Source organism: Antechinus flavipes, chromosome 1 (assembly GCF_016432865.1).
Source record: "Antechinus flavipes isolate AdamAnt ecotype Samford, QLD, Australia chromosome 1, AdamAnt_v2, whole genome shotgun sequence".
Classification (NCBI taxonomy): domain Eukaryota; kingdom Metazoa; phylum Chordata; class Mammalia; order Dasyuromorphia; family Dasyuridae; genus Antechinus; species Antechinus flavipes.
In genome coordinates this window covers 709,053,675-709,164,189 of record NC_067398.1, presented here as the reverse complement: position 1 = coordinate 709,164,189, position 110,515 = coordinate 709,053,675, and the positions used below count along the sequence as shown (strand labels likewise).

General features: G+C 45.4%; 2 protein-coding genes and 1 long non-coding RNA gene across 8 annotated transcripts; 2 read left to right on the top strand and 1 right to left on the bottom strand.

The window, feature by feature from the left end:
• Positions 1-2,947: 2,947 nt before the first annotated feature.
• GIT2 (GIT ArfGAP 2) lies at positions 2,948-52,070 on the top strand. 5 transcript variants are annotated; one of them, XM_051973014.1, is made up of 20 exons: positions 2,948-3,079; positions 16,003-16,136; positions 17,841-17,953; positions 18,553-18,658; positions 20,855-20,941; positions 21,100-21,230; positions 23,005-23,099; positions 24,343-24,388; positions 25,244-25,292; positions 25,984-26,056; positions 26,488-26,585; positions 27,251-27,362; positions 30,973-31,115; positions 32,041-32,190; positions 36,265-36,513; positions 38,020-38,109; positions 41,783-41,865; positions 42,564-42,752; positions 48,633-48,696; positions 49,088-52,070. In XM_051973014.1, exons 1-20 carry the CDS (start codon positions 3,028-3,030, stop codon positions 49,298-49,300), a joined length of 2,277 nt encoding a protein of 758 aa, XP_051828974.1. In that variant the 5' UTR covers positions 2,948-3,027; the 3' UTR covers positions 49,301-52,070. The 5 variants fall into 5 exon arrangements, with proteins under 5 accessions (XP_051828974.1, XP_051828975.1, XP_051828972.1 ...); XM_051973015.1 differs by having other exon boundaries at positions 25,241-25,292; positions 32,041-32,145; XM_051973012.1 differs by having other exon boundaries at positions 25,241-25,292.
• An 18,368-nt stretch (positions 52,071-70,438) lies between these two features.
• On the bottom strand, positions 70,439-92,211 carry TCHP (trichoplein keratin filament binding). 2 transcript variants are annotated; one of them, XM_051973008.1, is made up of 13 exons: positions 92,125-92,211; positions 79,880-80,070; positions 77,030-77,240; positions 76,470-76,526; positions 76,167-76,235; positions 75,030-75,203; positions 73,764-73,876; positions 73,566-73,632; positions 73,251-73,423; positions 72,121-72,202; positions 71,669-71,854; positions 71,425-71,568; positions 70,439-71,023 (listed from the first exon to the last, which is right to left on the bottom strand). In XM_051973008.1, exons 2-13 carry the CDS (start codon positions 80,068-80,070, stop codon positions 70,991-70,993), a joined length of 1,500 nt encoding a protein of 499 aa, XP_051828968.1. In that variant the 5' UTR covers positions 92,125-92,211; the 3' UTR covers positions 70,439-70,990. The 2 variants fall into 2 exon arrangements, with proteins under 2 accessions (XP_051828968.1, XP_051828969.1); XM_051973009.1 differs by lacking the exon at positions 79,880-80,070.
• A 10,305-nt stretch (positions 92,212-102,516) lies between these two features.
• Positions 102,517-105,213, top strand: LOC127543745 (uncharacterized). Its single transcript, XR_007949297.1, has 3 exons — positions 102,517-102,734; positions 103,664-103,783; positions 104,227-105,213. It is a non-coding gene; the product is annotated as an uncharacterized LOC127543745 (long non-coding RNA).
• Positions 105,214-110,515: the final 5,302 nt, after the last annotated feature.

The following is a 110,515-nucleotide window of genomic DNA, read 5'->3' as shown; positions in this document are numbered from 1 at the left end:
ATTAGTAATAATGTAATTGTAGCAGTAGCAGCAGTAGAAATAATATAAGTAGTAGTAGTGATGGCAATAGTAGTAGTATTAGAAGTAGTAGTAGTAATAAGAATAGTAGTAATAGCAGCAGCAGCAGTAATAGTATTAGTAGTAGTAGTGATGGCAATAGTAGTAGTATTAGAAGTAGTAGTAGTAATAAGAATAGTAGTAATAGCAGCAGCAGTAGTAATAGTAATAGTAGTAGTAGTGATGGCAATAGCAGTAGTATTAGAAGTAGTAGTAGTAATAAGAATAGTAGTAATAGCAGCAGTAGTAATAGTAGTAGTAGTAGTAGTGATGGCAATAGTAGTAGTATTAGAAGTAGTAGTAGTAATAAGAATAGTAGTAATAGCAGCAGCAGTAGTAATAGTAATAGTAGTAGTAGTGATGGCAATAGCAGTAGTATTAGAAGTAGTAGTAGTAATAAGAATAGTAGTAATAGCAGCAGCAATAGTAATAGTAGTAGTAGTAGTAGTGATGGCAATAGTAGTAGTATTAGAAGTAGTAGTAGTAATAAGAATAGTAGTAATAGCAGCAGCAGTAGTAATAGTATTAGTAGTAGTAGTGATGGCAATAGGAGTAGTATTAGAAGTAGTAGTAGTAATAAGAATAGTAGTAATAGCAGCAGCAGTAGCAATAGTATTAGTAGTAGTAGTGATGGCAATAGGAGTAGTATTAGAAGTAGTAGTAGTAATAAGAATAGTAGTAATAGCAGCAGCAGTAGTAATAGTATTAGTAGTAGTAGTGATGGCAATAGGAGTAGTATTAGAAGTAGTAGTAGTAATAAGAATAGTAGTAATAGCAGCAGCAGTAGTAATAATATTAGTAGTAGTAGTGATGGCAATAGGAGTAGTATTAGAAGTAGTAGTAGTAATAAGAATAGTAGTAATAGCAGCAGCAGTAGCAATAGTAATAGTAGTAGTAGTGATGGCAATAGGAGTAGTATTAGAAGTAGTAGTAGTAATAAGAATAGTAGTAATAGCAGCAGCAGTAGTAATAGTATTAGTAGTAGTAGTGATGGCAATAGGAGTAGTATTAGAAGTAGTAGTAGTAATAAGAATAGTAGTAATAGCAGCAGCAGTAGTAATAGTATTAGTAGTAGTAGTGATGGCAATAGGAGTAGTATTAGAAGTAGTAGTAGTAATAAGAATAGTAGTAATAGCAGCAGCAGTAGTAATAATATTAGTAGTAGTAGTGATGGCAATAGGAGTAGTATTAGAAGTAGTAGTAGTAATAAGAATAGTAGTAATAGCAGCAGCAGTAGTAATAATATTAGTAGTAGTAGTGATGGCAATAGGAGTAGTATTAGAAGTAGTAGTAGTAATAAGAATAGTAGTAATAGCAGCAGCAGTAGCAATAGTATTAGTAGTAGTAGTGATGGCAATAGGAGTAGTATTAGAAGTAGTAGTAGTAATAAGAATAGTAGTAATAGCAGCAGCAGTAGCAATAGTATTAGTAGTAGTAGTGATGGCAATAGGAGTAGTATTAGAAGTAGTAGTAGTAATAAGAATAGTAGTAATAGCAGCAGCAGTAGCAATAGTAATAGTAGTAGTAGTGATGGCAATAGGAGTAGTATTAGAAGTAGTAGTAGTAATAAGAATAGTAGTAATAGCAGCAGCAGTAGCAATAGTATTAGTAGTAGTAGTGATGGCAATAGGAGTAGTATTAGAAGTAGTAGTAGTAATAAGAATAGTAGTAATAGCAGCAGCAGTAGCAATAGTAATAGTAGAAGCAGTAGTAGTGGTACTAGTTTGTTCTTTTCTCCCTCTAGAAGACAGTGCTTACTACATATTTACGCCTTACGCATCCCTCTGTATCCTTCTTCTCCTATATGTTTACATTACATATCACCCCGCAGCCTCCTCCCTTTGCTCCTTCCCACCATGACATACAGAAGGGTTGGAACCTGTTTTGACGGCCCGTTTCCTGCCGGCCGCGCTCCCTTGATCACAACATCGCAGCAGTGCTATCTCTTGGCCCGGTTCTGAGATTTCCAATTAGAAGGGACCTCCCTTCCATCCCACCCAGCGCCCTCATCTATCACCCTCGGGGTCCCCTGGCGCATCCCCCTCCTTTTGCAGAGAAGGAAACTGAGGCCAGAAGCCAAGAAGGGGCTCGCCTCCGGTCCTGGGGGGACGAATGTTCTGGAAACCCTCTTTTTGGCCTGTAAGGAACTTCTGAGGCCGTTTGCTCTTTTACAAAGAAGGAAACTGAGGCAGACACGTGAAACTGCCGGCCGCCACCCCGCACAGGAAGCCCCCCTGCCTCCGGGCCTTCCCACGTGACCCGCCCGTAGCTCGCCTTGTAAGTGTTTGGTGGCCGCTGCCTCCCCACAGACTGGAAGCTTCTCCAGGGCTGCGTCCATCTTTTGCCTCTTTTTGTGTACCCGGGGTCTGATATACAGAAGGCCCTTAATAAATGCTTATTGAATTGAATTAACTTGTTTATAGAGGTGGACCTAGAAGGGCCTCCGTGGTCCTTTAATTCAAGTGCTTCTTTTTACAAATGAGGAAACTGAGGCCGAAGTAAAGTGACTTCCCCAAAAAGACGCTCCACTCAGCATCAGGGGCAGGCCTTGAACCCACACCCCCTGCCTCTCAACCCGAATTCTTTCTGAGAACTCCAAAGGGTTTCGGGTGTCCCAAGTTGCTGCCCCTCTCTATGGCGGCACTTCTTGGGGGACAGGTAACTGACATTGCCGGAATCCGCGAGAAGGAACTTGGAAAGGGCGTGGCGGCCACCCTGCCCTCACCCAAGATGGCGCCGGGCGGCTGGGCGCCGCTTCCGGCCACGTGACGCGAGCCCCGCCTTCGGGCGGGGCGCTGAAGTTGGGGCGCCTGCGCGCTGCGCCTGCGCGTTGCCGAGGGGGAGGTGCCGCCGCCGCCGCCGCCGCCGCTGCCTCCGCCGCCGCCGCGGGGCTGCCAGCGCTGCCGGGAGCGGAGCCGTCGGAGCGGAAGCGCCGTCGCCGCCGCTGTCGGGGCGCCCGAGGCGGGAGCCATGTCGAAGCGGCTGCGGAGCAGCGAGGTGTGCGCCGACTGCAGCGGCCCCGGTGAGTGAGCGGCGCCGAGGCCGGCCGGGGGGCGCCGCCTCCGGCCAGTCAGGCGGAGCCCCCCAGGGCAGCCGCGGGGAGGCGGGAAACGAGCGGGGCCCGAGTCGGGCGGGGCCCGCGGCAGGTGTCAGGCGGGTGCGCCGGGCCTCCGAACTTCACCCTGGCCGAGGCAGCAGCCGCGGGGCTGAAGGAGAGGAGGGGCCGACCCCCGAGGGGGAAACTGAGGCTGGGGGAGGGGGCGGGGGCGGAGCCGGTCCCAAGGGGCTGCGGGGCCCGGAGCCGGAGCTCGGAGGCCCCGTGGGAGTCCCCTGTTTGTGGAGGAGGCCTGGCCAGCACTTATTAAACCCCTTCTGTATGCCAGGCCCCAGCGCAGATGTAGCGGGGAAAACTGAGGCTCTGGAGGCGACCCCCTGCGGAAGGTGTGGGAGGTCACCGGCCGCAGCTCCCTAATTTGGAGTGGCCGGGACCCTCTGCTCTGAGCCCCTGCTTTTCCTGCAAGTGGGGAAACCGAGCCAGGAGGGGCTGAGGCTGAAAGCTCTGGCCTTACAGATGGGAAACCGAGCCAGGGGGGGCTGAGGCTGAAAGTTCTCCCTTTGCAGATGGGGAAACCGAGCCAGGAGGGGCTGAGGCTGAAAGCTCTCCCTTTGCAGATGGGAAACCGAGCCAGGAGGGGCTGAGGCTGAAAGTTCTCCCTTTGCAGATGGGGAAACCGAGCCAGGAGGGGCCAGGCAGGATGCCTTCACTTTACAGTTTGGGAAACTGAGTCAGGAAGGCCTGGGAGACCACCCATTTTATGAATGAGGACACAGAGATACCTTGACCAAGGAATATGTTGGCCCAAGAGTTTGAATCCTGGTGTTTTGACTCCTGATCCTTCTTTGCTCCTCTCTGCAATGAATCACCCATTTTTCCGAGTGCAGTCCAGGTCCTGGCCCTGGTTCTGGCACTCTGCTGCACTGGGGCACCTCCCAGAGGGGCTGGCGCTGTGAGCTGACCCGAGGGGTGCTTGGTGTAGTTGGGGAGCCACTGTTACCTCCTGAGGTTCTTCTTAAGGGTCGTTGGGCTTTCTTTTCGTCGCTGTACTTCCAGTTTGTTTTAAAATAAGTTTTTGGTTGTTCGGTTGTGACCGAGTCTTCGTGACCCCAACGGGTTTTTTTTGGCAGAGCCGTGGGAGGGTTTGCCATTCCTCCTCCAGCTTTTTGGACAGATGAGGAATCTGAGGCAAGCAGGCGAAACGGCTTGGCCAAGATCATCCGCCTAATAAATGAGGCTGGATTAGAACTCGGGAGTCTTCCTGCCTGCGGGCTCAGCCCCGCCAGCAGCCTGGCGCTCCCACCCCCCCTGCTTTCGTCCCTCGTCCCCTTGCAGGCCGGCTTTTGCCCTCATCGCTCAGATGAAATCGTCTCTGGTGCTTCCCATTATGTCTGAATCACCAGGTCTGTGATTTCTCCTCAGGTGGCGTTTGATAACCCCCGACCTCCCCAGCCTCCCTCCTGCATCTGCCACCTCTGACCATCCTTGTCTCTTTCCAGCTCCTTGTCCTTATCTCCCCCCAACTGTGGCTCTCCTCCCGCTCTGTCCTGGGCCCGCATCCCTCTGCGCTTTCTTCCTATTGGCCGCCCTCGGCCTCTCTCTGCCAGGACTCCCAGACCTGTCCTGGCAGCCCCACAGCCCTTCCGCCTCCTGGACCTCTCACGCCGGGATCTCGAGCCCAGCCTGCCCGGACGGCGCAGTCTTGTGGGAACCCGCCCGTCCAAGGCATGGATGCCCCTGTTGCTTTCAAAGGCGTCGTTCCGGTCTCCATGTGTGAACCTCCTCGCCCTCACCTGTCGTGTCCAGTCAGGGGCCAAATCTTGCCATTTCTGGCGCCGCCTCCCCCAAGCGCAGGTTTCACTCTGAGCTTCCCTGCTCCCTACGGGCAAACTCCTCAGGCTGGCCTTGGCCCCCCTTCCCAGGCTCCTCCACTGCGGGCCCAGCCTGTGCTCTCTCCAGAGAAGCCCTGAGCCCAGCCCTCGGGTCAAGCTTCGCCTGGTGGCTCACTCTCAGTTATTAGGGACGCCATCTGTGGTCACCTGGACAGAGGGGTGTGAGTGTGTATAGGTGTGCTCTGCATGTGTGTGAGTGTGCATGAGTATGCACTGTGAGTGTGTGCACCTGTGTGAGTGTGTGAGTGCATGTGTGCGAGTATGTGAGTGTGCACGTGTGTAAGTGTGTACTGTACTGTGAGTGTGCATGAGCGTGCACGTGTGTGAGTGTGTGCGCCTGTGTGAGTATATGTAAGTGTGCGCGGGCATGTGTGTGTGTGAGCGTGCACGTGTGTGTGTGTAAGTGTGCACTGCACTGTGAGCGTGCACATGTGTGTGTGTGCACCTGTGTGAGTATATGTAAGTGTGCGTGGGCGTGTGTGTAAGTGTGCACTGCACATGAGTGAGTGTGTGCGTGGGCGTACACTGTGAGTGTGTGCGCCTGTGTGAGTGTGTGTGTGCACGCGCGCCTTTGTGTGTGTAAGTGTACATGTGTGAGTGTGCGTGTGTGTGATAGTGTGCACTGCACCTGTGAGAGTGTGTGCATGAGCATGCACCTGTGTGAGTGTGTGCACCTGTGAGTATATGTAAGTGTGCATGGGCGTGTGTGTAAGTGTGCACTGCACATGAGTGAGTGTGTGCGTGGGCGTACACTGTGAGTGTGTGCGCCTGTGTGAGTGTGTGTGTGCACGCGCGCCTATGTGTGTGTAAGTGTACATGTGTGAGTGTGTGCAAGTGTGCATGTGTGAGTGTGTGATAGTGTGCACTGGACCTGTGAGAGTGTGTGCATGAGCATGCACCTGTGTGAGTGTATGTAAGTGTGCACGTGCATATGCATGAGTATGTGAGCATGCACGTGTGTGAATGTAAGTATGCTCTGCTGAGTGCACATGTGAGTGTGCATGAGCGTGCACGTGTGTACGCCTGTGTGCATATGTAAGCGCGTGCGTGCATGTGTGTGTGTCAATGTGTGTAAATGTGCGCGCATGCACCCACAGACACATTGTCTCTCCCAGTAGACCCCAAGTTCCCGGAGCAGAGGCAGCGGCCTTTTATCTTGGAGTCTCCATGGCTGCAGTTGCCAGCATCTAGTCGGTGCTTATTGATTAATGGGCCTCAATGATGGGTGCAGTGAAATGGGATCCCGGGAATTATGGGACTTAAATGCGGAGGGGGATCCCCAAGAAGTGACATTTGGTGACATTTTCGCAGGGTAGGAAGTGGCCAAGCCAGATTTTGGCCCCCAGTCTTCTCATTCTGCTTCGAGGCTTCCTCGTCGGACTCTCGGTCAGCCTTCTCTCTGTGCTGCTCTCCCGGGAGAGGGCTCTACTGCTGCCCTCCATGAGGGAAGTCTGCTGCCCAGGATTCAGCTTTCCATTGAACTTGGTATTGAGAAGGGGCTCTGTGAGCCCTGGGGAGCGGATGGTTGTGCCTTATTTACAATCCTATTCCAGTCCTGAGACAGGAGGGGACCCTGGTTGGCCTCTGTAGTCCAGTCCTCTTCACCTGCCCAGAATCAGGATTTTCTGTAAAATTCTTGGACATCAGTGTTTCCACACCATTTTTAGAACTTCATTTTTGTTGTTTTGAACTTTAAAATGGTACTGAGTTAACTAAAACCTCATGTGGCAGTTTGAGTGCATGTATAGGAGCAGCAGGGTTATCCTTCTCTTTGAAGACAGGCCAAGTTTTAAAAATGGCTGTTGCAAGAACTAAATGAGTTTACAGGTTCAGGAAGTGCATCTGACTGAAAAGATCTTTATTCACTGAAATTGCAGTTTTCCGAGCTCAGCTCTGCAAATTTCTTGTCTCTCCTTTCAGTTGGATTGAATCATTGTGCGATTCACATAGGTCCCAGCTCTCCCCTTTATTTTGGTCTTTTTTGAGTCTCCAAAAGATATTTTATGAGCAGAGAAAAATTGCTTTCCTGGCCCCAGAATCGTTGCCGATATGGCCTTGTCCTTCTGGGACATTTTCTGTTTTTCAGAGCCTCCTCATGTCCAGGATCTCATTGTAATTGTTGCTGTAGGCCTGATCTGTAGGGCCTTGAGTCACTTCCTTCCTGTTTTGAATATACTTAGAATTACCTTGAAATGTGTAGTGAACTTGCAAACCAGGAGATTTGGGTTTCTTTTGCTGCCAACAGGACCCTCTCTCAGACCTGAAGACTTTGAGCGGCTGCAGTTGTATAACTTGTTGCACCTGTTGAAAGAGCGACTGTGGAGACCCTGACTCCGGCCTGTTGATGACTTAGCTCCTTGATTGCCCATCTTTTCCAAATTAACCCTGGTGTTTTCTAATACTTGTTGGTAGATGCTACTGCAGTATCCAAAGTTAAGAACATGTGTTCTGTGTGAATGTCTCCTTATCAATCAATCAAAAGGCAATTATTAAGGAATTATTGTGTTCCAGCCTCTGGACTGAGCACTAGGAGAATATAAAGAAAAGTAAAGCCAATCCTGCCTTCCTTGATGCAAATCAGAAATCACATGTCTACTTCCTTTGCAATTTTTCTCCTTTTGCTTCTCTACAAATCATCCATGAATAATCTACCCAATACACAGATCACACAAGTTCTTTTTCCATTTCATTACCTCTGTATGCTGAAATGCAGTCTGCATGATTTGCATAGAGCTGGGTCCCTGCATATCTGCTGTTAATCTTATGATGCAGATTTCTTTGCATGTAATCACAGTATCTTGGGACTCCTGTCTACATTTGGCAAATGTAACATCACTGATGAAGAGCCAAGCTTACATCAGAGATTTGGGGCAGCCATTTAGCTAGGGTCCCCAGTTTTTGGATGTATTTTAACATTCTGGAGTTCTAACCAATTAATCACTAAACATTTATTAAGCGCTTACTGTCTGCCAGGTACCGTGTTAATTGTTGGGGATACAAAAAGAATCAAAAGGACCATCCCTTCCTTGAGCTTATAGTCTAATGAGGGATACAATATGCAAATAACTATGTATGGAGCTAATACTATACAGGATAAATAGGAAATTGTTAACAGACTGAAGGTCTGGAATTAAGAGGGGTTAGGGAAGACATCTTGGAGAAGGTGGGGTTTTAGTCGGGACTTTGTTCCAATTACTGTATATTGTTTTTGCTTAATTAAAGAACTTGACAAGCTCTCTGAGATTTATACTCTTGCACTGAATGGGACAAACTTGACTTTGCTGCTCTGCCTTGTAGTAAATCTGATTTTCATGACACCCGCATGGGCTAAACAGCCACGGTTGATGTTGTGTGCGTTTTGATTTACAATATTCCTATAGATGGGGCTCTTTTCTGGCATGTAATAAAACAGATACTATAATTCTCTGCTGCTCTTCCTTACTTTCCTGTTTCCTTCCTGGACCCTCTAAATATGTGAGGGAAAGCGACCTATGTGGTGTTCTGGCACAGTCTGCCAGGAGAAGTGATTCTTTAAGTCAGCCACATTGGTGAACTGGTCTGACCATTCTGAAAAGCAGTTTGGAACTGTGGCCCCCTGTTATGGGCCAGAACGCTGAACTTGAAACAGAGGATTCTTACAAGGTGCTAAGTCAGTGGAATTGATAGAGACAATGGTTATCTAATTTAGCATGGTTCGGTATAATTGATTTGATCCTACAAGGAGATATTATGGGGCAGAACTTGAAACAAGGTGCTAAATGGAATTGAGGAGACAGTGGTTAAATCTTGTTTAGCATCAATTTAATCCTACAACAAATAATGGTTTCCTAGTGAAATAATGATGTGGGGAGGGCATAGAAGCTAGAAGCTAGAAGCCTCAGCCAGAGGGAAAAAGAAGGCGGCAAAGGACCGGCTCAGGAGCTTATAAGAACCAAGGAGAGAGATAGGACTATAAGAAAGGTAACCGGGCCCCAGGAAAGGAGACGAGACTTAGAAAGAGACAATAAAGGATTTGTATTTTAATCCCTGGCTGCACTTATGGTGATTACTGAACTGAAAGAAAGGCTGCCTCCAGAGACCCCAAGAAAACCCCAACAGAGAACATTACATTTTAGAGAGAACAGTACAGCCCCCCAAGCTGCACATGCCCTTTGACAGACACTACAGTGTCTGTAACCCAAAGAGATCAAAAGAAGAGGAATTGCATAAAATTATTGGGAGCAGCTCTTTTTGAGGTGGCAAAGAATGAGAAACTGCAGGGAACGCCCATCCATTGGGGACTACGTGCAGGTTTTGTGCAGGAAGGCGAAAGGACTCCAAGACTAGCCTTCTGGAAGGGGCGTTGAGGAGACTTGGACTGACTGATGCAGAGTGAGGAGAATGATTTATTCAGGAACAGCAGTGTTGTGAAGACAAACCACTTAGGAAGTCTCCCGTGCTCTGGTTAACACAGGGAACAGCAGGGTTTATGCCTCCCGACAGGGCAGATGAAGACGTGGATGTCTTTTTGGCCATAGCCAGTTGCGGAATCTGTTGCTTGACTAAATTTGTTACAAGGCTTTGTTTTTGTTGCCTTTTCTGTGGGGAGTGATGGTGCTGGTACTGTGGGTACTGGTGCTGGTGCTGTAGGTGCAGGTGCTGGTGGTACTGGAGCTGCTGGTGCTTTGTCCTTTATTCTCTGTCCTTGGTTTTCAGAGCAGTCCGTGACATCAGGGAGGGGATGCCATAACGTGCAAGTGAATTGGATTTAAGTGAGGGAGGGCTGGGCAACGTCACCAGCCTCGCTTTCTCCTCCAGAGCCATCTGGATCCAGTGGCCAGTTACAGACTAGAACACCTAGAGATAACACTGGATGCAATGGGAGATCTTGGAGCTAAGGTCTTTAACAGATTTCAACTTAACTGAGGCAGTGCTCATTCAGTGGTTAAGAGTAGGTAAGAAATAAGGCAGAATGGCTTCTCTTATCTACTCAAAAAAAATCAGTCTGAGAGGGGAAGATCTTTAGTTTTGAGCCAAAGTAGAAACAATTGCTCTTTACCCCCACTGAGCCATCGGGCCCAAATTATGATATAGTGAAGCTTGACCTGTTGTTGGCCGGTCAATAAGAGCCAGAGTGATTTGGGTTTAAGGCATGATCCTTAAGAAAGAAATCTAGCCCATATGCCCCCAGGATATCTTTCGAGGTCTCAGTGATCAAAATTTAAATTCCTTTGGGCACAGCCCAAGCAGGTAAGACTGGGAAGGAGAAGAGGTGGAGGCTGCTTCTTTTCCTAGTAGATGAGAGGCTGGTTGATAACTGTCAATTTAATACCAGAAGGACCAGCTATGTCAATTGGTATAAGAGTTTTATTGTAATTTTACTTTGAATTAATAATTTTCATTCTGTTTTCATTAGATCTTTGCATTTTGGTCCTCTTAAGTGTTCTTAAATTCTGGACTTTCTAGTATCAAACTATAAAATTCTATATTTAAGATAACTTGAATGGTAAACTTTTTTTTTTCCTAATTGTTTATTTTATTTATTTATTTATTTAAATAACTTTTTATTGACAGAACCCATGCCAGGGTAATTTTTTACAACATTATCCCTTGCACTCTCTTCTGTTCCGATTTTTCCCCTCCCTTCCTCCACCCCCTCCCCCAGATGGCAAGCAGTCCTATACATGTTAAACAGGTTACAGTATATCCTAGATACAATATATGTGTGCAGAACTGAACAGTTCTCTTGTTGCACAGGGAGAATTGGATTCAGAAGGTAGAAATAACCCGGGAAGAAAAACAAAAATGCAAGCAGTTTATATTCATCTCCCAGTGTTCTTTCTTTGGGTGTAGCTGCTTCTGTCCATCCTTGATCAGTTGAAACTGAATTAGCTCTCTTTATCTCGAAGAGATCCATTTCCATCAGAACACATCCTCATACAGTATTGTTGTTGAGGTACATAATGATCTCCTGGGTATCCTGAGGTATATAATGATCTCATTTAATTTAGCATCAGTTCACGTAAGTCTCTCCAAGCCTCTCTGTATTCATCCTGCTGGTCATTCCTTACAGAACAATAATATTCCATAACATTCATATAATGGTAAACATTTTTCAAGCTGTCAGTTAAATGAAAGAGTAGGCTTCATTCATTTTTATTTTTTAATATTTGGTGGACTTTACTCAGATTTGTTTACTAAGTTAAATCTCATTTATTTTAAAAAATATGAGGCTACGATCTAGGGGTTTTTTGTTTTGTTTTGTTTTTGGCTGAAGCAATTGGGGTTAAGTGACTTTTTACACAGCCAGGAAGTGTTAAGTGTCTGAAGCCAGATTTGACCTCAGGTCCTCCTGACTTCAGGGCTGGTACTCTATCCACTGCACCACCTAGCTGCCCCTAGGGAATTTTATAGAGCACAGATATGGCACTCAAAATGCAGCTTTCTTGATTGAGCTTTTTGCCTCATTTGGCTCCCTGTTTTTCCATGTCTGAGGATAGCTTTAAATTCCCTTCCACCTTTGGTAGCAGATTGCTCCCATTCACCATCATCTTCATTCCCCTCACCTCTTCCCCTCGTCATCCCCACTATCGTTTTCATCTTCTTCCTCGTTACCAACAAATATGCCTCTGTCTCACCCCCATCCCCACCAGCTCGCTATCTCCCTCCCTGCATCTCTCCTCCCCTTTTTGGCTCAGCTCCTTGAGAAAGTCACCTACCGCTGGTTCTTCCACTTCCTCTCTTCTCATTCTCCTCCGCAGACCGGCTTCCCCCAGCATTCACTTGTCCAGTGGCCTCACGGGCAGGTTGCTCCTTAGACTCTCTGCAGCCTTTAAGCCAGTCTGTCCCTTTGTCCTTCAGGCCCTGGGTTCTGAGGACATGTTTTCTTATGCTCTCCTCCTGCATGTCTGTTGCTGCTTCTTGGTCTCCTGCCCGCTCCTGTGGCTCTGTGTGGGCCCTCCTGGCTTTTTGCTCATTGATTCCATCAGCTCCCCTGAACTTAAATGGCTTGCCCTGGATTCCCCCAGTGACTGGTCTTGCATCTGTGGCTGCCTCTTAGACTTCTCCAACAGCATGTCCAGGACATCTTAAGCGCGTGTCCCACATGGAACTCGAACCCTCCCACCTTCCAAACTTTCCTCTGATTTCACAGATCCAGCTGTCCTCACCTCGGCATCTCATCTCACCTGGGTGAGAGCAGTTGCCTTCTAACTGGCCTTCTGCCTCCCATGTGTCCCTATCTTAGAGCCAGGAGGACTGGGTTCAAATTCTCCTCCTGAGCTTTGTTAGTTGTGTAATCCTGGCCAAGTCATTTTCCTTCTCTACATGGAGATAATATAATGCCACTTCATGTACCTGAAAATCCACTTAGAAAACTTTGAAGTGCTGTTGAGCTGTGTCTCATTAGCACACATTCTAGGCTTTGAATCCCCTGGACCAATTCGTGCTGAAGAGGAGCCTCACAGGAACCCACTAGAAGTGGCCTTCTGCTCAAAGACCTGTGTATCCGTCCTAAACTCGTCTCCTTTCACATTTGATCCGTTACTCTTGGTTCCACCTCTTGGAGATACTCTCTCTCTCCAGGTGAAAGATTCCCTTTCCATTCTTTTCACCCAATCTTGGCTGTCTTTCTTAGACTCTCCAACTTACCAATGTTCTTCCTACATGTAATGACTGGAACTGGGCTTAGTACTTTAGAAGTGGTCTACTTGGGGCCAGAAGACATAGGGACTATTAGCCCCCTTATTCCCCCTTCTCTTAATGCCCCCCAAGGTCACATTCCTTTGTTTGGCTGCCCACACTAGAAACCTCAGATCCTTTTCAAAACCCCTAGTGCCGTGACTTCCCCACCTTCGATTTGTGAAATGGATTTTTTGAACCCTGGTGACATTTATCCCTAATGCTTTAATTCATCTTACTAGCCTCAGCCCAGAGCTGCAGCCTGTCAGTAGCTTTTTGGATCCTGACTTGGTCATCTAGCTATTTGTGTGTCATCTGTAAATGTGCTGAGTAGGCCACTTAGGCCTTTCTCCAAATCACTGATAAATGTGTTCCCCAGCTGAGCACAGTCCTTGGGGCCCTCCACCCACGATGTCACGTTGACATTGGAGCATTAATGATCGCTTGAGTCACAACTCTTCAACCTGTCCCAGATTGATTGAATTGCACTATCTTTTGACCTCCAGATCTGTTTTTCTACAAGAAAAGATGCTAAAAATCTAGGTGGGGTGGTTAGGGCTCACCATAGTGCACAGAGCTTCAGGCCTGGAGTGGACTCTTAATGTTCAGATCCAGCTTCATACTGCCTATCTGCGTGATCCTGGACAAATCATTTAATCCTGTTTGCCTCAGTTTTCTCATCTGTCAAGTGAGCGGGAGAAGGAAATGACAAACCATTACAATCTTTGCCAAGAAAACCCAAATGGGATCATGAAGAGTCAGACATGACTGAAAAATGACTGAATGACAAAAATCTATTATCCATTTTGCATCTTATAATGTTCTTTTACCTGCTTCATTATAAATTCCTCTTTTCTCCAAAGATCTGACAGATAAACTATTTCTTACTCTCCTAATTTGTTTATAGTATCACTCTCTCTGTCTAATTTGGGGACCCATTTCTACCTTATCTTAGTATAAGATGTGAGATGTTGATCTATCCCTAGTTTCTGCCATTGTCCTTTGCATTCTCCCCCACCCCCATTGATTTTCTTGACCTTTTATTTTTCCAGATGAACTGTTATTATTTTTTTCCTAGCTAGGTAAAATATTATTTTGGCAGTTTGATGTGTATGGCACTGAATAAGTAGATGAATTTAGTTAGAATTGTCATTTTTATTATATTAGCTCAGCCTACTCAGAGGAATAGATAATTTTACAGTTGTTTAGATCTGACTTTATTTTTGTGAAAAGTGGGTTTTAAGCAGCTACACCCAAAGAAAGAACACTGGGAAATGAATATAAACTGCTTGCAGTTTTGTTTTTATTCCCGGGTTATTTCTACCTTCTGAATCCAATTCTCCCTGTGCAACAAGAGAACTGTTTGATTCTGCACACATATATTGTATCTAGGATATACTGTAACCTATTCAACATGTAAAGAACTGCTTGCCATCTGGGGGAGGGAGGAAGGGAGAAATTGTAACAGAAGTGAGCACAAGGGATAATGCTATTAAAAAATTACCTTGGCATGGGTTATTATTCTGTCAATAAAAAGTTATTTTAAAAAAAAAGTGGGTTTTATATTGTCTCCAGCTACTTTAAATGGAATTTCTCTATCTCTTGCCACTTTGTAATACACAGAAATAATTTAGATGAATTTGTTATATCCTGCAAATTTGCCATAGTTGTTTGAAGCAGTTTTTAGTTGATTCTCTAGGATTCTTAAAATATACCGTTGTAGCATCTTCAAAGAGTGATAGTTTTGTTTCCTCATTGCCTACTCTACTTCAATTTCTTTTTCTTCTCATTGCTAAAGCTAACTTTTTTTTACATTTTAAAAAATTTTAATAGCTTTTTATTTACAAGTTATATGCATGGATAATTTTACAGCATTGACAATTGCCAAACCTTTTGTTCCAATTTTTTCCCTCCTTTCCCCTCCCCCTCCCCCAGATGGCAGGTTGACCAATACATGTTAATATGTTAAAGTATATATTAAATACAAAATAAATATACATGTCCAAACCGTTATTTTGCTGTACAAAAAGAATCGGACTCTGAAATATTGTACAATTAGCCTGTGAAAGAAATAAAAAATGCTAAAGCTAACATTTCTAATACGATATTGAATAATAGTGGTGATCATGGGCGCACATCAACCATTTATAATCATTGTTTCTTTTTCTAAATGTTCACTAGCTTTCTCTTTAATGGTCATTTCCATAATTCCCCCAGGAATTGCTGTCAAGTTTATTGGCCTGGAGTTTGTATTATTACTGTAGTTGGTGCAAGATAAGGAATGGATGCATCTTTGGAGAGTTCTTTGCAAAGGGCAGCTCTAACATGTGACTTCAAACTGTGCTCATTGAAATGATTTGTTAGTTTCAGTAAATTCTGAAACTTGTCTGGGATGGGGGCAGTGGTCTATGATGATTAATTTTTTTGTTTGGCATGTAACCACTGCTCTAAGTGTAGATCCACACACAATCTTTTAAAAATTAATTGAGACAGTTTAATTGAATTGGATCCAGCTGTAGACAAATAAGACTGTTTGACATCCCTAGCCAATATGTGGTTTTGTTATGAACAAGTTCCTAAATTGTTGCTCTTCCAAGTGTTTACGCTTGTTGTAATATGTCATCCGGAGGTCTTAGCAAGAGTTGATGATTCACATTGAAAAGTCATTGACTATTGGCTGCATTATATAGCCTGAAACAAAATTTCAGGGTTAAGCTTTCAAAGGACACCTCCTTCTTCTGCTCCATTGGATAAAGTGATGGTACCAGGCTTCTCTTGGTACGACTGGTATTCTGGGCTCCTTTCCCAGATTTAGGACATTCCTTTTCAGTTCTAAAGTTAAATTTAGTTTAAGTGTAATTTGATTTTATCTAAAATTTAATTTATTTACAACATCTGTATATTCCCACTTTGGGTCCTTGTGTGAGCTTATGTTTGACTGAAGTCTGGCTATAGCTCACCCATGTGGAGATTGAACATATGACCTGAATATCATCAGCATTCTGTTTAGCGCCAGGCGTCAGCCTATCCTATTGATTCTCCATCAGTTCAAGTCAGCAAATACTCATTAATGCTAGGTGCGCAGGATACAAAGACAAGCGATCAATCATCCTTGTCCCTGAGGAACTTCTGCTGTGCTGAGAGATACAGTGTGCAAGCAGATAGGTTTCTCTGAAGTAATTGAATGAGAAAAAGAACCTTTAAAAAAAAAAGCGTGTGTGTTTTCTGTTTCTTTGGGAAAACAACTCAGTTTATAATAAGTTTTGCCAGTTTTGCCTATGCTATGTCCTTTTGTTATATTTTGTAATACAAAATAATTTTTTCATTTCCCCTCCTTAGATCCTTCTTGGGCCTCAGTAAATAGGGGGATTTTAATATGCGATGAGTGCTGCAGCGTACATCGGAGCCTGGGACGTCACATCTCTCAAGTGAGGCATCTGAAGCACACGCCATGGCCACCCACACTGCTTCAGGTACCGGGTTTGATGGGATTTCTGATGATTTGTGATCTAAACTAGATAGGACTTTCCTTGGGCTATATCATGAAACTTATGCCAATACTTGAGCAGCACGGGGTGACATGAGCCCTTCAGTGACCTGACCTGGTACTGTCTCCCGCCTTCAGCTCTTATCAGATCTGCCCCCCTTTGTGCCAGGACAGTTGCGTTTGTGTTCACCATGAGCAGTGGCCAGCTCTGTCCTTCTCATGTGTTGATGCCCTCAGGGATATAATGGAAAGAGTACTAGACTTGGAGTTGGTCAAATTCTGAGTTCAAATTGTGCTTCAACAGTGGCCTTGTGGCTACACACTTGCTATTCTTTATTTTCTCTTCTGTCAATTGGAGCTAATATTAATGGAGTGATCCCTTCAAGGGGTGGTGTGAAGACTCAGATGCAGCCAGATCTCAGAGATGGGGACAAGGCTAGACATATATCCCCAGTCATAGTCATAAACTATTAACATCATAAATAGCTATTTACCAAAACTCTGGTGGTGAAATATGTTCATCATTGTCTTTAGTTTTCTGGGTATCTACTAACATTTTTGAACTTTATTCCTGCAGTAATAAAGATTTCATGTCTTAGGACACGTCTGATTTTTCCCCCAACATTGGCTTTAATTAAGTTTTGTTTGTTCATTTTTTAATTTTTACCACATTGCTTTATGAATCTTGTTGGGAAAGAAAAATCAGAGCAAAATGGAAAAACCATGGGAGAGAGAAAAAAACAAAAAAGAAGAGAACCTAGCATGTGTTGATTTACATTCAGTCTCCTTAGTTCTTTTTCTGAATGCAGGTGGCATTTTGTGTCCAAAGTCTGTTGGAATTGCTTTGAACTTAAGTTTTCTAAGGTTGGTAATGGTTGAGATTGTGCTAGGTCCTCCAGCTTGTATTTAGTCCTTCCTTTGCCCTGTGCTGAGCAAAGTTCTGGCTTGATTTTTGCCTTTTGCTTGAGACCCATTGTAATTTCATACATGTTTCTATTTTGGTTTGACACATTTTGTAGGCAAGGGGCGCCCAAAGTTAAGCATGTGTTTCTCCTCCTATATTTGTCTTGAATACACATTTTACTGGATCTGTGGCCAGATACTTGCCTAATCCATGCTCGTCCTCTGTGACCCAAGCCCAAAACAAATGGTGTTTAATCCCTTCCATAAAACTGTCACACACTGATGTGAAAACAGGCACCTTAGTTGCTGTGTCATCCTTTCTACTGTAAGAGGGAATTGGGGTAGAGGGCAAATTAGTAATGATGAGCTCCCAGATTCAGAGCAGAACTTCTGTTCCATTCTGTTGCAGAGAGTGGGAGTCTGTGATTTTTAGAATCAAAGTGTACTATTAGATTTGTATGAAGCATAGAGATGACATTGAAAATGAGTCCTTTTGTTCCGAGGAGTCAGGAAGAACTTTTCTTAAATTGTAGCCTCTGACGGTGGTGCAGTGAAACTCTTGGGAGAACACTGTGGATTTTAATTCTTCTGCTTGTCAAACATACTGTTCTTTGACACTGACTTGGGGCCCTACACATTCTACTTATTTCTGACACTGTGAGGGTCCTTTAGATCTCTCCAGTTTAATTTTTATTAACTCTCCAGAATTAGTTTTCGCGCATTGCTGATCACTGAATGAACAAAAAACTAAAATGTGATTTTTTTTCTTTTTAACCTCTGCTTTTAGATGGTTGAAACTCTGTATAATAATGGTGCTAATTCTATCTGGGAACATTCTTTGCTGGACCCTGCTTCCATTATGAGTGGGAGGCGTAAAGCTAATCCACAGGATAAAGTACAGTGAGTGGAAAGTTTATAAATACTTTTTTTTTCTTTGTAATTGGGGAGCCCATATTTTGGGTCAGTCTCACAAAGGTAGCAATGGAGGTAGTGAGCTATTTAATGTAAACACAATCATCTTTATTTATTGTACACTTTTGTTGATTCTGTTTTCTACCCAAGTTATCAAGACAATCATTATAGTAAATTAAACAAATGTGGGAGGCTGAACAGAACGTAGTGTCATTTAGTAGAAAAAACCCTGGCTTGCTATCAGGAGCTCTAGGTTCTGTGTGGCCCCCTGTCTTGGGCTGGGCTGTCTGTCTTGGGCAATGATCTTGTGCAGCAATCTGTGCTTGTAGTTCCATGGTAGTATTAGGAAAATAAATAGGTAGAGGTGCATAGATGGGGGAGAGGGATTCTCTGAAAAATGAGGGGACTACTGTTCCTGCTTCTGATCTCTCACAGTAGACATTTCCAGGCCCCACCAACTCCTTTCATTTGGAGCTTTAAAGCATTGCAACATTTTGTAGGGCTTGTGGGTCTCCTGAGGTATAAAGATTAAGGAATAATAGGTCTGAATTGCAAGTTACTAATTTTGGGTTTTGATTTTTAACTAGTCCCAATAAAGCAGAATTCATCAGGGCCAAGTACCAGATGCTAGCTTTTGTTCATCGCTTGCCTTGCCGTGATGATGATAGTGTTACTGCCAAAGACCTTAGTAAGGTAAGCCTGTGATTTTTTTCCTTTTTAAAAACCACTGCAATTCTAGGAAAACAATAACATTTTAAAACCATTTTTATTTTTTTTAATTATAGCTTTTTATTTACAAGATATATGCATGGGTAATTTTTCAGCATTGACAATTACAAAACCTTTTGTTCCAACTTTTCCCCTCCTTCCCCCCCAGGATGGCAGGTTGATCAGTACATTAAACCATTTTTATTTTGTCAGAGAAATCTGTTTGTTAAAAACCACTCATTTTTTATAGATTCTGAGTCACTGATAACTCTATTATATGAAGTTGGCAGCCCCTGCATTTGAAATGAACAGAAATCTCAGCAGTGATGTAGTCTAACCCATACTCCCCCCCCCAAAAAAAAAAAAACAAAAACAACAAAAACAAAACCCAACAATTTGGTTTTGAGCTATTGTATAAAGATCTCTAGTGCTAGGGAGCCACTTTGAGCCAAGACAGCTGGTTCTGGGTAAATCCAATGATCATTTCTGGATAACTAATTGTTAGAAAGTTCTACCTCCTCTCCTTGGACCTCCATCGAGTTTAAATTTGTCACTTTGCCCCCTTGAGCCACTTGCATGTGACAAACCTTTTAACTCCTTAAAGTTTGCCATTCTTACACATCTCAGCCACCAGCCTCCCAGCCATCTCTTCCGTCAGACTGACCCCAGCTCCTTTTAGCCAACTCCCTGTGTGAACTTGAGGGCTTTCACTCCCCTAGTCCCCCTTCTCTGCAGCCTCTCCGAAACCTTATCAAAATTCTTCCTCGGGTGGGACCAAATACCTTACTCCAGCTTCAGTGGGATCAGCTCCCTGCACAGTGCTGTGGGCCTCGTGAGCTGACTCAGTTATTTTCTATGGAGGGGCCACAGCATTCTCATACACGGAGAGGAAGAGATGGCTTTGTTTTGAAAATATTGACTCTGGGCCCTCTTCTCTTCTTCTACAGACTTCATTTGGTGATCTCACCGGCTCCCATGTATTTCATTTCAATTGCTATGCTAATGAGCCTCAGATCGACCCATCCTGCCCTGATTTCTCTGCTGGCTTCCAGTCTTGTCTCCATCCGCTTTTTGGAGGCTTCTCAAAATCCAGTAGACAGCTCGAGCTTAATGTGACCCAAACTGAGCTCATTATGTTTCCCCTGCTCCATGTTCCTGTTGAGGGCACTGCCACCTCTGACTCCCAGTCGAGGAGTTGTCCTGGGTCCCGCCTCCCTCATCCCTCCAATCCAAGTCTTTGCCTTTGTGGCATCTTCTCTCCTCTGACCAGCCCCAGCCACGGCCGCCCTTCTGGTGCAGACCCTCCTCCCCTGGGCCATTGTCATGGCCTGTGTGTGGGGGAGAAGGTTGGCCTGCCGCAGATGTGACCCCATTCTAGTCCTTCCTCCATCCAGCCACTAAAATGCAGGTCAACCCCCACCTCCTGCCTCCCCCCCCCATCTACACAATCCCATACACACACACACACACACACACACACACACACACACACACACACACATTCACTCATATATACACACAATCCCATACACACACACACACACACACACACACACACACACACACACACACATTCGTAGAGCTCCGGTAGCTTGATGATTAAAGCCCTTTCAAAGCTGCCCCGCTGACCTTTCCAGACTTCTCATTGAGTCAGCCACGCCCGGCCTTCTGCTGTTCCTCCTGCCTCACTGTCACCTGATTTCTCCCACGGCTGGGACTCTCCACTTCCTCATCTCTGCCTCCTGGCTCCCCTGCTTTCCTTCAGGGCTGTCTTTTCCCTGCCTTTGTGTCCTCAGCCCTTAGCCCAGTGCCCGGCCCATCCCAGTCGCTTCACAGACGCTTCCCAGCTGTCCGGGGGCTGCGTTCACCTCCTCACGGCCCCCGTCGGCCTTGCTCAGGTTTTTTACACAAGCCTCTGTGATCAGGGCTGCCTAGCTCAGCTCTTAGGGACTGACAGCAGAGTGGGTCGCTATATGCCCCCGGGGATGGGCAACAGCAAAATTCTCGGTTTGACGCAAGAGGAAGGTCCAGGAAGCCTGCTGCGTTCCATCTTGACTCTCATCCGTGGCAGGGAACAGCAGAGTCAGAGCCTTCTAGAGCAGGGCCTGTGCTGGCCCGCCGGCAGATCTGGGGCTCTGGCCTGCTCTCCCTTCTAATACTGATTTTGTCTCTGTTTTTCAGCAACTCCATTCGAGTGTGAGGACGGGAAATCTGGAGACGTGTTTAAGGCTACTGTCTTTAGGAGCTCAAGCCAACTTCTTTCACCCTGTATGAAAATATATTCTCATATTAGCATGAAATTAGTACTAAGTTTATTTTGTCTGTGAACTGACAGCCAATTGTTTAGTTGTGTTTTTTGGAAAACATTTGTTTGTAATGATTCTCTAATTTAAGTGTCATGTCTGCTTCTTATTAATGACTCGTAGGAGAAAGGAAACACCCCGCTCCACGTTGCTGCCAAAGCAGGGCAGATTTTGCAGGCTGAGCTCTTGGCAGTGTATGGGGCCGATCCGGGCACACAGGACTCGAGTGGGAAAACCCCCATTGATTATGCAAGGTGAGCGCCCCGGGTTTCGCCTCCCTCCCCTCCCCTCTGCTAGCGACGCTTCGTGTCGCAGGAGTTCCACTGCCGCCGGCAGGCAGCGCCCCAGAGGTCAGGGTGCTCAGTCCTTTCTTTCCGGAGAGGAGCACTTGGAAACAGGACGGAATTGCTCCCCAGCTACATGTCAAGTGGAAGGCAGAGGCCTGTGGGTGCGAGGTCTGAGGCCCGGTACCCCTGGGCCTCCTCCTGCCCTGCCCTGAGGCGCTGCCACCCGGGGTCCTTCCCTACCCGAGTGCAGACGAGGGCGCCCCCAGTCACCCAGAGCTCGCTCTCCAGTCAGGAAAGGCCGGCCACGCTCCCAGGCCAGGCGAGTGGTCCTCAGGCCCGTCTTTGGGGAGCGGGGAGTCTCCCCAGCCCGTGAGACCCCGCAGTGACAGCATGGTGAATCCCAGTGGCGCCTCATGGGCCTCTCATCTCGGTGAACAGCTGTTGATGAGATGCCAGTCTCTGCTAGGAAATCTTCTCTCTGCTTTGGTGAAACGGAAACTCCCAGCCTCTGCCTTCTTGAAAACTCGCAGCAGCCATTGGCCACTTCCCCGCCATTGGTCTGGCGTCTGATCCCTGCCCCAGCTGAGTGCGTCTCCCCTCCAGGGCTCCTGGGGAGCCTCAGATCCCCTTACCCCTGGGCCTTTTCTCCCACTAACCGCCGCCCCATCCTGCCTCCTCTCTGCCAGGGCATCTTCTTTTCCTTTCCGGCCCAGGAGGGGTCCCCCAGAGCTCTGGCCAAGACCGTCCTCATGCGATTCCCCCTCCCCTCCCCCCCATCCCCTGGGAGTCTTCTTGGCCACCGTGGGTTCCCTTCTCCTCTCTGCACAGGGGACTCGTGTTCTCTGTTTCCTGAATTTCTCTCTCGCTGATCCACCTCTGGGGGTTTCCCCCCAGCCTGTGCAGAACAGGCTGGGAGGGGCCGTTAGCTCCCCCCAGCGGGCCCCATTGAAGCTGCTGCTGCTGTTGGCTCTGCTGGGCCCTCCCAGCCTGTCGCTGGCCGGGGCTCTTGGCCTCTGGGGCATCTCAGCCCTTGGCCTTCTCCTCCTCCACTGCACAGCTTCCCAGCTCGCTTCCTAGCTGCTGCCGCTTTGCCTCCTTGCTAGTCCACGCAGCTCCAAGAAAGATCTCATAGAAAAACTCTGTCATTCACCTCCTCTAGGCCTTCGGTGGCTCCCTGTTGCCTCCCCCGGCCTGCAAGGCCTCCTGCAGTCTGCCTGCCCAGCCCCTTTCTAGACTTGCTGCCTCTAGAGGCAGGGGCGGGTGCTGCACCCGGGATCAGACGCTGCCCATGATCCTGCACCCAGGCTCGCTCAGGAAATGCTAGTTCTGAATGTCCCGCCCATTTGGGCTCAGGCTTTCCCTGCAGCTGTGGCTCATGTTTGCACCTCTCTGGTCCTCCTGCTGATAGAATGGCCAAGTTTGTTCTCTTGGGTCTTTCTGTCCTCAGAAGCTGGAATGATAGACTGTCCGTGATTAAGAAGTGGGCCCCACTTCTTTGCCCCAGATCTCTTTTTTGCAGGTGAAGAGGGATGAGCCTGTATTTAGTGGAGGCCAGCTTTTAGCAAGGTGGCCGTAACTGGAGGACGCCTGGGCCCTTCCCCTGGGAGAAGGAGGCCCTTTGTTCGGGGCTGGCAGTTGGGGGCCGCTTTTGGAGGTGTTCTCAGAAGCGTCTTTGTCCTTTTGTGTTTTAAAGCCAGTGAGCTGTGGGTAACACAGACGTTGCTTTGTTTTCTCTCGGCAGACAAGGGGGGCACCGGGAGCTGGCGGAGCGTCTGGTCGAGGTGCAGTACGAGCTCACGGACAGACTCGCCTTCTACCTGTGTGGCAGGAGGCCAGGTGAGTTGGCCGAAGCTTCCCTGCATCCACGAGCCTGGTCAGCCAGTGACTCCTCAGTTATCGGGAGGGACCGGCCGAGGCTGGCTCAAGGGGGAGGAAGGAAGCCCATAAGTGGTCGAAAACCTCCTGATGTCCCTGTGTAGCATGCTGGGATATGAGGCCATAATGTTTTGATTTTCACCCTTCACCATTTTATGCCGAGGGTGGAGTGTCTGAGAGGAGCCGGAGCCTCACATTGCCAGGAGTAGTCTGTCTGAGAGTGGCTGCGCCGTAACTTGGAGCTTCTTGTACTCTTAGTGGATCTTGGGTTTAGATTTGGTTATTGGAAAGAAATGTGAAAAGTCAGCTTCTGATTACAGCTGTCTCTCAGTTATGGAGGAGGGAGGGGGTTCTCCCCAGAGACAGTGCCCTGGAATCAGGGTTCATTTTCCAGGCCTTGCTGGGAAGGTTTCATCTGTATGAGATGGGCCTTTTCATTTACTAAAATGATATAAATTCTTTCCTCCAAGTTTTCTTGGTTCTTGTTTGTAATATAATTCCAAAATGGAATTTGCCAATAGGAATTATCCTGGTAGCTGTGCAGTATTTCTGGCTCCTGCTCCTAACAGAAAGGGCCTCTTATTGACTCTGCATCATACAAACCCAGAGAACAATGGTTAGCAGCAAACATAGGGACAGTTCACTCGCATATAGGAAGGCATTTGACCTTAAGCCAGAGCACCATTAAAAAAGCTCGAGTTGGGCACAATCAGTGGGAAATTCTAGACTGTGGAAGGTCTTTTTTAGAATAAGACTTCCTTCCCCAATGCCGTTTCTGGAAGATTCTGTGCCATTTGATGAATTCAGAGGTGGTCCTTAATCCTGATGAAGGCTATCACATGGTCAACGGCATGGAGAGGGCCCTACCCAAAACTAAATTACCTTTTCCAAATACCCTTTCCATGGCTACAGTCCACCACCTGTATTGGGAAGGTCAAAGATGGAAGAGTCAGCAGAGGAGGTGGACTCCTGGCCTGTTCTTCTGTTAGCAGGGCTTTTGTCATCCCCAGAGGCTTCGCGCCTGAGTGATACTACTGCTGCTAAGCAGCCCTTCAGAAATCCACAATGGCAGCCTGACAGTTTTAAGTGGGAAAACAAAGGGGAATTGGAAAGTGTGAATTGATTGACGTGAAGCCCAGAGTACTTTTTCCTTTACAGTGTTTCCAAGGCATAAAAACAAACATTGGCTTGGTTTCTTTTTCAGATCACCAAAATGGACAGCACTTTATTATACCTCAGATGGCAGACAGGTAGGATCACCTAAAATACATTTGACACATCACTGATGTTGTGTCTCGTGGCCTGTAAGTGTCTTGTGGCATTGTGAATAATACATCATAACAAAGTCCATACATTTTTTTCTTTTATGGCTTTGCAATTGGAAATAAGACAGCTGTAAGTAAACCATTGTAGATTTTAGTTATTTATAAAATTCAAGTTTGCAAAAAATATGCTAGTCACACATTTACTTTAAGAATAAAAAACAGCCTAGTTCTGCTGAGTTAACATCCTTATTTTAAGCAATTGACCAGAGTCTGTCTCCCCTCTTAGGAGGACCTTTTTGCTACTCAGCCCATTTCTCACCTAAATAACTGCTGCAGGAACTTCTCCAGTCTCTTTCTTTAGCCCCCAGATCCATAACAGTTTCTAAAGGGCAATTCCTGAAATTTCAGGGTTCCAGGAGAGGGCCACTCCTTCCCCCTTTAATATAAGCAGATCCTGCTTTCATTTTTTGCTTCACAAACTGACTTCTCCCCCAAGAGATACCAGCTTGAGAGGAGTCAGTTTTGTCTTTTAATTTATAGGAAGATTTTTAAGCTATTCCCAGCATTTGATGTTTCAGGAAGGAAAGAATTAATATGACCAACTAATTATGCTCAGAATTCACCACTGAATTCTCTTGGGGTATCCTATAGCTGCTGCATTTTCTGTCCCAGTTATAGATGTAATATATAGTAGTGTTATAGGAGCACTTTGAATTGTATTATAATTACTTATAGTGTTGGAGATTTGAACTATTAAACTTTTTCAGAGCTTGTGAAAATGACTTTCTTAATTGTTTTTCATATTGAAAACTGTATTAATTTTGTGAATCTTCTTAGCAGCCTGGATTTGTCTGAATTAGCCAAAGCTGCTAAGAAGAAACTTCAATCTGTGAGTATCTCTGTAGACTATTAATAATAAATTTGTAGTGTGGGAGTCGTACCAAATATCAAAAGATAGGAAATTCCATCACAGTCTATACAGTGGACTTGGCAGCTGCTTAAATTGTCACAAGTGTGGTGATGGGATGTCCTCATGGAGGGAGGGGCGCCCAGGATCCCCGCCTGACCTGGTCCTATCTCACTTTCTGACCAAGGCCTAGGTACGTGCTTCTAAACATTTGTGGGGCACAAGGCCAGGAGTCAGAGCAGGCTCCCTAGCTGACAGGCTCCCCCCAAACCCAGACCACTGAGGACACTGTTCAGCCCAATCAGAATTAATTTGGATAAATATAAATTCAAAAAAACTTCTCAAAGCTAAGGTGAAGAGAAGGATAGAGGCGTCTTCATGATGGCCATCACCCTGTAAGATGGGAGCAATGCGATTCGTGTTAGGAGAGTCAGGAAGTCTGGGATGGAGGAAATGAGAGGGCTGCTGTGTCCGTCTGCCCCAGCCAGGTCAGGGGATGGGCGGAGGGAGGGTGTCTGCCATGTGCTATTTTAGGACTGGTCAAGAACAGTCCTTCCCTCCTTTCTCTGTTGGTGAGGAGTGCACATCCTGTGGGTAACATGCCATCGGGAAGTTATCGGCACTTCATTGTTCGTGGCAGTTCTTGTTCCTCATGTTTCTTCTTTTGTTTCAGCTAAGTAACCACTTGTTTGAAGAACTTGCCATGGACGTTTATGACGAAGTTGACAGACGAGAAACTGATGCAGGTGACTTATTTAGACTGGACATTTAGACTGGGAGGCTGATTTCCTCCCAGCTGTTGGTGGAAAGGGACCTTAGGCCCACTTTTTGAGGCGGGTGCTACTTTCTAGGTAGCTTCTTTAGCAAAACCGTATTTCATTTTGACTAGATTGACTTGACAAAGACATTTTCCAATCTTGTGTGTGATGCAGAATGCATTCACCAGTCTGGGGAAGCCTGTGGACCTCTTCCTTCTCAGGATGAGGCTTTTAAATGCATAAAGCAGTGCTCAGGATTGCACAGGAAGTCCATTATGTTAAAATACAATTATTAAAGAACACCAGCCCGAGTTCATGACCTCAGCTTGGGAGCTCGGAATCCCTGGTGTCCAGTGGGGTCACATGCTGTCCACATCGTAATGAGACGCCGTCTCGGCCCCTTTTTTCTCTCTCACTAGTGTGGCTCGCAACTCAGAACCATAGCACTTTGGTCACTGAAACAACAGCTGTCCCCTTCCTTCCAGTGAATCCGGAATATTCCTCGACAAGAAACCAGGCAAGTAAATTCTGTGGATGTTCTTCACCAAGCCATGTGTCATGCTCTTCATGTGGGTGCAGGGCTTTCTGATTTGTAATAGACTCAAATGAACAAGCGGATCCTTACAGTAAGCACTTCAGAAACTCATATTGACCTTGTATAAACAACCCCCTCAAAATTTTTCTTCAAAAGTTAATTCTGATTCAGAGCAATTTGTCGCCACTGGTTTTGATTAAACTCTGGATTTGTGTTAAAAAGAAAATATTAAATGGTTTTATTTGATTTTGCATGCAAAAATCAGTAGGTGCTGTAAAAGCAACTAGTTTTGTGAAATCTGTATAAATATAAGGGAGGAACTGTGGGTTTTGTTTAGCTGTGGGTCACTGTGCTCACACACCTCCCCTGTCTCCAAGCTGCAAGGCGCCATGTTGAAATCTGTGCCCACGGGCTGGTTTTGGCAGCCAGACTGGCAGGGCCTGGAGGAAGGGCCCCCGTGCAGCAGCTGGAGAGTCTCTGGGTGGTGGATCCCTTTGGCCAGCAGAACTTCCGGGGCCTCCCGTAAGAGTACATGCTCAGGTCATCCTCCACGTGGATAGAGGCCGGACTCACCCCCACGCCTATGAGAAGTTAGGTGTGAGCCTTTAAAAGAGCTGGAAACACTCTCCATCCTTTTCTGTCCTCAGGGGAGACAGAAGTTAGCCCGGTTTAACGCTCATGAGTTTGCTACGCTGGTCATAGACATTCTGAGCGACGCCAAGAGGAGGCAGCAGGGCAACTCCAGCTCCGGTTCCAAAGGTAAATGGATGGGACCCCTTAGCTCATCGGGTTTTCCTTTCTGGCCAGCTGAGCCTGACTAACCCTGGAGGGGAAGCAGCCGCCTGTCAGCGAGACTGCACACAGCCTTTTCCCTCAGTCCTGTGGCATTTACCCTTAACACGTATCACAGCATTGGCCCGGGACCGTTAGTGAGGCACCTCCAGCTCCCTTCAGAGTCATTTATAGCCACTGAGACTGGGCGTCTTCGATCCCTAATCCTGGCAGCATCCCTTCCAAAGATGACATGTCCCCTTAGCCCAAGCGCCTAACTTGAGTGGTTAGAAAGGAAAAGCAAGCAGAGATTTAAAATCCTCTCTGGTCATTGTTCATTTTTAGGAGGCCATCATGGGAGTGCAAGACTCAGTTTTCAGAATAGTAAGAGTGTTTTAAATCCAAAACTGTCGTGAGGAGGATTGTGTTTGAGTGTAAAAGAGTCCTGGGAGTGATCTGGCTGTCCCCAGCTGGGTCTCACAGGCTGCAGGAGAAGGAGATGAGAACCTGGCTCCTGGGGCAACCCCAGCTCTTTAGGGTGGGGAGAGAGCGCCTAAGTCCCATGGGACTCTGTGGGACCCCCATCCCACTTTCCACCCATCAGCCTTTGAGGCCTTTGTACCCACCGGGCGTCTCCTCCAAGCTGAGCCTTCCTTCAGCCATTCCTTGTAGGACTGGCATTCAAGGCTGTCTCCCAGCCTAGCTTCCCTGCCCCGGGTACTCTTCAGCCAATCAATGTTTCCTAAACTCTGGTGATCAGAGTGGACACTTGTTGGAGTTCAAATGTGGGGTCCCTGTTCGGGCGCCAAAATGTGGTGAGCTTTTTCTTCTCAAAGCGCAGTCAGGTGATAAAAGTTCAGATCTTTTATTATCTCCAATATAGCCCGGTTAGCTTAGAGGCCTATCTCTCTGCTTGGTTCCAAGAGCTCTCTTCAAATGTCGCCAAATCCAAAGGTTCTGTCCTTCAGCCTCTGCCTCTGCTTTCTTCAGCCTCCAGCCAGCTTCACTCTTCGTGTCATTCCGGAAAAATCTCGACTTGTAGCTTCTTCACTCTGAAGAACTTCCTTGACTGGCCCATTGATGCTCTATTTATGCTAGTGCTCTCTGGCCCAAAGAGCTTCAAGGGAGGTGTGAACTCATTGAACTCCAATGAGTAAAGGTGTGAACACAAGCCTTGTATTAATTAGTTCTACTTAGTACCTTGTTTCAGGTTCTGCCCAAAACATCTTCTTGTAAGATTAGATCAACTCTAATTAGTTAGCAGTTAGTAAGGATTCCAACAGACACTGGGCAGAAGGGAAGCAGGAGGATGGTCACTTCCCCACCTTGGTGCAGCCCAAGATCCCACTGCTGACTCCTGCTGAGCCTGACCTGGCCTCCCTCCAAAGGGAAGACTTGCCATTTATTGAAAATAAATTCAGCCCAGTGCACTCACCTGCCAGGTCCTTTTATTTGTTTATTTTTTCAGGAGATGAGGGAAGGGACTGATTCTTGCACTGCTTGTGTAAGCAATCCCTCCCGTTTCTGCCAGCTGCGGGTCTGATCTGCTTGCACTCTGTGATGAGAAATGAGGAGCAGCCTAGGGCAGCTCAGGGCTCTGGGGCACCGGCCTGGCCACCTCCTGCCTCTCATGAGCCTGACTGTGGGCCCAAGCCCCGATTCCTCTCACGGTATCAGTGTGTACCAAGAAGGGCACGAAGTAGGTGATCAGATGCTCGGTCACTTCCGCGCAGCCGCCTTCTTGTGCTCCTTGTCTCGTGAGCGTGTCCAGAAGGGAGGCGAGCTTACCGAGCACGGTCTGGGAGACCGTAGCTTCCCATCCCTTGGGTCATCAGCTCTTGGCCTGGCCCGATGCAGGCTTTCTCCCGCGCACGTGTCCTTCTGCGGGCTCGTGTTGGCACATGGGGGATGACCCGGCGTGGCTCCAGCAGTCCTCCTCATCTCGTGCCGGCTCCCAATGAGTTGTTCCGCTTCTTTCTGTTCCGGAGAGCGCCGCAGCCAAGGAGGATCACGTGGCTGTGCTTCCTGGGTGTCCCTTTGGGGCGCCCCCTTGTCCTGCCAGCACAGTGAGGGCAGCTTCTGCGGTGCCCTGAGCCTCCCCCCCTCACTCCCAGCTTGTTGTGGTCTCTGTTCTTGTAGAACCGGCCCGCGTCTTCGGGGTGAACCTCTGCTGTCTCCCCTGCTCCCACCTTCTGGGAACATTTCTTATGAGCCAGACTCCATGACCTCGTCATTGTGGACGCCCCAGTTTCTTATGGCGTAGCCCCCTTGGGCACTTCCGAATCTCACCTATCATTTTCAGCCCTTCTGGGCTGATGTCTCCTGTGGAATTTTAGTTCTGATTTTCCTCTGTACCCTTAGAAATGGGTATACATTGGGCCTGGCTTCACCTTGTTTATCCTAAACTTTGATGGAAGACCATGGGTCCAGGGCCTGGTTCTCAGCCTTGGATTCTCGAGAGCTTAATTTTGTCAGTTTTCCCAGAAGTGATCAGTTTTGTAGGTAGATGGAGACTTTTTATATGGTATTTTATTTTTCTAAAAACACATATACATGTTTTCTCCATTCATTTTTATACAATTGTGTTCTGAAATTTTCTCTTTTCCTCCTTTACTTCTTCCCTCTCCTAGGCAACAAACTATCTGATATATAGTTTTTTAAAACACATTTCCATATTTGTCATGTTGTACAAGAAAAATCAGATAAAAAGGGAAAAAAGCATAAGAAAGAAAGAAAACAAGCAAAGAACAACAGCAGCAAAAAAGGGTGAAAATACTATTTTGTGATCCATATTCAGTCCCCAGGATCCTCTGTCTAGATACAGATGACTCTCCATCCCAAGTCTATTTGAATTGCCCTGAATCACCTCACTGTTGAAAAGAGCCAATCTGAGAGGTGTGGAGTGGTATCTCAGAGTGGTCTTAATTTGCATTTCTCTGATGAGCAGTGATTTAGAACATATTCCCTCATGACTAGAAATGACTTTAATTTCTTCCGTGGATGGAGACTTCTGAGATTTCTGGGGGCTAGAGCTTTCCTGTAAGTGATTGATAGTCAAGCTGCCCAGGACACTAGTTCATTGCATTATTGGGTGAGCACAAAGGCAGAGCCCAGGGCACCAGAGCATTCTGGGGGATGCTCCGGTTGGGCTCCGATTGTACCGGGAGTCCACAAAGTGCTCCCTTCACCAGCTCCTGTTCTTATCCTCGCCTCAGATATGATGGATCCAAACTTCATTTGAGTTAGCAAACAGTCATGAAGTGTTTTCTGGGGGGAGATAGCACCCCTTGAGCCGGGCCTTCTTATGGGTGGGACGTGACCCCCTGCCAGGAAGCTGCAGAGGGAGGTCAGAGAGCGTCCGTGGTCTCACCCCACCCCTCCTCAGACTGCCTCTCTCTGTCTCTTGTCCCAAATTCTGAGCTTTCCCCCTCCCTGGGTTGGCCTTCGTGGGCATGGCTCTCGGTTGCTGGGACTTTTCCGGAGCGAGTTCTGCTTTTGGATCTGAGGCCTCCGAGTCCGATGATCCTCCGAGCGGGTTTTCTGGTCCCGTCCCGCCCTTGTTTCTTCATCTGAAGTCGCTGTTTGCTCTTGTTGGTAGATAATGTGGAGCTCATTCTGAAAGCCATCGGCAGCCAGCCTAGCTTGGAGAGCCAAGATAACGACCAGCCGGACTACGACAGCGTCGCGTCTGACGAAGATCCAGACTTGGACACGGTGCCCAGCAAAGCCAGCAGGCAGAAGGTGGGCTGATGGGGGGCTGCCCACGGAGTTGGGGAGGGTCAGGCTGAGACAAAACCCACCAACAAGCGCCTTCTGGGTCCCTGGTCACATTTTAATCTGGAGCTTGTATGCTGCAGTGACTGCGGCAAGGAAGGGGAGCCGTGGCGTTTTGGGCCAGATCCTGCCTTGGACACTGGCCGGCATCCAGAAGGCCGACACTGAGGGGCTTCCCCTCGGAGGTCAGGGACGTGAGGCTCCAGGCAGAGGGCCTGGGTTTGGGAGTCCTGGGGGTTCCGAGGCCTCCTTAGGATTCAGGTCGTCCTGCTCCGGGGCCCGGGCTCTTCGCTGCCCTTTAGAGGCTGCACATGGTCAACCTTAAATGGGGTTCCCTCGTGCTTTACTGACAAGCTCCTAATCTGTGGAGCAAGAGGTGTGGGTGGGCGCAGGGAATGTAAAGGGAAGCCTGTAGGAGCCTGAGGAATCCCTGTAGGAGCCGGAGCATCTCCCACCCCCACCCCCCCCAAGCATTCCCTCACTGGCTTTTTAAAAGTCATGAGCCCCAGATTGATGAGAAGTGGGGCCGCCGTTCCAGAATGGATCCGGATGTGAAGCCTGACCTGGGGAGCCCTTCTCCCTCTCCTTTTGCAGAGGAGGGAGCAGAGGCCCCCTCGGGAAGGCTCGCGGCCCTGCTGGATGGCTCTTGTCTCAGAGGAGGCTGAGTGCGGGCCCTGGGCTCCGAGCGTGTGACCTCAGGAAGGGGCCCCGGGGCTGGGACGCTTGGGCACCGACACTGTAGCGCTCTCCCCCCAGCAGCCGGCTCACTCCTTGCCTCAGCATGGCGAGCACTGAGCGGCCTTGTTCCCCGTAGCTCCCCGGGGCCTGCGGCTCTGCTCAGGGCTCGCACGGGCCCCCGCCCTGCTGACTCTTCCTCCTGCTCTGTCTTTAGAGCCTGGATTCTGACTTGTCAGACGGACCAGTTCCCATCCAAGAATTCATGGACGTCAAAAACGCTCTGGTGGCTTCTGAGGCAAAGATCCAGCAGCTCATGAAGGTGAATAACAGCCTGAGTGACGAGCTGAGGGTGATGCAGAAAAAGGTAACAGTCGCACCCCAAAAAGCCCAGTTGGGTCTGGTAGTCTGTGGCGCCTGCTGAGAACGCCCAGGGCGTGAGGGGAGAGCGTCCCAAGGGCCGCAGCAGGGGCTAAGGCTGGAAGGGGGCTGGCGGGTGGCCCCACAGGCCTGGGTCATGGAACTGGCGCCGTCAGGGCCAAACTTATTTAACAGAAGTAGAAAGTGAGGCAGAAATAAGGGGAGCGACCCAGCCGAGGTCCAAGGCAGGAGCTCCCTTTCTGGTCCCAGTGCCCGTTCTGCCCCGCCGCCTTTGGGACGCAAACCCCAGGGCATTAGCGACCAAATGCCAGCAGGGGGGGCCTTTTGTCCTGACGGAGCTTGAGGCAGAGGCAGAGGCGGGACATGGCCGAGCCAGACCCGGCTTCCTGAGGTCCGACCCGACCCCTGGCTGCTTCCCCGGGTCACGCGGAGAACTTCCGAGCTTCGGTGGATTGATTCTTCTTAGCACTTCATGCTTCCCTCCCAGAATGCCTCAGGACCCACAGAGCCGGGTTAGCATAATCTCTGCTGAAAACTGACAGATGTCAAAAGCTCGTGGGCCTGAAGAGGCTGCTTTGTGGGGGTCGTGGGGCGACGGGTGTGGCGCCGAGGGACCAGGACGCACCAGCTGGGCTTCTGCCTTAAGGTCACTCGGCAGTCACCGGGAAAGGCCAGCTAACGGGGGACTTTGGTGATCCGGCAGTGTGTGTCCTTCCAAAAGTAGCTCGCTTCCAGCAACGTGGAAAGCACTGGGCTGGAGCCAGGAGGGGAAAATCCCGTCTCTGACCGGGGCCCTTCCTGGAGTGGACTAGAGCCCGTTGGCTTCTAAATATGGGAGGCAGGGAAACTGAAGCCAGGTCAGAAGTGGCCTCCCAGGGCCCCCGGGCACGAGTCTCCAGGGCAGGACCGCAGCATCGCTTATCTGAGGAAGAGTCAGGGGTGTCTCCGCTGTCCCAGAGGCCTTCCTTTCTCCATAGAACCCGGGTCAAATGGCCTTTCCTTACACGTGGAAGATGCGCTTGGTCTGCGGCCAGTGCTAAGGCCTCTGTGAGCCGGCCCCTGAAACAGGGACATGAAACGTTTCCAGACACCTGGAAGTGACATTGAGGAGCTGGGTTGCTCTGAGATCTGTCCAGTGGAGCCCTCCCAAGTCAGGAATCTCATGATCTGAGCACTCACCTGAGGCAGCGAGGTGCTCCGTGGGCACAGCCCTGGGCCAGGAGGCAGGAGGCCCCGGTTAAAGCATCCTGGGAAGCTCACTGGCTCGGTGGTCCCGGGCAAGTCCCTGTGCTGCGTCTGCCCCCGCTTCCTCGCCTGGCAGATGGGTGTATCAGTACCTGCCTGCCAGAGCTGTAAAGGGCCAATGAGGACATGCTGCAACCCAGCCCGGGGCTGGCGCTTAGTGGGCACACTATAAACACTTAGTGCTGTCCCCTTAAGCCCGGCAGTTTTCTCTTCTTTCCAGTTTTGAGAACTAGAACTTAATCCCAATCGCTTCAGTTGCTAGTTCTAGAGAATGAATGTCAGGAAGAAGAGCAGAAGTATCTCTTCTCTTTCACAAATCTTTTTAATCAACCTCTGTCCTGTCCGCATGGAAGACAATGTTCCTTGGTTATTCCATAGCACAGGAGTCAGACTCTGGAGAAAATAGGCCCCAGGGGTAGAAGCGTCTTCTCTAAAGGACCTTCAGGACTGAGGGAATGACCGTCAAGGGGTCCGGGGGCAGCTCGGCGAGCCCTGGGGGCTGGTGCCTTCCAAACTGCAGTCTCAGAATAAGAAGAGGGAACTTGTAAAGATGGAGGTTTTCATAGCCTGGATTATGTAGGAAAGATTCTGGCCATGTCTGGAGGGCTGTGAATGCAGCCTTTCCCAGGACTGTTTCATTCTGGCCCAAGGTGCCCCCAGGCCGAGAGACGGAGCTGAGACCAGGACAGGGGGAGGAAATGCACCCAAAGCCGGCACCTGTCAGACTCTGACATCAAACACCGGGCGGGGGAGGGTCTCCCTCGGGGCCTGGCAGAGCCACCGTGTCTGCCCTCTTGTCCTTTGGGGAGCACTGGGGCTGCCAGGCTCTCTTGTCTTACCTACAAGTTTCCAGGTAAGTGCTCTGCAGGGCACGGCGTCTGGAAGTGTCTCGCATTTGCCCGGATGCTCACCTCCAGGGTCTGGCGCACTCTTGTAATGGTCATTTTAAGTTTGTCACATGTTACCAGAAATGACCTCATTGCCAGTCTTCTGTGTCCTCTGTTCCGTGGAAGATATGGAGGGCAAAAGGTCCATTTACCAGCATTCTCTCGTTACACATATTCCATTTGGAAAGGGGGGCTCGTGGTCTCTTGGCTTCTTAGGCAGCTGGTTTTTTCCTGGCACATTTTTTGTGCCAGCAGCAAAATCTGCGACTGCTCAAGCCAAACACCATTTAAGTTCGTCCAAGTACATCATGTAAATTCAGACTGGGGAGGGCCCAGAAATCAGAACCGCTCCTCTTTGGGCCACAGGAATCATCTTCAGAGATGGTCCGTTTCCTCAAGAGTTCAGAGCCGGGTACATGCCCATGTTGGAGAGAATTTCACCCTCTGTCATTAAGAAAGCCAGCAGCTTTTTGCTGTCAGTGGCGACCCAAGCTGGTGGCTCGCCGCGTCCTTCCCGTGCAGCCTTGTGGAGCCCGCACCCAGAAAGGGCCCTCCTCCCGGCAGCTTTCTGTGCATTATGGACACACCATCTGTCTGCACCTTCAAGGATTTGGGGGCAGGGAGTGGGAGGGTTAAAGAAGAACATGAAGGTCAGCTCTTGGTAGCTACGAGAAAAGATTAGTTTTAACAATCGGTTATATCACAGAAGTTTTAATTTTGCTTTTTTAGTAGAGGGTTGGGGTTTTTTGGTTTTATTTCTCTTCTAGGTGAAATCCTTTGAATTTCTAAGCTGCCTTCCTATTTTCACATTTCACTCACACTAGCGGGATTTGTGTCTGATCTTTCACACTTTGTGGTCACTTGGGAAAGATGTTAATTAAAGAAGAGAATTGTACTCTCTGAGTGAGAAGTGAACTCGTGCCCCAAATTGATTGGGTTTGAGTAAGAAAAAAATAGTGGCCTTCTGACACAAGTCTGTTTGCTTGTGAACGTAACCCTTGGCATTGCTGGGAAATCTGGTCGGATTCTACAGTTGCTGTCTAGGAGCAGGAGTCTGAAATTACACCCCACTCGGCTTATAAAGATGTTCAGGGAGATTAAGGCCTGAAATTGTGCAGGCCGAAACTGGTTCTTTGTGTTTAAATGTCAGCTGGGCTTAAGGAATGGTGCAGCTCCTTGCTGCTGAATGCCCGGCCCAGATTCCCCAGAGCCCCGGCCGTGGGCTGCCCTGCCCAGAAAGCAGGCAGCAGCTCGGGTTCCCCGGTTGTGATGGGGCTGGGCCCAGGGCGACGACCAAAGCTGCAACGGCCCCTGGCGGGCTTGGTCCAGACTCGGAGGCCCCCCCGTCCCTGGGGGAGCAGCCTCACCCCCATCAGGGAGGCTTTCAGCCGTTTTCTTCCTGCCGTCAAGACTGTGCTTACTTGGGTCTACTGATTCCGAGAAAAGGGCCAAGACATGGGAATGATCAAGAACATTATGGAATAAAAACCTTTTCACATAGTGTTCCTTATTGGCTTTTGGGAAACCTGCTGATCTTCATTTCTACGGCTAAACTTCACGTTCTTGCTTTGCGAAGCATCTCCATTTTCCTTCTGCTGCTTCCCCAGCATCTGTGCTCTAATTTTGGCACTGGCAAATTAATAAGGGCTTGTTAGAAAAACAAATTCAGGTGGTTGTGGTGACCTTCTGGTGGTGTGGATAAGTGCACACAGGGTCCTTGTGCCCGCTCTGGGGGCCGGCAGACCCCCAGAGGCCAGGCCCCGGCTCCGGGCCACCTCCCCTCGGAGCCAGCGACCACACACAGCCCTGGGGCCGAAGGGAGCCCTGCAGAGGCTGCCCTCCCCGCGGTCACTCGTCCTTGTCTGTTCTGTGTTTGCCTTTCTGCTTGCTGCGGACAAACGGAGTCCCACTGCTCCCCTCTCTTTCAGCTTCTGACCCTCCAGAGCGAGAACTCGACCCTCAGGAGGCAGGCCACCACCCACCTCTGTCAAGGGCCGCCTGGCTCTGAGTACCCAGACCCCTCCAGCCCTTCCTCCTTAAAGCGGCGTCCATCTGCCCGGGGCAGTAGACCCATGTCCATGTACGAGACCGGATCCGGTCAGAAACCCTACCTCCCCCTGGGGGACGTCGCCTACCCAGAAGAGAGCGTGGCCAGACTGCAGCCTTTTCCCCCACACGTAAGTAGATGCCGTGGGCCCGCCTGGGCGCAGGTGCCCCCATCCCACGTGTCCCAGCCGCTGTTCTAACCCCCTTCGTGCTGCTTTGCCCACTTGAGCTCTGGCGCTTGGCCAGTCGATGGCTGGGTCTGTTGGAGGAGCGTGTCGAGGAGCAAGGCTTCTGGAGGATCTCTTAACATGCGCAAACGGGGGGCTCTCAGGCCCAGGTCTTTCTGGGGCCTTCTTTTAGCCGTGTCTGTTGAGTTAGCCAGGGCATGGACGGATATATGGAAACAGACGGTAAGTAATCCTCCAGCAGCTGAGGATTGGAGGCAGACCCAGAGGGGCCCACGGCCCTGCCCAGGCGGGGGTCCCTTCCAGTAAAGGCCGGCTAGCCTGGTTTGAGGGGCTGTGGCAGGGGCAGCATCTGGTCACACTGGCTGGTCTTGCTCCTTGTGGGCAGGCTGGCTTCCAGGCTCCCTTTTGGTTTTGGAGAACGTATATTTTGTCATCATTTACACCATGAGACAGAGAGCCAGTCTGCCCATGTTTTAAAGGTGACCTGGTCAGTGAGCTGCAGTCCTCTGGCACCGTGTCCACAACCCTGGATCAGGGGCCAAGAATTGGTGCCATGATATTTCATAGCCTCCTATTAAGAGTGTTGCTGATCTCTGTGGTCCCTTCTGATTCCTGATCCAGGATCCTAAGATCTTTGGAGACTTGGAGATGAGCAAATCTCAGAAACGATCATAGGAAGTGGCTTCTATTGTCGTGGGGCCTGTCATGATAAATGCCATAGGCCAGAGAAAGCCAAGACTGCCAAGGGCATCGTACATCCCCAGGGTTTGTTGGGGGCATGTAACATGTGTCTGTCACTAGGAATTTAAACTCTGGCCAGTTTTTTTTTTTTAAATCTGTTAAGTTTGTCTCTAATTTTATGAATTTAATTTCATGGGATAAAATCATGTGATTGTGAATTTAGATCAACTTTATTTCAGTCCAGCTGTTGATGACAGGGAGAAGAAAAAGCCTTTGAAAGGAGATTTTATTAATTAATAAGCATGTACTTAACTCTTGATTTTTACATGTGAACTTTGGAATTTGGAGACCCAAATTCTGGGGAAAAGAGAATATTTAACATATTTTGCATTTTTTTTATTCCTGTATTTCTCATTTTTAACGTCTTAGTGTAGCGACTGAAATGGGCTTCTCCTTGTTCACGTTTGGAATTACTGAATCTCAGAATACATTCATTTCACATTTTTCCTCTACCTCAAACAGTCCTCTGTGGCTTGTTTTGATAAAAGCTGGCATTTTACTCTGGGATTTCCCTTGGATTTGCATCACTGGACTGTCTTAGCCCCGATTTGTGTGTTGCCAGAGGTCAGATCTGGTGTCATGTCCCAGACCATTTGGGCATTGTTCCTCCTCCGCACAGCCGCCCTCTGCCGGAGCTCAGCAGGGCTGTGTTGATGGGTAATGTTTATCCCGCATTTGTTTGTGTGTTGTTTCTCTCTCCCCTTTTAGATCGGGAGGAGTGCGTTTGTGACCTCCTCTTCATCTCTGCCTTCCTTCCCCTCCACACTTTCCTGGTCAAGGGATGAAAGCGCCCGAAGGGTTAAGTACCTTCTGACTTGGTCTGTTCTCTGGCGGATACTGCACTGGCCGTGGCCGGGGAACTTGGTGCTGCGGCTCCCCCTCCCCCCTGCTAACCACCCATCCCCCCGCATGTAGCAGCCCACCCTTCTGACTCACAGCGCACCTGCCGACACCGAGACCCGCCTCCTTCTCTAACTTCACATGGCTGACTTCCACTCGGTCCTTAACACGGTGCAGCAATCGTCCTCACTCGTTGATTCTGCAGCATCTCTGTCTTTTCAGATTAATCAGGAGGAAATTAGCTGGCTGCTGGTTAATTATCTCTTCTTAGCAGGGCCCATTTTCGCTCTTGGGATGGCAAGGCGGTAGAAAATAATCTGATTCTGGATGATCATTGAGTGGAGCTGGCGTCTCCCCCGTTGGGGGACAGGGAGCTGGGCTTTCTGTGTTCACCAGTAGGGTGAGGGGCCGGCTGATGGCTTAGGACTATCAGCAAGTCTGGGGTCACTCAACTGGGGTCACCGGATCGAGTCTACCTTTGCTAGGGCTCCAGCTTGTTAAGATTGGTCTTGAGGATTCTAGACAAAAGCTCCTTGAGGTGACCAGTCAGCCAGGGAGGAATGTTCGGCACAGTGGCTCTTGGGGTGGTCACACATGCCAAGAGCAGGGTGGTCCCCGATGCGAGCCTGCCCTGTGCCCAAGGCTCAGATGGTGAGCCCCTCAGAGATAGCCTCCCAAGGGGGCCTCGCAGGGCCCCAGAGCTGTACACAGGCCATCTCCTGGCCTTCATTTGGCAGGCCTCAAAAAATCTAGAAAGAGAGGCCCATCTTCCCAGTGGGTGAAACGTCATGACACCAGAAAAGATGAGAACTGCTTTGTTACTGGTTTGATCATTTTGGGGGACCTGGGAGGAAAAATGGTGCCATCTTGTAAGCATCTCTGCTTCTGAACTCCCTGAGCCTTAGTCTAGGAGTGTAGTTTCATTAGTAATGAGCCCCTCAGAGAGCTTCCCCTGCCTGACCTCAGGTGCTCATTGCCAGGTGATTGGCCACAGGGCACACGTGCTTTGGGGCCCAGCAGCTCCTGAAGACCTTCTGCTCAAGATGGAGTAAGGAGGGAGTACCCAGTCTAGGGAGAAAAGCTGTTGGCCCAGGCAGGGAACTCTGCTAGTTCCCAAGATGAAAAGTTAGGCCATAAAAGTGCCCAGATAGTCCTGAGTATTCTGAGTGTCCTAATGGGTTTAGAGTCTGATGGATTCTGAGTTCAGAGAAAATGGGAATTCTAGCTCCTAAAGTGAACCAGCACCAGCTACCAGGTAACTTTTCTATTAACAGCTTTGGAAAAACAGCACTTTTAACCAATAGATCTTGGCTCTGCATGCTTATAATTGTTCCTACAATCAAATGCTGAATAATTTGAATATTCGTTTGCACATTGGGAGGGAGAAAAAGGAATTGGGCATTCAGAATCTGGGTTCCTCCGGGACGGCCTCTTCAGAAAGAGGGCTCAATCATATCCTGGAACGGTAACGTATCTGTGTGGAGGGTAACCCCACTTTTTAGCCCATTGTATAATCATTTATTTGGTTATTTGTTAAATTCATAAAGAGGAAGGAGATGGAACTGATTGTATGACATTTTCAATTTAATCTTATTTTCCAGTGTCATTTGGATAGAAATACTTCACTGGAGTAAACCTGGGAATAGAATTTAAATCCTTTTTGTTTGCATTCCATTTATGATTTGGAGTATCCAAAGTATCCAGATGGAGTAGGCCATTAAAACTTTGGAAAGATCGTCAAAAGAGTTGTCCCTTTAAAAAAAAAATCCATTTTTGTTAAGGGAAAGGGTTGTACTTCTGTGTTGCACTGATCTTGGTAGCTTACCATTTGGTCTTACAACTAAATTTCTAATGGATGGAGCCATTTACTTACTCAGTCATCCCAAAAGCAAGACTTCTGCTCCAGAAGTTTGAGGCTCCAAGGTCAGCATGATTGTTCTAGCTGAGGGCAAATGTCCACAGATTATTTTTGAGTCAGATTTGAATCGATTTAGGTGTGAGGCTTGGGTTGGGTTTTTTTTTGGGGGGGTGCCTGCAGCTTGGAGCACTTCTGGGCAACAGCAGTCAGCTTAGAGGAGACCAGAAAAGGGGTCCATGGGAAGTTGGATGGGCCGATCAGTTTATCACTCCCATACCAATTAGCAATCTGGCCACCTGCAGGATGAAGGGGCTGATGTTGCTATTTTCATTGAGTATTTTCTTTAAGTTATAATTATGGGGGCAGCTAGTTGGCACAGTGGATAGAGCACCAACCCTGAAGTCAGGAGGACCCGAATTCAAATGTGACGTCAGGCACTTAATACTTTCTAGCTGTGTAACCCTGGGCAAGTCACTTAACCCCAATTGCCTCAGGGTCCCCCCCCCAAAAAAATTATAAATTATTCTCCCTATTAGATGGTGACAAACTCGATTTTTCTTCTCTCCTATAGATTTAAAGGTGCTCACTACTTACAATTACAACTATTTAGGGACAGGACTAATCAGTGACGGTGACTGAACCCTTGGTTTTCTAATAAAAATTTGGGCACCTTTGCCTAATTTCAAATTGGGATTCCCAGGATAATCCCTGGATGTTGATTTCTAGTCTAACTGCAAGCCTCCAGACAAGGTATAACTAAGTCATTTCTCCTCTTAGAATTAACGTGGCAGAATCTGTCTAGCCATGTAAGTGTAGTCCCTTCCGAAGCAGGCGCCTCTGATACTCAGAACCCTCTGGGAGCTCTGCTTGTGGACTTGTCTGAAGGGCCTTTGTGCAAGCCCCCCAGAAATCGGCCCCGCACGGTGTATTGAAGGCGCAACTACAGAATCATTTGTTCTGTTCTGTGGCTCCAAATGCAATTCCAGAGGAGAACTCTCAGCTTAAAACAAGGAGAAGCCTTTTGGTTTTACTCCAGAATTGGCCACAGGTTCAGAGGGCATGGTACTAACAGAAACTCCCATTCATGTAGCAGATGGTTAGGGGCTATAAAGCCCTCAGGGGCAGGGGGAGGGAAATGGGTGTGAGGAGAAGTGGAGGAAACTGAGGCTCCCAAAGATTGTAGCTTCTCCTGACCTCAGGTCCATGCTCTTGCTGCTGAAGCCAGGGGCCTTGAGAGCAGGACTTGGACTTTCTCTGACCCCAGGAATATAGAAATATAAAACAGAATTACCAATCAAGTGCTTCCTGAAAAATCATATTTCTGTGATCCCCGCTTTGTTACAAGACCCTATAGGGGTCAGGGACCCCATTTTAAGGAGCTGGGCTCCAGAAGGCCCAAGTCGGAGTGACACATTAGCTGTGCCATCTTGGACAAGCCTCTGCAGGCCCGTTAACTCGGCCGATAAAGCAAGCGGGCCTTCGAGATGTGCCCCGAGATCCGTTCCACCTCCTTTCACAGACGTCTAAATTGGGACCTGCGTTGTTGGCCGTTGGTCCTAGAATCAGTCCCCCGGACTCTTTCTAAGGGGCTTTGTGGGCCTTCCTGCCAGCAGGGAGCTGCCTCGGCTTCTCCCCCGGGGGTGAGAGGACCTGGATCCTTGGAAGTCTGGGGTTATCTTGCCTCCAGTCCCATAGGAAGGCGAGCCGTATCCTCAGATGGCCGAGGGAGGCCGGCACGGCTGCGGGTAACGAGCCCTCTTCTGTTGGTTCTAGGCTTCCAAGTTAGAGAAGCAGAACAGCGTGCCAGAAAGCGACTATGACAACACCACGCCAGACTCGGAGCTGGACGACACAGGGTACGCGGGGCCCTTGGAGCCGGGCGGGAGCCCTGGCTCGTGGCCTCCTGGCTTAGGCAGCCCTGGTCGGCCTGATCCCAAGGCAGCAGGATGGAATTCTGAAGTCTGGGGGGCCCAGGGGACCCTGTCTCTGGCTAGAGTCAGGGAAGCCTGTCTGTCTCCCCTCCTCCCTCCCTCGCCCCACCCTCTCTCTGTCTCTCCTGTCTGTCTCTTCCATCAGTATTTCCTCATTTTTGGTGAGCAGTTGGGGTTATGTGACTGGCTCAGGTCACTCAGCTAGAAAGCGTCTGAGGCCAGATTTGGACTCGGGTCCCCCTGACTCCATCACCTCCTGCCCCCTTACAGCCGCATTTCTGCCTGAATTTCCACAGGGCTCTTGTGCCACTGGGTGAACATGTTGCTTCTATTCTAGCTCTTTATCTGTGGGGCTTTTCTGTTCTGGGGGAGACACCAGGAACGACCCCCCTCCTGTCACTGTTCTCATTCTACCTGTTCTGTGGGACTTGAGAGCTGGAGCAGGCTTGGGTCAGGGAGGCTGCTGGTGGGTCGGGGCTGCGGAGCCAGACTCCGACCCGACGTCCAGCCCCAAGGTGGACCCCAGAGGCTCCGGCCAATGAAGGAAGAGGCCAGAAGGTGCCGTGCCCCCTTTGCTTGCCCCTCCCTCATCAGCCTCTGGCCTTTCACCCTCACTTTCCCAGGTCGAGCAGAAAGGCAAGGCAGCGGAGCGCCATCTGGCCAGGGGACGGAGCCATCCCCGAGGTGGGAGACCCCCACGGCGGGTCAAGCCCCACCCTTCCCAGCACCGAAGACGTCATTCGGAAAACCGAGCAGATCACCAAGAACATCCAGGAGCTCCTGCGCGCGGCCCAAGAGAACAAGCACGACAGGTAAGAGGCAACGCCGGGACCCGGAGGGCTTCTCCGCCACCCATCGGGACACACTGAAACCGGACCCTGGCCCGGCTGTGCCCGGCTGTCTGAGGGAGTCATGTGGGAAAGGGGCATCAGTTTGTTGGGGCCCGAGGAGCTCCTGGGGCCTCACCTCGATCTCAGGGCCGGCGAGCTTCCCTCCCACACGGCCCTGGACGGGGATGGTGTCAGTGACCGAGGGGGATTCTTAGAGACTAGAATAATGTAATTCCCCAGTCTAAACCCAGCGCCTTCACCCTTGCTGCTTGTGGGGCCCTGGACAAGTGTCATCATTTGTAAAATGGCGATAAAAAGAGCGCTCCCTCTGGGGATTTTTGTGGTGATGAAAGATGGTATCTGTGGAGTGCTGCTCATGGCACTAGCTTGTCGGGGGGCAAGGGTTAGGCACTTGTGGGTGGAGGCTCCTTTGGGCAGGTCCGGGGACAAATGCTCTTAACGTGAAGAAAGCTTCGCTTTGCCCAAACTTCTTCCTGCCGCTGCCATGCCGGGGTGCACGCTGCCACAAGCATAAAGTTGTGTAGACACCAATGACGCTTTTCTTGCCAAAAACAAGTTACTCTTAAGTGAAAGATGATCTGAGCATTGCCCTGAATACTTTTTCTCCCCGTGTTCTGAGAGGAAGCTTCTTAAACCCTCCCTGTGGTTCTAAATCATGGGGTCCTTTGTTGGTTCCAGGACATTATTTGCTTTTTCTCACACCTGTTTTGGTTTCTCCCGCAGTCAGTCTTGTCAAAGGTGCTGAAAAGTAGAATTCTCGAATAAGAAAAATAACTCCCATTTACATGACTGCTCTAAGGTTTCACAAAGCACTTCACAAATATTATTTCATGTAATCCTTACAACAAGGGAAAGTTAGCAGTTGCCTTTTTCTTTGGGTCAGCGTCTCTGTCCTCCATCTTTGGCTCAGGGGAAAGTTACATGGACAGGAAAACTGAAGCAGAAAAACAAGTGAACTTTGATGAAATTGAGGGGGGAAGTTCCAGGATAGTGAATCTCTAAAGAAGCAGCTCCTTGAGGTCCAGGGCCCAGCTTGTCTTGGAGTTTCTTGATGCCCAATTCCCTTCCCTGAGCACAGGAGGCATTTATTTAATCTACATTCAGGGGTATAAATTTGTACAGATGATGCAGAAGGCTCCAAGGGCTAAACCTCTTCCCTCAGCTCACCTACGCACTCAATGGCAGGGCCCGGGACTCCAGATGCAGGTCTTCCTCTTGGCTCAGCTCCAGAGGGGCTGGGCCAGAGGGTGGATGAGCCCAATGGCCTAGGAGTCACTGGCCCTCCCTGCTTGTAGGTGTTCCTTCAGTGCATGTCCTTCCCTCCTTGTTTCCTCCCTTAGTGCTTTCTTATCTGACCCACTCCTTTAGCATTATGTTGTTTAGTTTTTAGTCTTTTGTTCCTTTACTATGTGTAATTTTTATTGCATCATGATCTGAAAAAAATGCATTTAATATTTCTGCCTTTCTGCATTTGATTGAGAGATTTTATGCCTTAATAATACATGCTCAGTTTTTGTGTAGGCGCCATGTACTGCTGTGAAAAAGGTATATTCCTTCCTGTCTCCATTCTGTTTTCTCTAAGTATCATATCTAACTTTTCTAAAATTCTATTTACTTCCTTAACTTCTTGTTTATTTTGGGATTAGATTTATCTCATTCTGAGAAAGGGAGATTAAGGTCCCCCACTATTGTAGTTTTGCTATTTTTGTAACTCGATTAACTTCTCCCCTAAGAATTTAAATACTATACCACTTGATTCACACATATTATTACTTGTCTGTGGTACCTTTTAGCAAGATGTACTTTTCCTTTTTTATCTTTTTTAATTAGCTCTTTTTGCTTTTTCTTAGTCTGAGATCAGGAGTGCTTCCCTTGCTTTTTTTTTTTTTTTCTTTTCTTACTTCCGTTGAAGCATAATATATTCTGCTCTAGTCTTTTACCTTTTTCTCTGTGTATATTTCTCTACTTCAGGGGTACTTCTTGTAAACAACATATTGTAGGATTATGGTTTTTTTAATCCACTCTGTTGTATGCTTCTGTTTTATGGGAGAGTTCATCCCATTCACATTCACAACTATGTATTTCCCTATGTATCCAATTTCTCTCCCTTGTTTATACTTTTTTTCTCTTTTCATCCTGTCCCTCCACACCAGTGTTTTTCTTCTGACCACTGCCTCCTTCAGTCCTCCCTCCCTTTTTTCTAGCCCTTTACTCTTCTTTCCCTTTTTTCCTCCCTATTTCTTTATAGGTTAAGCTGAATTTCCGTACCCAAATGAGTGTGTATGTTATTCCCTCTTCGAACCAAATCCAGTGCTCAGCCCCCTCCCTTCTTTCTTCTATTATCTTCTATTTCTTCTATAGGTCTTTTATACCTTTTCATGTAATGTAATTTACTCCATTTTGCCTCCCCCCCTTTCTTCTCCCAGTACAATTCTTTTTCCACCTCTTGGTTTATTTTTTATATCATAACGTCAGAGTCAACTTATATCCGCACCCTCTGTTTATATATAGTCCTAATTTCCCTAACAAAGATACAGTTCTTAAGAGTTATAAGTATCATCTTCTGGGGAAGGATATAAGCTGTTTAACCTTTCTGACATGGTATTTTCCAGTTTTCCCAGCTAATTTTGTCAAATGATGAGTTTTTATCCCAGAGGCAAGAGTTTGGAGGTTTATCAAATGCTAGATTATTACTATAAGCCTTAATTATTGTTTTATTCCACTGATCCTTTATAGAGGGCTGAAACTCTGAAAAGGTGACGTTGAATCAGACATCAGAACACTTAAGGCTAATTATCTATTCAATGTGAAATAATGGCTCTATAATTTAATATATATTATAATTATAATATATATTATATATAATTAATATATAAATAATATAATAATAAAATATATAAAATAATAATAATAATAATAAATCTATATACTTAGGTGATATGGTAATGTGATGGCTCTCCTCACCATTAGTGCTTGCTGAATGTGTGGTAGTGAGGTAATCATAGGCAAGGAGTGGAGGGCTGAGAGAGAAAGTTCAGAATCACTCCGCCCCAGGACAAGGAGGACAGAGACTTAAGCGCTGGACTCTAGAGTCCAGGAATCATCTTTGGCAAGCCACATGGCAGCTTGCCTGCCACCTTCATTTCTCCCCCTAAAGACCAAGGATTTTTGATTGATCCGGAGTCTGACTGATCCTGAGGCCCTCCAGGGAGCTAGCCTGGACCTTATAATCCTTGACTCTCTTTCTTAGCAGTATCAAATGATTTTGATGGCTGCTGCTCTATAATATAGTTTTGGGTTTGGTTACTGCCAAGCCACTATCCTTTGTGATTTTTTTTTAATAAATTCCCTTGATATTCTTGATCTTTTGTTTTTTCAGATGAATTTTGTTATTTTTTCTAGTTCTACAAAATAATTTCTTGGCAGTTTGATTGGTATGGCACTGAACATATACTGTTCAAGTTCAAGAACTGTGTTCTTATAGTTCTTGGGGTTGCTGTTTAATCTGTAAACAACATTTTTTTCCTCCTTTCCTGTTTACCTTTCTGCGCTTCTCTTAAGTCTTCTATTTGATGAATGTATTTTCTGTTTGATTCTACTCTTTCTATCAGAAATAATTGAAAGTCCCCTATTTCACTGAATATTCATCTTTTTCCCTGAAAGATTATGCTCAGTCTTGATTCTTGGTTGTAAAGCAAGCTCCTCTGCCTTTTGGAAAATCATGTTCCAGGTTTTTGATCCTTTAATGTGGAAGCTGCTAATCCCAACTGTGGCTCATTGAATTGGTTTTTTCTGGCTGCTTGCAGTATTTTCTCTTTGACCTGATAATTCTGAAATTTGACTACACTATTGCTTGGAGTTTTCATTTTTGGGGTCTCTTTCAAGGAGGTGAACAATGGATTTTCTCAGTGATTATTTTACCCTCAGATTTTAGGATTTTAGGGCCGTTTTCCTTGATGATTTCTTGAAAGATGTTATCCAGGCTGCATGAGGAGAAAAGAAATGAGAGAGGATGCAAGAGAAAACCAAAAGCTTGGAAAAAGGACAAAAACTGACTGAAGAAAACAATTCCTTAAGAAATACAATTGGCCAAATTGGGGGGTGGGAGGGGAGAAATACACTCAATAAAACAGCTCTGTAGAATTAGCCAAATAAAAAAGAAGGTAGAAAAGCTAATTGAAGAAAATCATTCCTTAAAAGTTAGAATTGCTGTGGAAATATGTATAGAAGAATTGCACATGTTTAATATACATTGGATTATTTGCTATCTAGAGGTGGGGGGAAAGGAGGGAGAAAAAAATCTGGAACACAAGGTTTTGCTTGGGTGAATGTTGAAAACTATCTGTGCATGTGCTTTGAAAATAAAAAGCTTTATATTTTAAAAAAAAAAAAAAGTTCTTAGAGAAAGTGGATTCCAGCTGAGGCAGAGGCATGGAGAGAGAAGGGATGGTGATCCAGGCACGAAGGGCCCCCCGCCAAGCCCAGAATCTGAAGGTGGATGGTCTGGAGGCCAGTGCACCTGGAGCATGAAGGGAAGGACCAGAAGACTGGAAAGGAGGAGGGTCCAAGCTGTGAAGGGCTGGAAAAGCCTGAGGATTTTCTCTTGAATCCTGGTGGCAAAAGGAAGCAGATTTGTACCACCCACCTTTCTCATCCTGCTCCACACCTCTTCCTGAGATAAGGGACTAGCCTTTCAGAACAATCCAGCAGGAAATCTGGGTATTCTGGTGAATTCTGTGGCCCTGGGGAGACCAGCAGCCACATGTCGGTGAGAGTGAACACACTGACGGGGTCCTGGCTGCCTTGGCCCCAGAGGGGAGGCCCCGTGAGTGCTGGGGCCTGGACAGGTCATGGGGGCACCAGGGTACATCCCATGGTGCTGAGGACACTGGGCAGGGAGCTCCAGGATCCAGATTCAAATCCCATCCCAGACAAGGCCTGTGCTCTCTGCGACCCTCAGGCTCCAGGCTGGCCTTCGAGGCTTCTCCCCTGGAAGTCCTTCATTCTCTGGCTTATTGTGAGAGAATCAGCCTGGAGGCCTGTAGGAAGGGGACTGGTCCCCAGAGATCGGGCATTGCCTGCTCCCAAGCCAGCCTCAGTCCCCCTTCCCAGCAGCAGCAACTCCTACCGAGGTCAGCATGGCCTTTGGGCTGAGAAGTGCTCCAGGACCCCCTCCAGTTGAGTGTTTCTTCACTAAGCAGATTTTCTCCAGAGCTGGAGTTATGTGGGAAAATACAGTTTTGTGCCTCATCCTGAACTTGATGGAGGAGCATTCTCTGTGGAAGGGGCTGGGGCTTCCTTGTGGCCGTTGGGCCTCTGCACACACCAGGCCCTTGGTCCAGGCCTCCGGGGTCTGATGGAGCTGATGTGCTGTCCTGAGGGGTCCCCTGATCCCCATCCACTGCTCAGGTGCCAGAGGCCATTGGTTTGTTTGTAATAAAAGCCAGCCTGCATTTGTGTCTTGGACACATTTCATTTATATTCACAGAGGGCTGCAAAGGTTCAGTCGCCTTTCAGAAAATACCATTTGGCCATCAGTGGTTCTTGGGTTACTGTTCTTCATCTTGCTGTAACCCTGTGACTTCTGGGACCTTCACCCAAGGAGTGGGCGGAGCAAACGGCCCACTGGACAGTCCTGGGGCTGGCACCCCACCCCCCTCCACCCCCTCTGGGGCCCTAATCATCCTTTGCCTTGCAGAGACTTCACAGCAATTGCTGCCTTCCAGGCAGGAGCAGAGCCGGGGTGCTTTGGGAAGCCTGCTGGCTTGTCCACTGGGGGTTTGTCCACTGGGGGCCACCCTCTGAGACAGCTCTTGAGTAACCTGTGGCTTCCTCTTGCAGCTATATTCCGTGCTCGGAGAGGATACATGTGGCCGTGACTGAGATGGCAGCCCTCTTCCCCAAAGTAAGTCATGAGTCTGGGGTCCTGCTGGGGCGTTCGCCCACCGAGATCTACAGAATCGAGGATGAGTCAGCGGCCTGGGGGCTCTTCTCCCATGGTGGTTCGCCTTGTGACCTTAGTTAGAACTCACGTGCTCGATGGGCCTCAGGCTCCCCTGCTGTGAAATGAAATGCCTGGTGTTTGATATTCTCAAAGGTCCATTCTGGACTTAATCCAATTTGGAAATCCCTGAGAAAGCATCTTCTGCCTCTTGGCAGCTGGGTCAGTGAAGGAGCTTTGGTTCAGGAAACTGTTGGATGAGAGAATATTCCACTCGATAGCGTGTAGATCAGCCGGCTTTTCGCAGTTAGTCTCTCGCATGTTGATGAATTTTCTCTGCGGTTTTCCTGTTTAGAAACCCAAATCTGATATGGTGAGGACTTCGCTGCGCCTCCTGACATCCAGTGCCTACCGACTCCAGTCAGAGTGCAAGAAAACGCTGCCGGGGGAGTCCAGTTGTGCCGCAGACATCCAGCTGGTTACGCAGCAGGTCATTCAGTGCGCGTACGATATCGCCAAGGCCGCTAAGCAGCTGGTGACCATCACCACCAAAGAGAACAACCACTGAGGCGCCTCTTCTGTTTTCTAGTCTTTGTAAGATCCGATTTCACATTTAGACATGGAACTTTACAGATTTTTACAAAAAAAAAATTTAGTGGCAGAGTAAACTTTTTAAAATAAAACTCAGTATTATTTTTGCATGTTTTCTAACAAACTTTCCACTATTAATTTAACCCACTTGCCTTATTTTGTGCCTGTTTTGCCAGTTTTGTTACTGATTCTAGTATGTCATAAGCAACTCTTGGGTTGATTTGTCCATTACATGCAAAAAAAATCTCGACGTTTGTCATCTCCAGCAACTTCCTGTCGTCTCTGGTTATGTGAAAAGAGCTTTAGAAAAAATGTCCTCAAGACAATTGAATTCAACCTGTACAGTCTGTCCCATGTATAAGCACTGTGCAATTAGTAAGAGTTTCACCAGGTTCCTGCACTTCCTGGGAAGTAAGAGGAGTATCAGAGCCCAGGCAGGAAAAGGATCCGGCCCCTCGCTGGTCACCTGCCTCGGGAGCAAGCAAGGGGTCCATCGCTCATCTCCAGGCTGGTCCTTCTCTCCCAGCTCTTCCTGTCACTGACACCTCCTTGCCACAAGGCACCAAGCCCTTTCCCGACAATTAGGTTCTGTTGGACCAGGATCTCCGGCCAGAGGGCTGATGTTCAGTTAAAACCTTTCGCCCTAGGATTACAGACAAGTTTTTTATGAGAACTGACTGCAGAGAAGCACATGGGTTAAGTAAGCCCAGACTGGTTCTACAGAGCCCCTCAGACATGGCTGCTGTCGCATGCTGAGGTCAGAAGTCTGGAACAGCCTCTGTCATCCTTGCTGTAGCGCTCTGTGTTCTCACCCTTCCTGACAAGTAGCCATCATTTGTTAAAATCTCCTCAGCCGAACGTGTTCCTCAACTGCCAAACGTCCCAAAGCTGTGACATTCTGGGCTAGGATTCATTCAGAGAAAGAGGGTTTCTTCACCCAGATTGTCAAGGTCTGTGTGGGTGTGGGCCAGGTAACGCAGCGCCTTTGGGGTCTGGGTCATCGAGGGCCCTCCTGCCCCTGGTGGCCGTGGCTGTGGACCCCGGTCCCCTCCCCCCCCAATAGGCTGTCATTGCTGTTTGTTAGGAGAGCATTGGGATGCTCTCTTTTTAAGAGTGATGTCTGTGTTGGCCTGCTTGCCATTTTGCAGATAGACCCTTTGGAACCATCATTGTAACGTGGTCTGCTGCTCCAGATTTGTCTAAGCTGTCCATGTGCTAAATGGGGTTCTCTTTTCACAAAATGTTTGATGCAGAAATGTGTTAGTAGCTTTGGTCGTAACTGTCATGGGAGCAGCTCTGTGGTAGCATTTCCAGTGCATCGCAGGTTGGGTTTCCCCCTAGATTTGTTCTTAAAGATAAAGGGTGTGTGTGGGTGGGTGTGTGGGTATGTCTGCGTCTGTCTCTATGTGTCTGTGTCTGTGTCTCTGCATATGTCTGTGTCTCTGCATATGTCTGTGTTCTGTTTGTGTGTGTCTGTCTCTGTGTCTCTATGTGCATGTGTGTGTCTGGGTGTGTGTTGGGGGAAGGACTCCCTGCTGGTCACTCTCGTCCCCTTGTTTGCATTGACACCAAGTGCCATAACCTTGTCGGATGCTCACGTGGAGCTTTCCCTGTCCCTGCTTTAGACGGGGGCAACTGGGGGCAGGGGGTCACCCGGTCTTTGTTCCTGCCTGGGACCTCTCTGTGCCCGGCATCCTCTCACCCTCCTTTGTAAATAGTGGCTCCTCTGGTCTGGGTCAGCCCCCGCCCTCGCCACGCCAGTCCTACGGAAGCGCAGATGATGGTTCTGAATCGGTGCCATTGACGAATCGATCAGTAGAAGTCAGAGTGTCTCCAGGGCCTGGAAGCTGTTTTCACACCTGATGAGCGTGTCTCCAGCGACCGCTGCGAGTCAGTAGTGTTAGCCCAAGATACTGCGATGCCTTGCGACAACAGAAGAAGCAAAAGCGTAGGGAGGCAGGATGTGCAGCGGGAGGGCTTTCCCTCTGCCCAGGCAGTGACAAAAGCACATGGAGAGCTCCGTAACGAGCGCAACTTGGAGGGGCGGGAGTGATTGCCTGCAGTCCAGTCTCCCACACCCCACTGCAGAGGCCTCCTGACCCAGAGGCCAAGGGCACATCGTCCAGGTGACCGTTCGGCCCTTTTGCACATGGGTTAGGGTCTGAGGGCACCGAGGAGCCCTCTTGGTGATGTCTTCTGAAAGCCTGCACTGCTCCCCTTCTGAGAAGCCGAGCAGACAGAGTGCACTTTAGGAACGGGGGCACTTTAGGAGCAGATGTCACCGAGGCCTTTTTTCCCCTTGAGGCCCCTCAGCTGAAGATCCCCTCCTGCCAGTGGAGTGCGAATCATTCATACCTGCCAAAAGGGGGATGGTGGGGCCCTCAGAGGCCCAGCTCAGGATCTGGGGTACGATTGCTGATGGGACTTCAATTGCAGGAACTCGGAGGAAACCCTTTATTCTTTCTGCAGGTGCATCAGTGAGCTTCCAGCAAGTTCATCTCATGTTTCTTTCCTTGTCCTGGGTAAAGTGAAATCCTTTTCTTTTCAAAAATGCTGCATAGGAAAAACAAAAAATGCCTTTTTTTTCAAAAAATGTATTTATCTGTGTCACTCATCATTCTGTACTTATGATTTTGCTTTTGTTGTACATTCTATTATTGTAATTATTGTACAACCTTTTAAGTGTTGTAAAATTGTTTTGCGTTATGTGCCTGCTAGTTATGCAATAAACAGGCTTTACAAATGTCTGTGGCTGGTGACAATGTTCTTTCCAAGCAAGGACCTGACTTTTCCATAGAAATCTGATCATTCCCGGCTTGGTCCTAAGTTAGAGAGGCTCAGAGTGCTCCCCCCATTCCTCCATCCATCCACCATCCACCCAGCCATTCATTTGTGGGTCTGCCACGCCCATAGGATAATGAATCCGGCATCCCTTTGGTGATCATGGTGGAACGGAAGGAACTGGATGGGAAACTTGGGAGATCTTGACGTAAGACTTGGCTTGACCAATACCTGGCAGTGTGATCTTGGGCAAGTCACTTCAGATATGACCGCTGATGTTTATGAGCTGCCCACTTTGTACAAGGTACGATGGTAAATGGTATCTTCCTTCTGTGGATGTCAGTGTCTTCCTCCTGAAATAATCCCCAAGAGCCCTTCTAACTGGGCTGGGGTCAGGTTCCAGTCCCAGCTCTTTTATTTTGCCTGTAAGGTCCATTTATTTGTCTGGGTTTCACTGTGGGATGAGGAGCTGGGACTGGATCACCTTTTAAGGCTCCCTTTGGTTCTCTGCCATCCTGTGGGTGGGAGGCCGGCAAGAATATTTGATTAGTGGTAGGTGTAAAGTCAATAGAGCATGAGACTCTTAATCTCAGGGTTGTGGGTTGGAGCCCCATGTTGGGCGCCAAAATGTAATGTTCTCGTTGGTTTTCTGGAGGTCTTTGGGGCAGCCTTCCTTTCAGTCCAAGTATTTACCACAAGAACAGCCAGGTGTTAAAGTCCAAATCCTTTATTTTCCCCTTCACAATCTAGTTTCCTTGCTTGGGGCCCGGGCCAGCTTTCTGGAGGGCCTTTCAGACTGGCCTTGGTCTCAGTGGGGAAAGTGCAGGAGGCCAGGCCAGACACCAGGAGGCTGTGAGATGGAGTAAATGAATCTGGCTCTGAGTCCCTGGGCTTATATGCTTTATTCTAAGTATAAACCAATCATTATATCGCTAGGAAACCATTATTTGTTGTAAGATTAATTCAGTCATACTGAACTAGAGAACTATTAATCACCATGCTCAACTCAATAACCATTGTCTCATCAATTCCAGTGAGTTAGCACCTTGTAAGAATCCTTGTTCAGAATTCTGGCCCATAACAGGTAGGGAAAATCAGTTGGTCTCCGATGCTTCCCCTCTTCTCTGAGGACCAACTGCATTCTAAGATCAGGGGTAACCCTGAAGACCCCACAATTTAGTGAAGGTGGATCCTTAAGAGAGCCAGGAAAGATGGGTGAGTGGGAAAGAAAGATCAGGTGATCTGGCTCTGCTGGATGCTGGAAAGAGAAAACTATGAGGGAAGTAGCCCAGCTGGGACGAAAATAAAGAGCTTTTTCTCCTCTGCAGACTGCTTCCTGAGGGCTGGAGATAAGAAATAGAGAAGCAGAGGGCCCGACCGCAGTGAGAGTACGTTCCGAGAATGGAACACAAATTGCACAATACACGTGATAGAGTTGTGGGACACGGGGAGGTTGCAGCCGAGTCAGGTTTTAAGGAAAGAATAGGAATAGGATGGGCACTGAAGGCAGAAGCTACCGGCAGGTGCCACGAGGTAGGTGGAGGCAGGTGGAGATGGAACCAGAAGAGCTGGAGGTGAGGATGAAAGGGACAAGTCAAGTCAACCATGAATTCGGGGAAAGGAGCTTGAGTAGAGGAGGCTCAGCGGACCTGGATTAGATATTCCCTGTGTGAGACCTGAGGCAATCCTCTTTTGTAAAATGAAGGGGTTAGTTTATAATCTCCGAGGTCCCTTCTAGCTCAGAATCTAGTCATGATTCCCAGATCTACTGACCCAGCTCTAGTCTCTCCTGAGTTAATCACCCACTGCCAACTTTCTATTGGATAATTCCAACTGGATATTCTAAGGACACAAACTCCACATGTCCAGAATGGAACTTTTCCTGCCATTCTTCTCCAGGGGCCCTCAAACTTTTTAAATAGGGGGCCAGTTCACTGTCCCTCAGACCGTTGAAGGGCCGGACTATAGTAAAAAAAAAAAAAACAAAACTTCGTTTTGTGGGCCTTTAAATAAAGAAACTTCATAGCCCTGAGTGAGGGGGATAAACGTCCTCAGCTGCTGCATCTGGCCCCGGCCTTAGTTTGAGGACCCCTGTAAACTTTACTGTTACTAGTAGTCTATGGGGCCATTATCCTTCTGGCCTAGGTGGACAAAATCCTGGTTCAGCTCTTAATCATTCTTAAATTTTTTTTCTTATTTATTGTATTTTTAAAAATAATAATATAGACAAAACAGAACATTGTTGTGTGCCCAGCAGAACATCAAGGAGAATTCAAAATATATAACAACATACTATCATTTAAAGAAATATGAGTAGAAGAAATTATATTTATGAATGTTCATTTTTTCTTTCCTTCCTGGTAGGTTCTTCTTTTGTTCTCTGCTGTGTGCTTTTTCCCTCCTTTCTTTTTCACCCCCACCTCCCTGAGGCAGGCCGTAGTTGCACAGATATGTTTATGTATACGTATATAGCTACGTATACACGTCTTTTGCTGAGGTACTTGGAGTTAAGTGACTTGCCCAGGGTAACACAGCTAGGAAGTGTTAAGTGCCTGAGATCAGACTTGAACTCGGGTCCTCCTGGCTTCAGGGCTGGTGCTCTATTCACTGAGCCAACTAGATGCCCCCACACACATCTTTTCTATCCCTGCTGACAATTTGCTTTAATTCCCCCACCCATAGATCCCTCCCTTGTCTTCTTCCTTACCCTTTGCTTCCCCTTCTACCTATGGTATATATCTAACCCATTCCTGATGTGAGAGAACTATGAGCCCACCTCCTCCCTCTAGTACCTCTGTATTTCCTCTTCACTTCAATTGTATAATTACTATCTACCTTAAACTCTGCCCCAATCTTTTTTTTTTTTTCTTCTGAGGCAGTTGGGGTTCAATGACTTGCCCAGCGTCACACAGCCAGGAAGTGTTAAATGTCTCAGGGCAGATTTGAACTCTCCTCCTGACTTCAGGGCTGGTGCTCTATCCACTGTGCCACCCAGCGGCCCCGAGCCACACAGTCGCTAATGTCTGTCTTAAATCGTATACATTTCCATGTAAAATAAAGAATTTGACCACGTGACATTCCTTGAAATTGATCTTTGATATTGGCTCTTCCACATTAAATTTACTATTGAGTTCAGGTTTAGTTGAAAGAAAATTCTGAAAACCTGCAAACTCATTAGTCTATTTTTTTTTTCATTCAGTAATATGGATAATTTTGCTGGATATAGTTTTGACAATAGGCCTAGTTTTTTTTGATTGCTGGTGTATATGATTCCGGGACCTGCAGTTTATTTTTCATTTATCTATTTTGGCTGCTAATAAGTCCTGTGCAGTTCTAATTGTAGCTCTAGCTTATTTGAATTGTTTTTTTTCTTGTTTCTTGCAAGATTTTCTCTTTGATCTAGGGGTTTCGAAATACGGCAATAATATTTCTATGTGTTTTCCACAAAGGGATGTCTTTGAGATGATGATTGGTGGATTTTTTCTATTTCTACTTTGCCCACATGTTCTATCACCCTAGGACAGTTTTCTTAGACTATTTCTTGCATTATCATATTATTTTTGGTCACACCTTTGAGATAATTGAATTATTCTTATATTTTCTCTTCTTGATCTGTTCTCTAGATCTATTGTTTTTCTTATAAAATCTTTCATATCCTGTTCTATTTTTTCTTTCTTTCTGTTGTTTTGTTATTCCTTGGTCTCATACCTTCATTGGCTTCCCCTTGCCTAATTTCCAGAGTTATTTTCATCCTTAAGACTGTATCTCCTTTTCTAGTTGCTTAACTTTTTTCATGATCTTATTTTTAGATGGTTTTTATTTTTTCTTTGTTTTTTGTTTGATTTTTAAATTCTTTTTTGAGTTCGTCTATAAATTCTCTCTGGCACAGGAAACCATATCGCGTTATTCTTTGGGGTAGAAGCAGCTTTTTTAATTTCAAGGTCCTCTGAAACTGAACCCCAGTCTTCCCTGTTCCCATGGTAAGTTTCTCTGGTTGAGTTCTTTGCAGGTTCATTTTTTTTTTTTTTGGTAAGAGTCTTGGAACAGGATGTTGCCTCTAGCTTCACTGCACCTCTCTGACCTGGAACCCCAAACCAGAAGCCCTGCTCCTGCAAGTGCCGACAGCCTGCAGCGTCCCTGCCCCCTGCAGCGTCCCTGCCCCCCTGCTGCACTCCTGGTGTGTTGGCTCCTTCTCCCTCAGGGCTGCATTTGCAGCAGAGCTGGGCCAAGGATGCCCCAGTCTTCCTGGACTCAGACCTCCGACTGCATGGTGTCTGGCGGTGAAAGTTTCTGGGGTTCCTGCTGAGGCTTCAGACAAACCCAGTGAGCTCCACGCGTCCTCCCTTGTTTGTGCGGGAGGTGTTTGCCCTTCACACTGGCTAATCCCCCAGTCTGGGGTCTTTCTTCGGGACCCCTGTTCTGTCCCAAGTCTCCTTGATTTTTTCCCCAGTCTGTGTTTGCCCTGAGGCACCAATCTGTTCTGTTTGTGGGGAAATCTGGAGAGCCTGGGATTTACCCACCAGAAAACCCCATCTTCCCAGAATCTCCCCCACCCCTGATTTCTCTCTTCACTCTATCCAATCGATTGCCACATCTTGTCATTCTTTGTAAGAATTTTCAGGGTTTAAGCTCCCAGGTTCCTGTCTTGGTGCCTTGTGTCCAGATGACTGGACCCTGTCTCAGCTCTGCGCCTGCTCCAGCCATGTCCTGAGTGCTTGGTTCTAACCCGGTGAGCTCTGATACTGCCTCCGGACCACCGGGACCACATGGAAACGCCTCGCTTCAACCTCTCCCATCTCATTTTAATACATCAATACATTGCTTCCTTTTGCACTAGATTCCACCATTCTGGACTATTCTTGGCCCATAAGATTCCATTTCCCATCTGTGTGCCTTTGCATGGGCTGTGCCCCATGCCTACCGTGCCCCTCGGATTCCCTAATCTCTTAGAATCCCTGGCTTCCTAGAAGACTTAGTTGAATAATCAAAACCAAGCATACTACATGCATATATTAAACACCTGCTGTGTACTTCACACTAAAGTTGGAAAGACCAAAGGAAACAGTTTCTTCCCTGAAGGAGCCTGCATTCTCTTTCTGGAACCTTGCCTGGACTGCCCGAAGCAGGGATTTTTTACCGTGTGTGTGTGTGTGTGTGTGTGTGTGTGTGTGTGTGTGTGTGTGTGTTTTGGGCTCCTTTCCAAGATGTTTTTAAATGCATAAAACACATGGAGGGCTACAAAAGAATACAGCTACCAAAAAATTTCTTGCATTTATTTATTTGTTTTGGTGAGTAGGGTCAGGTGACTTGCTCAGTGGTCACAGGACTGTTAACCAGTGCTCTATCCACTGCACTGCCTAGCCTATCCATTGCCCCCCAATATTTTTCAGTGAAGACTTCCTGAGACTGAGCTCCCTGTTCATTAGTCCCTAAATGTCTTCCTGCCTCATCTGTGGCAGCTAGTGGTGCAATGGGTAGCGCCCGGGGCCCACGGTTGGGATCCAGTCTCAGATATGGACCAGCCACGGACCTTCAGCAGAGTCGGCTTCAGCCTGTTTCCTCATCTGTAGATGGAACCAGTGACAGCCCCTGCCTCCTAAAATCGGTGTGAGGATCAGACGGGATAGCCATAAAGTGCTTTAGCCCAGGGACTGGCACGCAGTAGGCACTTAATGTATGTTTATCCCCTGCCCATCCAGTCTGAGCTGCAGCACGGCCCTTCTTCTCAAAGCCATCCTTTCCCTCCAGTTGCCTTGGAGCACGTCCTTCCTGATTTCTTCAGCAGAGGCCGGCTCCTTCTTGCCAGCCAGGAGCGGGCCCTTCATTAAATCCTTCCCCTCTTGGTCTCGTTCTCCCTACTAACCGCCGTTCTGTGGGTCTTCTCTGCTGGCGGTCGCCCGGGCATCCTTGTGGTCTGTGGCTGGCGGCTTTGCTGCTGCTCTCGCTGCCCCGATCTCGGCCATCCGGTCTCCAGCCCCAACCGAAGCTCATCATGATAGTCTACGTTTCTTGGGGCAGCAGCCCTGGGGTTACTCTTTCCTTTGTGTCTCCAGTCTCAGCCCAGGGCCTGGTACACAGAGGGTACTTTATAAATACTTGCTGACTTATCCCTAGTGATTGGCACAGTGCCTGGCATAGAGTAAATGCTTTAAGGTACTGCTTTTTGTATCCCCAGTACTTAGTATAGTGCCTGGCGCCTAGTAGGTATTATAGCTTCAATGCCTGGCGCATAGTGGGTATTAATGCCTTTTGACTTCTTTGTAGCCTCAGTGCTTAGTACAATGCCTGGCGCATAGTAGGTATTAATGCTTGTTATTCTTTGTAGCTCTAATGGCTGGCGCATAGTAAGTATTACTGTTTGTTGACTCTTTTGTAACCTCAATGCCTGGCGCATAGTGGGTATTAACGCTTGTTAATTCCTTTGTAGCTTTAATGGCTGGCACATAGTAAGTATTAACGCTTGTTGACTCCTTTGTAGCCTCAATGCCTGGCACATAGTGGGTATTAACGCTTGTTAACTCCTTTGTAACCTTTAACTCCTTTGTAACCTCAGTACTTAGTACAGTGCCTGGCACATAGTAGGTTGGTTCTTGTCCATACTCAGAACTAAAATGACACCTCCATTAGTGTCAGAGTACAGTGTGTCTGACTATGGCTGATCAGACAGATAGGTGCTTGGAAGGTGTGTGAAAATATCTCTAAATTTGCACATTTCATGTCTCCCATGATAATGATTATTGACTCCTTCATTTGACACACGACGAAACTGAGGTACAGCAACTTGCCCAAGATCACAGATGGTCAATGGCAAAGCCAGGATTCAGACCCAGTTCTTCCAACTTCAAAATCCATGGTTCTTTCCATTGCAAAAAGCCCTTTGAAAAAATAGAAAACAAAAGTCCAGCATTTTTTTTTGCCTTCCTCTGAACTAGCTATTGAGTTATTCTGTCAACAAATCCTTGTCCAGAGGAAGTTGCATCAGGAAATGGGAAGGCAATTAATAGATTAGTGGTGGAAGGTAGCTCGAACATTTAAAATGAGCTTCTAAACCTGGGTTCCCTGTAGGATTTACAGCAATCAAATCCCTGACTAGAGGTTCGGAGAGTCAGAGAATAGGAATACAAAGAGATTAACCACAGGTTTATTTTGTTTCAGGACTCTTCCTCTGCACATCGATATCTTTCTGCCTCTGTCAGAACTTCTCTCATGTGCGTATAGTTACAGGGCCATGGATTTGTCACCTGCAGGCTTGTCAGAGCTCTAACTAAGGTAGGGTGGCTAGAGCTATGTCCTAGGATGCTAAATTTTAAAGGGCGCCCTCAGCACTTGTATTTCTTATGCGAACAGGAATAATAAGGCTTAAAGAGGCTGGGTAGCATGAATAATGAGTTAAAATAGGAAGCTACCAGAGAAGGAGCTTCCTTCCCAGCCCAGCCCCACCCTGCCCTCCCTGGTTAACTGCCTCCTAGGCTGTAGCTCTGCTACAGTCTCTTTTCCCAATGGGAGAATTGGCCAAAGTCTTTCTACCCAAAGAGGTCTGAGATTCTCCCCACTTCCAAAATGGATTTCTTCTTAAAAAGTTGATTTGAGAGTTCCTTCCATGCTGTTTGGACCAGGAGTGTTTAGGAATATTTGTCCCAGGCACAGAAGTCTTAGTTAGAACTCTGCTCTTTCTTACACAGCCATCATCATTTTTACACAGTCATCATCATTTTAAACATAACTACTTTACAAAATGTTAACCATTTTCTTTACAAACTATTAACAAGCACATCAAAGAAAGCTCCAAATCACTAATAATAATAATAATAATAAATAACCTTGAGGTTTTGCCTCATACCCAGCAAATTGGCCAAGATGATAAAAGATGGGAATAATCAATATTGAAAGAGTAACAGAAATGGACAACCATAGAGTCAATCAACAAACTTCTATCAAGCACTTACCCTGGGCCAGGGACTGGGCTAAGTGCTGAGGATACAAAGAAAGACAAACACACTAATTCATGATTTTTCCATACTGGAAAGCAATCTGGAATTAGGCAAATAAAAGTACTAGACTGTCTCATGTCCTTTGACCCAGAAATTTTATAGCCCATAGACATGAAAACCAGAAAGGTTCCATATCCGAAGCAGTAATTTTTGTTATAATATATTGGACTACCTGCCATCTGGGGGGAGGAGGGGGAGAAAAATTTGGAACAGAAGGTTTTGCAAGGGTCAGTGTTGAAAAATTACCTATGCATATGCTTTGTCAATAAAAAACTATAATATATATAAAAAAAGAAATTTTTGTGATAGTTTAGAGCTAGAAATAAAGAAGGTTCCCTTTGGGAAGTGGCTAAATGAATTATGGTACGCAAATGTTTTGGAACATACCCTAAGAATTGATGACTATAAAAAATAAAGAGAAGCATGGGGAGACTCATATGAATTGATTCACAATGAAGTCAGCAGAAGCACGAAACAATGCATTGCTTATGCTAATGACACACCTCTTACCTGAAACTTTAGAATAACGAAAATGAAGGTCATGCAAGTATAAGGAGCACATTTTGATCTGAAGGAGAGTTTCTCCCTCGCTCCACTGCAATTGGCAGGGGACTAGGGAGTAGGACATTATATATGTACATATATAAATAACATGTGCATATACAATATCATCTATCATGATATATATACATATAATATCACATTTTATATATATATACATATATATATAATACATATCTCTAGCTTTATATAACAACCTCTCTATGCTTATTCTCAGCTATTCCTTGTAACAAAGATTTAAAAATGAATGGAAATTGCTTGGCTCACATGAACTCGATAGTGTTTTGCTCTCCAATTCCTAAAGGAGAATCCGTCGCACTATTCTTGGTTCCTGGTCAAGCCGGCTTCTCCTCCTGTCTGGGGAAGATTTTGTACCCATTTAAACGGTCCTGGATGACTGGCTAAGGTGTACTTTGCTAAATATACATGGTCTGGCTTTGCTATATGTCCACATGACTTGGCTGGGGCCCACCATGGCAGCTGAGAGGGCAGGAGAACCAGCCACCTGCTGAATGACGGGAAGATAGTTCTGAAGAAGCGAAACAGGTAACAGGAGATTTGGCTAAGGAGAAATCCTTTGGGAAAGGGGGATTTGTAACTTAAACCTGATGCAACAGGGGCATCAGAAAGAGACTCGGGCGCTGAGGCTGGGCCGTGGGGAAAACTTTCAATTATGAATTTGTTTCCAAATGTAGCTCCAACTTAACCTTACCTGAAAAGGGCCTGGGGACTGTGGGGGGAAAGGATTCAAACCGAGGGACAGTATCTGGATGCCTGAGCTTCCCCTTCTAGCTTTGTGGCTAAAAAACCCACGAAGGAAAGAAAGAGAAGCAATTAAGTGCTCCTATTGCCAGTCACTATGCTAATAATAATTAAAGCTCGCATATAGCACTCTCAAAGCATTTGACACTTTATCTCATTTTATCCCCACAACCATTCTGAGAAGTACATGCTGTTATTTATCACGGTTTTACAGATGTGGAACTGAGGCTGAGGGAGATTAAATGATTTGCCCAGGGTCACATAGCTAGAGGGATACCAAGAAAGGCAAAAACATGGTCCCTGCTCTCAAGGAGCAGGGAATTCTAATAGGGAAGAAACAATATGTAAACAACCAGGTAGCTATAAGACAGAAACAGAAAAGATGAACTCAGAAAGGAAGGCATTAGCAGCAGTTGGATGGGAGGGGGAAGGAGATGGGAAAGGCAGCTAGGGAAACTGCAAGAAGAAGATGAGGGGACAGAATTTTATACACAAATTATTTTTTTTAGGGGTTAGTTAACAGAGAGGAGTCAAGTATAAGAAGACCAGAAAGGTAGGAAGGGGCTTTAAAGGTCAAACAGGGATTTTTATATCTGATGCTAGAGAGATTCAGGACTCAGTGGAGCTCATTGTGGGAAGGGGGACAGATGACAGTCGGATCTATGCTTCAGAAAAATTACTTGGGCAGCAGAGGGAATGGACTGGATGTGAGTGGGAGGGTATGGGTGCAGGACAATGGAGGTCTGGCCAGAGCAAGCAGCAGCAGAGTCCTGCGTCAGAGTGGTGAGGATGACCTAAACTTGGACTAAATCCCGGGTGAAACCTCACTGTTCATTGATGGCGAAGGATGACACAGCCTCCCCATTTCCTCCTCCTTTATCCAGACAGCTTGAGCTGTTTACTGACGCTAAACTTCCTGCTTCCCTCTGGACTGGAGAAATTTGAGCGTCTTTTTTGTTTCCAAGTTTATGAAATGTGATTAAAAAAATATTGATCCACTTAAACCTGAGCTGTTTCTCATATTTTATTTATTTTATAAATGAAAGGAAGAGAGAACAAGCATTCCCTGTCTTAGAGGGGAAATATTTGGTTTGCATTAAAAGGTCTGGATATCAAGGCGGGAGCTATTAGGTCAAAGCAGAGAAAGGTCCATATTAGACTGGTCCAATTACCTCCATTTCCTTTCAATTTGCCCATTTTCAACCTTTTAAACCTGGCTTCCAACCTCATTTTACAGTGGAAACTGCTTTCTCCAAAGTTTCTGATGAGCTCCTACTTTCTAAATCCAATGGTGTTTTCTTAATTCTCTTTATAAGGCTGGTGACCACCTTCTAGATTCTCTCCTTTCTGGGTTTATGTGATACCTTGGTTTCCCCTTGCTCCTCCTGTTACCTGTTTAACCCCTCCTTTCCTAACTGATCATCTGCATCTGGAACCCCCTTCATCCCCATCTCCCTACACCAACTAGGGGTATTCCTTAAAGTGCTTTCCTGGACCCTCTTCTCTCTGTCCTATATTCTTAATTCCCTGTTCTAGGTAATCTTGTCAGTTCTATGGACATCTTTGCCAGGTGGCGCCACAGCAGCCAGGTGGCTCAGAAAATTAGATGATGCCATAGCAACCAGGTGGTGTCATAGCAGCCAGGTGGCGCCATAGTGCACAAAATTTTGGACCTGAAGTCTGGAAGACTGACTTTCCTGAGTTCAAATTCAGCCTCAGAACCTTAGTTAGCCATGTGATGCTGAGAACGTGACTTAACTCCTTTTGCCTCAGTTTCCTAATTTGTAAAATGAGAGGGAAATAGCCAACCTCTCCAGTATCTCTGCCAAGACTGGGGACAGAAACAGACAGAAAAGGACTGAATGGCAAAAATGCAGATGACTCAGAGCAACATTTCAACCTGAATGTACCAGTTATCTCAAATTCAATATATTTACAAGGTTCAGGCCATGATCACTATGCATGTTCACTTTAGCCTTCTCATTAGTTTCTTCACTTCATCTTTCCCCTCTGTAATTTACCTTCTGTGTGGCTGCCAAAGTGATTTTCCTAAAGCTTAGATCTGTGTTAATTAGGGGTTCCCTCTTGCCTTAAGGATAAAATAAAAACTCCTCTGTTGTTTCAAACTCTTCCCGACATGGCCCCATCCTCCCTTTTTAGACTGACTATGAGTAATTCCCTCTCTTAAATTCTATGACCCAAACTGGCTCATCAAAAAGGACAAGAAGTTGTTCCTCATCTAATATCTTCATTTGCATGGATTACATACCCCATTGCCTCCTGTGCCTTCCCTCCCCCACCCCATCTCCTTTAAGGCTCAGCTCACCTCAGAACCAGAACACTGTATGTGGTAAAATATGAATGATGATCCACGTGGGAAGACTTAGCCATTCTCAGCAATACAATGATCCAAGGCACTTCTGAAGAACTCATGATGAGAAATACAGAGAAATGCAGATTCAAACAACTTTTTAAAGGTTACCCTTTTCTTGGCTTTTTTCTTTATTTTTGGCGGAGCAGGAAGGTTTGTTTCACAACGTGGCTAATATGGAATTGTGTTTTGCACAAGTGCAAATGTGTAACCTTTATCAGATTGCTTGCCTTCTCAATGCGGGGGGAGGGAGATGTCAAGAGCAGAACAGAAGTCTGTATACAGCAGGCAATCGTCTGACCGAGGCCTTTCACACTGCCCCGAGGATTTGTGGAAAATTACATCAAAGTCTGGTTGCATCGAGAAGCGTGATGGCGTCCTTGCATGGGCTCTCATGCTTTCTTCGTGGCCAGCAGGGAATGTTTGCTTGCTTCCATTGCTTTTTAGCATATTTCAGCAAGGTTTCCTCCTGTTACCTGCTTAACCCCTCCTTTCCTAATTCGTCATCTGCATCTGGACACCCCCTATCCCTGTCTCACTGACCAGAAATTATTTAACTCAAGAAGCCCACGGACCAAGACTGAAGTGGAGGGATAGTCGGTCTGTGACTGTTGTTCACTGATCGTATGCTCAATGAAGATACAGGAGGTTATGGATTGATTCTTTGCCTCCTGCGCTCATTTTAGAAACCAAGAAAAGAATTTCCCACCAGCCATCATTCATACATGGAACCACTGGGGACGAGTTCACTTACGTAGGCTGCCTACTTTCTGGGGCTGTACATGAGACTGATGCGTGCAATGCCAAAGCTCGCTCGGTGTTTGGGAGGCTCTGAAGGAAAGTGGAGGAGAGAAAAGTGAGGGAGGCTGCTTTCCAAACTGAAGGTGCCGACCTCGTGGCCGTGTGCCTGTGAAATGTGGACAGCCAGACCAGGAACCCAAACCACTTCCATTTGTACCGTCTTAGGGAGATGTTGACGATCACCTGGGACAACAAGGGACCAGACACGGAGGTCCTGTCTCAAGCTTAATTGCCAAGTGTCTAACTCTCCTGCAGAGAACACAATCCCGCTGTCCTGGCTCTGCTGTTCAACTGCCAAATGTACATTTGTCTAAAAAGCTATTTTACAGAGAGCTCCCACAAGCAAGCGTCACACAGAAATGCTGCAAGGACTCTTGAGGACTCTCTGAAGAAAACTCTGGAATGGTGAGACATGGGAGAATGATAGAGGCCTATCCAGTCTGGTGTGCCCGTGCTGTGTTCTATGAGCAAAGCAGAATTGTAATAGCTCAAAAGAAATGTGAGATGTGCAAATGTGGAGATAACTCCAAATAGTCACCTGGAACATTTGTACCCAACCTCTGGGAGAGCCTTCTGAGCTCGTATTGAATCTGATCGACCAGTCGGACACACTGAAACTTGACTCCAACCCAAAGATAACATTTTGGTGTTTCTTGAGAAAGAAAAATAACTACCCCCCCCAAATGGAAATGTTTTGTATGACTGCGTCAGTATAACCTATATCAAATTGCTTGCCTTCTCAGTGATGGTGAGAGGGAGAGATTTGGAACTCAAAATTTTAGAAATGAATGTTAAAAAATTTTATGTGTTTGGGGAAAAAAATACTCAATTCAACTAAATTTTTTTTAACACGAAGCTTTTTTTTCCTAATTCCCATAGTTCTTAGTGCCCTCCCTTTCAAAATTACTTTTTTGGACATACATACCATGTTTCATTATACATCCATATGCCATTCTTTTCCAATAGAATGTAAACTTCTTGAAGGTTTGGGAGCACTTTGGAGCCCCCAAAGTGATCCAGAGCAAAGTTTGAATCCTGCTGTCTTAGTTGACCTTTGAAGCTCGATGAAGAGGCTTTTTTTGTGGATCTTTTGTTTGGTACTTCTGCTATCCATCTCTCTTAGATGTCTGTTTCTATTTTGTCTCTTATCCCTTGCATCTGGACAATATTTGGCACATAGAGGTGTTTCATAAATGCTAATTGACTGAACTGAGTTTCATGCAGCATGATCTCATCATCCTTCATTATCCAGGTTGTGGTCCTCTGGATGTTCCCCAGTTTATCAATATCCTTCTTTAAATGTGGTACCTAGGGGCAGCTGGCTAGGTGGCTCAGTGATAGAGCATCAGCTCAGCAGCCAGGAAGACCCGAGTTCAAATCTGTTCTCAGACACTTAACACTTCCTAGCTGTGTGATCCTGAGTAAGTCACTTAATCCCAATTGCCTCAGCAAAAAAAGAAAAAAAAAAGTGGTACCTAGATATGCAGGCCATGCTTCATATGTAGTTTTTTTTTAGGGCAGAGTACAGTGGGATTCAAACCTCCCATATTCCTGGCAGTCTTTTGGCTGCCATATTTCCTGACTCTGCTGAAACCCCCCGATCGGTTTTTTAAAAAAACCGTCTAGTTATAACTCCCCTAAATCTCATACTTGGGAAGTTTTGGAAGCCAAGTGTGCAATTTTACATTTACAACTCTTGTTGAGTTTCACCCAATCAGATTCAGCCCTGGCATTTAGTGTGTCATCCAAGGCAGCTTAACTGTCCCTTCTAACAGGTGGATAATAGGCCTTCTCGTTAGTCCTCTGGAATAGTACATTGGTCATTATGGTGATGAGAATTCAGCACAACAGTATTCCATCACATTTATATTGTTGATTATCTAATTTATGGGCACTCCCTCAGGTCCTTACTCTGCCATCTCAAAATAAACTATTTTTTATATATACTTAAGAGTTTGTTTTTTGCTCAGTAATCACTCCCTTAATCTATGCTCTTTCTGATTTCCCCCACCTTCTCCCCTTTCTTCTATTTCTACATCTAACCTTGTGTATTCTATTTTTTTTTTGAACCATTTCATATGGTTTAAATATCATCTAGTCCTTCCTCTTCCTCCTCCTCCTTTGTAAATATGTTGACTTGTATACCTTGGTTATGTAGGATAACTTTCCCTAGCCTTCTTTTCCCTTCCTGCTCCACTCTCCTCTCCAATCTATTCCTCTCCCCCTTTTTCCATTCTTAATATTTTTATTTTTCCCAGTTGCATACAAAATAGTTTTTATATTTGTTTTTCAAGTTTTAAATTCAAGATTCTCTTCCTTCCTCCCCACCTTTTGAAGAAGGCACATGTGAAGTTTTTCCATTCTTTTTTAAGACCAAGACATAACAGAACCATTTCCAAGCTTTCTCTACTTGGATTTCTCCTCTGATTCCTGATGTTAAGGTTCAGAGGGAAGACATGTATCTTCTCTCCATATTTAAATGTAAGTAGATTGTCTTTGCTTAATCCTTTATCATTGTTAATTCATGTTTATCTTTTTTGTTTTCTTCTGGCTCTTGTGTTTGAACTTCAAAGATTCTTTGGTCTTTTCAAGAGGAATGCCTGGAAATTCCTTGTTTCATTAAAAATCCTTTCTCTCCCTATAGAATTACTCAGCATTATTGGTTAAGTTATTTTTAAATGTTTTTCTTCTCAATCTGTTTTCCAGATCATATTTTAAATTCTATTTCTAGACAGTCTTTTGACTTTAATATTTCTTGTTGCTACATGGAATTGCCGGCTTCTATATAGTTCATTTTAATTTTCAGGAGTTTGTTGCTTGGGTAAGCTTTTGTTTGTTAAATTAATTCCATATCTACATCTTTCTTTCACAGCTCTTTGTTTCTTTTCCATTTTTTCCTCATCTGCTCTTATTATATTCATAAAACAAAACAAAACATTTCATACTAGGGGGAGGGGGGAAATACCTCTTTAAAGTTTCATCTCTTGTAGGCATTTTGGTTGAGTTTATGCCCTATGTTGTTCCCTGAGGCATTGCTCATAGATCTTTTGGAGTCATTCTCTTCTATTAGTTTTCTATCTTGGGCTTTCCTGCCTCCAGAATAGCTCTTTATGGTGGGGTATTTTTCTAGCCTCCTTCTTGACTTTAAATTAGATGTAAAGGCTGACCTCTGCAGCACTTCTGGAGGGAAGGTCGAGGCTGGTTCTATTGTTTCCTTGGAGGTGCAATGCTAACTTATTCTAAAATCTCAGAAACAGCTCAAGTTAAACTTCTGTAAGATTTCAGTGCTCCCAAAGTGATCCAGAGCAAAGTTTGAATCCTGCTGTCCTAGTTGACCTTTGAAGCTCAATGAAGATCTATGGCTAGATCTTTTGATTGATACTTCTGCCCAAGGGCAGGCGTTTTATTGGCATTTTTGTCTCTTGTTCCTGTTTGGGTCCCATTTTATGCCAACTGCTTGTGGTACCTCAGTGTGATAAGTATATGGAAACCTTTTTTTTTTTTTTAAAGTTCTTTTGTTGGATTTTCAAGATCTCTTATAAATAAATGATTGATCTTCTTTGGGCATTATCCACTTCTGGTTGGGAATATGTCATTTCTATAATTTAATTGGCAATCCAGAAATATAAATCCCATTCTGGGACATTTAAGTCAAGCCATCCCTTACCATTTTCTTCAGGAGACTCATCACCTTGGTGAAAATCTCTGAGCCATCATCTCATTTTTAGATTAAGGGACATCATTCTACACCTATATATACCACAGAGATTGGATCAAAATATCTTAAGGATAGGGTTAGCATCTGGAACAAGAGTTTATTTTCTTTTTCTTAGGTTCTTAGTATGTGTTGTATGCTTGGCTAGTTTAAGCTTTATTCCACAGGTTTTCTAGATAAAATGTCTCAATATTTCAAGATTCTCATTATAAAACTTAACCATCTTTCAAGCAATTGCTTTTATTTTTCCCATAGACTTTCTGCCCACTTGAACAGTAGATATAGTATAGTCAACTCTTTATTGACTTACAAAGGATCTTAAATTTAGCAATTAGTAAACTGAACAAAAACTAAAATGGACAACTGATTACATTAAATTAAAAAGGTTTTGCACAATACTCTTTGATTCAGCAGTGTTACTACTGGGCTTATATCCCAAGTATGTGCCAAAATATTTGTGGCAGCCCTCTTTGTAGCGGACAGAAACTGGAAATTGAGTGGATGCCCATCAATTGAAGAATGGCTGAATAAGTTATGGTATATGAATGTTATGGAATATTATTGTTCTGAAAGAAATGACCAGCAGGATGATTTCAGAGAGGCCTGGAGAGACTTACATGAACTGATGCTAAGTGAAATGAGCAAAAACAGGAGGATCATCACACATGGCAACAACAAAATTATATGATGTTCAACTCTGATGGATGTGGCTCGATTCAACCAGTTCCAATTGTTCAGTAAAGGAGAGAATCAGCTATACCCAGAGAGAGAACTATGGGAAATGAGTGTGGATCACAACATAGCATTTCCATTTTTTCTATTGTTTGCTTGCATTTTTGTTTTCCTTCTCAGGTTTTTTTTTTCTTTCTAGATCCAATTTTCCTTATGCAGCAATTTAACTGTATAATTATGTATATATATTTTAGATTTAACATATACTTTAACATATTTAACATGTATTGGACCATCTGCCATCTAGGGGAGAGGGTGGGGGGAAGGAGGGAAAAAGGTGGAACAGAAGGTTTTGCAAGGGTCGTGAAAACTTCCCCATGCATATGTTTTGTAAATAAAAAGCTATTAAAAAAAAAGTTTTGCACAAACAAACAAAAAACGGTTCCAACAGAAACAAGATTAAAAAGGAAGTACAAAGCTGGGAAAAAACTTTAATCCAGTAGTTCTGATAATGGTCTCACTTCTAAAATATATAAAGAACTACGTTAAATGGATAAGAATACAAGTCATTTCCCAATTGATAAATGGTCAAAAGATATGAAGACAATTTTCAGGTGACAAAGTTAAAGCCATCTATAGTTATATGAAAAAATGCTCTAAATAACTATTGATTAGAGGAATACAGATTAAGACAACGCTGAAGTACCACCTCACCCCTCTCAGATTGGCTAAGATGACAGGAAAAGATAATGATAAATGTTGAGGGGATGTGGAAAAACTGGACACTAATACATTGTTGGTGGAGTTGTGAAATGATCCAACCATTCTGGAGGGCAATCTGGAACTATGCCCAAAGAACTATGAAACTGCATACCCTTTGACCAGCAGTGTCATTACTGAGTCTGTATCTCAAGGAAATCTTAAAGGAGGGAAAAGTTCTCACATGTACAAAAATGTTTGTAGCAGCTTTTTTTGTGATGGCAAAGACTTGGAAAATGAGTCAATGACCATCAATTGGAGAATGGCTGAACAAGTTCTGGTATATGAAGAAAATGGAGTATTACTTTAGAAAGGTCTGGATAGATTTACATGAACCGATGCTGAGCGAAACAAGCAGAACCAGCAACACATTGAAAACAATAACAGCAAGAATGTACAATGGTCAACTATGAAAGACTTGGTTCTTCTCAGTGGTTCAGTGATCCAAGTTAATCCCAATAAACTTTGGATGGAAAACACCATCTGCATCCAAAAAAAGATCTAAGGAGACTGAATGTAAATCCACACATACTATGTTCACTTTTTTCAGTTGTTTTCTCTCCCATGGTTTTTCCCTTTTGCTCTGATTTTTCTCTCCCAACATGATTCAAAAAGTAATGTGTATTAAAAATAAATTTGCTAGAAAAAACTCAGCCTATGACTAGCAGTAAATAGAATACATAAGATAAAACGCTAGACATGTTCGTTAAAAAAAAATTTATTGAAAAATACCTCTAATAAATAAACGGCCTTAAATATATTTAAACAAAACATTGACCACATCACTAAACATTACATTTACTAGTAACTGGGGGTCGGGGGGTAGGGGTGAGTGGGGAGTTTGAAGTGGATTGTGAGCCAATAAGAAAAACACGTTCTGTCTTGTGTGTCACATCTTAGAGTTTATGTGGAAATTCTTCCTGAAGAGTCAAACTCCCAACACTTAATAACTAAGAACTTTCTGCTGTTTATAAATAATGCTAGTTTCCTCAGAATGTTATCTGAAAATATTCTAAACGTTTACCTATATTCCATTCCATTTTCACAAGCAAAAGGTCTGCACGGGTCCTCGGCCCCTGGCGGGGGGGCTCAGCCCTCTACCATTTGCTTTACTCTGAGCATCATGACAGCCACCCTGTCTGAATGTTGAGCATAATATAATGTTTATTTTTAATCCCCAGAATACCTGGTCAGGACTGTTAGCAACACCTACACCTCAGCGCCTCGGTCCTAGTGCTTGCTGGGTATCCAAGTTCAATTCCAGGCAACTTTGGGGTGACCATACGGCTAGGAAAGAAGGAGCAAAGACATCTCTGAGCATTCCCATCATGGGCAGTACAGAACAGCCCTCCTCAAGTTCAAGGCAAAGGAGGCACCCAGAAGCAGCAGCCAGAATGGGGACAGGGTTTAGAGAGAAGATGGGGAGGGAAGAGAGGGGATGTTCGCAGAGTGCTTTTACAGGGAAAAGGGATTAGCCCAGTTTTGCCCAACCCCCCAGAAGAAAGCTGGGAACAATGGGGAGAAGTCGCCAAGAAGCAAATCAGGCGTTGACTTGAGGAATAGATAGTACCGAGAAGGAACCAACACTGCAAATAATAGCACCTCGCACCACCCCCACCGCTTTGTCTTCCACGTTCTAAGTCTGATCCCCAATCGCAGAACCACAGACCCGGCCCCCAGTGTGGTACCTTGGACTGAAAACCGCGCTCGCTCATCAGGCGCGCCTCCTGCTCCACGAGTTCCTCTGACAACTGGTCCGCGAGCCTCGTCTCTTCCTCCTCCTTTCTCTGCTTCGCGTATTCTTCCCGGTCCTGGAGGAGGCGCTCTGCAATCTGGGCGAGGGTCAGACGACAGTCAGAATTCGGGGCAGCCCCTCAGCTGGGCGGGATCGGAACCCGGAGCTGGAAACCCCGGGCTGGGGACCGGACTCACCTGGGCCTCCAGCTCCTGCTTTCGAGCCGTTTTCAGCTCGGCCTCTTGTGCTCTCTCTCTCCGGGTCTCTTCCCTTGCCTCCTCCAGGCCTTGGATCAGCTGCTCCCTGTACTTCAAGGCTTCCTCTTGCGCGCGTCGGTTCAGCTCAATCTTTTCTTGGAGCTGATGCTGTCTCTCGGTAAGAACCTGTTCTCCAACAGGAGGAGGGAACAAGGAAGGCGCAATCTACAGCTTGTCGGCCTCCTGAGGGAAGTCGAGGGAGGCTTCTGATTCCGGAAAACAGCAGAGCAGAAATCCGGCAGCCAGACCTGGGCTCGTTGCCCTGCTGCGGGGATGCCCTTCCAGCCGTGGGATGCCCCCTCAGCCCCCCTTTGTCACAGGGACGCCCCCCAGCCACTGGACACTCTCCTGCCACGGGGACACCCCCCAGCCACGGGGACACTCCCCCCCACCTCTTTCATCAGGCGGTCTCGAGCCTGCCTCTCCTTCTCCCACTCGGCCTCTCTCTTTTCCCACATCTGCTTGGCTTCTTCCCTGGAGAAAAACAATGGAGGAGGCCGAGCCTCAGCCGCCCATTCTGACCACTCGGAGCATAAGAACTCCTGGCAGCCATTTCACTGCTGGGTCCACAAAGCCAACTTTCATCTCCCAATGTTCGAAATCAGGCACCCAAGGAACAGAGCAGGGGCTGCACCTTCCCTCGAGCCTCCAGCAAGTTTCCTGTGGACCCAGGTGGCCTCTGTGACCGGCACGGTGACCCAGGACCCCTTTTAGGAGAGGTTGCTTTTCTCTGGGGCTTTCCAATGGAAAGAGTGCGAGCAATGCACCTTGTCATGATTTCTCTTTTACAGGTGAAATGACTTGTTTAAAGTCATGTGGCCTGAAAAGGGCCAGTTCAGGGAGCTGCTTTTTTTAGCCCTGGGCTGCCTTCTTTAAACAATCTAAAAGAAACAAGCGCCTACTAAGTGCCAGCTGTGAGCCAGGCTCTGTGCTAAGTGCCGGACTCTGAAGGAGGCAGCCCCTGCCTGCAAGGAGCCCAGGGACTAATGGGGGAGCCCACATGTGCACCCCACACACAGAGGCGCTGAAGGCAGCGTCATCTGGGGATAATTCACAGGAGCACGGCGGGGCCTAGAAGGAAGTCTGGGATGCCAGGAGGCAGGGAGAACACTCCAGGCTTGGGGACAGCCAGAGATGGAGGCTCTTGGGGCTCCCTGGAATGGAGAGGATTTGGAGGGAAGAGGGAAGAAGAAAGGGGAGGAAGGGCTTCAAATACAAACAGAACATTCACTTTGCAGGAGGCCTCAGGGAGCCCCAGAATGGACTGGGTGGGCCATGGTCACATCTGAACTTCAGGAAAATCCTGGCAGTGGCTGGGTGGAAGAGAGCTAGGAGTGGGATGGAGGACAGAGCGGAGCAGTGGAGGACAGACCGGAGCAGGGTGGAGGACAGACTGGAGCGGGAGCACTGGCCCTGGTAGATGCCGACGCTCACTCAGCAAGGGAATTCTGCGCTACCCCCATCACACCCCATTCCAAGCTTAGCTGTGCAGGAGGGAGCAGCGCCCAGCTATCACCCTCACCTGTACAACAGCTGCAGCTCTGCCTCCCGCATTCGCTCCACCTCCAGCTGGTCCTCGATGACCTGTTTCATCCACGCTGCATCCGCGGCTGCCTGCTCCCGCCGGGCCGAGTCCTGGCGCTGGTGCTCGTCCTCCTTCTCCAGAAGGGCCAACAGGATGCGCTTGTCAGCCTCCTGAGGGAAGTCAAGGGGGAAGCAGACCTTTGTCCCCAGGGACCTCTGCTCGGTCTCAGACACCACGGGGACAGTGTCTCCCCCACCCATCCCATCTCGGCCTCCTGGGGACACCAGGCTGCCAATCTTGGGCTTCCCTCACCAGCTCCTCCTGGATCTGCTGGGCGCGTCGGTTCAGCTGTGCGTTGTACTGGTGTCTCAAAAAGCGCCTGCACACGAAAGGAGACACAAAGAGCATCGAGCGCCTCAGCATCCGCTGCGTCCTGGGGAAACTCCAAGTGGCTGCCACGGGCCTTGGGCGGAAGGGGCGCGTGAGAGGCCCGGTGCCCCCTGCACGTACCCCAGTTCTGCCTTCTTCCTGTACTCCTCCATGCTCCTCCTCTCCTCCTCCAGTAAGCCGAGCTCCCACTGCTGCCTCAGCAGATTCTCTTGCTCTTTCTTCAGCTTCGTTGCCTGTCGCCACAATGACAAAAAAAAGTCAAGTGAGTTCCATTCCCCCTCAGCCACTGGCCAATACCGACGGCCTGGGTCGCCAGGGCCAGACTCTGAGGGGCAGAACCCCAGGGGGCGCCAGAGCGGCAGGGAAGGCTCCGTCCTCTCCAACAACCTCAAGAGCCTTGGTTCAGATGCTTCCCAGGTCCCCCAAGGAACGAACTTTAACCCTGTTACCTTTGTTTGGCCCCGAGCAATGGGAGAAAAGTAGAATAAAGTGGGTCTACACAGCAATCGCCAGACAACTTAAGAGAAAAGAACTGTAACAGCAGTTTTCTAAATAAAGCTAAGGAAATTTATATTAACTACATCTCAGTAATGTTTCAGGATCTAAACACAGAAAACATGTATGTGTAATAAAGGAACAGAAATAGTGTACAGCCCAAATATGGCGTGAATGTTAGATATTCTACTAGAACGGGATATTAAGATGTATATGTGTGTATGGGATACAGATACATGTATATGTGTTTTTAAAAGTATCACACTCACACATACGTGCTCTCTCTCCCTCTCTCTCTCCCTTCTCCATCTCTCTCTCCCTCTGTCTCTCACTAAAAACCTCCTGCTGGGCTTCACTGTGGCCCAGAGATGACCCGATGGTTCCTGAAGGCTAGGCTGGTGGAACACACATTTAGGAATTTTTCATTAATCTGAAAAAACTTGGATATGGATCGAGGAGCCAATGTATGTCTCTGGTTTGAGAACTAGCCTAAATTCAGAAAGATGCTAAAAATGGATAATTTTTGGCAATAACAATTCTCAAAGACCAACAATTTATGATATGGAAGGTTTGTGATTTGTATTAATAGAGGGAGCCTGCTCAGCCCCAATGAAATTGCAGAAAAGAAAAAATGCACACATGCACAAATGTACCTACAGAAAGAGGGAAAAATATAATTTCAGGTGAAAAACAGAGGTTCAAGGCCCCCCTCAGATTGCTACAAGCCAGTGGGGGGAGAGGGCAGGAAAGGGGGATGCTGAGCACTTGAGTCTCATAAGTCCCGTGTGGTCAAACAGAGCCCAAAGCTCCAGCCGCTGTCATTCTCCTCCAGACCAGGAACCCTACCCCTCAGACTGCCTTACTGAGCCCCAGGGGATGGCGCCCCTTTACCTCCATCTCCTTGAGCTTCAACTCTTCCATCTGTCGGAGCAAAGCCTCCGCCTGCTGCTTGTCCTCCAGGCGTTTCTCCTCCTCTTCACGTTTTATCCGTTCGAGGGCTAACCTTCTGGCAAATTCATACTGGTTTTCAAAGCGTATTTTTTCTTCTTTCTCAGCAGTTTCTTGCTGGACAAATGAACAATCCATACTGTGAGAGGGTGCTGAGCAGGGGCCCTAGCAAAAGCCTCCGCAACAAAAGCAAGGCAAAGCTGAAAGACACGGCCACGCTCACACATCCATCTGGGTGGGGAAGGGGCTGGTGCACTCGGTGACAGCAGCAGAGTGACAGCCAGGGGTACCAGAGGAGCGGGAGTGAGCCCCAGCTCAGCATCTGTGCCTCACTATGCCAGCTCTCTGAGCCATCGCTTCTGCTCCGAGAGAAAAGGCCTTTGGGCCAAGAAGGAAGGAGAAGACTGAGGGTCTGGGCCCGAATGAGTCCCACCTCCCTCACCCAAAGACTAAGGAGAAGGCTTCTTTTGCTACCTTCCTCATGGAGCTCTTGTGAGGAAAACTCTTTATCAACTTTAAAAGGTCACAGAACCGTGTAGGATCCCCTGCTACACAGGAAGGGATGAGACAGAAGGCCTGTCAGGTCTCTTTTCGTCCTGTGATCCTACAAACAGGGAATCTACATGCTTCCCAATGGCCGGCCAGCCTTGGTCTCCTATCTCCTTCTGGTACCTTCACCCGAGATTGTCTATAGCATGATCTACTGCAAGAGAAGCCCTGGACTGTCACACAATCTGACACAAACCCAAGTGCTTGAAGATTCATGGGGGCTTTCCAAATGCCATGGCGCTTGTTTTACAGGGGAGGAAACTGAGGATCCAAGAAGTAAAAGAACCTGCTCAGTCTCGGAGCCAGGGAGTGAAGAAAGCAAGCTTTGAAAACAGCTTTTGAAAAGTCTCTTCTAACTCCACATTCTAACTCCATACGCTGCTCTCCACTATGTCACTTCCTCCTCAAAATGAAAATCTGCTCAGTGAACCACTGAACGGCTCCAACTTCCTCCTGGAATGTACATTAACCTTTAAAGCTTGGGACATGCTCCAAGAAGCCAAGGCAAGCCAAAGACCCAACCCTCTGTACCTGTTTTCTTTCTGACAACTGAGATTCCCAGGAGTTGACCACATGTTTCCTGTGAAGAGCTGATTCAATCTGGAGAGAGGAAACAGCAGGAGATGTGAGAGAGCAGCCTCCCTACACCCCCAGAGTTCAAGGCATTCGGGCTCATGTTCTCTTCAACACCTTTTTGAAGCCAATTCAAATGTCAAATATTCTACTACTTAACTCAACTTAGCAAGAGATACAAATGCAAAGATACAACATCTGGCAAACTTGGTTTATCTATGCAGGAAGGAGAACAGGATTGATGGTCTCCTCAGCTTTTACCTCTCGAAATCGGGGGTTAGTCTTCTTCCAGTGTTCATACAGAAGTTGTTCAGCAACCTGTGAAAAACGTGCCAAAAATGAGAGGTGGCAAATCCCCAAATTTCAGAAACTAGCTAAACTGAGAGCAGATTTGGGGAAAGATCTCCAGCAACAATCCTTTCACCATATATCCTATTTCCCTCATTCTACTCTGGAAGCAAAGATATCAACTGATCGGTGCTGAAGATTCCATTAGCATTAATGAAAGGGCCTATTCGTAGTCATGAGAAAAGGTAGGCTAGAAATTTAGTATAACCTGGTCTTTTAAACCAGTAGCTTTAAGCCAGTAAACTGGCTGAGCAGTAGGCAAATTGCCTATGGCTGGCAAATCACCACTAAATGCCATCACACTGGGAGCATTGGAAATGGGGATAAAGCATTATTCTACATCTAATTATGGAGCTCAGATATTGCCACAAATACTGTGGCTGGCTCTCAAAGAACTCAGAATCTACACGTCAAGGGCCCAAGAGCTGGCCTCTTTGGTCACCACCCACCCTGGCCCACTGTGCCCAAGGTACCGTTTTCCTTTCTTGTTCTCTTGCTGACTTCAGTTTCTCGCTTCTCTCTCTCATTTCGCACTCTCTCAGAGCCACATTCAATCTCTTTTCTTTCAGTTCTTTGGTGAGCTGAGTCCTCTCCTCTGCCAGGAGTTTACAGAGACGTTTTCTTCGTTCTGCCAAACTCTTTTTCTTTTCCTCCTTCAGCTTCTGCTGTTCGTATGCTTGCATGCTACTCGAGAAAAATATTGCCACAATTAGCAATAGAACTGTGCAAACTTTTCTAGAACAGTGGTCTCCAAAATGAAGTGCACAGCCCCTAGGGAATGTTTAAGATGGTCTAGCAGGGGGCAGGAAGAAAATACAACTTTTATTCTTATCAAAAAATGAGAAATGGGCATCATTAAAATTTAATATAGATGGTCCCTAGTGTCCTCTGCTTGGTCCATGTCAGAAAATGCACATAGTAAATTCATGAGGAACTGTGCAGGAAGAGTAGTTGTTCCATGATGCAAATGGACTGCCAGCGGCACTCTTGTGTTCATTTACTGTCCACATCTTCAGATATTACAGTTTGTATCTTCAGATGCATTCCATACAGATATGTTAGCATGTTTGTGGCCAAATGTATTTAAAGGTTATATTATATAATTTTAAGTCATTAGCTCATAAACTTAACTCACAAATTGAACATATACTTTAAAAAAGATTTCTGCAAAGAAAAGTGATTGAAAGAGCTTACTGAGGAGCAGCTAGATGGCACAGTGGATAGAACACCAGCCTTGAAGTCAGGAGGAGCTGAGTTCAAATCTGCCCTCAGATATTTAACACTTCCTAGCTGTGTGATCCTGGGCAAGTCATTTAACCCGGAAAGAAAGAAAGCGCTTATTGATAAGCCCAATTGATAAGAGCCTATTCAAATTTAGAAAATGGCTTTCTATTTTTAGTATGGGCTCATCAGCCATACTTCAAGGTAAAAACAACAATGACCTAGTCAGATCAGATAACATCAATTAGAAAATTTGGAAATTATCAAGATTACTTGAAATGTCATCCACTATTGTTGGAATCCTTACTAACTGCTAACTAATTAGAGTTGATCTAATCTTACAAGAAGATGTTTTGGGCAGAACCTGAAACAAGGTACTAAGTAGAACTAATTAATACAAGGCTTGTGTTCACACCTTTACTCATTGGAGTTCAATGAGTTCACACCTCCCATAGTGCTCTCTGGCCCAAAGAGCTTTAAGGGAGGTGTGGCCTCCCTTGAAGTTAGAAAGTGTACTTTGTGAAGCTAGCATACTTGTGGACTCCAATGAGTAAAGGTGTGAACACAAGCCTTGTATTAATTAGTTCTACTTAGTACCTTGTTTCAGGTTCTGGCCAAAATCTTCTTGTAAGATTAGATCAACTCTAATTAGTTAGCAGTTAGTAAGGATTCCAACATACAATCATTAATAATGAACTTGATCCTAAGTGTATATCATGTTTTGAGATATTAACTAATAGTCATACAAAGTTATCATGATTGCAAGACGTTTGAAAAGTAGGCCTTTAAGGATGAAAATGTCACCTATAAAAATTGATTTATTCATTTGAACTTGGAAACAGAATTTTCTAACCAGTTTAAGAATCATTTCAGTTGCCTTGAATCCATTTGTTAAAAATATCAAAATGAGAAACTTTTTGATGAATTTACCAGATTAGATATTGGCAAAGATGGAAATTTAATAGCTGAATTACAACAAACCTCTGTAGAACTAGTAGATGGGATTAGAAAAAATGGGAAAGACCCTCAGAGGTCAACTAGTCCAACTGCTCACTTAAAAGCTGTAAAAACAAAGGCTGAGGGAGGCAAAAGGACTTGTTCCTAAGGTCACCCAGGGAATGTCAGGGGCAGGATTTGAAAATATACTTTCTGAACCAAAGGCAGCTGCTTCTTCCATTGGGCCCTACTCCACTGTGCCATCCCTACTCTTCCATTTGAATAGATATATATTTGTGAGGCGTCACTTTCAGTAAGAATCAAGTAATGGAATGAACTGGATTTTCAAGTTGTAGGATCACAAAGTGTTTTAAAGATTTTTTTAAAAATTGTTTTAAAAATATTTTTATTGTGAATGGAAACATTTTAATATATAAATACAAGAGAACTATATTAAGAAATTTTTATTAAAAGATAGCTATATTAAATTTAGCACAATAGTACCCCAATCGGTTTTTTCTCTTTTTTGTTTATTGATGCTCTTCTTTGGATCTTGATCACTACCCATTTTATCACATACCTCCTCTAAAGAAAAGCTTTCCCTCTCAAAAAATACATGCAACAAAGGAAATCCGTGTCATCAGCCACATCTAAGGATGTAAAGTTCCTTATGAACAAGTAATCACCTTGGCACTTTTGCCAAGTGTAGGAGATATGTTACATCATGCCTCTTCTAAAGTCTTAACAGACCACTATTAGGATGAGACAAACCAAAATTTTCCAAAACAAACAAAAAAGCATGTATACAATCACACAGTTCTCACTAAAATTATTACAAATAGTGAAGACAACTAATTGTTAATAATTAGTGGGAACAAAACGTTTTCTATTCCATTGATAAATGATTTTAAAATATCCTTTATTTTATCTTCCTTGTAACATTTCAACTCTTTTTGTGTCCACTTTAAAGTGAACAATCTGGAGTAGCGTAAGAGTGTGTGTATAGCATTTGTGAATTGTCACGTGTCTTTATTGGGGCATTCCTGGTGGGGTGCAGTCACAACACTTTGAAGGCCACTGCTCTAGAAAAGGCGAGCTACTCTTCACATCTCTAACAACATCTTCTGGCCACGGTGCTGACCAGGCCCCAAACCACCCACGATTACCTCTGCTGGTAGCACATCCTTGAGCTCCACTGGGCCTGTTTGGAGCTCCAGACATCAAATTCTCTGAAATAGCGACTATTGACATCCCACTGTTGCCGAAATCGGGCTTCTTGTTCTCGCTGACGCACAATCTGCCTTTCCAGAATTCTGTTGCGGGCTGGCCAATAGGAGGGAATGGTAGGTAGTGCCATCTGGGCAACAAGGACAATTGAGAGGAGGGAGTTAATTGCTGCAGGCCTGACCTCATGTTCGCCACATGTCTTGTTTGACCAAAGGAAATAGGAGGTCAAAGGATTTGGACGGTGTTGTGGCCTGTGAGCTTGAGAGGAGACGGAATGACCCAGCAGCCCCACAAATCACTGAGCTCCCAGGCCCCGGGCACAGCGAGAGGAAGGCTGCACTCGCCCCGTGCTGGGACCCGGTCAGACCATGCTCGATTCCAGGAGCCCCATTTTAGGAAGGGCACCGACAAACTTGAGTCTGTCCACAGGAGCCCACGCTCCAATGTCTAGATGACATTGTTCATGAGCCCATGATCATCTGCTCAAGCAAGTGAAGATGATTAGTTTGTGGAGCAGGGAGAGCATGAGAGCATCTTCCTATGAAGAGCAGGGAAGCTCTCAGGCGGAGGAGGGCACATACTTGTTCAGCTCGGCCCCAGCGGGCAAAACTATGCTGCAAAAAGGTAAGCAGCTTTGGTGCAATGTAAGGGAAAAAAGCCTTAGCCTCAAAGCTATCCAGAAGTGGGGGTGGCCATCACGGGAGACAGTGACAACACATCAAGCAGAGCGGAGGAGCCCATGTCAGGGATGCTGTGCAACATGGTTGGGCTCGCACAGCTGGGTCTGCCAGCTTGGCAAAGAACACCTGACTCCTGCAATGTCACAGAGCTGCGCCAGACGGGAAGGACAGAACGGTCCTGCTTCTCCATGACACCATCTAGGTGATTTCTGGTGCTTTGTTCTGTTTTTAACTAAATGTCCCTAAGTCACCAATCCATGGCAAAAACCAGAACATCCACCTGACCATCATACACCTTGATACCACACCACAATTTAAGAAAAGCCAGCATTTCAGGTGACCCAAGGGGCAAAGCAGAGACGTACAGTAGGCCTAAGAAGGCTGATGAGGAATGTCATAGACATCCCACCCACACATGCAGGCTGAAGTAAGGGGGCAGACCTTGGGTGAGAAAAGGGAGACCAGGGCCAGGCAGGCGTCCACAGAGCAGCAAAAGAGCTTGAACAGGTCACCCGCGGCACAGAGAGATGCTCTATGGGTAATTTATTTAGAAAGGCATCTGGGCAAAGCCCACACAGCGAGGGGCGGAGGTCACGACCCACTCACACCGAGGAGCACTGACCCTCTGGGAGAACCACAGTCCATCCCCCAGGAGACCCACGTAGACTGGAAGTAAATGGGCCAAAGTCATCAGGGCATTAGCTGAACACCCAGGAAGCAGCAGGGATCTGGTTCAGCATCTGGATGGTCTGACTCCTTATTCTGAGCTGTATTATCTATTGCTGGGGGAAAAAGAGTAAGGCTCATGCCATCAGGGTGTGGTACTCAGGGCAGTACCATGGTGAAACGTCCCCTGTTAGTGCCTGTGAAGGTGAAACACCCGCTATCTTTGCTCAGACATTGCCTTTTGGGCTCCCTGCCTCCAGACTTCAAGGCTGGCCTCCACCTTGACTCAACGCACCCTGTCTGCCTCCTTTTCTGCGTTTCCCTTCAGCTAGTGAGGAATCCCTTCTTTCTCCAATCCTTCCCAGCACCAAGTGTAGACTTGGTGCATATTCCCTTCTGTCTCCCACTAGAGTTGTTAGTTGAATCCCGTCTCCTAGACAGAAAGAATTCCAGATTGTGGATCTTTGTTTTCCCTCTCCAGACCCAGAAAAGGGCTGTGGACCGAGCAAAGCAAGACAGAGCAGAAAGAACACAAGGGACTTAGAGCACACCTGGGAGTCTTGACTCCCCCGCCACCTTCCTGTGTGACTAGTTACTTGGCCTTTCTGATTCGGTTAATTTTGTTTTTTTTTTTTAACAAAAAGGGAGCCATAAATGCACAGCCTACCACCTGACAAGTTACAGAAAAGTGAGCTACTATCATACATATGTTGTGATATTATTTTCAAAGGGCAGAAGCTCTAGTTAAAAATGAAACAAGAAGATAAACGAGACTGTGCATCTGCTGGGATTGGATGTAGTTTTGGTTAAATATTGACTGAAGTAACTTTTTGGAAAGGATGGGAGTTTGGATTTGGTTGTGTTTTTTGGGGGGGAGAGAATGTTGCATTTTACTGGTCCAAGGAATCCCCTTCTAAACCCCTGAGAATTCGCTCTCCCAATGTAGATGTAACTCTATTCCACAACTCAACAACAGAGCACTACAAAGCACACTAAGAGTTCACAGGTCAGTTCAGACTGGCCTTAAGGTCTGGAAAGCCTTAAACTTCTTATCTCCTCTTCCTCTCCCAAAGAACCCTAGGAGGTAGTTGTGGTTGATTTGGGGGGAACAAGACCTAGGAATTCACTGGTAAACTGCCAGGAAAAAAATCCTCCAGGAAGAAAGATAGCTGTTACAGCTCTGGAACTTAATGTCCGACACAGTCAGTGCCCCGGACCCCTTCTCTGCCCGACATCCCAGTTCTCGGTTATGCCAAGGAAGTCCAGCCATGCTTGAAAGGCCCAGCTGTGCTTCTCTTCACCCCTGACTGGACTTCCTCTCCCGACTCCTCTGGTTCAGCTTTCTTCCCTGGCGCTCTGGTACCTTCTTCTCCCGCCTCTGCCCCCACTCCATCCCCTTTTCCAGCTCTCCTTTATGCTTTCTTCTCACTAGAATGTAAGCCCCTTGAGGCCAGGGCATACATGTGCCCCCCCAGCATGTAGCAGTGCCTGAAACCTGTGTGCTTAATAAACATGTCCGTCCTTTTCTCCTGGGCTGCCTCTGCTTGTCTGGAGACATGGTCAAAACAGTGTTTCCTGGGGAAAAAGTGCAGGGTCTGGAGGCTTGAAGCTTGGCCTTCCAAATCAGAGATCTGCTTGGATCCAGGCTGGACTGCTCCTGGGCAGGTCCTCACCTATTAAAGGAGACTGGACCAGGTGAGGCTGGAACGTTTTGTAACCATGAATGCTAAGTGATCTCCCTGCCCACAGGAGGTACCACAAGCCCAGACTTTGGAATCCATTTGTTCTTGGGCACGACCGCCTGCAGGCTACAGGAGCGGATGTGAAGGCGCCAGGCCCAGGGCCACCATCAACGGGCTTCTGGGCATCTACCCCCGGAGAACCCTCTGCCAAAAAAAATGTCCAGAAAGCCCAGAGAGCGGCTCAGATCATCTCATGGCTCATTTACACATGGGGAAACCAAGGTGTCATCCAGGCAGTAAGAGAAATGGCATTTGAGGGGCAGCTTGGTGGCCCAGTGGATAGAGCACTGGCCCTTAAGTCAAGAGGACCTGAGTTCAAATCTGGCCTCGGACACTTAACACTTCCTGGCTGTGTGACCCTGGGCCAATCACTTAACCTCAATTTCCTCAGCCAAAAAAGAGAGAGAGAGAGAGAGAAATAGTAACTGAATTGAGCTTCTTTGAATCCACCTCCAGCTCTCCTTCCTTCGGGCCATGGAGTCACCATGAGCTGACTTAATTTTTCTATGCTGGTGTTAGATCGTGGCTGTTTTCCTCCTGACCAGGCGTGTACTGAGGGGATGCCAAAATAGTCTCAAATATTTACAGAGCTTTCGGCATTTTGTCTAGGGGCCATCACTTCTTTCTCATGAAACAAAAGTATAGTATGTAAATGAGGGTATGTGTGTGTGTACACGTGTACACACATACACACAGAAACCTCTCTCTCCTCATATACGTGTTTTAAAATCCCAGAATTTTAGAAGCTAAAGAGACTTTTTCTATCAAATTCAATCCTTTATTCTACAAATGAGAAAATAAAAGCCAAAAAAAGGCCAGTTAGCTTGTTCAGCATCACAGAGTAAGTTAATGGCAAAGCCAGGCTTGGAAGAAGAGCCATCCTTGTCACAGACATCTCCCCAGTGCTCTTCTCTAAGCAAACCGAAGCCCTGGACCAGTCCCTTCTGCTCCTGCTCAGCCTCACACCCCTAATTGCTGACTGGACACAAGAACATAACCTTTTCACTGCTGCAAAAGGCAGTCCTGTTTCTCTTTAATTGGTTCCTTAGCTCACCTTTTCCCTTTCATATTCTCTCTCCTCTCTGGCTTAGCTAAAGACCTGCCCGCTACTACTGAGAAAACAGACAGAACTCCTCCTCCTCCTCCCAATCACTTCATTGAAATATCCGATGTCATGTCCTAGTCTCTCCGTTTTCCCATCTCCTTCTATTTTCTCCAGCAGATGACATCCTCAATTATTCCCCCCTTTTGGATTCTTCACCTTCTGTCAACTGGTTCTCTTCTGCTGTCTTCAAAGATGCCCGTCTTCCTCACCTTAAAAAGATCTTTAGTTGGGAGGGGATGTGGGAAAACTGGGACACGGCTACATTGTTGGTGGAGTTGTAAACTGATCCAATCATTCTGGAGAATGATTTGGAACTAAGCTTAAAGGACTATAAAACTGTGTACCCGTTGATCCAGCAATACACTTCCAGGTCTATATTACAAAGAGATTAAAAAAAAAAAAAAACCCTAAATGTACCAAAATATTTACAGTTTTTTGTTTTTTGTTTTTTGTGGAAACTAATAATTGGAAATTGAGAGGATGCCTATCAATTGAGGATTAGCTAAACAAACTATGAAAAATGATTGTTATGGGATATTATTGTGCTATAAAAAATGAAGAGCAGGAAGATTTAAGAAAAACCTGGAAAAATGACATGAACTAATGCAAAGTGAAGTGAGCAGAAGCAGGAAAATGTTGCATATAGTAATAGCAATATTGTACAATGAAAACCGCGAATGATTTAGCTATTCTCTGCTCAATATAATCTAAACTAATCCCAAAGGACTTGTGATGAAGCATACTATCTGCCTCCAGAGAACGTATTAATACTATGTAAATACTGACTGAAACATGGTATTTTTCACCTTTTTTCTTTCATTCTTTTTTGAATTTTCTTGTATCAAATGACTAATATGAATATTTCATATGAATATGCATATATAAACTATATTGAATTGCTTATCCATTCAGGGAGGGGGGAGGAGGACAGAATTTGGAACTCAAAACTTAAAAAGTTTTAAAAAATTGTTTAATATGTAATTGAGAGGGAAATAAAATATATTAAAACCAAGACCTTCAAAAGAACCCACCATCCTGGCAACCCATTGTCGCATCTTGCTCTTCCTTTTCAACCTAACTCCTTGAAAAGACTGTCTCTGCTTCTTGGCACCCCCCGCAACCCCTCCATTTCCCCCCCCTCTCCTTCCCTTCCCACCCCCTTGCTCCCAAAGCTGTCTTCTCTTGCTACTCTTGCTTCCTCTTTTCTTACTCACTTCTCAATTTTCTGTAGCCTGGCTTTGTACCTCATAACTCAGTAGAATCTGTTTTCTCCAGAGTTAGCAATGATCTCTTAAGTTGTCAATTCTGATAGTCTTTCTCAGTCGTTAGCTTCACTGGCCACTCACTCTTCCTGGAAACTCTCTTTTCTCTGGATTTATATGACTCTTCTCTCCTGGTTTGTTTCTTACCTGTCTGATTACTCTTTTAAAGTCTCCCTTGTTGGTTCATCATCCATATCTTGGTCCTACCTGGGTATTCCACAAGGCTCTATCCTGGATCCCCTTTTTTTCTCCTTATATATCAGAGTTCTTAACTTTTTATGTGTCATTTCTCAAAATATTATTTTTAAATAATTGAGGGAAATGCTTGATTTCAGTCAGAGAGTAGTAAAAATAAAGATATAATTTGCTTTTCCATCCAAGTTCAAGGACCCCCAAAATCTTTCTGTGGAACTCTTAGGGGGAGGGGAATCAATGGACTTCAGGTTAAGAACCTTTGCTCTACACTGTCTCCTTTTATAACCTATTAACTCCCAAGGGTTTAATTACCATCTCCAGGCAGGTGAGTCTCAAATCTGTATATGTGGCCCAATCTCTCCTCAAGTCTGGCATCACCAATTGCCTATTAGATATCAAACTTGCCTCAGAAAGCTGAACTCATCATCTTTCTCCCAAACCTCTCCCCTTCCTTTATTGTCCAACTCTTTGGGACCCCATGGATCATAGTACCCTTTTATCTCTCTCAGAGTATTGTCCAAATTCATGTTCTTTGTTTCCATGACACTATCCATTCTTTCCTCCTTTTGTCTTTAATCTTTCCCAACACCAGGTTCTTTTCCAATGAGTCCCATTTTCTCATTAGGTCCCCAAAGTATTTAAGCTTCAATTTTTAGTAGTTGACTTTCTAGTGAATAGTGTGAATTAATTTCTTTACGCGTTGACTAATTTACTCTCCTTTGCAATCGAGGGGACTCTCAAAAATCTTCTCCAGAACTGTGGAGACCGAGTTAGCCCCCTGGATATCTCAGAATCAGCTGGAGTCAGGATAAGCAAAAGTCCTTGGTCTTTATGGGTAGGAGTGAATTGGATGGACGCAGGATCTCCCCGACCTCTCCTCTTTGTCTCCTGCCCAGAAGTGATGTGACCCTGGCTAGTCTTACTCCACTTCCTAGCCCCTCCTACAATCTCTGTATACACCAATTACTGAGCCAAGCACAGAATAGTGGGAAGGGCCATTTTTCCAAGTATATGTTTATAGAATATTGGCTAATCAGTAATTAGCCTTGGTTGTCTGGCCTCAGTGCATTAACTCAAGAGTTTCAGCCCTTTACACAGAACCACAATTCAAAAGCATCGATTCTGTAGTGCTCAATTGTCCTTATAGTACAACTCTCACAGCCATACGTTGCTATTGGAAAAACCACAGCTTTGTCTAGAAGGACATTTGCTGGCACAGTGATACCCTGGCTCTTTAATATGCTGTTCAACTTTGTCATGGCTTTCTTTCCAAGGAGCAAACGCATTTTAATTTCAAGGCTGCAATCACTGCTTGAGGTGATCTCTGAGCCCAAGAATACAAACTCTAATATAGCTTCCATTTCTTCTCCCTCTTGTTTTCCAGAAAGTGATGGGACCAATTGCCAACATAGTAAGTTGTAATGTTAAGTTTCAAGCTTTCCCCTCTCTTCTTTTACCCACATCAAGAAGCTTCTTCATTTTCTGAGTAGTATCATTTGGATATCAGAAACTGTTGATATTCCTCCTGGGAATCTTAACATATTTATATAGTTATCTTGTTGTGCAAGAAAAATCAGATCAAGCAGGAAGAAAAAGAAAAACTGAGAAAAAAAAAATCAAAATGCAAGCAAATAATAGAGTGTGAGAGAATGCTATAATGTATTCCACACTGTTCCTGTGGTTCTCTCTCTGGGTCTCCTGATGGCTCTCTTCATCACTGAACAAGTGGAAATGGTTTGAATCCTCTCACTGTTGAAGAGAGCCCTGTCCTATCAGAACTGATCGTCATGTAGCCTTGTTGTTGCCATGTATAATGATCTTCTGGTTCTGCTCATTTCACTTCTGTGCATGAAATCTTTATGTCCATAACCAATCTCTCCCAAACAACCTAGTACTTAACTTTTGTGTATGGATTTGCATTTATTAATTATCTTTATGCTCTGTGTACATTTTAGATTCCCTTTTTGGTGTCTCCTCCCTTGAGCAGGAAAGCCTTCATTTTTAAGTTTACAAACTACTTTCTTCACCGTCCCCTAGAGAGGAAGGTCATGGAAAGTGCTCCTATTCCTATCTTAGAGATAGGAAATTGTATTCCAAGAGGAATGGGGAACTCCCTCCACAGACTGCAGTCAAACTTCACTTAGTTTTAATCAATTAAAATAAGCATTTATTAAGCACTTACTATATGCCAGGCACTATGTTAAGTTCTGGGAATTCAAATGCAGATTCAAAAGCAAAAAACTCGGCTTTCAAGAAGCTTCCAATCTAACAGGGAGATAATGTGCAAAACAATGTGTATGCAAGATAAACTAAACACAATCTACAGAGTTGGTAGCCCTCATAAGAGATCAGGCTACTTTAGTGAGATGGAAGTTGGACCAGATGGCCACTGGAGTCCTTTCCAATTCTAAAATTATGGGATCATCTGTTCTACTATGTTGCTTCCTTTACATTAATATAGGGCAATCTGGGGGCAGGAAGAGATGATTTTATCAATGTGGAGAACTTTTTTTTGATGGAGGGTTGTTTTTATTTAAAATCTTTTTCTTTTCTATTTTAAATTTTCTCATTCTGTCTGGTCTTTCCCTTCCCTCCTGCCACTGGTAGAGCACTCCTAACAGGGAAACTGCTCATAGCAATGCAAATTAGCAATTGATTCCTAATTTATAATCTTAAGTAATACCAGTTCTGAGAAGTGACCCACCAATATCAGTACATGTCAGAAGCAGGACTGCACTAGTCTTTCTGACATGAAGGCCAGTGACACCATCAGTGGTGTCAAACTCAAAACAGAAAGGGACCTACACCAGCAGTATATTGACTTAGAAAACTACAAATTAACATTTTCAGGTTCTGTTATATTTGTATATTTAAGTTTTGACCTGTACTCATGTTGCCTCTTAGAGTAATTGTATTAATATACAATATAATGTGAAGCTGTAATATAATTTAACATAATATAATAGTGGCACCAAGCCCCCAGTCCAAGCCAGTCTGAGTTTAGATCTCAGATATTTCTGCTATGTCCCATTCCCTCCGGATGTTTCTCTTGGCTGGCCGTCCCAGGTTCTAAGGGTGTCAGGGCTGCAAGGGACCTTTTCCTTGTATAGAGGAGAAAATAGCTATCTGGACAGAAGAGACTATTACATGCTAATATAGGGCAACACTCAGAGAAAATAAATAGGATGCAGACCGTTCCATGGCTGACATTCCATGTCAAGCTGTGGTGTTCCATTCAAGTAGAAATGATCTCTGCTGCCACATTTTGGTAAACATCAAGTTCTTAATTTGATTCTGGCCAGGACTGAGACCTCTGCTTTAGAGACCTCCAGTCCAAACAAAGGTATGTACTGAAACCCTCTGGTAGTCATTCTAATGAAGCTTGTGGACGTCTTTTCAAAATTCTATTTTTATTTTTGTGAAATAATTATAAAAATACTTAAAAAAAAAAAAAAACAACCAAACTCAAGTTCCGAGTGCAGGGGAAGAATCCCTGTCTTGGTCTAGCCCTGGCACTCCCTGACTTTGGGCACCACTCCTTTCCTGAAGATCCTCCTAAGGTTCTGGAGGGGCAGAGAAAGTAACTAAGGCCCAGAGTGCTGCCTGAGAGCAGGAGGGAGGAGCCGGGATGTTGCATTGGTCAGAGAGCCGAGTTTGGAGTCCAGTTATTCCTTGTGTCACCTTGGGGAAGTCAGTTTGCTCCCTTTTAAACTCAAGGTCTCCAAGGTCCCTTCCAGCTCCTACAAGCTCTGTCCATAAGGCCACACACTCCAAACCCTGGGCGAGAGCCCAAAGCTGTGGGACAGAGGGAAGAGGGTAAGACCTGGAGTTAAGGCCTGGCCGCTCAGACCCTCATTTTCCAGACTGAGGCTCAAGAGATGAAGCGGCCCCTCCCAAGGTCCTACTGATGACCCAGAAGAGAACTTCTTGCTTCCCCTCCACATTCGCCCTCTTCCACCCATCTGGTAAGGGCTCGAGCCTTCTTCAGTCTCCCAGGGAGCACCTCCGTGCCCTCCTCAGTCTCTCACTCTCCTGCATCCCACTGCACTAACAAGTCTCGCCACTCCGGCCTGCCAGCGCCCGGCACGTCTCTGCCTCCCTACGCCACTCCCTGAGTTCAGGTCCTCTAGGCCTGGTCTGAATTACTGCAAAGTTTCCCAAATGCTTCCAGCGCACGGCTGCCAGGTGACTTTCCTAAAGTGCAGAGCTGTGTCACTCCTCAGCCGACAAACCCCCGTGGCTCCCTAGTGCCACTAAGGCCAACTTTTAAAACCCTTCACAACCAGGCCCCAGCTGCCTTTCCAGCTTCACTGGATGTGACTCCCTCACCCCCACCCCCATCGTGGCCTCCTAATCTTCATGCCAGACCAACTGGTTTTCCCCATTCCCTCCAAAGGATCCATCTCCTGTCCAGGCCTTTGCACTGGGAGGCCTTCCCTCTACCTCACTGAACAGCTGAAGCACTATTTATTTCACAAAACACTGTCTGCTCCAGCACTCTCCCTGCTCAAATACTTTATGTTTCTTTGTGTTTATTCTCTCGAGATTTATTCTGTAAGAGTTGTGTCAAGCACTGAGATGTTAAGGGAGTCACTGCCCTTATCGATCAGAGACAGAAGCTGACCGCACGTCTTCCTGTTCTGAGACAGTCCCACAGGGCTAGGGATCTGCTCTTCTGGGAGGTCCCTGGACCAGGGAGTTCTCAGTCCATTTCTAGTCCTATGATTCTACAAGGTGCCTGAAAGTATCAGAAGATTATGAAGCTGTAATAAGCTTCCTAAGCTGCAAATTTATAAAAATATCATTGGGGGAAAGGTGAAGTACTTAAATTTTTTTTACACTGTATTGTTGGGAATTTCACATAACAAATTGTGAATGTTAACAGACACGCCCCCATTGTTAGGGATGGCATGTGCAACAGTGTCTGCATGACACCTCCTCAGCCCAGTGAGTCATGGAAGAGGGTCCCTGAGGGACCACTTCGGCCCCTGGTCTCTCTACACTGCGTCTGGATGACCTTTCAGCCACCGAGCCCCTGGAAGTTTTCACAAAATATGAAAATCAACGGGAGCGCTGCAGACCATACAACAGTGGGTTTCAATTTTAGTAAGAAATACATCAACATTTTTAAAAATGTAAATGATTAACTTCTCAAAAATTTTTGATTAATTTACAGTATTTAAATTTCTTAAGTTACTAAAGCTTAACAAATGCTTGTACAGTAAGGAAGATTCGAACCCAGGTCCTCTGACTTCAAAGCCTACACTATTTCCCCTAAACCTCCTCTCAACATCATTCAATCCTCAAATGACCCTCAAAGGCCACCAAGCTCAACCCTCTCCTTTTATAGATGGAGAAACTGAGGCTCAGATGAAGCAGTTTCTGAATAAAGGCATTACCTCTGACTCCAGGAATCTATTCTGTGTCCCATTCCTCCACTCCCTGTGTGTCCTTGTTCAACTGCTTCCTTTCTTTGGGTCTCCCTCTCCTCCCCTGTAACATGAGGGGGTTGGAGTAACACGACTTTCAATATTCCTCACAGCCAAGGACCTGGAACTTCCTTGGGCCTGTTTCCTCGTTTGTAAAATACCAGGGCTGGGCTCGATGGCCCTGCAGCCCCAGCTCTAGGTTAGTTAGACTCTGTGCCTCAGTTTCCCCATGTGTAAAACACTAGCTTGGCCTCCACAGTCCCTTGCCACCCATTCCGATCCCCATCTGTAAAATATTTAAATTGGGCTTGATAGCCCCTCCCCCTTCCCTGGGCCTCAGTTTCCCCATCTGTAAAAGAGCAATGGTTGGCCCAGATAATCCTCCCAAGGATCCCCTCCAGCTTTCCACCCGACCTGTGTCTCAGTTTCCCCCTCTGTAAAACCAGGCTAGGCTGCGACACCCTCACATCGCTCGGAGCCCCTCCCCTCCATGGACCTCAGTTTCCTCTCCTGTAACACCCGCTAGGCCGCGACGCCCCCTCCCCCACCCCATTCAGACTTTCCCTCCATGGGCTTGTTTCCCCTTCTGTAAAAGGCCGGGCTAAGCCGCGAGGCCCCCTCCCCGACTCCGCTCAGAGCCTCCCTCCCCCATGGACCTCAGTTTCCTCTCCTGTAACACCCGGGGTAGGCCGCGAGGCTCCCTCCCCCACTCCGCTCAGCTCCTCCCTCCCCCATGGACCTCAGTTTCCTCTCCTGTAACACCCGGGCTAGGCCGCGAGGCTCCCTCCCCCATGGACCTCAGTTTCCTCTCCTGTAAAACCCGGGCTAGGCCGCGACGCCCCCTCCCCCACCCCATTCAGACTTTCCCTCCATGGGCTTGTTTCCCCTTCCGTAAAAGGCCGGGCTAAGCCGCGACGCCTCCTCCCCGACTCCGCTCAGAGCCTCCCTCCCCCGTGGACCTCAGTTTCCTCTCCTGTAAAACCCGGGCTAGGCCGCGAGGCCCCCGTCCCTCTCCGGTCCCTCCCCCTGCGAGAATTCAGTTTTCCCTGGGCGGGCGCTGCCCCCGAGCGCCCCGCGGCCCGGCCCCCGCGCCCCCGGCCCTCACCTCGGCTCTCTTCCCGTGGCCCCGGACGCCGTTTCAGCCGCCTCAGCGCCGCAGCCGCCAAGCAGCGCGCTCTCCCGGCGTAGTCAAGGCAACGAGAGACGTAATTGGACGGCTGGCGGCTAGGGACAAACCTCGCGCGGATGCGTTTCATTTGGCTGAGTCACAGACGCGAAGTGGCGCGTTGGCTGTCACAGCGCCCCCTGGCGGAAGGAGGCTAAGACAAAAAGCACTAGAGAGTGCTGGAAGTGATGATGAGCGTCTCCCGGCGTTCCCGACGCCGCGCCTTTGCCCAAGCTGGCCTTCCTGCCCCTGTCTGCCTTTCCTCTACAAACATTGTGAATTCAATTGAATAAGCATATATTAAGCACCTACTATGTTCCAGGCACTGCGCTAAGCACTAGGGACACAGAAAGAGACTCCAGTCCTTGCCCTCAGGGAGCTTACAATCTAAGAAGTCTTGGGAGTCAACTGTATGACCTTACTGGGGACATAACACGGGATTTTACCGATTTCAGTGACGGGAAGAAAGATGCCTCGGCAATTCTCACTTAAATCACAAGCAGGGACTGACGTCATTGGTCCTCTTCCAAGAAAATGAAGTGCAAATGCCGCCATAGGGATGAAAGGGACCAAACACTGATTAGACACCTACTATGTGCAGATACTGTTCTAAGAGCTTTACAAATATCATCTCTTTTGATTAGTACAGTGTGATGGACAGAGAGATCTGACCTCAGACTCAGACTGGAGTCCATCAACTAGCATGTGTTAAGTGCCTACTATGTGCAGGCACTGTGCTAAGTGCCGAGGATATAAAAAATGGCAAAAACCAGCCCCTGCCCTCAAGGAGCTTATCGTCTAATGTGGGAGACAACAAGCAAATAACTGAATAAGATATAAATAGAAGGGGAAATGGAGATAATTGCAGAGAGAAGACTTAACTAGCATTAAGGGGGATCAGGAGAGACCTATTTGCAGAAGCGGGGCTTTTAGCTGGACATGACGGAAGCAAGGGAAGCTGGGAAGTGGAGATGAGGAGAGGGAGAACGTTCCAGCCGTTGTGAGACACAGCCCATGACAACTCAAGGTGAGGTGCCGAGGAATCGGACATAACTGAACAACTCCCCTTTATTAACCTCGAGGGGAGGGAGACAACATTGCCATCATTTCTTACTGTCCTCCACCTCTTCCCCCTCCTCCCCCCCCCTCCCCCCGTGGAATATTTGTGATATTTGAAAAACGCTTGTGCCTTGTACATTACCTGGCACATGCGGTTGTTCAGTTGTAGTCAGTCGTGTCTCTCTGTTGCCCTCATTAGGGGTTTTCCTGGCAAAGATACTGGAGTGTTTTGCCATTCCTTCTCCAGCTCTTTACAGATGAGAAGGTGGTGACTGGTGCCTTATGGATAATCCTGAGTTCTGGGGTACCCAAGGGACAGAGGAGGTGTCAGAGTCCAAATTAAATTCAAGGTTTCCTGATTCTAAACCCATCATTCGATTCACTGTGTCTCTAGAGAGGCAACCTGTTACACACATTTGAGGAGACCGAAACATAAGGCATGTTTAAATTATATTATATACATATATATTATATAGTTTAGAAATTTCCTACATTTAAAATGATTGAACGTATATAACTTATATTAGATCTCTTGCCATCTTGGGGATAGGAGTGGGAAGATAAGGGAAGGACGGATGGAGAAAAAAATGTGAGCACCAGCCCTGAAGTCAGGAGGATCTGAGTTCAAATCTGCTCTCAGACACTTAATACTTCCTAGCTATGTGACCCTGGGCAAGTCACTTAACCCCAATTGCCTCAGCAAAAAGAAAGAAAGAAAGAAAGAAAGAAAGAAAGAAAGAAAGAAAGAAAGAAAGAAAGAAAGAAAGAAAGAAAGAAAGAAAGAAAGGAAGGAAGGAAGGAAGGAAGGAAGGAAGGAAGGAAGGAAGGAAGGAAGGAAGGAAGAAAAAGAAAGAAAGAAAGAAAGAAAGAAAGAAAGAAAGAAAGAAAGAAAGAAAGAAGAAAGAAAGAAAGAAAGAAAGAAAGAAAGAAAGAAAGAAAGGAAGAAGGAAGGAAGGAAGAAGGAAAGGAAGAAGGAAAGAAAGGAAGAAGGAAAGGAAGGAAGAAGGAAAGAAAGAAGGAAAGAAAGAAGGAAAGAAAGAAGGAAAGAAAGAAAGAAAGATGTGGAACTCATAATCTTATAAAAAGGAATATTGGAAACTACCTCATATCATTAGAAAAACACAATACTATTGAAGAAAATTTTTTTCTTAAAGTTTTATTCTGAAATTTGAGCAACAAATAAAAGAAAGTAACTCCCTTGGGCTCAGGCTGCCAGGATCACATATGGGTTTACATGAGTCTAGAAGCCTTAGAGAGATCTGTATCATAGTTGACACCTGGGAGAGTCTTTGTTTAGAGACTTTTAAAGACAGTGCAGACAACAACAAAACCTTCATAAAGAAAGTAGACAGATGAGTCAGTTGTTTTTGCTACTCTTGAGAGTACTTCCATACTTGTTATTATGGTTGTTTTTTCAGTGTCAGTTCATTGTTTCTGGTGATGAAAAGACTGCTATAAAAACTATTGCAAATCTTTTCTATCTTTTGTCTGTCTGTTGCTTTTGTTACAGTGTCATCCTTAAATTCTCTCATTATTATTTTGCTTGGGTCGTGTTTTCAACAAACCTTTTTACAGTTAGTTTTTTCCCCTATTGCTTCTCTATTTTATGAGGCAAATCTATTCATAATCTACTCTTCTTCTCTGGAATGATACATGTATCATGGTTGACACATTGGAGCCTTTTTGTTGGAGAATTATTGTCACCGTGCTTCTGTTACAACAATTTTTTTTTGGTACAAAAAAATGCTCTAGGATTTTTTATTTGTAAATACATTTATATTCTAAACTAGTATTCTGTGATCTTCACAAGTATGTTGTTAAACTGCTTTTGCCTTTGACTGCCATTTCTCTTTGCTAGGTCCAATGTTGGTAGCTAGATGGGACAGTGGATTAAGTGCAGGGTTTGCGGTGAGGAAAACACATCTTTTTGAGTTCAAATCTGGCCTCAGACACTTATTAATTGCATGGCCTTGAGCAAGTCACTTCACCTTGTTAGCCTCCATTTCTTTATCTGTCAAATAAACTGAATAAGAAATTGACAAAGCACTCCAGTATCTCTGCCAAGAAAACCCCAAATGGGGTCATGAAGAATTGATACAACTGAACAGCAAAAGGCCTGAATAAAATGGTTTTTAGGCATTTTTGGTCTACTCATTAATTAAATTTTTGAATTAAGTTGCTGTGATTGGTGTCAATGTCTTTTCTTCCATGTATTATTCATATTTTGGACATCAAATCCTTGTTTAAATAACACATTTTCTCTCTCCTTTCTCTCTCCCTCCCTCTCTCTCTCCTTTTATCTCTCTCTATTTTTATCTCTCTCTCCTTTTCTCTGTCCCTCCTTCTCTCTCTTTCTCTGTCTCTGTCTCTGTCTCTCTCTCTGTCTCTGTCTCTCTGCCTTTCTCTTTCTCTCTCTCTCTCCCTCTCTCTTTTTTTTTGCTGGGTTTTTTTTTGTTTTGTTTTATTTTGTTTTTAAAGGGCTGCTAATAGTTTTTTTTTTGGGAAAAAAAAAACTAATTTGATTCCAGGCAGTCTGAAGCATAATGTATAATTCTATTATTATTTAGTTGAACCATTTAATGGTTAAAATCTCTTATCTGAAGAAAGTTAAATTCTAGATAGACAGACAAATATAAAAAAATAAGTTGTATAGTAAAAAAATAACTTTCTCCAGACATGGTACAAAATAAGCTACTGAACACTGGGTCTCTCTCTCTCTCTCTCTCTCTCTCTCTCTCTCTCTCTCTCTCTCTCTCTCTCTCTGTGTCTTTGTCTCTCTCTCTCTCTGTCTCTCTCTCTCTCTCTGTCTCTCTCGTTCTCTCTCTCTCTCTGTCTCTTTCTCTGGTTCTCTCTCTCTCTCTCTGTCTCTCTCTTTCTCTCTCTCGCTTTGTATTCATATTGAGCTTTCCTCTAATTACTTAGATTATACACAGCAGCTAATTTATAGATGACTCCTACATTAGTAACAAGCCTTTTCCCAATAACAAGTTTCAATTTTTGTATTACTTGGTGCTCACCATGTCTAATACCTATTGATTTTTTTCTCAAAGAAAGTATTCATGAATATATAAGTATGAATTTTTTGTATAGTCTACAATATTTTCCAACATTTTCTCCACTGTTTTTATCCCCATCTTTGCCCATGAATATTTGGGTTTCATTGGAAGAGTCTCATTAGTGCTTTATGAAACTTTTCTATCTCTTCATTCTTTGGGATAAAAAATGGCCCAGAAGTTGCAATTATTTTCAAGGTAATCTTTGAAAACATATTGAGAGTCCTGCAAATATCACATGACCAAATGTTTTACAAAATGATATTTCTTGTTGCCTTTGAATGTCCAATAAGCCAATTCCTTCAAATCCTTGGATTCATCCGATGATCCATCCTTTCATTTAGTTGCAGTTTCTTTTTGTCTTCCAGAAGATGTTTTGCCATCTGTTTTGCCTTTGATCCTAAGGACCATGGGATCTTTTTAATCTGATTTACAGGCGAACTTTCTATCTTCTTCCCCTATAAAATGTGAGCTCCTTGAGAGTAATCACTATCTCTGCTTTTCTCTTAGTATCCCCAGCATTTAGCACAGGGCTTAAACATAGTAAGGACATACTAAACACCTTTTCATTTATTCCAATTTCATTAATAGAAAGAATGTCAAGATGAATACAATTCAATTTCACTGCTAATACTCATTGATCAATGAACAAGGGCCTCATGTTAGAGAACAATTAATTACACTAATATTTATATTACATTAATTAATACTTATTAATATAATACCACTTGTGAATGTTATGTAATAGTATTAGTTATATTATATGTAATTACATATTAATTAATATTAATAGATGATCCCCAAAGTGTGTGAATTTTTTTTTTTGCTTTTGGTCCTTACTATAATCACAGCAGAAGCATAAAGGTATAGTTCAGGACTAAAGATTATTTTGTAATTTTCCTTCATAAATTGCCATGATTAAAGAATCCATTATCAATTGGCCAGCCCAAGAGGGATAACATTAATTCTTAGAGTGGACCTATTGAAAAGACTTTAAATTTATCTTTTGTTTATTTGTTTGCATAGTAGAGGCTAAAGAGAGCTCTGCTCTCATAAGTTTTGAGTAGTAAAGGCACTATACACCAAAATAAGGTATCAAAATATAAAAAGTCAGAATTGGGAGGGACCTTCTCAAATGATCATGCTACGAAGTTTTTCTTCCTGGGAAAATTTAATCTCCTTGAGGACAAGGACTGGTTTTCATTTTGACTGTGAATCCTTCATGTCTAGCACAATGCCTTGCCCATATAAATATTATTCTTAAGAAATAAATGCCTATTGGATTAATCAGGTTATCCTCACCTAGTCCAGCTCTTATTTTATAGGTAAGAAACCTGGCTACAGGAAGGACAAAAGCTTTGCCCAAGGTCATGCAGCCCTTCAATGAATGCATGGTTATTAAATTCTTAGCTAGGGAATAAAACCTACAGTAGCATCTGTCCATACTTAAAGAACAGTGTCCCCCTAGTGCCTGGTTTACTCAAAATACACAATCTAGTATGCTGATCATATTACTTAATGGCTGAAACAATGCTTCTTGGATCTTCTTTCTAATCAATCATAGTCCTGGTTTTGAGCACTCCAGGAGAGGCAATATGAAGAAGTGGAAAGTATGTGCATCTGGGTTCAGTTGCTTCCTTTGACATTAACTAACTGTGTGCTGGTGGATAAGTTACTTCACCTTTTTTAGCCCTCAGTTTTCTTCCTCTAAAAAATGGGAATAATGGTATACTTTAGAACTTAATTTGTGGGGCTCAAATGAAGTAAGACATATAAAGTGTTTTGGGAATTGTAAAGTACTGGATAGAAGATTAAGATGAAAAAGAGGCTCCTGTCGGCCAGCAGCAAGCTCCCTGGCTTTGAAGACAGAAGGGCCAGGTTCTAGATCTGGCTCTATGACTAATATTCCTTTGGACTTCCCTCTCAGAGTCTCGGTTTCTTCTGTTGTAAAACATTCAACATTCACCCTCCCAAAACCTTGTGTTCCAAAATCTTTTCTTCCTCCCACCTCCTTCCCTAGATGACAAGTAATCCAATATATGTTAAACATGTGCAATTCTTCTATCCATATTTCCACAATTATCATGCTGTGCAAGAAAAATCAGATCAAAAAGGGAAAAAATGAGAAAGAAAACAAAATGCAAGCAAACAATAACCAAAAAAAGTGAACATGCTACATTGTGATCCACACTCAGTTCCCAAAGTCCTATTTCTGGGTGCAGATGGCTCTTTCTATTACAAAATCATTAGAACTGACTTGAATCATTTTCTTGTTGAAAAGAGCCACACCCATCAGAATTGATCAATGTATAATCTTGTGTACAACATTTTCATGGTTCTACTCACTTCACTCAGCATCAGTTCATGCCAGTCTCTCCAGGTCTTTCTGAAATCATCCCCTGCTCATTTCTTATAGAACAATAATATTCCATAATATTCATATACCATAACTTATTCAGCCATCTCCAAATGATGGGCATCTGCTCAGTTTCGAGTTCCTTGACAGAGAATCAAATATTTGTAGTGTGGTTTTCAAACCTGACAAATTGCCAGCTATTCTTAGGAGATGGATTCTATTTAGTCAACAAGAATTTATTACTTACCACCTACGATATTAATTATCTACAACTTGCAGAGATGGAAGCCGCTTAGTCATTCTACAAACATTTGAAAGTGACTGTGCAGAGATAAGAGCTATTCATTTGGCAGATATTTATTATGTGCCTTCTCCATGTCAGGAACTGGGCCTGGCTTTGGTGATACACAGGCAAATAACAAAGAAGTCTCTGACCTCCAAGGATCTCTAACTTATGGGAGGAAAACCCTTAAGGGAGACAAAGAGAGGTAAAGAGAAGGTCATCAGAGAAAGGTAGGCTGCCACCAGCAAGAGCAGTCGGGAGATGCTATTGGTGTGAGAACAGCTGTGCTAGGATTGACTTGTAAAAAGGGAATTTCTTTTTCCAACCTGGAAACATCTGGTGACCTTTTATTCACTTGGACGGGAGAATGAAAGTAAAAAAGGGGGGGAGGAGGGCTTTTCCACAGTCAGAAAGACAGTCACAGTCTTTCCACAGAAAGCCCACAGGAGGGCTTTTCCACAGAAGGAAACTGAACTCCCAGGCTGGTTGTGGGCTAGTTTTGCTCAGTCACTGGACAGCTCAGGAGCAGAACTGAGCTTCTCAAGGTTCCTTTTAGTCCCATTTCATAGACATAGAACAGGGAATGTGAGAGCTGTGAGGGAACTTAGAACAAGGAATGTCAGAAGTGGAAGGGACTTTAGAAGAGGGGATATCTAAGTTGAGAGGAGCCTGAGAACAGGGAATCAGAGCTGGGAGTGACTTCAGAACAGAAAATGCACATATTTTTGAAGAATTGTACCATTCCTTGCCTCATTTTCCTATGTCCAAATCTGATCTCAGACACTGAACAAATCACTTAATTCTGTTTGCTTCAGTTTCCTCATCTGTAAAGTGAGCTGCAAAAGGAAATGGCAAACCACTCTTTGTCAAGAAAACTCCCAATGGGGTCATAAAGTAACAGACACCACAACAACAATGAACAACGTATTTTATCTTATGCCTTTAAAAACATAATTCTGATTATGGAATATTATTGTTCTGTAAGAAATGACCAGCGGGATGATTTCAGAAAGGCCTGGAGGGACTTGTATGAACTGATGCTGAGTAAAATGAGCAAGAATGGGAGATCATTATATAACAGTACTATATGATGATCAATTCTAATGGACGTGGCCCTCTTCAACAATGAGATGAACCAAATCAGTTCCAATAGAGCAGTAATGTACTGAACCGGCTATACCCAGGGAAAGAATTCTGGGAGATGACTATGAACCACTACATAGAATTCCCAATCCCTCTATTTTGTCCACTGCATTTTTTATTTCCTTCACAGACTAATTGTACACTATTTCAAAATTCAATTCTTTTTGTACAACAAATGTATAGACATGTATATTGTATTTAACTTATACTTTAATATATTTAACATGTATTGGTCAACCTGCCATCTGGGGGAAGGGATGAGGGGAAGGAGGAGAAAAATTGGAACAAAAGGTTTTGCAACTGTCAATGCTGAAAAATTACCCATGCGTATATCTTGTAAATAAAAAGCTATAATAAAAAGTTTAAAAAAACCCATAATTCTGAGACTTCCCAAGATTGCTCAAGGAGTCCATCTCACATATATACAAAAAGGTTAAGAACCTCTGCATTGAATGATTTTTAGGCTCTCTTCCAACTCTAAATTCCATGAGAATAGAGATCCTTGCCCTGCTGATCTCCTCAGCCTGCTTTCATTATCAAAAAATAATGGAAACTTCTTGGAAATATCAAGGGTGCTTATACAGTCCCAAAGGGTTATTTTCATTATTGAGGGTTAGTGTTGTTATACAGCCATTATTTTCGAATGAGACCAATAAAATCACTGGGGATGTCTTTTTTGTTTGTTTTGAGGGAGATTGAAGTTTATTGAAGAAACGTGAATGCGTAGTAGCACAATCATTCTTTTTTCAAATTACATTTTGAAATTGGAAAGAAATTTAGTTGCTTTTCCATATCCCTGTCTTTTGGCTATTTTATTTTCAACTGGTTGGTTGCAGATTGTATATAAATCTTGCTGCATTTTATCTTTAAGCCGTACTAGGAGGTGTATTCTTTTGGAGCTTTTTTCCTTGTTTAGATCATATTTAGACTTTCAAGGTGGTTTAGTGTGGCTCATGACAATGGTTGGATATGTTGCTTTTCTGTTCTTTAAATCTGGGCATACTTTTTCCAACAATGAGATGATTAAGGCCAATGATCTTGTGATGAAGAGAGCCAACCACACCCAGAGAGAGGCCTGTAGGAACTGAGTGTGGATCACAATATAGCATCCTCTTTCTTTTTGTTGTTTGCTTGCATTTTGTTTTCTTTCTCATTTTATTTTCCTTTTGGATCTGACTTTTTCTTGTGCAGCAAGATTACCCTATAAATATGCATACATATATTGGATTAAAAAAAAACAAAGGGATGAAAATAAAACGAACTAAACATTAAAAAAAATTGGCCATAACAATGCTTTGACCTGCCCCTCCCTGGTTGTGATGGTAACAGTTGCGATCATCTAAAAGCATAACAAGCATCAGAAATGGCCCGACAGATCACATGGCCTACAGAACTCAAGAGGAAGCTTGCTCTTTGAACACAATTAATGTTTGCACAGGTTATGGTGGATCTGCACTGAAGCATTTTTTCATTAGGTTGTGATGATCAAAGGCACCAACAGTCCATTCTCCTGCAGCTGGTTCAGCTTGAGCCCCCAGATCCCTAGCATCTCGCCATCACTTCTCAGTTCTGTTCCATGGAAGAGGACCAAGGCTTTTAAAGTCCATTTTAAAAGAAAAAACATAGATGGCATTGCTGCTCTCCTGCTGGCATTGTTCAGAATCTTAGAACATTGGCTGAATTTGGTAAATTTTAGTGGCAGAAGCCTTAGGAGGCCTGAGTTTTTGTTTTCCAATTTTATTTCCATCAACCACCAGTTCAAAGCACCACGTACTCTTTGCCCAATTAGCTTATCTTGTTTCTTGCTGTTGGACAGTAAATCTTTGTCTAAAAAATAAAAGTTCTGGAACTAATTTGGGGGGATATTTTTTATTATAGCTTTTCATATACAAAACATATGCATGTATAAAATTTCAACATTGATCCTTGCAAAACTTTCTGTTCCAACTTTTCCCCTCCTTCCCTCTACTCCCTCCCCTAGATGGCAGGTAGTCCCATACATGTTAAATATGTTAAAGCATATGTTAAATGCAATATATGTATACATATTTATACAGTTATCTTGTTTCACAAGAAAGATTGGATTTAGAAAGAAAATAAAAAATAACCTGAAAAGGAAAACAAAAATGCAAGCGAACAAAACAGAAAGCATGGAAATGTTATGTTGTGGTCCACACTCATTTCCCAGAGTTCTTTCTCTGGATGTAGCTGGTGCTTTTCATTACAGATCAATTGGAACTGATTTGGATCCTCTCATTGTTGAAGAGAGCCACGTCCATCAGAATTGATCATCATACTCGAACTGATTTTTTTAATCAAAGGTACAGATTAACTGGTGATGTCTTGTGTGTGAGTTGCATTTAAGTGAGGCAGATCTGCACAGGGTCATCAACCTCACTTTTTCTTCCTGTCTTCACAGTCCAGAGGCAGGACAAAAGTCTGGATGACTGGCAACGTTCTGGGATGTAGTGGATGGATGATCTTGTCAGCTTCCATGTCTGCCAAACTCTACGTGCACCACAGAACCTGCTTCATCTGCTTTTGTAGCCATTGGAACAAATTGTTCTCATCTGCCCATTCTGCCCTGGGGAAGTTCATATACTTAGTGCTAACTCACAGTTAAGACTTTAAACCTAGTTAAAACACTGTTAAAATGGTAAGGGAAAGATACTACTTGTAAAATAGTACAGAAATTAATGGGTTGGAACCACCATGGTGAGACAAAGGTCACCCACTGGCCAGCCATCGGTGCAAGAGTCTCTGTATTTTTAATTAGAGTCATCCTCAAACAGCCAGCATCACACACTGATAGGCCTGTCTTCGAAATCTTTCCGCATGGCGGTACTTGTCAGTGAATAGACTTTGCTGTCAGAGCCTTTGAGAATCTCCCCCTTCTCCACATTTCCTCTTCTCTCCCAGGGTCAACCATTGCTATATCCTGATGAGTCAGGCAGGAATATTTAGTGTGTTTATAACCAAGGGAAAGAAAACCTGTTCCCTGACATATGACTGGAAACTCCTTAAGAGGAGGACTTTTTGCCTTTATTTACATCTCCAACACTCAGCACAGTGCCTGTCACATAGTAGGTAGTTAAATGCATTTTAACTTGAGTTGACATTGATATGACTCAGGAAAAAACTGGAGAAATAGAAATTGAATTTGATGACGATAAGTTTTCAATTGTTGTTGATTTAGGGGAGGGATGCATGTTGTTTGATTGATGATAAAGGATAATGAATATGGTACAAGATTTGGACTTAGTGACATCTGGGTTCAAATTTCATCTCAGACACTGTAGGACCCAGAACCAGTCATTTGACTGCTTCAACCATCAGTTTCTTTATCTGTAAAACTGGGTGGAGGAGACTCCATGGCTTCTAGTAGACATTCCCTACTCCAAGTGGGGATTGCAGTAGGCAGGGAAATGGCTGTGCCCAAAGACTCCCATTGACCGATCCTTCCTTGTTGTCCTGGAAAACCACTAAGGGGAGAGGAGCGAGAGATTAGGAAGAAAAGGATTACGATCTCTTCCTTGTCTGCATTTTAACTGCAAGCTGGTTTGTTCTCAATTTATTATTTTTAAGTGGGTGTGTCTACGCCCATACCTCTGGGCCTGACAACAAATGAGACAGAGACAATCCCAGATACCCCAAGTCCTAACCTGCCTGGCTGCAAAACTGCCTGGGAAAAAAAGGTTTGACAAGGTGAGCTTCAGGTAAAGGCTTCTTGGGGAATTCTTCACTCCCAGATCATAGACTCCTAGAATCTTGGAAGTGAGGGGGCTGTTGCTGTGGAAAGCCGGTCAACCATTTTGAAGCCGGTGAAACTTCTAGTTCTTCCACTGATCTCCTGCATGTAAATTTTTATCTCTGGGTCTCAGTTTCCCCATCTGTCAAATGAAGAGCCTAGATATGCTCGGAAACCTCTTCCAGCTTTGGATCTGATTAGAGGCTTCCTCCACACTTTAAAAATTCTCTGATGCTACTCACTTTCCCCTTCCATCTCTGTATCTTTTATCAGAGGATGGAAATCAGCATCAGAGAATTTTTGAAGTTGAAAGAGATTTTGGAAGATCATAACAACATGAGATCATAGATAGGGAACTGAAAGAGATTTCATCTAGTCCAAAATCCTTCTCACTCCACAGATGAAAAAACAGGCCTATGGAAGCCAGAAGATGTCCCTGGGGTCACATGAGTGTTAAAACATCACCTCTCCTCCATCCCAAATCAGAAAAAAAAATCCTTCTACACCTTTCTCAACAAATGGTCGTTCAGTTTTTGATTGAAAACTTGGAGGGAAGGGAGCCGGCACTACCTGCTAAGGCACCTACTATGTGTCAAACCCTGTGCTAGAATTATTTGCCTCAATTGCTACCTAACTTTTATTACTGAATGGGTTCAACCTTAGTTAGACTGAGACCTGTTGAAGACTTTAGCTTAAAAAGGCCAAGATCTCTTTTTTCATCCAGAGCCATCTCCAGTCATATTGGTCTATATCTTGCCCCTGGACCCAGATGGTTCTAGAGGGGAAAGTGAGGCAGGTGACCTTGCACAACCCTCCCTCACTTAAATCCAATTCACACACATGTCATGACATCACTTCATTGATGTCTTGGTTCTCTTTGAGAACGAGGACAAACATCAACAATTGGAGATGCAAAACGAAATGGGCCCTGTCCTCAGGGAGCTTAGATTCTCTTGTACCCTTCCTTTGGGTGAAAATGAATTTCATTGTGATATATTGATGTGACTGTAGGAGACAGCATGAGCCTTGGATTTTGGGAAGTTTGTCCCTTAAAGGAATCTAGTGAGATAGTAGATAAAGGGCCAGATGGGGAATCAGGAAGTCCTGAGTTTGAATCCTGCTTCAGTTACTTGCTAGCTGGAAAGTCAATGAAGTTATCTAGCCTTTATTTTCCTTATCTGTAAAATGGGGATAATAGCACCCACCTCCCCAGGTTGCTGTTTTGTAGAACAAGATTTTGGTCATAAATATGTTTTGTAGAAGATATTATTTGTAAACAAGATTTTATTTGTAAGGCACTTAGCAAATCTTCAAGGGTGATAGCTATATCAGGCCTAAATGTGCCCTCAAGAAGTTTCTGCCTTTTAGGACCAAAGGAGACAAAACTAATCCCTCACTCATGACAAGAGAGATCTCATGCCATGGGTTGAAAGTTTTCTAAGTTAAACATTCTCAATTTCTTCAATTTTGAATCAATGTGGCTTTGGTTTTGTGGGAAGACCATCAAACAGTCAGTCAATTAATATTGATTAAATACCTACTATGTGCCAGGCACTGGGCTAAGCACTGTGGATGCAAAGAAAATCAAGAGACAGTTCCTGCTCTCACATTCTAATGGAGGGACAATAAGCAAACAGCTATGGACAAGCTATAGATGGGATAAATTGGAGATAAATAGCAGTGGGAGAGCACTGAGATTGAGGAGGGCTGGGAAGGATTTGGGGGCAGAAAGTGGGACTTGAAGGAAGCAAGGGAAGGTAGGAGGCAGAGATGAAGAGGGGAGAGAGAGCCTGACAGGGGACACAGCTGGTAGAAATGTAGGAGTTCAGAAATGACGTGCTGTGTGCTTGGAATAGCCAGGATCCAAGCATGCATGCTAGGAAGTCAGGTGTGAGAAGACTGAAAGGCTGTGAAAGGCTGAGTTAGGAAGGGCTTTGAATGTCAAACAACATTTTGTATTTGCTCCCGAAGGCCCTAGGGAGCCATTGAAGCTTATTGAGAAGGGGAATGGACATGGTCAGACCTGAGCTGTAGGAAGATCATGTTATTGCTGAGGGGAGGATGAACTGGTGTGGGTAGAGTCATGAGTTAAGCAGACCCCAAAGCAGCTATTGCATTAGTTCAAGGCTTAAGTGACAAAGGTCTGTAACAGGGCCAGAGGGGAAAAGAGTGGGGGGGGGGGAGAGTAGCAGATTTGAGAGACACACAAAGCTGAAAATGATAGGGCTTAACAGAGTGGCTGGGGGTGCCATAGTGCACAGAGCATGGAGCTCTGGAGGCAGGAAGCCTCATCTCCTAAGTTCAAATAGAGTTGTGTGACCCAGGACAAGCTACTTCACCCTGCCTGCCTCAGTTTCCTTATCTGTAAAATAAACTGGAGAAGGAACTGGCCAACCACACCAGTTATCTCTGCCAAGAATACCCCAAATGGGGTCAGGAATGGAGTCATACGTGATTGAAACAAAACAAAGCCAAGTTCTTTTTGTCCTGGATGAGGAAATGGGCACATTAAGGGAAATCTGACTTGTACAAGGTCACCTAATGAGTTGGTGCCTGAGTCAGGCTAGGACCCAGGTCCCCAGATCATCATTCTCCTATATTAGCTTCCTTTTCTGACCTGTAGAGACCCACAAATGCTGAACTCATTTTGCAGAAATACAATGTATTGCAGAATACAATGTAACCTCCCGAAAGGCTGAAACTGTGTCAATTTTGTCTTTGTATTTGTTCAGGGGTCTGGCTAGCACAAGGTCTGGCTCATAGTAGCGGCTTAGTGTCTGCTTAGTGAAATTGATTGATTGAAATTGATTGATTGAAAAGAAAATTTTGTCCTATGGTCAATTTCAACACCCTTAAGAGTCTCCCCTGCTTCTAAGACGAGTGAGTTTCATGTACGGTTGGTAACCTCTCCTCACACATTTAGCCAATCATAAATCATCTACGTCTCATCGGGATGCTGTAAGAGCTCAGAGGGAACTCAAAACTAATCTCGTCCAAATCTCTCCAATTCTACTCTTTGAATATTCCCTTAGAAAGGGAATTCTAAGGCTCAGAGGGCCTTAGAACAGGGGATGTCAGGCCTGGGAGAGACCTTAGAACAGGGGATATCAGAGCAGGGAGGGATCTTAGAACAGAAAATGTTAGAGCAGGGAAGAACCTTACAACAGAGGATGTCAGAGCTGAGAGGGGCCTCAAAACAGGGGATACCAGGGCTGGGAGAAGCCCCTGAACATCAATGTCAGTGCTGGGAGGAGCCCTAGGACAAGGGATGTCAGACAGGGCTGGAAGAGGTCTTAAATATCAATATCTTCATTTTAAGAAATGAGGAAATGAGCTCAGTGATAAGGAATGCTTTGCTCAAGATCCCATGGTCATTTCAAGGCCCATCAAAGATCAGAACTGGCAAGTCCTGACTCCTGACTTGGAGCACTTTCAATCACCCCATTCTATTACTATCACCTATTATTAACTTTAAGATGTGTTTTCTTCATGCCCCCAGAAGGGAGGTGCTTGGAAATTCTTGCTCAGCCAGCATTGGGAAATACAAAAGAGAGAGAAGCCAGAATTCTTAAAGGCAAGCATCATGGGAAATGAAGCTCTCTGCCTTGATGATTTTCCTGGGAGAAAATGGCAACAATCTAATTAATTTTTTTATCATAGCTTTTTATTTACAAGTTATATGCATGGGTCATTTTTCAACATTGACAATTGCAAAACCTTCTGTTCCAACTTTTCCCCTCCTTCTCCCCACCCCTTCCCCAAGATGGCAGGTACCAATACATGTTAAATATGTTAAAGTATAAGTTACATACAATATAAGTATACATGTCCATATGGTTATTTTGCTGCACAAGAAGAATCGGACTTTGAAATAATGTACAATTATCCTGTGAAGGAAATCAAAAATGCAGGCAGACAAAAATAAAGGAATTGGGAATTCTATGTAATGGTTCCTAGTCATCTCCCAGAGTTCTTTCGCTGGGCGTAGCTGGTTCTATTCATTTTTGAACAAATGGAACTGGAAATGGCAACAATCTAAAAGATGGGCCCTGAGCTCCACAGACACATCAGCAGAGGAGAGGGCTGGAGCTGCAAATCAACTCTAAAAATTTGAATTAGATTATTCCAGTTTAGCTAAAATTCCTTCTTTAGGTGCCCTGTTCTAGTCACATCAAGAACAACACTCTGCTCTTTTTGAGGGCCCTTGAAATTTTATAGGAGTCACACAGAGAGGCTAGAAGCACTCGGATCAGGTAAATGGAAAAGGTGCTTTTATTCATAAAACAGGGAATGTTGGGACTTGGAAAAGACTTAAAACAAGTGATATTAGGGCCGGGAGAAGTTTTAGAACATGGGATGTCAGAGATGGAAGGGATCTTAGAACAGAGAATGTCTGGGCTGAATGGAATCTTAGAACAGAGGATATTCTAGGAAAGAGAAAGTTAATCAAAATGCAGTATCTCTTGGGACAAGGTCCTTTTATTCTTGCATCACAAGAATTTTCTGACTTGTTTCTGTTCAAAGCTGTCTTCCGGACTTTCTATGTCTTTCATTTCTGAAAGATAGGACCCATCCTCATCTGCTATATTCCCTCTCTTTGACCTAAAGGATGATGAGGTTCAACCTCTGGTTTCTTAAGATGTTGGCTAATTTAAAAAAAAAAAAAGTCCATCTCAAGCTTCATTGAACTAACGGGGATTACCCACAGGCAAAGTTACAAAATGTATTCTTTGCTCTGATCTATACTAATATAAGAAGTTTGTGTTCTACTTCATGATTGGGCATCCATCTGAGACAGAAGAATTATATCTTGGGAGTTCTAAGAGACTAAGAGAGGAAAGAAAATTGTCTTTTATTAATGATTGTGTTCAGTCTTGGGGGGGGACACATTTTGTGAAGGATGTTGATAAGCTCAAGAGCTTCAGGGATGGGGAAAGAAAAATGGGGAAGCTGCCGTTATGGTGAAGGGCTTCAAGATCATGCTACTGGGTTGGCTGAAGCAACTGGGGCTAACCTGGACACTCAGTGAAAGGAACAAGATTGGAAAGGCAGGTGGGAGAGAGATCTCAGCCAGTTTTTAAATGCTCTATGAAGGGGGTTTCATTTTATCCTATAGATGATCACTGCTCTCCCCCTGTCAAAGGAATGATGCCTTCCAAAGATCCCCTGTGTCTTTGAAATATTACGTTTAAAATATTGGAGAAACATTTAAATGACCTGTAACGTTAAATGTTAAGATGACAAATGGACCTTCTCCAGTTTATCTGAATTGCCAGGTGAGGCTAATTGAAACAATCAACTAAGTTGGCTGCTAACATCAGAAGATGGTGGATTGCTGGTTAGTTCGGTGTAATGGATTTCTGTGGAAGGCTGGCATTGGGAGAATTTACCTCTTATGGTTGTTCAGTCATTTTCACTTGTGTATGACTTTTCATGACCCCATTTGGGATTTTCTTGGTGGGAGTAGTTTGCCATTTCCTTCTCCAGTCCAATTTACAGATGAGGAACTGAGGCAGAGTTAAATGACTTGCCCAAGTTAGTATCTGAGGCTAAATTTGAACTCGGGACTTCCTGAATTCAGGTCAAATATTTGATCCATTGCTCCATCTACCTCCACATTTATTATTATTATTATTTTTCCTCAATAGTATTTTATTTTTCAAAATATATATTAAAATCAGTTCCCAATATTCTTTTAAAAATTTTTTTTATTTAATTTTATTTAATAATAACTTTATATTGACAGAATCCATGCCAGGGTGATTTTTTACAACATTATCCCTTGCACTCGCTTCTGTTTCAATTTTTCCCCTCCCTCCCTCCACCCCCTCTCCCATATGGCAAGCAGTCCTATACATGTTAGATATTTTGCAGTATATCCTAGATACAATATATGTTTGTAGAACCGAACAGTTCTCTTGTTGCACAGGGAGAATTGGATTCCCCAATATTCTTTTTTGTAAAGATTTTGTGTTTCAATTTTTTCCCTCCCTTACCTCTCTCCTCAAGGGAGCAATCTGATATAAATTAAACATGTATAATACTTTTAAGTGTATTTCCATAGTTATATATGTCAGAAGTGGAAGGGATCTTAGAACAGAGAATGTCTGGGCTGAATGGAATCTTAGAACAGAGGATATCTCTTAGAACAGAGAGAAAGATCTCTTAGAACAGAGAATAATTAGACTGAAAGGGGAAAAAAAACAATGAGAAAGAAAAAGTAAACGATCGAACAAAACAAGGCGAAAATGCTATGCTTCGATCCACATTCAGTCTCCATATCTGGATGTGGATCCTGGCTTCACATGTAGAATTTACCTACATGAAGCCAGTCACCCCAGCTGGGGTCATTGGTAGCCCATGAGCTCATTTAATGCCAGGATCAATGACTACAGATTAAGAAGACTGATTACTATTGGGTAAGTTGGTAGGAAGTTACTAACTTATCATTCTTTGTCAACTCCATTCGGTTTGGAATTCTTAAATGAGGGCAGCTGGATAAGCAGGATTGGGTAAAGCAAGGCTTTTAAGGACCAGGGGAAGCTATTAAATTTGGGTGGAGTGGAAAATCATGATGTGTTTCAAGGTGAACAAATTACTTAGCTTTGCTAAGTCAACCTCAACTCTGTTAACCCTATAAGGCAAGCTGATACTAGTATGTAACAAGGAGAATGGGTGACCTTGACCCT

What these genes read in the sequence shown, in the direction of transcription:
- GIT2 (XM_051973012.1), top strand. Translation starts at nt 3,028, where the DNA reads ATGTCGAAGCGGCTGCGGAGCAGCGAGGTGTGCGCCGACTGCAGCGGC. An exon ending in CAGACGAGAAACTGATGCAG is followed by an intron (nt 26,057 to 26,487) that starts GTGACTTATTTA and finishes CTCTCTCACTAG; the next exon opens with TGTGGCTCGCAACTCAGAAC. An exon ending in ATTCCTCGACAAGAAACCAG is followed by an intron (nt 26,586 to 27,250) that starts GCAAGTAAATTC and finishes TTCTGTCCTCAG; the next exon opens with GGGAGACAGAAGTTAGCCCG.
- TCHP (XM_051973008.1), bottom strand. Translation starts at nt 80,070, where the DNA reads ATGGCACTACCTACCATTCCCTCCTATTGGCCAGCCCGCAACAGAATT. An exon ending in AGCAGATCCAGGAGGAGCTG is followed by an intron (nt 73,424 to 73,565) that starts GTGAGGGAAGCC and finishes GACTTCCCTCAG; the next exon opens with GAGGCTGACAAGCGCATCCT. An exon ending in AGCAGGAGCTGGAGGCCCAG is followed by an intron (nt 71,569 to 71,668) that starts GTGAGTCCGGTC and finishes ACCCTCGCCCAG; the next exon opens with ATTGCAGAGCGCCTCCTCCA.